The 144179-nt window shown below is 45.5% G+C and overlaps 1 protein-coding gene across 8 annotated transcripts; it reads right to left on the bottom strand.

Moving 5' to 3' along the window:
* Positions 1–43080: 43080 nt before the first annotated feature.
* Positions 43081–96120, bottom strand: JCAD (junctional cadherin 5 associated). Of its 8 annotated transcripts, none has more exons than XM_066233882.1 (5): positions 95997–96120; positions 79554–79892; positions 58724–62192; positions 58459–58549; positions 43081–47200 (listed from the first exon to the last, which is right to left on the bottom strand). In XM_066233882.1, the coding sequence occupies exons 2-5, from the start codon at positions 79832–79834 to the stop codon at positions 47166–47168; spliced, it is 3876 nt and encodes a 1291-aa protein (XP_066089979.1). In that variant the 5' UTR covers positions 79835–79892; positions 95997–96120; the 3' UTR covers positions 43081–47165. The 8 variants fall into 8 exon arrangements, with proteins under 8 accessions (XP_066089979.1, XP_066089980.1, XP_066089978.1 ...); XM_066233883.1 differs by having other exon boundaries at positions 58471–58549; XM_066233881.1 differs by having other exon boundaries at positions 58459–58854; positions 58987–62192.
* Between the last annotated feature and the right edge of the window lie 48059 nt (positions 96121–144179).

Below are 144179 nucleotides of genomic sequence, written 5' to 3'. Positions count from 1 at the left end.
AGCAGGCTGAAGATTGCAGGCTTGGCAACATTCCTCAGAGAGAAAGTGGCACGTTTGGCAGCTTCTGGGAATTTAGAAATGTTCATGACCCACAGAGCTTGAACAAGAAACAAATATAGATATATCCAATCACAGTTATTTTACTTGGGTTTCCAAGAAATCACAACCACCAACACCTGTGGGCAGCGGGAACTGCGAGGGATGAATCCTCAGCTTTACATGATCATAGAGGGGAGTGGAGAGGTCACTTGTCAAGTGCACAGGACTTGAAGTAGATCAGGGGTAGTCAACACTTTTATACTACCGCCCACTTTTCTATCTCTGTTAGTAGTAAAATTTTCTAACTGCCCACCGGTTCCACAATAATGGTGATTTATAAAGTAGGGAAGTAACTTTACTTTATAAAATTTATAAAGCACAGTTACAGCAAGTTAAAGCATATAATAATAATTACTTACCAAGTACTTTATGTCAATTTTTGCTAAGTTTGGCAGAATAAATCTTTATAAAACAACTTACATTAGTTAAATCTATCTTTTTATTTATACTTTGGTTGCTCCGCTACCGCCCACCATGAAAGCTGGAATGCCCACTAGTGGGCGGTAGGGACCAGGATGACTACCACTGGAGTAGATGGATGGGGCTCACCACCCCCGTATGAATTTGGGTCATTATCAAATGTCTCCAAAATCTCAGTGTCTTCATTTGTAAAATGAGAAAAGTAACAACACTAATGTAATGCTGGTGGCTGAGGCCAGGTAGGTTCACATTGGATTCGGGCAGATGGTAGAGAAACTGTGAAGCCAGAAAAGGTTGGGCCATTCCGTTTAATTACGTCTCACAACGATGGACAAGCACACAGGCAGGAAACCACCTCTCAGGCAAACAAACAGCTAAATGGCCCCTCACAGTGGCGGGCAGGCAACCCGTGCATCCACAATCCCCCTAAGCACAAGCGCCCATAGCCTTACATAGGCCACACACACGTGCCTCTGCCAGATGCTTATGCACTAGTCAAGCAAAGTGCTTGAAGCTGGTACAACAGCTGCCCCACAACTAACCTCACAGGGTTTTTCTAAGTAACACATATTGCTTGAGTATCTACCAGGAATTAGGGACTGTCCTCATTTGGAGAATACAGGGTGAATAAGTCAGGTGGTGTCCACTGGCATGGAGCTCACAGACTGAGAGAAGGTGTGAGAACTGTCCAGTGAAGTGCCCCATAAATTAAGCTGGTATGGTCCAAAACACTACCTGTCTCATCAAATCATGACCTTAGACCTTGGTGAGGAACTCAAGGCTTTGGGCTCGTGACCGTCTGGAGGTACACACACTCACAGCCAGACTGAGGCGAGGCACCTGAAGCCCCCGTCTCAGGGGCAACCTTTCAGGGCAGTGCCAAAAAACTCTATGTCACATCTGAAAAATAAAAGTTAGTGCAAAAGACTCCATGGTGAACACAATGTCAAAATTTTAAATATAGGCCAAGTCACCACTGAATTTTTCTTTTGCTCCTCGTCCAAGACCACCTGGAGTGGGTCTGCACACACTCGCATCCACAATCCAAGTCCTCTCGCTCTGTTCCTGGGCACACGTGACACAGCCCAGGGAACAGACACTGTCTTTCATGTCTCTGACGCAGGACTCTTAGAGAAGACTCCAACTGCTAAGCATAAATTCAGAAACTCCCTCTCCCCTCTTCAGATGCCTCAAAAATGTAGTTTCTCTGTGTTCTGTATGCTCTTTTTTTTTTTTTTTTTTTTTTTTTTGACATTTGCCAGAACGCAAACCAGAGAGTTTGAATTATTATTGGCAGGGCCTAAGGTAGTAAAAACACATAAATAATTAAAGTGCACTCCACCCACCTGGACGCAGAGCCTGGGCAGCCTCAGCCCCTGGGCAGGGGGACTTGCTGAGCTGGCCGGCTGCTGGCGTGAGCTGAGAACTCAGACTAATGCAGCAGGCTGTCCTCCGAGCAGACGCCTGGGTAGGGGGACTTGCTGAGCTGGCCGGCTGCTGGCGCGAGCTGAGAACTCAGACTAATGCAGCAGGCCGTCCTCCGAGCAGACGCCTGGGCAGGGGGACTTGCTGAGCTGAGAACTCAGACTAATGCAGCAGGCCGTCCTCCGAGCAGACGCCTGGGCTGCAAAGCTCCCTCCCTCACCTCTAACACACACACAGACACACTCACACACAGCATATTGAGTAATTCACTGTGTTTGCCGCAAAACTGAAATTCACCCTTTTAGGCAGTTCAAACAACAAAAGTCAAAATGATTTGTGCCACATTGAGAATATATTTATTCATGTAGATAGAGGCTTAGGTGTATTTGTGTGTGTGAGCGAGAGTGCACCCTGGCAGGACACTGCTGTCCTGAGGAAGTCATGTGGCCTCTAGGAACACAGTGCAGGCGTGACGGTCCAGGCCAGGCTGCACAGCTTCCCTGGTGCCCTGGGACAGTGCACGGCCTTCATGTTGTCGTTGGCATTGCTAACCGCAGTGGATGCTGGTCGGTTCCATATGTAATTCAGCCTGCAGGTCCAGATCATTAGATGGAAATTTGTGGGCCATACAGCATTTTGCCATGGACTTGGCTTCTGGGGGTGGAGCCTCCCAGCTTGCAGGCATGAGAAAGGGAGGAGATCAAATCGTCAAGTCCAGGCTGAGCCCCATGACCATGAAGAACATCTGAGCAGGCAAGGGTGCACAGGAGTTTGTGGCTCGTCACTTCTCCCAGGGACTGGACGTCCACTTTAGCCATTGATGAAAAGACAGGATGAAATGTAGGTGGAGCGCAGAGCACATTCCTAGCAGCTGTGGCTGATGCAATGCTGTGAGAACACTCCAACACCTGAAACCCTCCTAGGCACACCCAGGAGGGAGCTCGCCCGCTGTAAGGAAGTAACTCAGCACCAACCACGCAGCTCCCTGATCTTTGAAGGACATGCTGTAACACCCTATAGGCTGAATCTGTGTATATAAGCTAGCTTACTTCCTGAATAAAGCAGATCTGCATCACTGAACCTGGTCCCCGGAGTCAGGTCTCTGCGTCTCCATCGTCTTCACCCCCGGTGGGCCTTGTCCACAACTGGCGCCCAAACAGGGACCCAACCAGCATCCAAGGGACGGGTGAGTGACTCTCTGCAATGGGAAACCTTCTCCCTCACTCTCGAGCCCCTTAAGCTTGAGCCCTGCATGACCTATTGCAGAGTAGGAGAGTTAAAGTTAGTGAAAAGGATCTTTGTACTTCCTGGGAGATCCTCTCTGGTTCCAATCCCTGGATTGAGGACACACCTCTCTGGGACCTGGACACTTGGGCCCGAGCTCTCCAATGCGTCCATTCGGCCGAAGTACATGAAAGACAAACCTTCCCTCTTGGCCTCACTCCTGCCTTATTAGCAATACACGCCTGCCTGACCAGTGCTCCTGCTGAGGACCCTCTGCTGGTTCCTAAGGTCCTACAGGCTACTCCTCTTTCAGAGGAGCCCCTACCCCCATGTTTGCCTCCACCTGCAGAGGAGGAAGGTAATTGGGCCTCTGAGTTTGATAAACTTGCGGCCGAGCGCGCAGAAACAAAACCAACTGAATTAATAACTGCGCCATCAGCTCCACCACCTGAAAAAGCGGAAGTTGCCACTTCCGCAGTCCCTGCCAGGGTTCAGTGACCCATCCAAGTTCCTCAGACTTCATTTTCTACCCCAGCTATAAATCCAACCTGGGTCCTCGCTGTAGACCCATGGGCCAGCCTATATGCCCCTTTGTGTCAGCAAAGAGATGTTTCTCGTGCAGTATTGGGATTAGAGCCCCCTCCCCTTTTTCCGGTCAACATTAACCCTACCGCTACGCGGCCACAAGCTTGGTATCCTCATGACCAAAAAACAGTCGTTATTCTCAGAAAAGCCATCCAGGACGATGGCCTTCACTCTCCCTATGTTTAGCAATTACTTGAAAATCTCAGTATTGATTTAAATTGTCCTCATGATTGGAAAATGTTGGCCTGAGCAATCCTCACCATGGGAGACTTAATTCAATGGAAAGCTTTGTACAACGAGCACTGTGAGATAATAGGAGAAAGGAATCAAAGGGCTGGTATTAACCTCCCCCCTGAAGCCCTCAAAGGAGAAGGGCAATGTGCCTCCCCCACCGTACAGGCTACAGGACCCCTCAGTATTTTGATCAAGTACACCTATGTGCTTCTAGAGCATTTACCCAACTAATGCTCATGGAAGGTCCTTGAAGCTTTCCAAATTGCTTCAGGGTCCCAATGAGCCTTTTTCAGACTTCTTAGGAAGGGTCCAAGAAGCCATAAAGCGTAAAGTAATGCACGCCGATGTGGCAGATGCTCTAACTAAAGAGTTAGTGTGGGAAGGCGGCAATGGAGAGTGTAGACAGGCAACAGGACCTATCAGAGCTGCGCCCCTAGGTGACTGGGTCCTTGCCTGCCGAGATGTGGGCAGCAACTCAGCAGCTGCCCTTGCTACCGCTCTTGCAGCTCAGTTACGTGTCTCCTGTCAGGGAAACAAGCAAGCACAAGGAGCCTGCTTTGAATGCAAGGGCACAGGACATTTTGCGTGGCAGTGCCCTAATAGGAAAAGGAAAAATGACTAAAAACCATCTTCTGTGTGCCCCTGTTGCAAAAAAATGTTTCGCTGGAAATGAGATTTTCATTCAACCACCACCGCAGATGGAAAGCCCCTGGAGCCTTTAAACAGGAAATGGGGCAGCTCTCAGCCCCGCCCGTAAGAGAGCAACTCCCCACGGGAGTCTATTGGACCTCACCCTTAACCCAGAATAAGGCCTTTCTGACCCTGCGAGTAGAAGGCCACCCCATTCTTGGGCTCATAGACTCTGGTGCTGATGTTTCTGTAATTAGGGAAGAGGATAAAAAGGAAGGCTGGGCCACGCGGCCCAGACCTCTCGTACAGGGAGTTAGTGGAGTGCAACCAGCCCAACAAGCCGTTCGGCCACTTCATTGGACTGATCCTGATGGGGCGACTGAGTTTTCAGTCCTTAATTTATGACTGAATTACCACATACACTTTGGGGACAAGACGTGCTATCTTTATTCTGTGTCTCTTACTAGCCAGCCCCCCCCATTCTAAAGGCCACTGCTCAACTAAAATCCCCAGAACCCATCAAAATTACATGGGATACCGACCAACCAATCTAGGTCAAGCAGTGGCCATTAACAAAGCTGAAACTAAGAGTTACACAAGCTAGGCCAGCAACAGTTAGAACCAAACATATGGAACCCTCCACCAGTCCTCATAATTCGCCTGTTTTTGTAATACAGAAGAAGGCATCCGGAAAATGGAGATTCCTCCATGATTTAAGCGCAATTAATAAGCATATGGCAAAAATGGGCACTTTATAGCTAGGCTTACCACATCCCTCTGTGGTACTGCGGGTGGCCCATATCAAAATTATAGACATCAAAGACTGTTTTTTCTCAATCCCCCTGCCCCCAGAGGACGAGCCTTATTTTGCTTTTACTGTGCCCTCCACTAATCATACCCTTCCGGCTCAACGGTATCAGTGGACAGTCCTACTGCAAGGCATGAAAAACAGCCCCACCATCTGCCAGCAGTATGTAGGCACCACAACGCAACCTTTGCAGAAGCAATGCCTCATATACCATTATATGGATGACTTATTAATAGCTCATGTTGATCCTACGATCTTGGAAGAATGTTACCAGCAGCTTTTAAGTAATCTGAATGCCATTGGGCTTTCTGTAGCACCAGAGAAAGTACAGACCTTGCCGCCCTTTACTTTCTTAGGGTACCGCATAGGGGAAGAAATTACACCTATTTCCTCTATGCTTGCTATCCCTCAGCAATACTCTTTACATGAATTACAAGAGCTACGCAGCCAAATAAACTGGATACATGGATACCTATCTATTTCTACTGCCAAATTAGACGCCCTATTCTCCCTCCTTGAGGGTGACATAGAGCCTACTAGCATCCACCGTCTAACTACAGCAGCAAAACAGGTTATAGAAAATATCAACACTGCTATTGGCTCTGTGTTGACAGCTATATTAGAACCTGATCGGCCAATCTCAGCTATTGTCCTGGCCACAAAAGGCACTCCTACCAGATTCCTATTTCAGAACAAACCCCTTTATTGGGTACACTTAGCATATAGTCAGCTGTCTAAAATCACCCCCAGCAAGACCACAATATGCATTCTTGGCCGGAAGCTATGGCGAACTTGTGTCACCTTATATGTCCAAGAGCCTGATGTACTTATTCTGCCAATTCCTCTCGACCATATTCAATTTCTCTTAGCCAATGATTTAGAAATACAGATGCTCTTAGCTAACTATTATGGACAAGTAGACAATCACTTCCCCAATAATCGACTTTTACAGACACTACAAAGGGTCCCCCTACAAACCACCCCTCATTCATATCCAGCATCTACCCCTCTTCCTCACAGCATGCTTGCGTTTACAGATGCCAGTCGGTCTTTCTGCGGGATAGTGTTCAAAGCACTAACGGAAGGCACTAAATTCCACAAATATAGCTATGAGGGGTCAGTACAAGTAGGTGAGCTGCTAGCCATCTACTATGCTCTACGCCTTTGGCAACATGGCCCCCTTAACATCTTTTCAGATAGTGCTTATGCAGTACAAATAGTCAAACGTTTAGCCCAGTGGTCCCCAATCTCTGGCCATTTGGTACAAGTCCACAGAGAAAGAATAAATAACTCACATTATTTCCATTTTATTTATATCATATTTAAGTCTGAACAATGTTTTATTTTTAAAAAATGGCCAGATTCCCTCTGTTACATCCGTCCAAGACTCACTCTTGACGCTTGTCTCAGTCACGTGATACATTTATCCGTCCCACCCTAAAGGCCGGTCCGTGAAAATATTTTCTGACATTAAACCAGTCCATGGCCCAAAAAAGGTTGGGGACCACTGGTTTAGCCCATTCCACCTTCCGACCCAAGCAGACATTACTTGATACGGCCCTCAGCCAGCTTAAAGAACTGTTAGAGGAGTGTCAACACCCTTGGTATATTCAGCATCTCCACTCCCACTCTGGCTTACCTGGCCCTATAATGGCAGGCAACACACAAGCTGATTGTCTAGTCTTGACTCTTTCTCCTATTGAGCAAGCCAGACAACTTCACACCTGGTTTCATATGTCTGCCCATTCTCTCAAATCTCTTTTTCCTCATCTCACTCATGCAGCCTGAAAACACCTTGTTTGTACATGTAAACAGTGCAGGCCCTTACTACCATTAGGCCCACTACAGCCACAAGGTGTCAACCCTCGGGGCCTACAGTCTAAAACTGTGTGGCAAATAGATATCACTCATGTCCCCCAATTTGGCAAACGTCGCCACGTGCACGTAGCAGTAGACACCTTCTCTGGAGCCATCTCGGCTATGGCCCTAGCAGGAAAAAAAACTACACATGCAATTCATGCCCTTTGACAAGCCATGCTTTGCCTTGGCATACCTTGGGAAATTAAAACTGACAATGGGCCCCGTTATACCAGCGGCCAATTTAAAGCCTTTTGTTCCCAATGGCAAATCACACACCGCCTTGGCATTTCTTACAACCCCCAAGGACAAGCTGTTGTTGAACAGGGACACAGAGACATAAGCTTCAAATTCAAAAAGAAGGGGGGAATATGCCCTGGGCCTCACCTAGATAAGTGCTCCTCAGTGCTGTATTCACTCTCAATTATTTAACTTTTGATTCTGATAGCGTAACTCCTGCTTACAAGCATTGGGGAGGCCTTCATAGCCAACCGACCCCATTGTCATTGGTACACTGGAAGACCCAGCCACAGCTCAGTGGCGGGGACATACCCTCTTCTAACGCATGGGAGAGGTTTTGCTTGCATCTTCCCAGAAAACAGCCCACAGCCCATTTGGATCCCAGGATGGAATATCCGACCAAGCCCAGTGTCCCAAGATGACCCCTCCAATGAGCCCCCCAACCCAGGAGATGGCGAACCTCACCCTTGATAAACGGCTGCCTGGAGGAGGTCCTCACTGCTCCAGGAGAAGAGCTCGCGGCCAACGTGCACACCCCATCACCTGGGGGGATGTGGAGGCTTTGGCGGGGCAGGCCCAGAGAATGGCCCCTGACGGGCCCCCAGGCCCTGGTACTCTGTTCCTGCTTATGTGTGCTATAGTAACCGCTAACTCCCAGACGCGGGCGGACCGCCATGTCTGGGCTGCTTTTCCCCACCCTGGCATTATCCTGCCCATAGAGACAACAACAGCAAACTATCGTTCATCAAGTCCAACTGGCCCTAATTAAAAGAGAAGGGGGAAATGTAGGTAGAGTGTAGAGCGCATTCCTAGCAGCTGTGGCTGATGCAATGCTGTGAGAATACTCCAGCTCCCAGAACCCTCCTAGGCTGGAGGGAGCTCACCCACTGTAAGGAAGTGACTCGGCACCAACCACGCAGCTCCCTGACCTTTTCAGCCATTGGCTTTGAGGAACATGCTGTAACACCCTATAGGCTGAACCTGTGTATATAAGCTAGCTTACTTCCTGAATAAAATGATCTGTGTCCCTGAACCTGGTCCCCAGAGTCGGGTCTCTGCGTCTCTGTCGTCCTCACCCCCGGTGGGCCTTGTCTACAATGAATGACTCACCTTGGGAAATTATACATTTATTATGAACAAACAGCCGCTGTGGTTTCCTGTGCAAGAAGCTTGAGGGAAAGGGGTGAGCTTTTGCGGGTCCAATGGTTGCCTGACTGTGCAATAGTGACATGGTTGTGAGGAATGGTTTGTGGAACCAGTTCTATGAATTGGTACTACCTCCTCTGCACACACTTGCATCAGTGAGACAGGACTTGGAGTAGAAGGAACACTGGTTTTGGTTCTGCTGCTTAACACCTCTGTGGTCTTCAGCCAATGCCTCTCAAAGTGGGGCCCCTGGCTGGCTGCACAAGCCCCGTTTTCATTTGGGGGCTGGTGAGACATGCCATCCCCAGGCCCCACTGCAGATCCACTGACTCAGGGGCCCTTGGGGTGGAGGGGTGGAGTTGGGCACAATGTTCTCAGCCCAAGGAATCTGACACCTGCTCACACTGGAGAACCATGGCCTTAGGCAAACCTTTACCTCTCTGGTCTTATTTGCCCTCACCTCCCAAAATGGAAATGTCCAAAAAGTGCCTCCCACATGAGACCATATTTTAAAAACCCATGTGGTGATCACTCACTCCTGGTAGGATGGTCTGGGCACCTGGAGTGGAAGGAGCCCACATCTTCCCTGTAGGCCCAGTGGGCATGGGCACCAGGCCAGTGGGCTAGAACCTTCCCCTCAGAGTTCCCAGACACGGAGTGGGAATGAACCCAGGAAAGGAACACTCAGGGGGCTCAGGGAAGTTACTCAATAGCTTTAGAGGCAAATCAAGTAAACAATGGCCAGTAGAAGAGATTTCTTTTTTTTAGGACATTGGGGAATAGATTACATTGGTAGTTCTTAGGAAACCATCCTTACTACTAAAAAACCTACAGTGAGAATCAGAGAAAGGACATTCTCAAACTGATCAAATAAGAAAGTCACTTCATAATATCAATTTCTCTCATGGCAGTATTTTTACTTTTTAATTGTGGCAAAATATACATACCATGATTTGTTCCTGTTTCTGAGTGTACATTGGGTGGCTAAGGACAGTCACAGTGCTGCACAACCATCACCACCATCCATCTCCGGAACTTTTTCATCTTCCCCCAATTAAGATCTGTAGCCTTCAACACCAACACCACATTCACCTCCCCAGCCTCCAGCCACCAACATGCTCCTTTCTGTCTCTATGAATCTGATGACTCTAGGAACCTCATATAAAAGGAATCGTACACCATTTGTCCTTTTGTGCCAGCTTACTTCACTTGACATAGTATCTCCAAGGCACATCTGTGCTGTAGCATGCATCAGAACTCCGCCCTTTCCAGGCTGCATGATACTCTGCTGCATGTATGTACATACCACCTCTTGCTTATCTGCTGACCCATCGACAGCCAGTGCTTCACTTTCAGTTTTTGATCTGCTAACTACCTCAAACGGTGGAGAAAAATGAGGTATCTGTAGAACACTTAGCACAGAGCCCAGTATGTGCTCAGGAAATACGCATTACGTTACTTAGTAACTCTTGAGTGTGACATACATGTCATACATGGGATTGTAGCCCCCTGGCCTAATGCTGAGCTGCTGGCTGGTGAGTCACTACCCCAGGCTGTCCATCAGTAGGCAAGCTCAAGCCCAGCTTGAGAAAGGATGGAAAATGCAATCTAAATGTTTGTCTGTAAAAAAACAACGACTGGGGCAACATGACTGGTGATGTGAACTCCTACAATAAGAAACTCCAGCAAAGCCTTCTGAAATAGCAGAGATTGTGACACCATGGTGCGGACTCATCTGGTAAATGTGTCTGCATGCCTATGCTGAGCCTGCATGCTGAGAGTGTAGCAGGGGTACTTGGTGTGCATGTTGATGACTCCGATCTCAAACCAATGGTCTGTTCATTTAAGCAATGTCTACTGCATACGTAGCGTATGAATGCTTGTGGGATGGAAGTGTTCATTCAGTGTGCCGAACTGGGGAGGGAATAGTGTGCTTTTGCATTCTCCTTTGTTCCAAAGTCTGCCTTATTAGGGCCCTGATAAAGACTTAATTTTTTCTTTGAGCAAAAGGGATATAGCGAGGAAGCAGGAACTGCTAATGGGCTGACCATGGCTGGGCATTAGCAAGAATGTACCAGCCATTCAGGAAACAAGAAGCATCATTATCTACTGAGATTTGACAAGAGTCTGTGTGAACTCCCCCAGTTGCCTCCCCTGATAGAAGAAGAGGAACAGAGGAGCCTCGCCCCCCCAGGGAGTCCCCCCCACCCCGCCCATCCCCTCTGGAAGCCCTGCCTGCTCACTTCCTCACTCTTTGGCTCAGGTTGCAGAGTGAATGAGATGCAGGTGTTGCTGGTCAGGGTCTGCTTACTAAGCAGAATGAAAGGAGAGAAGCAAAGTTCAACTCCACATGTGCGAGGCAAGCAGATGGCTCCCCAGGGCAGTGATGGGGCAGGACTGTGTGCCAGGTGGAAGAGTTCATCAATGGGAGCTAGTGAGGCAGCAAGGGGGTGACTGACATAACACTCACATCTAACTAGTAACCCGTGGGAACAGAGGAAGGGAGAGAGAGAGTTGAACCCCTTTCCATCCTTGAAACAATCCCCAAAAGAACATGTTCTTTTAGTTTCTGTACTTTACTAATAAAAATATAACTGGACCAATGCTGGCCACTCAGTGGTGTCTTGTTAACCACATCTGGGCCATGCAGGTGAAACTATTCAGGGTTATTCCCCATTTGGACAATTTAAAGCACATAGCTCATAAAAGTCTACATTTGTGCATCCCCTGATGAATCCGGTGGGAGGGTGTGCATCATGGAGGTGGGGTTCTCGCCAAAGTGTTTGACCTGGTCTCCCCACTAGGGCTCACCAGACAAATCCAGAATGCAGACATGCCGTGAGACTGCTGGCCTGGGGTCTTCGTAACACTGTCATGTCGTGACATCTAATGGCATGAGAGACCACCACAAAAAAAATGAACCACCACCAAGAAAAGCAACACACAAGGCAAGGGATGGCCCCATAATAAGACTGAAACCTGTTCAGCCTGATACACTGTGGAGGCTCAGATGAAACAGCTCTGAAGGGTGTTACCTGGGCTGTCAGGAAACGTAGAATGTGGAGTCCATTTTAGATCACACTAACATTAATAACAGGAGTGATCTGTTATTCTAATTACATAGAAGAACATTCTCAGTCTTAGGAGATACAGGCTGTAATATTTAGGCGCAATGCGCTGTGGTGTCTCTGATTTTCAAATGAGAGCGAGAAAGAGGGAGAAGAGAGAAAATGATTGCGAGAAAGAGAGGAGAGAGAGAAAGAGAGTGAGGGTGTGTGCAGGATGCCGACATTGCTGGCAATGGTGAAGGAGTACGGGCCCTTGAGTCACAACATAGCTCCACTCCTACAACAGTAATGAACCCCAAAATTTGGTGTAAGTAAAAACACACCCTAGTCTAAATCACTTATCTATCCTAACACAGTTTAGGAGCCATGATAAGGGCCAAAAAGTCACCAAAGCAACACAAACAGAACACCTGCACTTTTAACAGTCCAAACTGACGTAGGTAAGCATGCTAGGGGACTCCAACTCCCTCACTCACACACCACGTTACTGTGTATTCTCCCACTGAGCGCAACCAAACTAGTTCACCCACATAGTCCATAAGGAAAATGCTAATGGTGTAAGACGAAACACTCATGACTCAATTTTTTAAAGTTTTTATGGGAGTGAGCATCGTGAACTCAAAACATCATATGTCGAGACTGTTGTAACCCGAGGACCCCCTGTATATTGGTATTTATGATGCAATTTTTTTCAACTCTTCTTTAAGATTAAAATTTTCCAAATGAAGGTTGGAGAATAGAAACTATACTCTTTTCTAAGATTTTTTTTTTTTTCTAAGAAAGACAAGGCCAGACCTGTGGTGGCACAGTGGATAAAGAATGCTCAGGTCGCTGGTTTGAAACCCTGAGCTTGCCCAGCCAAGACACATACGACTATGAGTAGATGCTTCCTGCTCCTACCTCCTTCTCTCTCCAAAATCAATAAGTAAAATCTTAAAAAAGAAAAGAAAAGAAAAGAAAGGCTTGGTCAGATCAAGCCCAGGCCTGGAGTCCCCCAGGAAACACCGGTTCTACCAACTAAGAAGCACCAGCCAGAGGGAGGGCACCGACCGCACCTGCTGAGGGCCTGCCAGGAAGCCCACGTCCCTGGGCCTGAGTGCCCACCACTGACCGACGCACTGCAGCTGCTGACCACTCTTGACCTGGAGGAAAAAGTAGAAGGGGCCCACATACAGCCACAGCGCTGCACCTTCAGAGCACTTTTGATCCCCCTGGGCCGGAAACTGCTGCTGACAATGCCTCATGTGAGTAGCGGGATCCTTCTCCTGTCTTCTTTCCCCCGCTTTTAATCAGAAATAAAAGAGTATTCAAACTCAGGGGCTTCAAGTACCTCACCTGAAATTAGTCATCACTCTCTCCTAGAGAAGTTTCCTGATTTAATTACTATGAAAGTTAAGAAGTCCTTGAAACTTTTGTCCAACAATGGCTCACCCTCATTCTAATATGTGGGCAGAAATAGCCCTTTTATCAGTTATTAATAATGTTACTTCTTTCTGTTTAGTCCTTAGAAGCAAGAGCTGGAAGAATCCCATTAGATATGCCCATAGGTGGGGAGTGCCCAATGTCCTATCCTGCTTTGGAGAGTTTGAAATTCCCAATCAGCAATGGGTCAAGACACCCCAGGCTCCACGCCGCTGTGTCTGCTGCCCCTGCAGGCTCCACGCCGCTGTGTCTGCTGCCCCTGCCACAGCGTGTTCTTTCCTCACTTCTCCCCTTAGAGGTCATTTGTTCACTGTTCAAAACGGTCTCAAACCCGGGCTCTCCTGTGCTGGTTCCCTGGGCCTTTCTGAGCATCAAGTCATATTGTTTCCGGATTCTGAATCCATTTATTTGCACACACCTCAACTCTGACACTCCAGAACCTTGCTCACTGCACTGAAGCTGTCCCTGTCAGAAGAGAGTGGGTCTCTGGCCTGGGGACCATGGCCATGTGTGTATGGCACATGGTTGGTACTCAGCCAGTTCTTACTGAATGAATGAGAAGCCCTCCAGAAAGACCACGCAAAATTGCAGGACTGGCAGGTTGAAACGGAGAACTTGTTAACCCAACAGCATCTACCACTTGCTCACGAGGATACATGTGACAGGTTAGCTGGCTGCCGCCTGAAACGTTGGGGGGTGAGCAGAAGGGAGGGACTTCAGACCTGGCTCTAGTGTGACTGGCCCAGAAGACATGCCTCAGCAGAAACCTGGGTGGCCAGGGCCCAGAGCTAGCAGAGTGCCGAGCCCCAGACAGTTCCCTGCCTCATCTGCTCAGCTACTTTCCAAATACAGTGTGTCCGTAAAGTCATGGTGCACTTTTGACCGGTCACAGGAAAGCAACAAAAGACGATAGAAATGTGAAATCTGCACCAAATAAAAGGAAAACTCTCCCAGTTTCTGTAGGATGATGTGGCAGCATGTGCGCATGTGCAGATGATGACGTAACACCGTGTATACAGCAGAGCAGCCCACGGCCATGCCAGTCGAGATGTGGATGGTACAGAGGAAAGTTCAGTGTGTTCTGTGGCTCACTAAATTCAAATCCGTGACCAAAGTGCAATGTGAATATCGGCGCATTTATAACAAAGCACCACCACATAGGAATAACATTACTCGGTGGGATAAGCAGTTGAAGGAAACCGGCAGTTTGGGGGAGAAACCCCGTTCTGGTAGGCCATCAGTCAGTGACGAGTCTGTAGAGGCTATACAGGATAGCTACCTAAGGAGCCCTAAAAAATCTGTGTGTGAGCCCACATCGTACTGCACTGAATAGCTATGAAACTGGGAGAGTTTTCCTTTTATTTGGTGCAGATTTCACATTTCTATCATCTTTTGTTGCTTTCCTGTGACCGGTCAAAAGTGCACCAGGACTTTACGGACACACTGTAGAACCTTTTTTTTAGAGCAATGGTGCCCAATAGAAATGCAGACCTCATGTGTGATTTAAATATTCCTAGTATCTGCATTAAAAAGACAAAAAAGAAAAGGCTGAATTTTTCTTAAATATCTATTGGGCTGACACTGGTTCATAACGCTACGTTTCAAGTACACAGTCCTATAATACCTCACTCCTGTATTCCAGGGTGTGCTCACCACCCAACATCTAGTTGTTCCCAAAAGGATTATTTTAACATGTAATTAGTGTAAATATAACTAAAATTTTTACTTTTTTTTTTATACCAAGCCTTCAAAACTCCCACTGTGTCTGTACTGAGAACACATCACAATTCAGACCAACCACAACGCAAGGGCTCAGTAGCCACACGCAGCCCGTGTGGCGGGGGAGCAGAGTCCATAGCAACGCTGAGGAGCCTTCACCTCCCGAAGGAAAGCAAGCCACAGAGCAGGACACGTCACTGGCCTGCAGGCATCAGTGATCAGCCTGGGGAGCTCTGGCTATGATGAGAGGTCCCAGCTCTTCCCTAATGGAATACGACATGTATCCAAAGGAAGAAACACCAGGCATCTCCCAGTCAGTCTGATGGTCATCACACATCTGTACTTAGAGGGTCCTCCCCTGTTTTTATTTTACACATGCTGTGTGTGGTTCCCTGCTGACATAGAAGTCTGAGAAAATGACAGGAACTGAAGTGTGGGACAACTTAATAAGGAATTTAATAATTTAAAACCCCTGGAAATAGTTGTTCCCCTCTCCACCTTTGTTCATGATCTCCAATCATGATGGAAGCAGAGCATTTTACAGTACAGAAAAAAAGGACCAAAGTTCAAATTCAATGGAAAAATTATTTCAATAAAAATACATCAGTATATGAAAATTCTTGCTGTGTTTCTGCTAGCCAACCTTCTTTTCAAGTGAAATAACATAAGACACTGTCTTGTCTTGGCTAATGTGTTCTCATACTTTTTTTTATCTATTTATTTGTTTTGTTTGTTTGTTTGTTTGTTTGTTTTGAGAGAGAGGAAGGGAGAGAAATGAGAAGCATCAACTCATAGTTTCATCGCTTTACTTGTTCTTTGATTGCTTCTCATACATGCCTAGACCGGGGTGGGGGGCTCCAGCCAAGCCAGTGACCCCTTGCTCATGCCAGCGACTTTGGGCTTAAAGCCAGCAAGGTCTGGGCTCAAGCCAGGGACCTCTGGCTCTCGTTAATGATCCCACACTCAAGCTGCCAAGCCTGCACTCAAGCTGATGGCCGCAGGGTTTTGAACTTGGGGTGTCAGCATCTCAGGTGGATGCTCTATCCACTGCTCCATCACCGGACAGGAGGAAATACAATCTTTTCTTGGCCAATGTATTTTCATACTCTCTACAAGACTGTTTATATCTTCTTCAGCCCATTTTTGGGCTGTCTTCGTGTGCCTGGTTTGGTAAGGCTGAATACTTCAGCCACCTATTCCAAAATGTATTTTGCTCTCAGGATTTGTTTGATGAGTTGTCCCTGCCCTCTTAGCACTGACCATTGACCAGGAACAACCAGACTTAAGGCAAGTAGTCACAGTTAGGTCTTGCCCAGCTTTGGGTTCTTTGTGTGAGACCACAGCAGCCTGGAAGAAATTCAAAGTGACTGGAAAGCTTGACACAAGATGTTCAGGTGTCCGAGTAAGTACCCTTCACATGGCCATGTGCTTCAGAAAAAGCACATTCTGTGGACAGAGTCTGTTGTATCGGGCAATAAAATGTTCTCAAACAATCTACCAGAAATAAGACTGTTGGGGTCCAGACACAGAACTGCCCCTAAATGCGAGGGTACTAGCCTTCTTTATACGGCGTGAGGAATGCTCCTCAAATATTTCTCCTATCCACCTGCCTTGACCTCATTTGATTGAACCAAGATGGCTTATTGTTAACATTCAACATGCTAGGCAACAATCCATTGTTCACAACAGCCCAGTTTCCGGAGTCTGTCTGCTAACTTCAGGAGTGGAGAATTGATCAGGGACATAACACGTGCTCATAATGGTCACCTGTGGCCCATGGATTTATTTTATTTTTTTCACAGCTTTACTGAGGTACCATCTGACAAATAAAATTGTGAATATTTGAGGCGTACACAGCAATTTTATATATTATACATATATATTATGGTGTATCGTAATCAAGTGAATTAACACACCCATCACCTCACATTGCTGCTGTCTTTTAAGTGTGTGGAGAGACCCTATAAGAATTACTGTCCTAGCAAACTTCAAGCATACAGTACAGGATTATGAACTATAGTCACCATGCTGTACATTAGATCCTCATAACTTATTCATGTTGTAACTGAAAGTTTGTACCTTTGAACCAACATTTTTCTCATCATCCCCTTTGCCCTCAGCCCCTGGCAATCACCATTCTGGTCTCTAATTCTGTGAGTTTGACATTTTTGGTCAATATATAAGTAAGATCACACAGTATTTCTTTCTCTATCTGACTTACTTCACTTAGTGTAATGCCCTCCAGTTTCATTCATGGTGTCTTAAATCGTGTTCTTTTTTGTGGGTGAATATTTCATTATATATATGAAGATGTATGACATCTATATATATATATCTATATATATCTATATCTATATATCTATATCTATATCTATATATATATATATATACCGTATGATACATATCATACATCTTCATTCATTCACCCATTGATGGACATGTAGGTTGTGAATAATGTTGCAACAAACAGATATCTCTTTGAGATACTGATTTCATATTCTTTGGATAAATACCCAGAGTGGGATTGCTAGATCATTAGTAGCCCCATTTATAATTTTTTGAGGAATCTCCATACTGTTTTCCACAGTGGCTGCACCAATTTTCACTCCCACCAACATGCACAAGGGTTCCTTTTTTCCACATCCTGATCAACACTGTTCTTTCTTTTCTTGATGATAGCCATTCTAAGATATCTCACTATGGTTTTGATTTGCATTTCCCTGATGATTAGTGATGCAGAGCATCTTTTCATGTACTTGTTGGCCATTTGTATGTTTTCTTTGGAGAAATGTATCTTCAGGTCCATTGCCCACTTCTAATTGGATTATTTCTGATGTGTTCAATCATCATACCTGCTTAGCTGGTAACCTTTCAATGAACTAGCACAAATAATTTCACACTGTCACACCACTGATGGATTCTGAAGTAAATTACAGATCGTGCAACACACTCTGCATTAGGAAAGGGGACAAGACACCATGGGGATGCCAAGCAAAGGGGTGGAAATAGTCTGGTGGTCATGGCGTTTCTCTCTGCATGACATATACACTGACACTTAAAGTATGAGCAGGCCTTAGCCTCAGGATAGAGAAGGGCATGTGGGGTGAAGAGGCCTGGGGGTACCCAGAGAGAGGACAAGTGATTAAAAGGCTACCAGGTAGGAGGCAGGTGAAGCCATGGAGGCTTCTGGTGTCAGAGAAAGCAGCCCCCCTCCACGCCCAGGACTCAGGCACAGATGTCCATTTGGAGACAGAGGCTTTCGTTATTTCTGAGGGCCCCACAATCTAGTCTTGGATGAAGAACTTGGACTACAACATACAGGTGAAGGTTTGCCGTTGAAATACATTTGTGTGGACCTACGTGGTGACCCTGTGACCTCTGCTTTGTTTTGTGTCGTGTAAGTGCTGATCCACGTTTGGAACCCTTTCACTCCCCAATAAGCTCCAACTTACAAAACAGTGCCTTTGATTGCTAGAAGAAAACACCTTTTTTTTTTTTTTTGACAGAGATAGAGAGTCAGAGAGAGGGACAGATAGGGACAGACAGACAGGAAGGGAGAGAGATGAGAAGCATCAATTCTTCGTTGCGGCTCCTTAGTTGTTCAGTGATTACTTTCTCATATGTGCCTTAACCGGGGGGCTACAGCAGAGTGAATGACCCCCTTGCTCGAGCCAGTGACCATGGGGTCATGTCTATGATCCCACACTCAAGCTAGTGACCCCACACCCAAGCCAGATGAGCCCGCATTCAAGCTGACACCTCAGTTTAGAACCTCAGTCCTCCGCAACCCCACCCAACATTCTATCCACTGTGCCACCACCTGGTCAGGCGGAAATGCATTTTTAAAACCAGTTCTTTCTTTTGCACATGAGAATTGCTTCTGAATCTGGTATTTCTCTTCTCTAAAAATTTCAGCCTGATGATTATTTTTCTATCCCATGGGGTGAGGGCTCTGTTGGGAGGAAGGTCTGTAATTACCTGGAGGACAGAATTGTCCCCTTGTTTAAGCAGAGAGCTTGGTGCATACACAAAGGTCTGAAATCACTCTTCCACCTCTCAGATAGATGACCAGGTGTCAGAAATGTCCTCTGCGGCATTTCAATAACAAAGAACCAACAGCCTACTTGATATAGATTGATTCACTCATTCAATCATCATTCATCTATCTTTTGTTTAGTTTTCCAAATCAATAGGGACAGATGGGAATCAATATGACAATAGTAACACTCTAAGAGAGACGGTGACTTCCTGCATGCACAATGGCGTGCCTTGCTCAGTGAGAGGCATTACATACAAGGTTTCTCTTGTGTAGGTAGGAAAAGGAGTGCTTGTTGAAACACAGGCTGCTGAGCCCTCCCCAAGAGTTTGATTCAGCAGGTATGGGCGGGGCCTGAGAGTGTGCCTGTCCAACAGGTTCCCAGGTCGTGCAGATGCTGCTAGTCAGGGATCAACTTACAGAAATATTGGAGGAGGAGGAGGAGGAGGAGGAGGAGGAGGAGGAGGAGGAGGAGGAGGAGGAAAAGGAGAAGGAGGAGGAGGAGTAGGAGGGGGAGGAGGAGAAGGAGGAGGAGGAGGAGGAGGGGGAGGAGGGGAGGAGGAGGAGGAGGAGGAGGAGGAGGAGGAGGAGGGAGAGAAATAGGAGAAACAGAATTTAAAGAGCCAAAAGTATCCAACAGCAGGCTTATCCTCTCCTGTGATACTTCTTGGCTCTTCCTTCCCCAGCAGCAAGCTCACCCACTGTGTAAGGCTCCACTGCAGGCTCCAGGAAACACCAATGGTGACAGGGCTGGTGGCCCTCTGCTACTTTACTCACCAGTTTGGACAGACGTAAAGCCCATAGTTGACACTCTCATTCTAAACTTTTTTATTAGGTGCACCTTATTTAAAAAGGCAAGTTTTCCAGATAGAATGTATTACTTTTATCTCTAAAACAGTGTTTTATTTGGTAGATTATTTTAAGTTACATAAATTGTGTCCATCCAAAACACTTTGTGTCAGATATTTTATGGATTTTGACACATGTATAATGACAGGTATTCACCAATACATGATTGTATAGAACAGTTCCCTGCCAGCAAATCCCCTGTGCTCTGTCCCTCCCTCCCTCCCCAATGACCCCTGGCAACTCCTGATCACATTACTGTCTTTTCTTGAACATAATGTCCTTGGGTCATACAGTACATAGCTGTTGTGGACCGTTAATGGCAGGAAGCCATTATAGATTCAAGGCTTAGCAAAAGGCTAAGTTCTCCCCCCTCCATCTCCATATTTGGCTTTGATGCTAAGTGTTTGCACCCACTCCACTTCCTTCCTTGGGTTGCAGGAAGCAATATACATGCCCTTCCTCTGACTCTGTTTGTTTCAGATGTTTGTAAATTTCACTAATGTATCCTGTTTTTGCCTTGGGAGAGTTCCTGTCTTAGCCTTTGATGTGCAACTTTGTATCAGGGTCCTTGATTTGCATAGGTCCATATAATAAAGCGAACTGGGGCTGTGAGGCACTCAGATGCTGCCAGGCAGTTTGAGGAGTCCTCCCGGTCCCATCGGTTTTGTTCTGACAAAGTGTGTTTCCTTAATTCCGCACCGTTATTTGGAAGCTGCGCTGGTCCGCGGCACATAGCCTTCCCAGAATATTTTCTTTCACTTAACAATATGCTCTTAAAGTTCCTTCATGTCTTTTCCTGGCTTGATGGCTCATTTCTTTTTATTGCTGATTAATAATTCCTTGTATGGATGTAGCGCTTTGTTGATACATTAATCTATTGAAGGGTGTCTTAGCTGTTTCCAAGTTTTAGCAATTATGAAATCATTTGCAACTTTTTGTATAGATGTAAGTTTTCAACTCATTTGGGTGAACAACAAATGAGTTGAAAAATGTCAATGAATTAAAATACCAAAGAACCCAATTGCTAGACTGCACAATAAGAGTGACCTTGAACTCGTAAGAAACTGCCCGTCTTCCAAAGTGGCTGCCCTGTTCCGTATCCCGAACAGTAACAACTCAGAATTCCTGTTGCTGGACTTGTATGGTTTAAATGTAACCGTGGCTACTTGCTACTTGGGTATAAAACCTTGGTGCACTGATGGGGGCAGCAAAGGAATAGATCAATCTAAGCACAGTGCCTAGCTCACAATCCCCTCAATGAGTAGATGATTCCCCGGCAGCTAAAATGTAGGAACATAACCCATGGGGAGCAGCATCCCAGAGGCGCCATGCAGTTCCATCTGTCCTCCTAATGCTTAATGGCTTTGTGCTTACCTAATGTCTCCCATCTCTCAAGACAAAGCTAAAGGACCCGTTTTCTCCCAGATGTTCCCTAATCACTCTCTCCTGTCCACGTAGAGCTGCCAACTCCTCCAGCTGTATCTGTAGTGCCTGACTGTGGAAAGTTTTTTTATGGACATCTAGATTGTTAAACTCCTCAACAGCTTTCTCACAAGAGTGCCTCATCCAAGTGCGTTGAATCTCAAGTACATAGATATTCCCACACTACATGCAAAAGATAACCATCTGAGTGAGAACTCTTTAGGTCTCTAATGGGGTGACTTCGATGGTCCTCTTTGAAGAACTCAGTCTCAGTTTGTGCCCCCTGACCCCAAAGATGTCCAGGAAGCCCCAGCATTCTTGGAGTAAGTGCATTTTCCGGACAATCCTTGTTTCATTGAACTAGTTAAAAATTGATCGTTCTATTTTTTAAAATCAGTTTACCTCTCTATGCTGCTTTCTTGCAGTATTCAGTCTGTATTTTTCCTGGTTAGAGGTAGAAAGAAGAAAGACAAAGTAAAAAAATTGTTTGTTCCTCATGAGCAATAAATATTTGATGATTAAATAAGTGTACACAAAAGGGCAGACACTGAAAAAATGTAATACATTGAGATATTTTCTTAAGAAGTTGAAAGTACTTTCCAAGAAATGTCATAAATTTCTGCAATATAGCCATATAAGTAAGAACTATGACCATTCCCATTTTCCAGGGTCTCAAGTTAAAACCACATTTGCAGATATCCCAGAGAGAATCTGGATGGAATCCAGGCCTCACTTCCAGATCCCATGGCTTTGGGGCTCACCACCAGGCCTTTGATACATGGAAATCAAGAGTTGGAGTGGGTTCCAGGCGCAGCAGAAGAAACAGCTCCAGTGACAGACAGAGCAAGAAATTACACCTGGAAGTTAGTTTTTCATCTCTTGTGAGAAAGAGACTCCCACTGAAGCTCTCTGCTGACCCACAAGATCTAACCCTGTTTCCTTTGGGGTATGTGTGTGTGTGTGTGTGTGTGTGTGTGTGTGTAAGTCTTCTCTTTTATTCATGGAGAAAAGTTTGGCCCTGGCCAACTCAGGGGTAGAGTATCGGCCTGGCGTGTGGATGTCCCAGGTTTGAATCCATCAGGGCACACAGGAGAAGTGACCATCTGCTTCTCTTCCCCTCTCTCTCCCCCTTTTCTCCCTCTTCCCCTCCCACAGCCAGTGGCTCAGTTGGTTCCAGCTTCGACTCCAGGCTCTGAGAATATCTCAGTTGGTCAGAGCCTCGGCCCCAGGTGGGGGTTGATCTGGGGCCTGCCAAGTGGATCCCGGTTAGAGCGCATGCACGCATCTATCTCTGCCTCCCCTTCTCTCACTTAAAAAAAAAAAAAAAGAACAAACATGCAATTTCTAAGTCATATAGATTTCATTATGGGTGAGCATATGAGAAACTTCTCTACAGAGGTTTTCTAGAGGAAAAGGAAAGAGAGTCCCTAATGGGGTTGGACAGGGAAAGGACCTCAGGAAGGGGAGGCTGGAAGGGAGGAGGCAAAACTCTGCCTTCATGATTGTGCTGGCCCTTCAATCTGGCCAGAGGACTCTGTGTGGACTGTCCTCTGCTCCTTCCTCTTCAAGAACCCGCTGGGGAGGGGTTGCTGAGGGTGGAGCTGGGGTGAGCTGAAGGGGCTGCGTCTGCAGAAATGGGAAAGAGACCCGAGTTCAGGCAGGCTGTATCCCAAGGCCAGGGCGGCAGCCCCAGGAGCTATGCCCTTACTTTGTAGGGAAGGGAAAGCATTCTTTTATTTATTTACTTATTTATTTTTGTTCATTGATTGCTTTCTCATATGGGCCTTGACCAGGGAGCTACAGGAGACCAAGTGACCCCTTGCTCAGGCCAGTGAGCTTGGGCTCAAACTGGTGAGCTTTTTGCTCAAACCCTATGAGCCCGCGCTCAAGCTGGCGACCTCAAAGTCTCAAACCTGGGTCCTCCGTGTCCCAGTCCAATGCTCTATCCACTGTGCTACCGCCTGGTCAGACAAGGGAAAGCATTCTTTTAAAACACACCATCAAGAAGGTTACATTAGTAATACACACACACACACACACACACACACACACACACACGGTAAAGTATGAGATAGCTCCCTGTTAAATGTATCCACATGTATTTTTAGACACACATTTTCTACAATCCTGATTTTTATAAATTGGATCATTCTGTGTTTATAGTGACAGCTAACAGTTAGGGGATGTTTGTTTGGGACCAGTACTGTTTTAAGTCCTTAACAGGCGATAACTGGTTTGTTTCCCGCAACAACCCTAGCAGGCACTATCTTTACCCCCGTGACACAGAGAGGAAGCTGAGGAACACAGAGGCTGAATGGCTCTTCCAAGGTCCCAGAGCTGGGAGGCAGGAGAGGCAGGTTTGAGCCCCAGCCATCTGACTGGAACTCTTGCCTGCGACCAAGTCAGGTGATCTCTCCCATCGGTTCTATAACTTACTACTTAATTTCTTATTTTTTTAAAAATGTCTTTCATAGATACATTTCCATGTCAGTTCACTTCATCCTTTTTAATGGTTACATAATGCATAAAATTCCATTCAGTGTATTGACTTGGTTTCTAATGACATCTAGAGTGTTGCCATTTTTTCATCTTATACTTTCAATAAAACCTTCGGTTCTTGTAAAGAGATCCTATGTGCCCATATATGGACTCAGAACTATAATTGCTGGATCAAAAAGTATGCATCTTAAAAGTTGTGATCGATAACCACCAAATTGTCCTCCAATTCACACTGTCACCAGCTGTGCATGAGACCATCAGTTTTCCCCAGGAAATAACTCTGGATGTGATCAATTGTAGGATTCTTGGTTAGCAGAGCAATTTAAATCATTACCAGATTTCCCTCCGTCTCCAAGGAGGTAGTAGTAGAGAAGGAGGAGGTTGTGTTGTTGTTAAAAGAAACCAAGAACTTCAACTTCTAGATCCATACTGTCAGCCCCAACTGGGCAGCCCTGCACCCCACATGCCATGTGACAGAGAATAAACAGGTGAAACTTTTTTTTAACCCAATGAACTGACCTAATAGATTAATTCTTTAAATTGGAGAGCTACCTGCGTATAGTTAAGTATGTAAGGGTCCTATGCTTAAGAGCACCGCTCGATGCCTTTACGTACATAATGGTCCTGGAACCACCAGATCCGGACACATGGCCGGCATCCCAGGAGCCTTCCACACTCACTAGCCCTCCCCGCTAGTCACCACCATCTGGACTTCTATCACAATAGATTAACTTGGCTTTCTTGACTTTTGTCAACGTAGATTAATTTGCCAGTTTTTGAACTTTATGCAAATGGATTGCAAAATATGTCCTCTTCATGTCTTGTTCTTATCACATATTGCTGGTATGGTTTACTTATGTTGTCTCAGGACATACATGTTGTTTTGTTTTCATTGCTGTGTACATTTTGTTGCATGTATATACCATAATTTAGTTATTCATTTGTATTTTTCCTAGTTTGGGGCTATTCTTGCATATGTCTTTTGATGAATATGTCAGTTTTCCAAAGTGCTTGCACCAGTTTCCACTACCACAGGCGGTGGGGGCACTCCCAATGCTCCACATTTTATCAATGCTTCTTATGGTTAGTTTTTAAAAAACACGAACCATTCCTGGGTGTGATACATACCTCATTGTGGTCTTAATGTGCGTTTCCTGGATGACCAATGAGATTGAATACCTTTTCATGTTTTGATACTTTACTACATTTCTAAGACTTTCATAAGATTTGTTTTATGTTGCCTGCCTTTTTCTTATTACTTTGGAGGAATTCTTTACATATTTCAGATCTGAGTCTTTCATTGAAATATGTATTGCAAATCTCTTTTCCCTCATGGTGGCTTGCGTTTTCATTTTCTTCATGGTATCTCTTAATCAGCAGGAATTCTTAATTGTAAGGTAGACTAATTTATTAACTTCTAAGTCAGTTTCTTTTTTTATGTGTTCTTAAGAACATTTGGCCAACCAAAGCCATAGATATTCTCCTATGCCTGTAGAACATCATAATTTACCTATCACAATAAAATCTAAAATACAAAGGCAATTGATTTGGTTAATAGTACAAGGGAGGGGTAAGATTCATCTTTCCTTCACATGAATACCCAACATCTCCAGGCACCATTAATTAATTGTAAAGAATATCTTTGTCCACTGCACGTCATAAATCAAGTGACCATTTACCTGGTGATCAGCTTCTGGGCTTCCCATTATTTTCCTCTGATCTATTTTTTCTTCTCAGGCCAATACCACAATTTTTACATCACACAGCATCGTAATAAACTTGGTATTTTGCAGATTGCTTTCCAGTTATGTTCTTTCTCAGGACTGTCTTGGCTACCCTTGGCCTTTGCACTTCCATATGAAGTTTATTTCCATAAAAATGACTGAGGTTTTTAATAAAATTTCATTAAATCTACAGATTCAATTTGGAGAGAATGTGGGAGAAAATTAAAATCTTTATTATATTTCATCTTCCAAAACATGAACGTGAGCTACCCATTTATTTATTCAAGTTTTCTTAAATTTCTCTAAATATTTCATCTTTGTCCATGTAGAATACCAAACATCTTTACTCCTTAGATATTTGACTTTTTAATGCTGTTATAAATACCATTTTAAACCTAATCTTCTAAGGCCCTGGCCGGTTGGCTCAGCGGTAGAGCGTCGGCCTAGCGTGCGGAGGACCCGGGTTCGATTCCCGGCCAGGGCACACAGGAGAAGCGCCCATTTGCTTCTCCACCCCTCTGCCGTGCTTTCCCTCTCTCTCTCTTCCCCTCCCTCAGCCCAGGCTCCATTGGAGCAAAGATGGCCCGGGCGCTGGGGATGGCTCTGTGGCCTCTGCCTCAGGTGCTAGAGTGGCTCTGGTCGCAACATGGCGATGCCCAGGATGGGCAGAGCATTGCCCCTGGTGGGCGTGCCGGGTGGATCCCGGTCGGGTGCATGCGGGAGTCTGTCTGACTGTCTCTCCGTTTCCAGCTTCAGAAAAAAGAAAAGAAAAAAAAAGAAAAACCTAATCTTCTAATTTATTTGTTAGATATTTTTGCTCTAAAAATATTATTTTTAAAAGATTGATCTTGAAACCAGTGGCACTGAGAAATTTTCTAATAGTTTAATCTCTAGGTTCAAAATCATAGCACCTACCTATAATAACAGTATAATTTTTTTATAAACTTTATTATTTACTTACCAATTAATTCTTCTTGCCTTCTGCACTAGCTAGGACCTCTTGCACTGGAATGAATACAAGTTTGTTTTCTTCCTAATCTCAGAGAAAAACTCTTCAGCATTTGATCATTGACTGAGATGTTTCCTGGAGGTTTTTTTTTAGAGGTACGCTTTAACATATTAAGAAGTTCTCTCCATTCTTAATTTTTATCTACCACAGAGAGTGTTGAATTAAAGTACCACATATTTCATTTATTTGGTATTTCTATTTCCTTCACTAGGACACAGCCCCTCTGAGTGCAGGGGCTTTGGTCTGCTATGTTCCCTGGAGTTCCCCCAGTGCCTGGAATAGATACTGGGTCAGGTCCCTGAGGAGTAGGGCTAAATGATATAATGTATGTGGAGCAGCAGGCATGGTGTCTCAAGCACAAGAGAACCTCAGGAGTTGTAGCTTCTTTGTCATCATTATTCTGACATGTGATGGTGTCTCACATTCTGTCCAGGGGCATGCCCAGGACTGCCCACCATTAAGGCACCCACAGAACTGCGTAATGAAGCGCCCACTTGAGCTTTGCAGGCACTCACGCTCTCTGAAGCCTCCCTTCTTGCCTCTACATCAGCCACTGCCCTATTCACCACCAAGAACAAGACCAAGAAGCTACCCCCAGGTCTTTGTTCCCAAGCTGGGACTAGCCCCAGAGGGGTCCGGAGAAGAACGACATCCAAAAGGCCAGTTCCCAGGGAAAGGCTGGAGAGACAAGTATGGACAACAGGAGCTACCTGCCAGGAGAGTGAATATTCAACATGGTTTGGTGGTTCTGGTACAAGACAGCTGTTCCTGTGGCCAAGACATGGCAACAACCAAAGTGCCCTTCGATAGAGAAGCTGTGGTACATATACGCAATGGAATACTCCTCAGCCGTAAGAAATGATGACATAGTTACAACAACATGGATTGACCTTGAGAATATCATACTGCATGAAATAAGTAAATCAGGAAAAGCTAAGAACTATATGATCTCATACAGAGGTGGGACATAAAACTGAGACTTGTGGACATAGATCAAAGTACAGTGGTTACCAAGGAGAGGGGATGGTGGGGGAGGGGTGTAAAGAGGGACAAATATACAGTAACAGAAAATGATTTGACTGTAGGTGATGCGTACACAATATATTCAACAGTTCAAATGCTATAGAAATGTTTACCTGAAACCTGTGTACTCTTATTGATCAATGGTACCCTGTTAAATTTAATTTTCTAAATAAAATTTTTTAAAAAGGCAGCTGTTTGTGAAACAGTCCGGGCTAACACTGAGAGAGCGGCTCTGGGACGGGCTGCTGTGGAGTATCGGTGACCAGGCAGCAGGGCCGCAGGGTGTTCTCAACATTAGAGGAGACGCCTACATCACTTAGAAAATCAAATATTTGACAGGATAAAGTGCTGTTAATTATTCTTGAGGAAACTTTCTGAACCAGCCCAGAATTGACTCAAATAGGACCTCTTTGGTCTCTAGAATGCTGGGAAACCAAGGAATTGCCAAGGGTCCATGATCTTGCCATTTTTATACTGTTCAGCTCCAAGGAGCTACAAGAGCTCCTACAAGAGTATGACACCTACAAGAGACACCTACAAGAGTATGTAGGTGTCTAAAGCTGACATGAAAACAAACACGTGCACTTCAGGGAGAGAGCTGGGCAAGTTCTGGAAGGTGCATCTGCAACACCTGGCCCTGCCCTTCCTCTCAACAAGCCTGTACTTGGGAGCAGGGTTCTGCGACCTCAGAAGTATTCGCATTTGGAGCCTGATAATTCTGTCAAGGAACTGTCCCATGCTTTGGAGGATGTTTAGTGGCTTTTCTGCCTCTACTCACCAGATGCTAGGAGCACCCCTCCCCAATATATATATATATATTTTTTTTCTGAAGTTGGAAACAAGGAGGCAGTCAGACAGACTCCCGCATGCGTCTGACCAGGATCCACCCAGCATGCCCACCAGGGGGCGATGCTCTGCCCCTCTGGGGCATTGCTCTGTTGCAACCAGAGCCATTCTAGCGCCTGAGGCAGAGGCCACAGAGCCATCCCCAGCGCCTGGGCCAACTTTGCTCCAATGGAGCTTCGGCTGCCGGAGGGGAAGAGAGAGACAGAGAGGAAGGAGAGGGGGAGGGGTGGAGAAGCAGATGGGCGCTTCTCCTGTGTGCCCTGGCCAGGAATCGAACCCGGAACTCCTGCACGCCAGGCCAACGCTCTTCCACTGAGACAACCGGCCAGGGCCCCTCCCCAATATTAACCATCACAGAATCCCCAGACATTTCCTATGTCTCCCTGGAGGGGGCACAATCGCTTCGGGTTAAGAACCAGTGCCCTAGAGTGAGCTGGGCACAAGAATGTGCTCGTTGTTCAACTCATCTAAGAACCCAACCCTTCTCGTGTCGGGCACATCTTGCCAACCTAAACACGATTCAAAGGCCCATCTTCTCCTTGGTGGCTTGTGAAGGCCCTTCAAACACTTCCTCTAAACTTCATGGAAAGTTGGTCCCCCCTGGCTGACTGAGAGCTGCTCTGACCACATCAGCTCCTAGAGGACTTTCCATGGATCCATTTGGTTTTCTAGGATCATCACTTTAGACTTTAACTTTAGACCAAAACTGTGACTCCATCATCATAAACCTATGCCACTCCTGGGATGACAAGGAAAGGAAGACAGGTAGAAGCCAAGTTATTTTCAAAACAGAGGCAGGCATGTTGTCTTTCTTGAGAAGAGAGGGGTGAATGGTCACGCAAGGACCGAGACAATGAGGCAGAGGAGAAACGGACGCGGTGCGTGGACACCTGTGGGAGGAGGCTCAGCTGCTGCAGCACAGAACCCAGGGCTGGAGCCTGCAGGAAGGAGCTGGGTCTGTTCCCCGCTTAGGGAACCATCCCCGCCGGGGGCCAGCTCTGCTAAGTCAGTGAAAACTTTGACTTTACTAGCAAGGACCCCGATGTTGGTCTTGTGACCCTGCTATTTCCTAGGGTGTTGCCTTCAGCTGCAAGGCTGCAGTCAGATCAGGAGATGTCACTGAAGGGGTAGAGACAGTGTCCAGGGTAGTGAATTCCTCCCGGAGTATGTGAGGTAGGTAGCAGTGGTGCGTGCCTCACCTGGTCCCTTCCATCAGCCAGAGGGGCCACACCCAACACAGGGCAGGCCTTGATGAGGAGACTTTTAGTCATAACCTGAGGGAGAAGGGGAGAACAGGTGGGGGGGGGAGAGGAACAGCAACCGGCATCTACCAAAACAGGGATTCTGAAGGAGTCCCTGCAGAAAAGGACTCATACGTTTTCTGTTTGTTTGTTTTTGTAATTTCTCATTTGTTCTCCCCAAATTTTCCATGTGTTCCTTGAATTTGGACCAAAAACCATTTAAAGACAGGCATCTACCTCTCCGGAAACATACTCCATGGAGAAGAAATGGTAGGCCATCTGAGGGTCTGAGTTTTTGAGAGGAGATGGGACACCATTTGCCATTGTTGGTAGGCGTAGGGGCCACACTAGAAACATTGAGGATATTGCTGAAGGCGCCATGCAGCCAGGGTGGCAGGGATGCCAACACTAGGCAGACTGACACTTCTACATGAAGAATGTCTGTGCTGAGGGAATGGTCTTCCCAACACCTCCCTCCCCCATCTCTGATAGCCAGAGCTAACTGTGCATCAGCGAAAGGTCCTGGAAGTTAATAATAAAGAACAAAGGACCTCTCTTGCCTGGGGGTTTTGGCATGTGAGCAAAGTCCAGAAAACTGTTCCCGGATTGTCTGGAAAAGGAGACAGAAATGAGCCCTCCCCTTACTCACCTCCTGGGTCACTTCAGGAGGAGTTACCAAAGGAAGGGGACCGTGGGGCAGAAAAGACAGAGGTGAGGCAGAGGGAGGGAGCAGAGCCTCCGAGCCCAGAGTAGTCGGGGCCCTGGTCCTGAAACTTGCATTCCTACAGGAAGAGTTGGTTCCACTGCAACCCACGGCCAAGACTCCCTAACCCAGGATGAAGTCACTCTGTCCATCAGTTTCACAAACAGCCCCTCACCCCATCACCTGTCATTGGAAGTATCCAACAGGACAACAGAACGAGAGAGATGTCCTTCAGGGGATGGACGCAGCGTGGCACAGCCCACGCAGCCCTGGGTCTAGAGCTTCGGGACATTGGCAGTTTCTATTTATGGAGAACCAGGTTTCCACGTGCAAATGACACGCAGAATTTCTCCTGCCTGGAGAGCCTGCTGTGTTTTAGAAGGGGTCACATGTAGCAGCTGTGACCGCAAGCAGAATCACCTGGGAGAGTTTGTAAAAACATAGATGGTCCAGTGGGACACGTGCTCTTCAATCGACTGGGCAGTCAACTACTGCCCTGCACTCTGGAGAGAGATGTGGTGGCTTCTCCCTACGCTTCTCCATCCTTGGAGAGCGGATCCTGAATGAAGTCCAGACACAGTCAGTCAGTCCTCTGTGGGCACCAGGACATAAAGGGAAGGGAAGCTTGGAGAACTTTCCCCCCGCAAAGCATTGTGTGATGTGTAAGTGAAGTCCGTCAAGTGTTCCTGCTTCATCTATTCTGACAACTGTCCTGTGAGGAGAGAGGGGCAAAAACGAGGCTGTCTGGCTGCTTAGGGCCGTGGAGCCTGGGCAGCGAGAGTTAGGGGTTTGTCCAACCTGCCAGCTACTAGGTGGGTGGCTACGCTTAACACTGAGAAATCTAGACTCCAGGCCACTGGGCAAACAATCTCTAATGTCACTCAAGCCTCGTTCATCCCACTGCGATCTACAGCCTGGAGTGGCCAGAAGCACTCAGCAGTCCTGTCTCTGAGAACTTCTAAAGCTCCCACGGCTGAGCACCTCTGCAGACAGGGGGTGTGGCACGTGCAACTGAACAGCTTGTCACGCTGCTGCCAGGGGCTGCTCCAACCTGCTCACTTGGACAGCAGAGAGAGCTGAGGGACACCCAGAGCAGTCAGGCCCCACTAGGGGTGGATACCACGAACTCCTGCACAGGGGACCCTGGAGTTGAGCAAAGGAGCAGTGAGCAGGGCGGCAGGCGCAGGGCTGGGTGGTCAGCCGGCAGCCCTCAGGCAGGACCTGCCTGTTGTTGCTCTGTCCTCCCAGGATCCAGACCTGAGGGGTTCTGTCTGTTCAATAAAGTGACCAGAAGTGTCATGTGGCCTGGGGACTGAGGGCTCTCTTGGTGCCTCAAATGACAGTGAGAGCCTCTTGCCTGGAGGGGCTCTTGCTGTGTCCTTGTGGGGAAGGTGAGTGTGGCAGGAGCCCCAGGCCCCACACTGTCCCCTCAAGAGCCTTAGGCCCAGAGTGGGCCTCTTTTCCAGCCGTGTGACTGGACTGCACTGAGGGCACAGGTGCTCTGCTAAGCTCTTCGCAGGCATTATCTCATTTAACTCTCACAAGAACCCTTTTTATGCTGACATGCTTGTGTTCACAGTGATGAACTTCCTCTAAGGTCCATTTGCATCTGTTAGTTATCCACACATTTTCACAAATAAAATAAGAGTCCAGGAAAAGAACCCCTTAAAAGCCTTTTTTGTGTGTGCCACCTGCCACATCATAGTACCTCAAAGAAGATCTTTGGATAATCTGGTCTGTGTACTCTGTCTGCAGGAAAGACTGCAAGCCACTGATTGTCACAGTCTGGGGACTGTGGCTTATGGGGCTTCTCCTCCTTGGCATGAGCATATGCTGCCCTCTGGTGTTCAAACACCAGCAGAACACTCTGCTCGAGACGACAGCATGATCCCCACCCCCTTGCTCCCCAGAAGGCAGACTAGGGCCCACACTTGAAAGTTAACACTGAAGAATGGTACCTTCCCAGAGGCCTCTTCCAAACGGACTGCAAGGAAAACCCCTGTGTGTGGCTCCCTGCACCTTGCTGAGCCTCCCAGCTCCAGGGGATATTTTCCTTTGGGAGGGATGTTTGTACATCATTAGCTAGCCTCCATCCCTGGAGGCAGATGCCAATGTCAAGTGCTGATATTTGACTGGATTTTTAACTTGGACTCCCCAAACCTCAATGATTGTTCTTATTCTCTCCATATCACCATCCCTCTAGAAATCAAGTCTATTTCCAAAGAAACAAATCTGTTCAGTAAGAAGCAAAACCACATTTCATATCAGGATTTTGGGAAAATGGTCACATGTACAAAAAAGCAGAAAAGCCCTCTAAGGACGTCCAAGTCCTTGAAGAAGACACGTAAGAGGAAAAGTCTGCATTCACCCTGACCCTCAAGTATGCATGGGAGTCGGGGTGAGCAGAGAGACTTCCCAGGGAGGCTGGAAGGGCAGAGACTCTAGAGCACACTCACATCTTCAGGAGACTTGCTCTTCCCGAAGGCGCTGACCCAAGGCACCTGCAAGTCAGCAGTCCACCAAATACCCGGGAGCACGCGTCCTCTACGCCGCAGTCAGCGGGCCCGCCGAGACCCCGCACCCAGTGGAGCTCCCGCCAACACTTCTGGAACAGAGCGCCAAGACCCCGCACCCAGTGGAGCTCCCGCCAACACTTCTGGAACAGAGCGCCGAGACCCCGCACCCAGTGGAGCACCGAGACTCCGCACCCGGTGGAGTTCCCGCCAACACTTCCAGGACAGAACGCGGAGACCCCGCACCCGGTGGAGCACCGAGACTCCGCACCCGGTGGAGCGCCCGCCAACACTTCCGGGACAGAGCGCCGAGACCCCGCACCCGGTGGAGCGCCCGCCAACACTTCCGGGACAGAGCGCCGAGACCCCGCACCCGGTGGAGCGCCCGCCAACACTTCCGGGACAGAGCGCCAGACCCCGCACCCGGTGGACCGCCCGCCAACACTTCCGGGACAGAGCGCGGAGACCCCGCACCCGGTGGAGCTCCCGCCAACACTTCCGGGACAGAACGCGGAGACCCCGCACCTAGTGGAGCACCGAGACCCCGCACCAGGTGGAGCACCCACCAACACTTCCGGGACAGAGCGCCGAGTCCCCGCACCCGGTGGAGCGCCCACCAACGCTTCTGGGACAGAGCGCCGAGACCCCGCACCCAGTGGAGCGCCGGCCAACACTTCTGGAACAGAGCACAGTAGCCTTTGCTTTTTCTTTTTTTTCACTCACTTCTGTGAGTCACCCCAGGTGTCAAGCCACAGGTGTTCAGGCTGACCAGGGTGACACCTCTGTGTATACCCTAGTCTTCCAGAATAATGGGACTGCTTGGGGCACAGCCTTGCGGTGACAGGAAAGAACAAGTAAACTTAGATCACAGCTGCCAGTCCATCATTGGCCAGAGCGAACAGTGTGGCCATGTGGCTGAGCCCCCAGATGGATGGTTGGGGGTGTAGATGCAGCCTTCAGTGCATGCATTGGGGGGCGGGCAGTGGGGGTTCATGAACAAACATTGACTCAAGGGCAGCACACTCCCACACTCATCAGGTCTTATTGTGCCCTTGGCCTCATCCATGGGTGGGCAGATGCTGGGTTCCCAACCTGGCGAGTGACTACTGCTACACCCCATCTTCAAACTGAAGGAGTCATGTGTATGCCTCAGAAAAATGATCCGTTGCTACTTTTCATGAACACCATAAGACATATGTTCTCTGTCATCTGTGAAACCAGGGTCCGTGCAAAGGCCCTGTGATGGAAACTTCTTTGAATAAAAGAAATAAAATAACACTCACAGGCACCACCTGACCTTAATGAGCTACTGTAAAGAAATTACATTTGGCACACTTTAGCTTATTTTTCTTCCTGGTACAATTTCAGGTGTGGGGAATGGAGCTGAACCAGGTATAATGTGGGCACTGTGCTAACGCAGACCCTCTGAGAGGGACAGACCTTTATGATAAAGACAGTGATTTAGCAACAGAAGTAGAAAGTGTGCGGGCCCACAATGGCATGATGCAGACATAGCATTCTGCCCAAGTTCATGTACAAGGGCTTCCCAAGGGCAAAAATAGCTCTCCTGGCAGCTTCTACTTGTTGTTCCAGAGCCGAAGACAAAAAGGGTGGACCTTGCAGCCAAAGACTTAAGCCACCAGAACAGATCCTACCAGGCCCCAGGCTTCTCGTTCTGCCTTTCCCAACAGAAATCACAAGAGTCCCTTTCCCTTCCTTCCTTCCTTCCTTCCTTCCCTTCCTTCCCTTCCTTCCCTTCCTTCCCTTCCTTCCCTTCCTTCCCTTCCTTCCTTCCCTTCCTCCCTCCCTCCTCCAGTTCAAGGTCAGACATCCAACCTCAGTTTGCTATTTCTGCCTAATGGATCCTCTCCAAACACAGCTGTTGAGAAGCACAATGCTCATTTTATCATTCTGCATGCTTTCTGTTGGCTCACAGGAGCGAGAGCAGCTGAACCAGGGCGGAGGGCTCTCTCCTCAGGCCGGTGAGCTGGCGCCGGCTGTGAGCGGGAGACCACCACTCCCCACCACAAGGACCTCTGCAGGGCTGCCTGTGTGTCCTTCTAACATGGCAACTGGCTTCCCTCAAAGCAAGGTGTCTGAGCCAGCAGGTGAAAAGCCAGGCTCTTGATGACCTAGTTTCAGAACTCACAAACTGTTGATTTTTTTAACAGCCCACCTGTTACGAAGCTCAGGCTTATTTAATGTGGGAGAAGACTTCACAAGGAAGTGACTTTCCTGGAGCAAGAGTTCTGGGTTCATTTTGGAGGCTTGCTACCACATCTCTAGCTTGCGGTCAGAAGCCTTATTAAAAGAATCTTCTCACCTGGCTCTGTGCTGTAATGGATAGTGCATTGAACTTCTCTAGACAAAAGAACCTCTCTTCTATCCTACTAAAAAGGAAAATAACCTGGTATCAATAACTGAGTGATTGATATCAGGGTAAATTTCTGTCGAGTCACCTCAAACAACATTAGATTTTATCCTTACTTGTAATAAAAGGCATCATCCCCTATTGAAAGAAGGGTAGGCATGAGCCACTAGGAATGGGGACCTCTGTGGTCACTTCGTGTTCACTTACATGAGGCCCAATTTGAGGGTGTAACTGAACTGGCCCTTATAAGGAGGAAGTGGGTTTGAAGAGGCCGAGTGTGCCTTGCTGACTTTCTCCAGCAGCGGGTCCTTCCTGTGACAAGTGTGCACATCCCACAGGTCAAGCGCATGAGGGCCCAGCTCAGGATGAATGAGGGACAGAGAGTCTGCAGGCTGGAGACCCCAGAGTGCCTCCCACTCTCCACTTGCCACCTGTGCTCGAGCCCTCTGCACGCTGTTCCTGAATGCCAGATGCTGTGCCCTCTGCTCTGCTAGGGCAACCCTGAGCAGAGTCCCAACCTCCCCATCTTAATCCCTGCAGCTCCTCACGGTCCACCTTTCTCACCCCATCCAGCACCTCACAATCCAGTTCAGTTTGCTGGCCATTTCTTATAACATTTTCTTCTTTTTTTCCTCCCTGTAATAGCTGTTTCTTATGGAAAATCCAGATCAAACAATACATATATGCCCATAATCCCAATTCCAGAGATAACAAGTGCTAATAAACATTTTGGTATAAACACTCCCAGACTTGTAAATTTGTGCTGTACTCTGGTGTTCACTTCCTGCTCTACCAAAAGAAAATAGAGGACCGGGTGGCCCCAACTTCCTCCTTTTGTGTAACATCTGAACAGCTGTGCTCTGGTTTAAAAAAAAATGTTGGATAACCTACACTGTAAATGTGTTCCAGACTCTTCATGAGACAGACAAACCCTCAGCATGCTTGTTGTCTAGGAGACAGTGACATTCAACACTTTAAATGCATTCCATTATGATCATCAGAGTACCCTGTGGAGAAGAGCATCTCAGAGCTCCCAGACTGGTTTCTTGTTTGGGCTGTCAGAATAAAACACCACAGACCAGGTGGTGTACGTGTACGAACCACAGAAATAGATTTCTCATGGTCCTGGAGGCTGAAAGTCTGAGAGCAGGGTGCTAGCGCAGTGGGGAGAGGGCTGCAGACTTCTGTTGTATCCTCTCATTGTGGTGGAAGGAGCCAGGGAGCTGGCTGGGGTCTCTTTGAGAAGGGCACCAATCCCATTCATTAGGGCTCCACCCTCCTGACCTGATCACTTCCCAAAGGCCCCACTTCCTAATACTATCACCTTGGGTGCTAGGTTTCAATGTATGAACTTGGGGGAGCTCCCATTAAGATCTTAGCACCAGGCTCTCCTGGTTGGACCAGGGAAGCTGCTGCACAGCCTGAGGCTTGAGAGTGACCTGAAGAATGAAAGGTGGTCAAGAGCAGAAGTCCAAGGCCAGTTGATGAGAGACGGGTACACACAGACACTCTGAGCCAGGAAGAGCCAGAGGCTCTGGTGGCTGGTCTCTCGAACCACTTGTGCAGACTAAAGAGAAACCCCCGAGTGTCTATGGTGATGTCTTAGCTAAAAAAAAGAAATGTCTTAGTTCCTTCTCCAGACACCCTCAACAAGCCTCTTCTTCTCTTTTAACAAGTCCCAGGAATTGGGATACACACCTGAGTTTAAAAGCCACATCCTGGAAGCCCTCGCTGCCTGTGCTACCTGTGGATGGCTAGGAGCTCTTGGACCACAGGTCACTCCAGAACTAGCCCAGCAGAGACCCCACAGGGGAGCACTGACCCTGTGGAACCACAGAGAGTGACAGACACATCTCTTTTACACACTAACATCTCTAAAATTGGAATATGCTCATAATCCAAGGGAAGAAGTAATTCAATCAACAGCATTTTCTTTCTTTTTAGTGATGAAACCAATGACATGCCTTCTCCGTTGGCTGAAATTTGATAGTCATCACGCCCACCTTCCGGGCCTCTGCCCTGCTGAGCTCAGCATGCCCACCCAGAACCAAACTCTTTGCTCCCTCTTGGAGAAAGACCTACCAGAAAGTGCAGTATTTGATGCTGTGCTAATTTATGTTGCATGATCATGCTGTCTGTGACTCCATTTGCCCTCTTGACATCTTTAAATGTTTTCTTGTGGTTTCTGTTTCAATTCTGCCTTTAATCACGAAGCCTGACCAAAAAAAAATTTTTTTTTTTGTTTCTGGGCTGCATCTTCAACAAAGCTGCCTGTCAAAACAAAAATCTCACACCAGGAAAGTTCAGAACTCTTCCACTGCAACTTACAGGAACTGAAATAATTAGAAAGGCAGAATATTTGGTGGTAATACCAAACTGCTCAGTCAGTTCTGATTACCTTGCAGTAAACGGCAGGATTTCCAGGGCTGAGGGGTCCCATCTCTGGAGGAAAGCAGTAGTCACCTTTCTTGGGACTTTCCAGCAAGGACACACGTACTGCTCTGTCTGGTTCCCTGCAGTGAGCCCCACCCCGCCCACACTGAGGGCTTCTCCTGCAGGCTGCTGGGAGCCTTGATGTGGACAGCCCAGAATCCATAGCTTCTCCCTCTGCAAAGGGAGTGATGAGTGTCCACGGGAGAGCAGTCAGGGTGAGCAAAGTCTGTTGTTCCCAAACCCAGAAACCAGGCATCTAGACTCTCATGTTTGCCATTCACCTCACACTTTTCTGTGTACCAAGGGGCACCAACATGGTAAAACCATTTCCTTCCCCTGAAGATACAGCTCCCGGGGAAGCCAGCGCTTGCATTTGATGAACCCTGAGATTGGTCTGCAAAGGTGGCATTTACAGGGCTGGCCTTTTGGCCTCATGGTTGCTCCCTAGTTGGAAGGAAGGCACTATTAAAAATTCCCTGGATGGCACAACATGCTCAGTCTTTGGCAAGATAAAATCTTCAGGGCTGCTTGTGAGGCTCCCATTACAAAGCCTTCCACAGAGACACAGAAGGCACACAAACTCTCTCTAGTGCTAGTTGGTGAGCATCTGTCCACCCTGGGACTGATGCCTTGGGGTAGTATAAGTATGGCAGAGACTTCTGGTTGCCAGTCAATAATCACTCTTTATTAGTCACAGAATTTGATTTTTACTCAGACCCACAATGGTGCCCAGTTTAAAAGACTACATTTGCCAGCCTCCCTTGCAGCTAGTTTGACCATGTGATTAAGTTCTAGCAATGGACTATAAGGGAAAGAGTGTAGGAGTGCCTGGAAGTCCTTTAAAGGAAGCTAACGAGAATTCTTCCTCCTGTCAGCTATCTGAAAAGTGTCTAAGACGGCTGGTGCTCTAGCAGCTATCTTGGACCATGAGGTTACCTTGACAACAGAAGCCACTGTGACAGACTGCTGGAACGGAGAGATACAAGGAGCCTGGCAGCCCAGTTGCCATGCTGGCGATAACATGCTAGACGGCCTGCCCCCGGATGCCTTCGAAGTATGAGGGACATGAGCTTTCACCCTGTTTATATCATGGTTGTTTCCAATTTTCTGACAGAAGTCACTGAGCCTGATCCTAACAAGTGCATTTAGTGTCATAAGCTGTTATCGTTGACTTTCTTGACTATTGGAGAATCATTCCTTTATGCACAGAAAGCTAAGATAACTAGTATGGAGTCTGGGGTCGGGGAAGTAGCTCTGCACCCCTGCTTTGCTGCATGCTGCCTCTATAAGGAATTACTCATCTTCTCAGCACCCACTGTCTTTTGTAAAATAGTGTATATTAAATTAGTCAATGCATGTGACATACCCAACAATGTTAGTGTCCTTGTCTTCCCCTCATCCCCATATTGAGCATTTATTGTAAATACCCCAAACAAACTTTAGATAAAAGCCCTTTGGGGTTCCTTTCTCTGCAAGCTGACCCTGCTATCCTTGTCTTAGAAACATACTGGTGTGGTTAGGCCAGGTGAGAACACCAACTGATGCAGCAGGTGTCATGGCACAGAGAAAAACAGCCTCGGGGGGCAGTGGATAGAGCCCCTGTGTGCTCAAGCACACACTCCTGTTAGCTCAGCCAAGGGCTGGTTCCCAGCTGAATCCCAACAGAGGTCCATGGGGCCTGGGAGGGCTAGTGCTTCCCACGGAGCTGCTATCCCCAAAATTTAAGCCCTGGGGTGACCAACAGTACTTCTAGCCTCTGAAATAAATACAAGCTGACCACCTGAGGGAAGATTTAGTGTGGGGTAGAAAGAAGCTCAGCTGGTGACACCCAAACATCTCTAAACCTAGTTACATTTCAAAGGACCCCAAGCAGACAAATTCTGAGAAAAACCGTCTGTAGACCCCCTGGATGAATGTCGTGGGCTGACTACCAGGCTCATAAACACCCAGTGCTCTGCTCTAACCTAAGAAAAATATATATGTTGGAAGAATTCAAGACTGTCAGCCTCTTGGCTGTCCCGCAGCTATGGCATGGGGTTGAGAAGCCTGATAAATTACTGGCAGGAGGAAATGGACCACCCTGGTGAAAGAAATAATGGCAGGGCACCCACCCTAGCAATGGCCAGGCTGCAGTCATGTATGGCAGAAGCTTTGAAATCACTTTACTCTTGGGCCCTAAGGCAGGGCAAGAGACTCTATGAACTTCCAACGTTGCCCAAAAAAATAGTTACATAATCTTAAAGTTAGAAGAAACTAGTGTAGTTCACTCTCTCTTCTACATTCATGGAGTGTTCCAGAGACAGTATGGAGGCGGCTGGTCACAGCTAGTTACTGAACAGCCAGGCCCAGGACTGGGCCCGCCGGCACGCAGATTGTGGATTTTATTGTAGAGCATTAATCTGGTCAAGGGACTTCTTGTTCAGATATATACAGCTCGCAAAAGTTAGGGGATATTTCAAAATGAATAGGAAGCAATAAAATAAGAAGTATTTGATTTTTTTTAATTAAACAAGAACATCAGAAAAGCAAACAAGTCAAAGAAAGTTGTTTGATTATGCAAATAAAATGCAACACCAACTTTTATTTCATTGGTGAAAATGCACTATACAAAAAGCTGACAGTACTAGAGTATCTGCACATTCTCTGATCCCTAATTTTTGTGAGCAGTGTATCTTAAAAGGTGCATTCATGGCGAACGCACTGGGAACAGCTCTTACTTTAAAAGCCGCATCTCCACACAACCTGAAATTTCAGAGCTTGCGAGAGCCCTAGCACAGTCACGCTGAGACCACACACGTGCGGCCGAGGAAAGGACAATGACAGTGTGGTCTGCAAACGCTAATGGGAGAGAGAAGGCATGTAAAAGCTGGCAAGAAGAACCAAAACTTTTTAAAGCTAAGAGACAATAGCTCCTATGTTTTTGGGGCTGTCAGGAACGAACTTGGAGCATAGGCTCTGCTTCGAGAACCGTATGCTGGACATAAGGGGATGGATCTTTGAACAAAGACCACGACCTGGATTTAAAGCCTACAGGCAGCAGACACTCATGTGTTCTGTTCCCATGAAGTGTGGCTGACACTCTCTCCAAGCACTAAGTACCCACCGTGTGCCGTGGGCTCTTCTGCTCATTGAACTCTTACATTCAGGGAGTGAGAGGCAGATGGGGAAAATGGTGTGAGGCCATACCATGATCGATGGAGTCAAATTCAAACCCGGTCTCCACATGGATGCTCGGCCTCTTTCCACCATGTAGGCGAGCCTTTGCCAGAGATACAAGGAGGCGTCTCAACACCCAGGGAATAGCTGGTGAGACCAAAGGGGCCTCCCACCCCATGTGACTGACACATCCGAGCTGTGCCCTCCAGGGACCAGCCTGTATGGTTCACAGGGAGCCGTGGCACCTGCAGCCAAAGACAACAAATACAGGGGCATCCAGCAGGATCTTTATTTGGAATGTGTGTCACTGAGGTCAGTCACCCTGAAACACAAGAGCTCCTTGAAGATGGTCGCATGGGCTTCGCTGGCGTCACCAGAATTCACCTACCTTCACCTCTGGTCGCCTGGGGTCCCCGAGACTGCCTGCCCTGAGGCAGGACCACAGCGGGCTGCTGGCCACTCCAGGTTGCCTTCTCCTGGGACCTTCCCCGCCTGCCTCTGCGTCAGTGGTACCCAAGGGGACGCTGTGTAATTACAGTTTCTGTGGGGCCACAGGGCCTTATCTTCACTGTATTTTAGAAGTTCTTGTTTTTTTGTTGTGTTTTTTTAATTCTTCTTCTTTGTAAGATGCTACTACTTAGCCTCCCTGCCAGGCCTGCGCATGAGGGGTCAGATTTCAGTGGACTCCGGTAAGAAGCAAGCACCTCCTGCGTGCTATCACCTGTAGGTTACGGCTCCTCCCCCTGGCTCAGACACACGGTTTCCTTTTCATTTCTGCCATGGGCTTCTGAGCCTAGTCTCCCTCTTGTCCCAGGACAGTGAGCAGGGTGAGGGCAGCAGACAGCAGGGCTGCCCCTGGCTCAGCTGCAAGCCCAGGGGCCTGGCTCCATGTGGGAAGGGGCAATGTTGGGGGGGCACTCTTCCTCACCCCCGATCAAGGCACTGGACAAAGAACCAGACTTGCCATTGAGTTCCAGTCAGAGGCCACAGCATGAGGGCGTTCCTGTCCTCTACAGTCAGCAGAACCCAGCCATGACAGGGTCTCTCAGAGTCATGGTCAGAACCTGCAGGCACTCTTCCCGCTGTGCCACACCACAGACAGGCCCGTGGATCGTCTCCATGGGCTGTGTGCGGACCACACCACGCTTCTCAAGAGGCCCAATCTGAATCATAGTCTGAGCCACCCCTTAATGTGCAGATTGGGGACCACTCTTCCTTTAATGTTATGTTATCATCTCCCCTCGGTGGGTCCCCTAGTGCACCAACCCATCATCTAGGAAAAGGACCACCTACCGTGCAGCCTCTAAAGGTCACCTGGAACATGTCTCTTACACCCTGTCTTGAGTATAACTCTTCTCCCACAAGCAGATGCACAGAATCCACAGTGAAAAAACAAAACAGAAAACAGAACTCCCCCACGCCTGCTCTAACAGCGTCAGCTTCAGAAACACTCCCTCCTTCACTCCTCCTCTTAAGCTCCCCGCCTCACAGATGGGGCTGGCAGAACAATGGCCCAAACACTAAAATAACTGCTTACAAGAGAGTCAGGAAATTGAAAGTGTTTCTCTAAACCCAGATACTTAAGAGAGAATTCTGCTGCACAGGTCCATTTCTAAGAGATGCTAACTAACCTGACACTACACTGTGTATTATTTAATCATTTTAAACAAAACACAACAACCAGATAGCCACACACACAAACAGAGTCACTGGGGGTCACCGATGAAATGGTGGGGGAATCTTACCTTCCATCAGTCCCCTTCTGCTTAGAGCTGGGAAGTACCTGTGTCAGCAGGGTGGGCTCACTATTTCCCCTCAGAAGCCCTAAACCACGCTCTTGATCAGCATATGACACTTTGCTGCCAGACACACACAAAAAGGCCAAGGTCTAGTTTGAGCATCACTGAAGTTTAAGCAATGAACGTCCACCAACAGTCAGATGAGTAGGGAAAGTTCTATTTAGAATTGCCACATGAATCAAAACCTCTACCTATGCTTCTAAGTAAGGCGCCAGGCTCTCCGTGAGCACACATGTTTTAAAGGACTTTGAAAAAATAAACCTCAATAATTTATGAACAACATGGAAAAGGATTCTGAAGCTGCAGTCAAGGGCTGTGCTTCCCGTGACTTTTCTATGGTTTGCAGAAAAATGAGGTAGAAAATAATAACAAGGATATTTGGGTTTCAATCATTCAGAAATTTTCTTCTAAGACCGTGATTCTCAAACTCTTTGAAGTCAGGCGCATTTAAAATCCTACAAATAATTGTAGGCGCACTACATACAAATTTCTGAGAAATATGTTATAATAATTAAGTCAAATATTAAAGGAAAAAATATAAAGTCCAAGCGTGCTTTTATGGTAATTAAATGAAATAAATACAACAAAATTAAATTTATTCTGACATTAAAAAATATTTTTATGTTACATTTTTTGAGTCATACTTTTTAGAATTCATAAAAAAGAGGGATTAAAAAATTAAAAAACAACAAAAATATTATCTTTTTATATATATAGATACATTCTTAGTAAGATTTAGTAAATTCGGCAGGTCCTGGCACAAATGTGTTAAGTTTTTTCATTCTTGTGTTTATGAGAAACATGAGCCTAATATATCCTAGCAATTTCTTCAATGTTTGGTCATATATTTGAAAGGCAAACTCTCATTTCCTCATCAATACATTGAAGAATTCTTCTCTTTTCACTCTTAATTGTATTGAGGGTAGAAAATCCTAATACACATAAATAGAATGTTGAAAATTGTAGTAAAATTTTCAAAGCTTTTTTAGATATTACCACATATCCTTTTATAGAAATCCAAAAGGCTTCAAGAGACAATTCCTTATGTTTAATCATCAATCCATGATCAGTGGATATAGCTGCCAGTTCTTCTTCTTCTGTTAATGTTAAACCAAAATCACTTGAAGCTTCCATGAATGGGTTTCTAATCCAATCGTATTATTCAGTTAAGTGGTAAAAAATGCTATAAATTAATCTGCCTGTCAGCCTTAAAGTCCTATTTTATTTACACTTAACTTTTGCTTACTTCCAGAATTGGATTCTTCAACATCACGCTTCTTTTTGAGAAATCTATCCATTTTATTTGGGTGTATTTATCTAAAAATAATATAATAGTGTGTTAATAATAAATATAATAATGATGTGTTAACAAAAAGAGCAGTATTTCCATAATGAAATGATATAATAGAGAAACTATATTTATTTTTATATCTGGGCACAAGCCACAAACCAGCGCAGCTAGTAATTCCAGGTCCCAAGTGGGAACGGTGCGGAATTAAGAAAATATGCAGAATTAAGAAAATACGGGGTCAGGAGGGCCCTATAATTGCTTCTGGCAAGAACAAAGATGTGCCCAAAAACCGCATCTTGCTTTATTTATAGAGCAAAGTGAGGCCATTAGCAAATCTTAACTTTACACCAAACAAAAGATAGAAGAAACTTGCCTCCAGTCTTTCCAGGGAACATGGGGGGTAGTGTAAACAATCCAGCATCACAGCTTAACAGCCTTTTGTAACCTAATCAGGCAAGTGAGATGGGGAGTTGGGCAGACTGTCAGCTTACAGCCAATTCCCCACACCTCTGTCCCCCAAAAATCTAAACTCCAAAAACCCTGTTGGATTTTTGGTCCCCAACAGGCACACATTTCTCTGGAAATCTTCTAGGGAGCACTGGTGCACCCTGGCGCACATTTTGAGAACCACTGTTCTAAGAGATTATTAGAGCTCTGTGACCAACATTTTCCCCTTCTTTTGCAAATTAAGAAAGACAAATACATCCCATATGTATTGCTCATATAATGTCCAACTGGTTAAAATTAGAACTTTTAATTTCATAAGTCCTAAATTATTAAACACCAAAAGTTAGTCATACATATTAGAAAAGCAATGGCAAACACAAAATAAAAAAGCATTTTTTTTTGCCACAAATAATAACAAAGAGGTATGTATGTATGAATGATAGAAATAACAAAAAAGTAATTAGCATTCAGTTCTAAACCTCTGAGGAAGCTATTTCTGATTAGATGGTGTTATTTACCTCAGAATATGCAATTTTCAAAGTTAACTTCCCTCCTCCCCCAAAAGATTTCTATTCAAGTTGGAATCCAGAAATGAATGTTAGTAGTATAAATTTTGATAATTCCAACTAAATTCAGAATGGTTTCAGAAAGCGATAATGCAACAATTATAACAATACAAAAGGACTATATTTTGGTTTGTTTGTGATATACAAAAGGTACACTGATTATTTTGCCTTTAGGATCCTTTCTCTCAAGGAATAAGCTAACATTTAATTATTTAATTCTTTTCATTCAAAGACATCTTTATATGGGATCAACAGCATTCAGAAGGAATGTCAGAACCGAGTTCAGATATATGTATGTGTCTGTATGCATACATACATATAGATCTGCACATGTATATACACACGTATACTTTCTTTAGCTTGCATTTAAAGAAGGAAGCAGGACACACACAAGGCCTCCAGGTAACCACCCTCAGTTTGTTCTACCAGATGACTTAAGTGATTCACCGAGTATGACCGAGTAGTAGGTCTCTTATACCCACTAATTTTTTTTTTTTTCCTGGGAAAAACAAGTTCAGCTCCTCCTAGAAGAGACCTGGCCACTCCTTTGTGTTACAGGAACAAGAGCCTATGATACACACGCGAGTCAAAGGCCGGGAAGAAGTGCCTGTGAGTGATAGGTAAGAACAGGCGCAGATACGTGTACTAGAAAGTGACTTAGATTCTGTCTTATTTATTACAGTCCCAATATATAGTGAAGTTCTTACAAAACAAAATCACGTGGTCATATGGTACAGACAAAGACAGGCCATGAGAGCCCAGTCAGAGTTGTTTCAGGGCCAAACTGCAGACCACCCAATAGTTGACATTTTAGGAATTTGAAGCATCTACAAATAGATAAGGGGGGTCCTCAAAAAAAAAAAAGATAGGAAAGAAGTAAAGAAGGAAGGAAAGGAAAGAAAGGAACAGAAGGAGGGCAGAGATAAGAACCCATACAGGAAATGTTAGATAGCAAGAATACCTTACTTAGAAAGAAGGAACAGATGCATAAAAAATGCATAAGCTTTGTGCAGGTTAATGCAATAGTAAACACAGTAGAATACATAGGCCTCATAATACTCTGGTAATGGCATAGATATGACGTCTCTAACATTATTAAAAATATGCAGAGACGAATTAGAGGTCATTCTAGATAAAAAAAAATACATATATCTTAAAGGGGCAGGGAGTGGAGGAGGAAATTACGGTCTCAGGGGAGACCCTCCCCTCCTCATACATATACAAAGATGAAACTCTGCTTTTTTGGTCATTCTAGTGAATGTCATAAAAAAAAAAGGTCATAAGGACGTTGGCTGTTTTTGAGAGGCTTATTTTCACATATAACTTTATACCTACATTTGTAAAGACATTTCTGTGAGAAGTTTATTTGGTCAACCCTGTAGGATGTCTATACAGACATCTCTAAGATAAAATAGAAACAGCAGAGTTGTGCATGAGTAAGGGATATATGCTTTAAAGCAAACAGGGACCCTTTCTGGGTCCTTTTCACACAAAGGGACACAGTCTTAAATAAAATAATACTTCCTTAAAAATCTGCTGCCTAACAACTGTTTACATCATAGAAAAATAGCATATTTTGGTAAAAAGAAATATAGTTACTTTGTTAAAATGATCTATTTTAAATCAGCAATTATTTTTCATATAAAGAATTTCTCAATGTCCATACAGAAAATAAAAAATAGATAGGTAATATACCGAGTGCAAAGCAGACGATGGCATGTTAGCGAACGATCCACGGGTTTCTTTACCAGATAAATAATACTCTTAGTATGTTACCTCGGGTCTTAATCTTTTAGGAACTTAAAAAAGACGTTGCTTTTAGTCTTTTGTGGTAAGTGACTTATAAGTGAAGTTATTTCCAGCAGCAGAAAGGCCAGACTGATTAGAAATAGATCAGAGAGACTCATTCACATTTCTCCTAAACTCAAGGTGTGGAACCACTAGCCTGTCCTCTGTCCCAAACCCCTTAATGTGAGCATGGACTACGAGTCCTGAAGACGTGCAGGGGGACGTGCAACCCTCACGGTCCTTTCAGGATCATTTACTCTAGCATCCATGTTCAGATTGTCACAGAACCAGATTCACACCAAACTATTTACCAGCTTGGCTAAACCCATCCTTCAGGAGAGTCTTATATGACTCCTTTCTAAATACAGGCATGAACTCTCTGTGTTACACTAGCAGATGGGTTCATCAAACTGCTCCTTTGTTTCCACAGAGCAGTTCTGTTGGCATGATGCGTGCCCTGGGAGCCGTGGGGGCAGATGTCACAGTGCGCTGAGAGCCAGCAGTGCCCGGCCCGTGCCACAGAACACCATGTCAGCACCTACGGTGGACCGGCCCTCCTCTGCTGCGTCTCATCACACCCTCTCCACTCGGCTGGGGTCATACAAGTCTGTAAAAAAAAGATGGAAAAGAAAACTAGTAGGATATTCAGTTGATCTGTTTCCTCTTTAATCCTCAGACCATTTAAATAAGTACGTTTAGGTAGCAAAATTCATTTCAACAACCACCAAGTAAACAACTCTTTGTTAAAAAGCTGTTTTAAAGGGACATGCATGACAATTACCTAATCACAGATGGAAAGCAGTGAGTTGCTTAGTATTTCAAGGGTCCCTTACTGCTGTTCACAGTGCAACAAAATTAATCTTAAATACAATGCTTGTTAACCAGAAGTGGTGTGCCTGGCTGATTCTAAAGACTGTTTATTATTTTTGTAAACTACATCTGATTGAAAGTTTGTTCTGCAATGTGCACCTTCATGATCAAATGCTATCACTGGAAAAGCTCAAGGACCCTCTAATCCTGGCAGCCTGTTCTCCCGTCTCTGAGGGCCAGTAGCCAGCAGGCAGGCCCGGGCTAGACACGGCCCATTAACACAGACCTTCCGGGCCTTCCCACACACAGGTGTGACTGAAGCTGAGCTGCCCACAGATGCATTCTATAGTCCACACTGGAAAATCCCAAACTGGGCCCAGATATCCTGGTTTTCCCAGATGGGACACCATGCAGAAAATAACAGTTCTAAGCTGCCCTTTCTGCTGCAGCCAGTGATGGCCACTTTTAAGTACGTGGGAGTCACAGATCTCTGGGTCCAGGCAAACCTGAAGCTCAACGTTGTACCCTCCTGTGGTCAGAAATTCCTGCCATGTGGCCCTGGCTGCTTGGCTCAGTGGTAGAGCGTCGGCCCGGCATGTGGATGTCTCGGGTTCAATTCCCAGTCAAAGCACACAGGAGAAGCGACCATCTGCTTCTCCACCCCTCCCCCTCTCCTTAATCTCTATTTCTTCCCCTCCTGCAGCCAAGGTTCCATTGGTCAAGCTAAAAATTGAGGGAGTGCTTTATTGAACTAGAAATTTTATGTCATAAAATACTGCCTGAAACAATGTGCCCGTGAACTGAGACATAGAAACCTTACAAACTGGTATTTTATTTTAACGGGATTTGTCTTATTTTAAAGTCCTTATAATTCTCAGTATGAAGTAGGACTGGTAAAATTATCCTGATTTTATAGATAAAGAAACTCACTTTTAAAAAGCTTACAATGTCTTTTTACCTAGCACTTAAACCTAAGTGGGCACCAGGTCATCCTGATAGGCCCAAGTTGTGGGTTTGGTTCCCAGTCAGGGCATATATAACAATCAACCAATGAACGCATAAATAAATGGAACAATAAATTGATGTCTTTCTTTCTCTCTTTCTCTTTTCCTCTTCTCTCTCTCTAAAATCAATAAAAAAAGTTTTACTTTTAAATTAAAAAAGAAGTGAGTGGGCATATTTTGAGGGAGTGGGAGAGGAGGAATCATGCTGATTCCTACTAAATCCCCACGGCTCAAAAAATGGGCCATGTTACACTTTTTCCACTATAATGGCAAAGGTTCCCCATTCTTGGTATTTCTCGTCCTCAGCAGAGACCAGATTTGTAAAACTAGATGGTCCAAGAGAGCCCTGACCTGTCAGTTATCTCAGTAACATGGTGTTCTGCAGAAGGGACAGAGCACCGTGGACTGACATTCCTGAGAATCACACAGCATTTCTGGAAAAATTTAAAAAGTGCCAAGTAGATTTTTTGTTTGTTTGTTTAACAAAGATTTCTGTATTCTTCTTCCTGAAACAATTAACAAAGATTTCTGTATTCTTCTTCCTGAAACAAGTGATATTTTTCCACTTACTTTTAAATTCTTGGATTTCATCCTTGCTTATAGGGTCAATTAATCTATGACAAAGGAGGCAAGGATATACAATGGAGTAATGACTGTCTCTTTAATAAGTGATATTAGAAAAACAGGACAGAGACATGCAAAAATAAAATTGGATCACTTTCTTATACCATATACAAAAAGAAACTCAAAATGAATTAAATGTGAGACTCAAAACCATACAATTCCTATATGAAAATGAGCAGTCAACCCTTTGGCATTTCTCTTAGTAATATTTTTTTTCTGATACATCTCCTCAGGCAAAGGCAACAAAAGAAAAAGTAAGTAAATTAGACTACATCAAACTAAGAAGTTTCTGTACAGCAAAGGAGACCAGCAACAAGAGGAAAAGGCAACCTACTAAATGAGAGAAGAGATTCTCAAATAAGACATTTGATAAGGGGTTAATATCCAAAATATATGAGGAACACCAAAAAAAACCACAATCAAACAGTCTAATTAAATAATGTGCAGAGAACCTGAATAGACACTTCCCCAAAGAGGACATACAGAGGGCAATAGACAGATGGAAAGATGTTCAACTTCAGTAATCCTTACGGGAATGCCCACTAAAACCACAATGAGATATCATCTCACACCTGTTAGACTAGTTGTCATTAAAAAATCGAAAAACTGGGCCCTGACCGGTTGGTTCAGCGGTAGAGCGTCGGCCTAGCGTGCGGAGGACCCGGGTTCAATTCCCGGCCAGGGCACACAAGAGAAGCGCCCATTTGCTTCTCCACCCCTCCGCCGCGCTTTCCTCTCTGTCTCTCTTTTCCCCTCCCACAGCCAAGGCTCCACTGGAGCAAGGATGGCCCGGGCGCAGGGGATGGCTCTGTGGCCTGTGCCTCAGGCGCTAGAGTGGCTCTGGTCGCAACATGGCGACGCCCAGGATGGGCAGATTATCGCCCCCTGGTGGGCAGAGCGTCGCCCCATGGTGGGCGTGCCGGGTGGATCCCGGTCGGGCGCATGCGGGAGTCTGTCTGACTGACTCTCCCCGTTTCCAGCTTCAGAAAAATGAAAAAAAGAAAAAAAATCGAAAAACAACAAATGCTAGTGAGGATATGGAGAAAAGTGAACCCTCATGCACTGTTAGTGGGATTTTAAATTGGTGTAGCCATTGTGGAAAATAGTAGTTTCTTTTAAAAAATTTTTTTTCTTCTTTTCCAAGTGAGAGGAGGGCAGATAGCGAGACCCCAACATGTGCCCTTACTAGGATCCATCTGGCAACCCCCATCTGGGGCCAATGCTCTGCCCATCTGGGGTCATGCTTGCAACTAAGCTATTTTTAGCACCTGAGGTGAAGGCTCCTCAGAACCAACCAACCTCAGCACCCAGGGCTGATGAGTTCGAACCAACTGAACCATGGCTTCAGGAGAGGAAAAGAGAGGGGGGAGGGAAAGAGGGGAGAAGCAGATGGTCACTGCTCCTGTGCACCCTGACAGGGAATCAAACCTGGGACATCCACATGCCAGCCAGCACTCTACCCCTGAGCCAACTGGCCAGGGTCTAAAAAAATTAAAATTAGAGCTGCCATACAACCCAGCAATTCCACTTCTGAGAATTTGTAACAAAAACACTGATTCAAAAAGATACATGCAACCCTATCTTCACTGCAGCACTACTTACAACAGCCAAAATATGGAAGCAACTCATCAATAGATGAATGGATTTGAAAAAACTGTGGTACATATATACAATGGAATATTACTCAACCATGAAAAAGAATGAACCATTGCCACTGTGACAGCATGGGTGGTCCTAGAGGACATTCTGCTAAGTGAAATAAGTCAGACAGAGAAAGACAAATAGCATATGGATGTCACTTATATGTAGAATCTAAAAAAAACAAAACAAAACCACAAATGAATAAAGGAAACAAAATAGAAACAGTCCAACAGATAGAGAAAACAAGCTGAGGATGGGCAGAGGGGCTAGGAGGTAAGAGAAATGGGTAAAATAAATAACAGTCACCATGGAATTCAAACCTACTTCAAAGTAAGTTAAAAGGAAACTGAAAGAAATACTGACATTCTGAACTCTGAAAATGGGAAGATGTTTAGATGACTCTGTCCTCATGGAAAAGTAAATGAACAAATAAACTCATCCTTGGATTCTGAAATAGAAAACAGAGAAGCAGGGCATGATGTGGGGGTGGGGGCAGCACAGAAGATGGGAGGGCCTGGCTCAGGAGGCCACTCTCACCTCATGGGAGCATGTGTTTTCCCACACGGTGAAAAGGTCTGACTTAACCACTTAAGATCCCTTCCAATCTGTGATGCAGACCTTACGATAATGACCTTGATTCTTCTTCCCACATTTTTGGATCTATAACCGATAATCTCCAGCCCCGAAAAAAAGCATCTGGAACAGAGATGCTGAGAGTTCTCCTCGCCTATGTGTGTCATAGCAGAGATAATGAAATTGTGTTTGAGCAAAAACCACAGTTACTGTCATCGGTCACCTGTCTCATGGCTGACACAGAGGAGGCTCAGAAGATAGAGAGGCCCAAAGGCCAGCAGGACGCTGTGGCCAAAAGCATCTCTCCTGGGATTTCAGAATCAGAACATAGAGATCTCTATACAACAGTTAGTGAGTGAACTTTTTAGGGGTGGGATGTTGACAGAGCGAAAGCTGTTCATTTCTAAAGTTTCATAGATAGTGCAAGGGAAGCCAAAGGAATTTAGAAGGTGAAATGTGAGACGCAGCCTTGTGGAGCAGTTAGTTTATTTAATCAACCTGTATGTCTTTTCTTATTAGGTTAATAAAGAGCAATGAGGGTTTATTTGGGTAAATGCCTATTATTTTAGAAGAGAGTATGGAGCACAAATGCTGTGGGTCTTCTACAAGATTTATCAAGATGCCTGCCTGGCCAGGTGGTGGCACAGTGGATAGAGTGTTGACCTGGGATGCTGAGGACCCAGGGTTCAAAATCCCGAGATCATGGGCTTGAGCGCAGGCTCATGGGCATGACCCCATGGCTGCTGGCAAAAGCCCAAAGGTTGCTGGCTTGAAGTCCAAGGTAATGTTGGCTTGAGCAAGGGGTCACTGGCTCGGCTGGAGAGCCCCCTTCCCCAGGTCAAGGCACATATGAGAAGCAATCAATGAACAACTAAGGTACCACAACTACAAGTTGATGCTTCTCATCTCTCTCCCTTCCTGTCTCTCTTGCTTGAAAAAAAAAAAGATATATCAAAGTGCCTGCATCAAAGTTAGAATATTTTATTGGCTCACCTTATCACAAGGGGCCCCAAAAGTTGTTCATATGGATAATTTCTATAAAGACATAATCACTTAAAATATACTACAAGATCTTGATTTGTAAAGAAAGCATCTAGAGGGGTACTGGAAGATGGCAGCGGAGTAGGCGGATGCACAGACACCCAGCTCTCAACACCAAACTGGAATACAAATCAATTTAGAAAAAATCAGCATGAAAAACCAACACTGAACTGCAAGAACAGCTCTCAAAAACCAAGAAGCAAAGAGGAAGCCACAATAATCCTGGTAAGGAGTGCCTGAATTTCCTCTGCTTACAGGAACGGAAGGAGGGGGGTGAGGCTGAGAGCCCAGAGAGGATTTCACAGAGGAAAAAGAGCAGAAACTACTGCTCACAGCCACTTACCTGGCGACCAGGGAGCAAGGTGGGTTGAAAAGACCAGCTTATCTCCCAAGTGGAAAAGACAGGGAGAGGGACAGACTGTGAGGGGCTAAGGTATGCAAGAAACAAAATAAAAAAGCTGACTCATTCGTGCTGGAGGCGGCCATAGCTGGGGGAGGGACTGAACCTTTCACAAAACAGAGCTGAAGTGCTTCCGGATCAGAGATCTCTGGACATCTATCCAGCTCCAATCAGCACAACAAGACACAGCTGAAACCAAGAAGTGGGGAGGAGGGGCAGTAACTCAGGTCTCCATGGAGATCTGAGATACACCTCCCCCTACTGAAGCTGAGAGAAAAAACCCTGCCCCCAGTGAGATTAGTTGGAGGAAGAGACCTTCAGCGTCTCAGGTTACACCCACAGCATTCCTGGATACAGTTTCAAGGAAGCCCCCTGCTGAGATCAGTTAACAAGACTATCACCTATTAAGAAAACAAACAAATCAAGACTTCAAAGCTGCCCAAATCCGAAAGTGGATTACAAATAATAGCTGATACCAACCCACGAAGACCTAAAAATAACACAACTGAAAACTGGAGGCAGACAACACCAAGCCTAGACTCAATCAACTCTACAAATAAAAAAAAAAAAGAAGAAGAAGATGAGAAAACAAAGGAGTGCAATCCAAATGAAACCACAAGAGACACTTTCGAGAGATGAACTGAGTGATATGGAAATAATCAAACTTCCAGATGCGGAGTTCAAAATAATGATTGTAAGGATGCTTAGGGATCTTAGAACAACAATGGAGGGGGAGTTTGAAAACCTAAATAAAGAAATAGCAAGTATAAAAAAGAATCAGTTGGAGACGACAAATACAATATCAGAAATAAAGACCACAATGGAAGGAATTAAAAACAGGATAGATAGAGCAGAGGATCGAATCAGCGAGTTAGAAGACAACTGGAATGAAGGCATGAAAGCAGAGAAGAAAAGAGAAAAAAGACTCAAAAAGTCAGAGGAAACTCTTAGAGAGCTCTGTGACAACATGAAGAGAAATAACATCCGCATCATAGGGGTTCCTGAAGAAGAAGAAAAAGAACAAGGGATAGAGACTTTGTTCAATCATATCATAGCTGAAAACTTCCCTAAATTAATGCAAGAGAAACTCTCACAAATCCAAGAAGCACAGAGGACTCCATTAAAGAGAAACCCAAAGAAACCTACACCAAGACACATCATAATTAAAATACCAAAGCTAAGCGATAAAGAGAAAATATTAAAAGCTGCAAGAGAAAAAAAAGTTATCACCTACAAAGGAGCCCCCATAAGGATGACATCTGACTTCTCAACAGAAACACTTGAGGCCAGAAGGGAATGGCAAGAAATATTCAAAGTAATGCAGAACAAGAACCTACAACCAAGACTACTTTATCCAGCAAGGCTATCATTTAAAATTGAAGGAGAAATAAAAAGCTTCCCAGACAAAAAACAACTCAAGGAATTCATTACAACCAAACCAATGCTGCAGGAAATATTAAGGGGCCTGGTGTAAACAGATAAAGTGGGAAAAGAATACAGAAAAAAAAAAAGAAAAAGAAAAAGGAATACACCTTTAAAGAAGAAAATGGCAATAAACAACTACATATCAATAATAACCTTAAATGTAAATGGATTAAATGATCCAATCAAAAGACATAGGGTAGCTGCGTGGATAAGAAAACAGGACCCATACATATGTTGTCTACAAGAGACACACCTTAGAACAAAAGACACACACAGATTGAAGGTAAAAGGATGGAAAAAAACGTTTCATGCAAATGGAAATGAAAAAAAAGCTGGGGTAGCAATACTTATATCAGACAAATTGGACTTTAAAACAAAGGATATAGTAAGAGATAAAGAAGGCCACTACATAATGATAAAGGGAGTAATCCAACAGGAAGATATAACTATTATAAATATCTATGCACCTAATATAGGAGCACCCAAATATATAAAACAGACTTTGATGGATTTAAAGGGCGAGATCAACAGCAATACTATAATAGTAGGGGATTTCAATACCCCACTAACATCACTAGATAGATCCTCAAGAAAGAAAATTAACAAAGAAACAGCAGACTTATGGGAAACACTAGATCAACTCGATTTAATAGATATCTTCAGAACCTTTCACCCTAAAGCAGCAGAATATACATTCTTTTCAAGTGCTCATGGTACATTCTCTAGGATAGACCACATGTTAGGGCACAAAAGTGCTCTCAACAAATTTAAGAAGACTGAAATCATATCAAGCACTTTCCCCGATCACAACGGCATGAAACTAGAAATGAATCACAGCAGAAAAGCTCAAAAATTCTCAAACACATGGAAACTAAATAGCAGGGTGTTAAATAATGAATGGATTAAGAATGAGATCAAAGAAGAAATAAAGAAATTCCTAGAAACGAATGACAATGAGCATACAACAACTCAAAATTTATGGGACACAGCGAAAGCAGTGCTGAGAGGGAAGTTCATAGCACTACAGGCACACTTTCAGAAGCTAGAAAAAGCTCAAATAAACAACTTAACCCTGCATCTAAAAGAATTAGAAAAAGAACAGCAAGTAAAGCCCAAATGTAGTAGAAGGAAGGAAATAATAAAGATCAGAGCAGAAATAAATGACATAGAGGCTAAAGAAACAATACAGAGGATCAATGAAACTAGGAGCTGGTTCTTTGAAAAGGTAAACAAGATTGATGCACCTTTAAGTAGACTCACCAAGAAAAAGAGAGAGAGGACTCAAATAAATAAAATTAGAAAAGAGAGAGGAGAAATAACAACTGACACAACAGAAATACAAAATATTGTAAGAAAATACTATGAAGAACTGTATGCCAAAAAACTAGACAACCTAGATGAAATGGACAAATTCCTTGAAACGTACAATCTTCCAAAAATCAATCTGGAAGAATCAGAAAACTTAAACAGACCAATTACACCAAAGGAGATCGAAACAGTTATCAAAAAACTCCCAACAAAGAAAAGTCCGGGGCCCGATGGCTTCACAACGGAATTCTACCAAATATTCAAAGAAGAACTAACTCCTATCCTTCTCAAACTATTTCAAAAAATTCAAGAGGAAGGAAGACTTCCAAACTCCTTTTATGAGGCGAGCATAATTCTGATTCCAAAACCAGGCAAAGACCACACAAAGAAAGAAAATTATAGGCCAATATCTCTGATGAATATAGATGCTAAAATCCTCAACAAAATATTAGCAAACCAGATCCAACAATATATGGAAAAAATCATACACCATGATCAAGTGGGATTTATTCTGGGGAGGCAAGGCTGGTACAATATTCGTAAATCAATTAATGTGATTCATCACATAAACAAAAAGAAGGAGAAAAAACATATGATAATTTCAATAGATGCAGAAAAAGCATTTGATAAAATCCAGCACCCATTCATGATCAAAACTCTCAGCAAAGTGGGAATACAGGGAACATACTTCAACATGATAAAAGCCATCTATGACAAACCCACAGCCAACATCATACTCAATGGGCAAAAATTAAAAGCAATACCCTTAAGATCAGGAACAAGGCAGGGGTGCCCCCTTTCACCACTCTTATTTAACATAGTCCTGGAAGTCCTAGCCACAGCAATCAGACAAGAAGAAGAAATAAAAGGCATTCAAATTGGAAAAGAAGAAGTAAAACTATCATTATTTGCAGATGATATGATATTGTATATAGAAAACCCTAAAGTCTCAGTCAAAAAACTACTGGACCTGATAAATAAATTCAGCAAAGTGGCAGGATATAAAATCAATACTCAGAAATCAGAAGCATTTTTATACACCAACAATGAACAGTCAGAAAGAGAAATTAAGGAAACAATCCCCTTCACAATTACAACCAAAAAAATAAAGTACCTAGGAGTAAACTTAACCAAGGAGACTAAAGACTTGTACTCGGAAAATTACAAAACATTGATAAAAGAAATCAAGGAAGATACTAACAAGTGGAAGCATATACCGTGCTCATGGTTAGGAAGAATAAACATCATTAAAATGTCTATATTACCCAAAGCAATTTATAAATTCAATGCAATACCAATTAAAATACCAATGACATACTTCAAAGATATAGAACACATATTCCAAAAATTTATATGGAACCAAAAAAGGACACGAATAGCCTCAGCAATCTTAAAAAAGAAGAATAAAGTGGGAGGTATCACACTTCCTGATATCAAGTTATACTACAAGGCCATTGTACTCAAAACAGCCTGGTACTGGCATAAGAACAGGCATATAGATCAATGGAATAGAACAGAGAACCCAGAAATAAACCCACAGTTCTATGGACAACTGATATTTGACAAAGGAGGTAAGGAAATACAATGAAGTAAAGACAGCCTCTTTAACAAATGGTGTTGGGAAAATTGGACAGCTACCTGCAAAAAAATGAAACTAGATCACCAGCTTACACCACTCACAAAAATAAACTCAAAATGGATAAAAGACTTGAATGTAGGCCGAGAAACCATAAGCATCTTAGAAGAAAACATAGGCAGTAAGCTCTCCGACATCTCTCGGAGCAATATATTTGCTGATTTATCTCCACGGGGAAGTGAAATAAAAGACAGGATAAACAAATGGGACTATATCAAACTAAAAAGCTTTTGCACAGCTAAAGACAACAAGAACAGAATAAAAAGACAAACTACACAATGGGAGAACATATTTGACAATACGTCTGATAAGGGGTTAATAACCAAAATTTATAAAGAACTTGTAAAACTCAACACCAGGAAGACAAACAACCCAATCCAAAAATGGGCAAAAGAGATGAATAGACACTTCTCCAAAGAGGACATACAGATGGCCAATAGGCATATGAAAAAATGCTCAACATCACTAATCATTAGAGAAATGCAAATTAAAACCACAATGAGATATCACCTTACACCAGTCAGAATGGCGCTTATCAACAAAACAACACAGAATAAGTGCTGGCGAGGATGTGGAGAAAAGGGGACCCTCCTGCACTGCTGGTGGGAATGCAGACTGGTGCAGCCACTGTGGAAAACAGTATGGAGATTCCTCAAAAAACTGAAAATCGAACCGCCTTTTGACCCAGCTATCCCACTTTTAGGAATATACCCCAAGGACACCATAGAACGGCTCGAAAAGGAGAAATGCACCCGCATGTTTGTGGCAGCATTGTTCACAATAGCGAAGATCTGGAAACAGCCCAAGTGTCCGTCAGAGGACGAGTGGATTAAAAAGCTTTGGTACATATATACTATGGAATACTACTCAGCCATAAGAAATGATGACATCAGATCATTTACAATAGCATGGATGGACCTTGATAACATTATACGGAGTGAAATAAGTAAATCAGAAAAAAAAACTGAGATGAATCCATACATAGAAGGGACATAAAAATGAGACTCAGAGACATGAACAAGAATGTGATGGCAACAGGGGCGGGGGGTTGGGGGAGGTGGGAGGGGGTGAAGAAGGAGAGAGGGGTTAGGGGAGGGGAGGGGCACAAAGAAAACCAGATAGAAGGTGACAGAAGACAATTTAACTTTGCGGGAGGGGTATACAGCACAATCAAATGTCAAAATAATCTAGAGATATTTTCTCTCAACATATGTACCCTGATTTATCAATGTCACTGCATTAAATTTAATAAAAAATATTAATATTAAAATAAAAATAAAAAAAAAAAAGAAAGCATCTAGATTATTCTTTGTAAAATGAAGAATGCATATTTTCACTATTCATCAGCCTGGTATATTTTATGCTCCAGAACACTAAATTAACACCAAACACCTGCCACTTGCCTGACTCCTCACCTGGGCCGAAGTCCTGATCCATGCTGTTCTTCTCCCTTCCTGCTGCCAGATGCCCATTTTCTCCCAGTGAGAGGGCGCCCTTGGAGACAGAGAGTGCATTTCCTACCTTCCAGGCCGGGTCCCCCATGGTCAGAGACTCCAGGCCTCCTGGATGCAAGGTTGGGCCCCTCTCAACCCTCAGCTCCTCCTCAGCGCCCTCAGCGGAGTCGGCACTCCGGGAGCTCAGGAGCCGCATCCGAGACACGGACCTCACCTCCTTCATCCTCCTCAAGCGGTCAGGAGTGGCTCGCATCGTCTGGGACACCAGCTTCTCCTGCAAACTCTCTATCACTCTGGAAGTACTTCTGAGCCTCTTTTCTGAGCCTGCCGTACTTGGAGTCCTTTCTATAAAATGGAACAAAGTGGACCTGTAGGGTGGTTTTGTCCCCATGTCCTTGTGATTGAAGGGCTTGCACTCTGGGGCACTGGGCTGAGACCTGAGGTCAGGGGCCGTGCTGGGGATGACCCTGTCCACACCTGAGTGCTCAGAAGTCTCGGGAGTCCGCCGAGCGCTGTCCCTTTCCCCTACAAATAGAGGACTTTCGGTCCAGCCACACTTTCTCCTGCTGGAAAAGGCATCCGGGCACACCGTGGAGTCATCCGGCTGGGCTGGACTGGACACTAGGTCCTCCCTCAGGGACACCGAACTCTGGGCACTGCCATCAGGCTCAGGATGCTGGTTCTGTCCCATTCTCCTGGCGCCCAGCATCAGGGACTCCACAGCCACCTCAATGCCCAGGATCCTTGCAGCCCTCTCTTGAAGGGACTCATTTGGGGGGATCTCTATTGCACCCGCTTCAGCTGAGGACCGGTCTAATTTCAGGGCACTCCATTCTGGTGCCACGGTCAGCCCCACAGACCTCAAGTCTGGTGCCGAGAGTCCGCGAGGTTTGCTGGCAAGAGAGAGCGGGACCACCATGTCCACCTCCTCCCCACCACCAGGTTTTGGAGGGATTGCTTTGTTCAGCGCAACAGACCTGACAACACTGGGCAGTTCTTGCCTTTCCCGGGGCTCCCTCAGCTCCACTGGCTCAGGTGAGGACACTTGGCCACCTGACTTACAAGACGTCATTCTTTTCACAGGCCCTGGACTGACTGCTAGCTCCTTCATTCTCTTCCCGACCAGCTGGTTTCTCTTCTCTGTCATCAAGCTTCCCTGCGCAAACAGCACCGCCTGGCCTCGGTGGTCCTCCACCTGCGAGGGGCCCGGGCACTGAGGACGAGCACCAAGGTGGAAGGGGGCAGGCTTCTGCTCCTCACTCCATTTCTCAGACTTACACCTCGCTCCTCCCAACCCAAACGCAGGCTCCTCCGGCACCAGCCTCCCTGGTGGTTCCTCCACTCTCCCCGCCCAGCTGTGGTCGCTGAGGCCCAAATCAGTGCAGTTTTCTGGCTGCCCTTCTGTCTCGCTGTCCTCACTGTGACTGCTCTCTTCCTCTTCCTGAAGCTCCTTATTAAAACTTTCCAACTGACTTATCAGGTCCCAGGGACGACGGCTAACTGGCTTTAAAAGAAACTGACCAAACAGCTGCTGACTATTACACGGACCGGTGGTTGCCCCCTTCACCACCTCGCCTCTGGACTCAGGGCTAGCGCCACGGCCACGGGAGTCCACGCAGGGCTGGCTGCAGCCTGCTTCTCGCTCAGGGGTCTGGCTTGTGACTACGGAGGTCCTTGTAAAAGCACTGCAGCTAGAAGGGTGGAGGGACGGCTGAACTGGGAGGTGATGGACACTTGGCCTCTGGTGTTGATCACCGGAAGCGACAGCCGTGGGTGCCAGAGCTTCAGAAGCAGCGGGGCTGAGAAACTTTGAAGGCCACACAGCACTAGGTGACCCTCCCAACTTCTCAGCAGGGAGAAGCCGCGGGCTTTTGGATTCTTCTGTGAAAGTGGTTTGTGTCTGCTGATCTTTGTACTGGTGTGCTGGCCACAGGCCAGAACACTGGAGTTCTCTGTGCATCACAGGGCAAGCGAAGTGTAGGACATCTGCTGGCCGGTCATCCGGGTCCCCCAGATCTTGCTCGTGGCACTCGGCCGCGCCAGCCATGTGCCCAGTGAGCGCCTGCAGCTCCAGGTCAGTGGAGGACGCGCTCAGCAGACGCTGTTCTTGCAGAGCTGCGCTCCCACAGTTGGGCCCGCGGGGCTCCTCGGCACCAGGCTTCACGTCGTTGTTGTTCGTGTCTGTGGCTGGCAGGTGGGACTCGGATTTCACTGGGACGGAAACCAAACAAAAGATCGTCTCGTTAATTTTTTTCTTTGAACTTTTCTTGGTCTGAATCCCGGTTTCAAACTTTCTGAGCTTGGTTTGGGTTTCGCAGGCACTCTCTTCTAGAGGGTTCAGGGAGATGTGGCTTCCTGCTTGTCCTTGCTGGCTGCCTCTCCCGTCACACCACTGTCCTCTCATCATGTTGTGGTCACTTTGGTCAGGAGAGCCATCATTTTCTCCATCCCTGGGGAGTTGGCCCCACAGCCACCGGCGGCTAGGGTCAGCAAGGGCAGGGCCTCCCTTAGTCCTGGACGGGAGCACGATGTTCTGTGGGCTCAGAATGGCACCACTGTGGTGCGTGTCTTGCGGCTCTGATGTGGAGACCAGACCCAAGCTGTACAAATTCTCATTCACCTTTGCTTCTTCACAGAAACTGTGGGGTGGGGCCAGTTTAATGTGTCGTACCCGTGGGTCATCAAAGGAAATGTACAGGACAGAGCCATCACACCCAGTGGTGGAAGGGGGCCGAGGAGAGGGCGGGCTCTCCCCAGTCTCACCCCCCGGCCCCAGGGGACTGGCAGGGAGCCGAAGGCTGGCTAGGGACTCCTCAGCCGGCTGATGGCAGCTGCCCCACACCTGCGTGGGTGCCACGTCCTCCGAGTAGGGGTCTGTGACGTGCTGGGCCGGAGACCTGTACGATGGTGGAGGCACATACACGGGGGGCTCCAGACCTGCGTCGGGCAGGCCGAGCTCCTGCCTGGAGTCGTTCGGTCTGGTCCTGTGGGAAACACTGGCGTCCACCTGCTGGCTGTCCAGGGAGTCACTGTGCTCCCCACCTCCCCTGAAGTGTGGGTGGGAGTCATAGGATGGAGGCTTGAGGGGTCGGCCAAACTTGGGCCAGGGCACAGGGACTGAGGAGCCACCCTTCTCGGAGTTCCTTTCAGACTCCAAGTCTGGTGCCCAATTTGGAGGGTAAAATGGCATTTTAGGGATATCTGGTAAGTGCCCATCACTCAGTGGAATCTCCACATACGCCAGACTCTTGGGGGAGAGAACTCTAGGCAGCGAACGGGATTTTCCTTTGCTTTGGGAAGTCAGCACGTGTTCTCCTTGCACAAACGGATACAGATCTTGAAACAGCTTCTCCTCAGCACCCTCAGACGTCTGCCTCTCTAATTTCCTTGACTGGTTCCAGCTTCCCCGGCTCACATCCTGCCACTTGGCAGGACTGGCCCGTCTCAGATCTTCTTCCCAAACCACCTCCTTCATCACATTCTCTGTCCTTCCTCCAACTTCCCATGGCCCCAGCCTTGTATGGACAGGCAGGCTGTGGGCTCGGGCCATTTCTCGGACCTCTGGATCTTCACGGGCTCCTGGACCCCTCAAGCCACTGACCTCCTGTTCTCTTGTCCAGTAGGCGTGGTTGTGACCACTCTGGGGCTGAGAGGACCATGCTTCCACGGGCTGGTGATCAAACCTGCAAAACAGAGAAGCAGGACCGTCACACTGTGGGAGGAAGCACACAGAAGAAATACCAGTTCTCTGCTCTGTGGCTAGTGTTCCAAGTCAAAAATGGGTCAACACTTCTGATATATAGCTGCTCAACCATAGGACTTGTCCCACTAAAATTATGGCTGGAAGGCAGCCCTGTATTTTGCCATCCAAAGGTCTAGGAGTGGCAGCAACAGGCTGCCCACAAGACATCAGGACACTGGTCACACTTGAAAGATGTCAAGGTCCTTATAACTTTAGTTGCCAAGGGAGCCAGTAAGCCCAGGAACAGTGGTTCTCAGGTGTGGGCATGGGCCCCTGGGAGTCCTCTCCTAGCTCAGTCCAGCCCACTGAGTTCGCGGGAAGCACATCTGGGAACCTGCTCTTCACAAACCCTGCCCTATTGCAGTGGTTCTTAAACTTCAACGTGTGCTGGAACCACAAGAAGGTTTCTAAGGCACAGGCTTCTGGGTCCCATCCCGTTTCTGATTCAGCAGAGCTTGTGGGCTCCACAAGGTACATTCTTAATTATTATTTAAGTGTCAGGTGTATAACATTATGATTCCACATCTGTATTCACTACAAAGTGATCATCCCCAAAAGTCTAATTACTATCTATCCATCAACACACAACTGATCCCCTTCCTCCCTCTGGCACACCCTCAAACCTCTTCCCTTCTGCTGACCACAGATCTGCTCTCTGTATCTGAGTTTGTGTTTGTTTTCTTTAGTTTGTATATAGAAGCAATGGAATACTACTCAGCCATAAAGGAATAATAAAATCTTGCCATTTGCGACAACATGGATGGACTTTGAGGGCATAATGCTAAGTGAGATTAGAGAAAGACAGATGCTGCGCAATCTCTCTCATATATGGAACATAGTGAGCATTTCTAACAGGTCCCCCGGTGATGCTGGATCTGCTGGCCTCGGCACCCCACTTTGAGAACCATCACTGCCCATGGTTGCCAAGCAGGACTGCACCTTAGAATCCAAAGGGACTTTCTAACTCCCGGTGCTCAGGCAGTGTCCTGGCTCCATCACGCTGGCATCTTGGGCAGGGGCAGGACCAGGCATTGGGGTCTTCCAGGCTCGCCAGGAACACCTAGAGTGTGACTAACACAGAACCGTAGCTCTCGCAGGGCTGCCAACACTTCCCTCATGGTAGGAATCATTAGCACATTAAAGACACAATTCTCTGCCCCCAGAAGTCAGTTTCAGGTATGGGGTAGGATCCAGGTGGCAGTATTGTTAACAAGGACTCCAAAGGAGTCTTCTGTTCAGGCAAAGTGGGGAACACTTCCAGGGATGGCTGAGATTGACCAGAGGATCAATCTGTTGATTGGTGCTGTTCCTAGGCAGAACTCACTGCCAGGCAGGAAATGGCAGCACAGTACAGCATAAATGCCAGGCTGGTTCCAGGCTGCTGTTCACCACCTGGCTGCACATTAGAATTTCCTGGGAACCTCTGAAAAATATCAATACTCAAGGCCACCCCTTTATATCTGGATCTAATCAGTCAAGGCAAGGAGCCCAACGGCAGTATATTTGAGTATTTCCTCAAAGGAGTCTAGCATAAATCCAAAGTTCCAAATCATTGTTCAACTGCAGCTGGAGGAAAAAGAAACCTGAACAACAGTGCTATACTGGACAGAAATATTAAGGATTGCCTACAAATCACCAAAGATTAGGGCTTTAACAAAGAAACACTATTAACAGAAGGAAGCTTATGGCACTCAATTATTTTCATTAACCATGGGCCAAGCAGAGCAAGTTTTAACTGTTGTTCGCTTCTTAAATTATAAAAGTAATATGCATTCATTGTTCATCATTTGGAAAAATATAGGAAAGCAAAAAAAAAATAAAAACAAAAATGCAAATATCACTTATAATCTTTCCACCCAGATACAGTTATTTTGTTATCTTCTAGTCTGTGTGCAAGGGTGTGGGCTTGCCAGCAACCTTAGTATTCATTTTACCAGGGATCTGTTTTATGTGAACATTTCCTAACACTTGTCCACACAGCTGACACGCAGCTGCTAACCAAGTGCATTCTGAGTGGAAGTGCACGTGAGCTCCCCGGCACGCCTCTGAGGGAGGACCCTCGCATTTCTATTTGAGCAAGGAGGAATTTGTGACATACACGTTTACTTGGTAACACTCAACATTTACTGGGCACTTACGTTGTGTCACACGCCATGCATACCATGCCAAATGAATTCTCTCATTGATGTGACAACCACCATGACTTCTTTCTCCCTTCAATGGAGAAGAAAGCTGTGAGGTTCAACAATTCTCCCAAGTCACAGTTTGTGGGTAGTGGTGGGAAAAGAATTCAGACCCGAGAAGGGCAACTGTCAATTCCCTTCAGTCAGCCACTCTGCTCTACACCTCCCAGTGAAATGCAAAGTTCCTCACGTGCATATTTTCATGGATCAGTGTTCTATCACATGGACATGATTTGCTTAAGCACCGCTAGACATCCATGTAGATCACTTTCTAAACCACTAGGAGAAGCACTGTTGTTCACAAACACCAAGCATGTCTCAGATCATTATTCAGAATAAATCCTTAGAAAAGGAATTAGTGGATCAGGGGTATTATGTTATTCACATTGTCAAATCTGACCTTCGATCAGCTGTTCCCATTTAAACTCCCCGGGGTTGTGGGGGGAGAGCTGGTCTTGCCGAACCTTAACCGTCTCTGGTTATCATAATCATTTTCTTTTTAACTAGATAAGTGAAAATAACTTCTCGATCCTTTTAATTTGCATTTCTCTGATTACTAGCCAGGTTGATTTTTTTCATGTGTCTACATGTCATTTGTGGTTTCAGGGGATTTCTATAACACAGTCCACTTTTCAGCTGACAGCACGGTATGGTCAAGAAGACAGAGAGCAGGGAGCGTCTCCTGGGCACTTGCTCTGTGCAGTCAGGGTATAAAGGTCCAGGGACTGAGCGCCCCAGAGAACCAGGCTGGGGAAGGACCATGCCCGACACAGGGCAGGAGGCAGCTGCAGGAGCCCAGGTGGTAAATGAATAGGAAAAAACCTATGATTATTATTATTATTTTGGAATTACTTCTTTGCCTTAAACAATAAGGATAATTCATCAAATCCTGCCTCCACCTCCCGCCCCTAATGACTTGTTAAGCAGCCACTTAAAGCAATGCTGAGTTATAGGTTGAAAAAGTAGAAAATATTTAAAAATAAATTTGAGGTTAAAGCCTGTACCACTGAGTAACCTAAACGCTTTTGCATTTACTACTCATACATGGTGGAAGCTGCCTGAACACTGGATCTGTTGGAAAGTCAGTTTCTTTGTCACTTTTCTTGTCATCAAAATCAGGTTTTGAACATTTGGGCTTTGAATGCTTAGTAGACACTTCGTGGGTCAAGTTCTATAAGGATCAGTCACTGTATCACAGCAGGGGGTGGGATTTACACCTCTCCCTCCACCCCTTCCCACTCAGGTGAGCCTGCAAGTCACAGTCCAGAGCCACAGCCTCTTTCCTTAGGAAGCCCTCTGTGACTCCCATCTACAGCCTGGGAACCTGTCAAAGATGAACCATTTCAAGTCCTCAGCACCCACTGGCTAAAGGGTCTGAGACTCTATGAAAAGTCCAAGGGCAAGACAAAAATTAGAACATAACAAGAAGTTTCCGTTGTCACAGACCCAATTAAGAGAGAGTAAAATAAACCATTAGGAAGTATGTGGTCAGCGCTCCGCATCAGAGTAACTTCCTGTCCCTGTTCTTTCTTTTGCTCACGGTGAGTGGGCTTTGTACTCACCTAGCTTTAATAGGCACCACGCACTCCTTCGAGTCTTACAGACATTTTCCTGAGGTGTACCACTTCATGGAATAAGCCACAGGGTGGCTTCTACTCCTTTTCTCAATGGATAATGTGGTTTCTTGGTAAACATGTGGTGTACCTAAATGCCGAGAGGGGGCTGAAAGCCCAAGGTGTCTGTCTATATGCCATGAGCATAATCAGAAGACAGGGACATAAACAGGACAGGGATGTAAAAAGACTACAGCCACCCACACAAGTCATGTGGTCAGTTTTCTTCCCCTCCCCAAATGTGCATCATCACCTTAACTTTATCAAAACTGCCTCATATGACCAATCAAAATAGCTAAGCATTCTGGGTTAAACTTTTTCTATTTGCACAAGGTGCCTAAATCCCATTTAAGGAAAGCACAGGTCACCTAGGAAATTTTTAATGATCTATTTTTAAAAACAGTCCACATGGCACAGAAAACTATAAAGCATTATTTAATAAACATCTATTTTGTACCGAGTATGAGACTGGCTTTGAAAGGCACTAGTGCAGGCGTGGCCAACAGTTTTTGCCTCCGGGCCAGATTAGAAAGAAAACTTTTTTCACGGGTTGGAAGAAATATTAAAATTAAAAAAATGTTAAATACAAAAATGATTTGTTTAAGTAAACAAAATTTTATTATATAATTTATGAATAAATGTGAGTGAAAAAAATTTTAATATACAATATTATTTTAATAAAAATATTTTTAATAAAAATATAATTACATACTGTATAAATATCCAAACTGTATCACAATCAATAGAAATATTTAATTAACAGAATGAGCTTGAAAGGGTTATACCACAAATAAAACAATTATTTCGTTTTACAAACAGCCTGGACACGTTTTCAGTTATCAACTGCAGGCAGCTATTGTCTATGTTACAATGTCACTTGATTCAGCACACTTGACCACAAAAATAACGAATTGTTTGACCTTGGGAGCGCACTGGCAAACTCCGCCTAAGGTTTCACATCGCCGCTAAACGTCAAACAGTTCACATTGAGTACAGACGAGTACAAAAGTTGTAAATCTTTATAATGGAATTTTTTTAAAAAATAAAGAAGTATCAAGAATCCACTCGACCAATTATTGGAAGTTAACCCTAGATTAGTCACACGCGGAATTCTTTTCCACGTATCACTATCTTCTTAAATATCCCAATTTCCAATAATCAAAGACGCTTCCACTTCTGAGTAGCTGAGATTTTAAAGTAGTGGAGAATATTAAAAATTTAATCACGGGCCGCATAAACTCATGCGGGCCATATTCGGCCCGCGGGCCATATGTGGGCCATGCCTGCACTAGTGGTCCCCACATGGTGATTGTTCTGGTAAATTTCTCTTTCAAACAAGTTATTAAGAGAGATATTTACTGGCTTTGATAGATATTGTCAATGACTAGCTACAAAGTATGCTGCCTCAGATGGCTTCAAAGCCAAGAATCTATTTTCTAATACCTTTGAGGAAATAAGATATCAAATTTTTCTTTTTTAAAAACGAGGCTAATAACATACATTTTAGAAATATTAACAATGGCATATTTTTACAAAAACATGCTGAACACCTTAATACAGGGTGGGAAAAGGATAAGGTAAGCCAAGTGGAATGTGATAGCCCAAATAAATTGTTGACAAGTTCAATGAGACAAGCAGGGTCTTGATCCAGAATTCCTGGGAGAATGGGGCAGAAACAAGACAAAAGTCACACTTGCTAACAGCTCCATGCTTTATCCCAGAAAAGAGACAGGATGCCAACAAAACAACTGATAAAAACTGTTTGGAAAATGTTGGAAATACAAACCTGTGAAAAACAACATGTCTAAAGAAAAACAAATAAACCTAGTCACTGAATATATAAAAGCTAATGAAAAAAAAACATGAAACATTTCCATTAGTTCCCATAACTCACTTTCAACCACAATACTGCCTTTCTTTTAAAAGTAAAATCCTACTTAGAATAGCACTTATCTGAATGACGTGAACTGCAGTCCCACCCGCTCCAGGATTACCTTCCCAGTGGACTCCGAGATCCTCAGCTGTCACGCCCACGTGCTATCATCTAGTTCTGTGCCTGATAGCCAGCGGGCATGGGGGTGGTGCTCTCTCTCCTCTAAATGCTGAATCTGGTTCTGTGGGCAGCCCCCTAGTCTAGTCAGTTGTGCTTCTCTGTGAGGTGGAAGTGGAGGGTGGGAGGCCCCACGGAAGTGGTCCCAAACCCAAGGACTCCTTCCACTGTCCAGCCCTGGGGGCACATTCTGGACCAGGGTGGCTGTAGTACTTTACAGCAGTTGCTCCCTCCTACGTGGGTCCATCGGGCTCAGCCAGAGGCACAGTCTGAGCACAAAGGCAGCATGTGGGAGGACCTTCCCTTCTCAGAGAAGCTCTCCCCTCCAGATGGGCAGAGGTACTCAGCATCTCTGTAAGAGTGACTCATGTTCACCAGCCCCAATGTGAGATGTTTCACATGTTTTTGTGATGTGGTCAGCTATCTGTTGCTACAGAACTTGCTCTTAACATTCATTGGGCCCAGAAGCCTGGGATATGATTTTTTAGCATGCCTTGGTATTTCCAATATACTGCACTGTGTAAATAACTCTCTATAAAATAGTATTTGTGTCCCATTAGGATATAGGGGCCTTCTCAAGCCCATGGAGATGCTGGCCTTCAGGGAGGGTCATGTCGGCCTGAGGGCAGGGAGCAGTGGTGACTAGTGGACTGGCAGTTTCCTGCAGGTAAGACCCAGGTAAAGGTCAGGGCAAACACCTTTCCTCCTTCCTTTAAGAGGCTGCCCTCCCCCTCCGAGTGCAGAATGGCTGCACCTGTTTTTACCATAAGTTACTAACGGTCCAGGCTCGTGGCACTCATGCAGGGCTCCGTGACTGTGGGTGGCTCCAGCCTTCCCACTGCACCATCAAGGAGCAGTGTAGCAATGTTGCCAGGAGAGAGTGGGCATCTGCCCTGGGCACTGGCCTGGCCAGACCAGACAGCATGGGTTCAGATGCCAACAGCCTGCCTTTGGCAACATGCTTCAACTCTCTCCGCCCCCGAGTCTCCATTTCTACTAAGGGATGGCACTGATTCCTTTCTTCTGAAGTGTGTTGAGAGGACTAATGAGATAATACATTTAAACCATTTAGCAAAAGTTCTAACATCAGAAACTCCTGTTTTTAGTTATGATGAGTATGGTTGACCCAATTAAACAATTCAGAGGACATCATTCTGAAGTGTGTCCTCATGTGATCCGCGGAGGAGGGGGAGGGTCATGGAGGGAAGACAGGAGAAGGACTGTTTGTCTCAATGCAGCGATTATTTTAGGCCCATGCTGTCTTCCTCTATGTGGTCATCTATAGGCCCTCACAATCGCAGGAAGCAATGATATAGCTGACTGTCATAACAACGCTCTGCCCTCCAGGGCAGACCGGTCTCTGAGGAAGAAGCTACGCCCATTTCCATCATGATGATGTAGAACAAACCAATGTTTAGTTTATGAAAACAAAGCAGAAAGAGCCAGCAGCAATCCGATTTCTCTCACATAAATCCAATAGGTAGGGCAGATTATTTTAGGTATATCCCCATTTTCTCTCTAATAAGGATACATTATATTTTTATCAAGATAAAATACCTTCACTAGCATCATCCATCCATTGCCACGACCCTTCATTTTTATACAGTCATTCATTTATTCAATGAACAGATAGCGAGTATTCTCTGTGCCTCCGCCCCTCTGCTCATCGGAAGGTAAGCTTAGAGCAGCCACCAGGGACAAGCAAACCAGAGAGCAGGAGGGGCTATAAGAACCAGTCCACTGTGAGGCCATGGCACCTGCAGGGAGCTGACTAAAGCCCTAAGCTCCCATAGCTGACACATGTCAGCATGTGAGCTAGACTCTAGTCTTGGCTCTTTGGACTTCATCAAGAACTCAAAAGGATACAGTTGACCCTTGAACAGCACAGGGTTTCGGGAGCTGACCCCCATGCTGTCAAGAATATGAATGTAACATGGACTCCCCAGCCATTCCTTGGCATCTGCTGGGGGACTGTTTCCAGGACCCTTGTGGATTCCCAAACCCACAGACTGTCAAATTCTTTGCACACGACGGAGTAGAACAAGGCATACACTTGACCCCCTCTACCCACAGATCCCCAACTGTCAGTCCAAAATACTGTTTTCACCCACAGCTTCTTGAACCCGCGATTCAAACCCACGTTGCTCAACAGTCAACTGGAGTCATCTCTAAAACAAAGTGCCAGGCACTGAAGACCACCCAGCTCCTTTTTGGGCCCATGTCTCTCAGTCTTATGATTCAGTGTCTCTCACATGGTTACTCCCCAGCTGGCTAACTCATCCAGTTCTCCGGTTAAAGGAGCAACCCAACACTAACAGTCCTCCTCCTGGCGATGGCACAGCTACCACCAGACATGAAGTTCTGAGCTGGGCTGCTCACGCCTTCTCATTTCAGAAGTCTTCCTTGTCACTGTTCTTCCGGAAGACTCATGTGCAAAGGTCCAACCTGCTTCTGACTGGGAAAAACTGGTGGCAGTAAAGGAACAATCCAAGAGTGTGTGCAGGAAAGAGACCTGGGGTCCAGGCACTTCTAGAAGGTCACACTGCTCATGAACAGGAACAGAGCCCCTCAGAAGGGTTCACAGAAAGACAATGGGAAAAGTAGGTGGGCTGAGTCTGCCTGTGTGCTCATGAGCTCAAGCGCTAATAATTCAGATTTCTCTCTGAAGAGATCAAAATTACAAGAGCAACACTTAGACTACAAAGCATGGAGCTAGGAGACAAGTACTGTTTGTGGAAGTCTGGTTTTGTAAAGAGAAAGAGCTGCACAGAAACAGATGTTCAACTTGAAGCTTCCTTTTTTGGAAAACCATTATAAGCAGGATATGATTTGAGAGAAGCTTAAAAAGCCTCTGAAAATGAACTGTTTACCATATCCAGTAGCACTATTTAGGATGGATGTTTACTGTTCAAACAGAAACCTCCCAAGATGAGGCCCAGATCACTGCCACATCAGAGCCTCTTCTCTATTGCTAACTCTCTAATTAGTCACAACAGCCGCTGATGACAAGAGATAATTATAAGTCATTCTCATGGTTAACTAACAGAATATTTTACCAAAATTCCTGGGGTCAAGCAGAGAAAAACCTAGTATGGTGTGACTGTTAAGAGTCAAACCTTTGCCATGTGACTTTATTTTACAGTTTCCTCTGATTATAATATTTCAAAGGAAACACACAAAGGAAACCCTGGATGCCTGATAACAGTTGTTTACATAGTTTAATGGTAGCTAAGTATTATTCAGGCACAGCTACTTGCATTTTAAGTAACAGCTTCCTCCAGGTATAGATAACAGCTAGCTTTTCTCCTTTCCCTCCACTTCCCCTCTTAGTGTGTGTGTGTGTGTGTGTGTGTGTGTGTGTGTGTGTGTGTGTGTGTGTTGGCAAACAAGGCTTGGAACAAGATACTCTGTGCATAAATAGTTCAACTCAGTGCAAACTGATGAACTAAAAGAATACTTCTCATTGTAATCTTTGAACACAGATGTAAATACAAGCTTTCAGGAGCAGAGACAGGACAGAGATACCACTCATACAATGCACTCAATAAGTGTCCATTGTTGATTGTATGGCAAGAATTAGGACATAATAAAAGCCTAGCATTAAATGATCTGATCTACAGAATGCTGACTGTGTGCTGTTTCAGACATTACTGGGTTTCGAGCTATGTACCTATGGTTACCATCATCACATGGGACATGGATGTGAGACTTTTTCTGTACAAGGTGAAGGATTTCCATGCAAAGCCTTCAGCCAGTTTCCATCACAACCTGTTCGCTGAGACCACCTAGGTGCATCTAGATAAGCTCTGTGGAGTCGATGACTCAAAGGGGAAATGCCAAGTCTTCAGAGTCACTGAGTGAATAGCCCCTGAAGAGAACAGGTTGGAGATACATGATCGGCACCCCCGCCCAGCCTGGAAACCCCTCATCCACAGCCCCTTTACCCACAGTGTTGATCAAGTTCAGACACCGACCTGAAGTCCTTCCCTCCTCAGCCCTTCCTCCATGCCCCCACCCCAGTCCTTCCTCCTGCCGCATCCTGACAGTCACAGCATCCACTGGCTCACCAACACTATCAATTCTTTCTCTCAAAAATCAAACTAAAAGAAATGCCAGTGGTCATCAGGGGGCTCGGAAGTTAAACCATGATGGAGGGGCAAGAGAATAATAAAAGTCACCAATGGGAGCCCAGGTTCCTGGGGAAGTGCCTGGTTAGCAGAGGAGGGAGATAAAGAAGTAGCTGCAAAGGGGGCAGAGACTGAGAGTCCTCTGAGCAGAGGGGACAACCTCAAACTCAGGAAGCCGTCACCATAGATAGTCCGGTCTTGGCTCTCAGCTACCTCACTGTGAGCGCACATTTTCTCTCTGTGGATGGTCCAGGAGCCTCCCCATCACCTTCTCACAACAGCCGCCCCTGCTCACGCGGGCGGGCTCAGCTGCCTGCACCCATGACTGCACAGAGGAGCACAGCCTGACCACCAGGACCGGCAGCCTGCTGGGAATCTCTGGTATTTGCTCGTCCCTACTTCCCTGCTCATTCCTCAGGAGCTAATGTGTCCGAATGAAGCTATCAGCACTGCCGCCTCCAAATGTCCAGAACAGAGACTGGCACGGCTCCTGTCACGATGGAACAGCCCCAAACTTGCATCACACAGTCCTCTCACTGGCAAAACCTCCTCCTCCTCCTCCTCCTCTTCCTCCTCCTCTTCCTCCTCCTTCTCCACCTCCACCTCCACCTCACTTAGCAGTGATCTGAAACACTCCACCTTGCCATAAAAGGACTAGGTTTGAGCCCACGGATTTATTTCCGAAAGACATTGAGTGCTTCATAAATGCAGCATGCTTTCAAAGGAAGCAGCAAATCAGACATGAATGAGAAATAGTGTCAGCCTTCAGGAAGCTGCCCAACCTGGGGACTAGGAGAAAGTGCTGGAAGAAGGCACGGGAGAAAGCAACTTCAGCTGCAGAAAGCTGCAGAAGTCAAACTGGGAAGGTGGGTTCTCCGGCAAGGTAGGGAGGAGAGGGCTCTGGGTGCTTCTGGGCAGGATGTAGGCGGTGGGGAGCACATGGTGTCCTGTGTGGCGGACACCCTGGACATGGGAGAGGGCACAGGAGAGCAGGTGTGCCTCAGAGGAGGAGGTCAGCAGGGCCCAGGACAGAGCCGGGGGGTGACAAGGCAGACAACGGTGCCTGGGAAGGCCCCTGAGCACGGTGTCGCACAATCGGGGTCGAGCCCATTATTTGTGCCAGACATGCCTATAAAATTACCAGTCCCGAGATGGCCAGTGCAGCACACAGAATGCAGCTGTGTAGAACCACTGCTCTGGGGTCATCAGTCCGGGTAAACAGCTGTGTGAAGTGAGAACAGACTCCTGGTCCTGGAGCCACTGCGTGGGCACAAAACTTCTGAGCAAGCCCAGTGGACCCCTGCCTCTCCGCACATCAGAGCAGCTCTCCTCCTCCCATCTGGGGTGCTCAGTGCTGCCTAATCCCATGAGTGGAAGCTCCTCAGCCAGTTAGGAAACAGATCCTGAACCGTTAGGAATCTGGTCAGTGCTCCCTATTCCCTATCTTAAGTGAGGAAGGGCTAGAAGGGCTGAGTTCGTTTAAAAAGTAACAAAACACAGCTGTGTAGTACCTTTATCAGCTCCCTGAACTAACTTGCAAACACAAACAAGAAAAATGGAATATGTGAATACTGCAGGACAAATGGCCAGAACCTCCTCTCATACCCCCTCCACTCCCGGAGACACGAAAGTCACGTAGGTCTGCAGACAAAGAAGTCAAAGAAATCAGGCATATTTCATGTGAAAGCTAAAGCTGTGAAGGTGTATAAGACTCAGAAAAGCTCACTTGCGGAAGCTCATGTTGTGATGCCTAGAAGGTCATGCTGCTCCGCCAGCTAGTAAGTCCTCTTCCTCCAGAACACTGTCTGAGCACTTTTGTTCCTGCTACAATCTGGGTTTTTTTCTTAAGTTTTACTTGATAGAACCAGCCCCTACATAAACTCTGTACTAAACTGATGTTAATTATAAGAGGAAAAGGAAGAAATCCAGAGCACCCTTGCAGCAACCGCAGATGATGGACAATGCACCTGCATTTATGGAGCCCTGAGCGGGATACACAGAGGAGCAGGCTACAGGGGGGGGGGCATGGAGGAGCGGGGCCCCGGAGAAGCAGCGTCGCCGAGGAGCAGCCCACGCGGAGGGTCGGCCCGCACAGAGGAACTGGCTGGCATAGGAGCAGCGTGATCCATGGAGGAGCAGCGTGATGTGCACGTATCTACTGCAGGTACCACAGGATGCATTCCTTATGGAGCTCCCAGACAGGAAAGGAGGCAGCTGGGTGCTGAGAACTGTCATGATCCACGTGAGCCGCTGGGAGGGCAGAGGACCAGAATGTGTGAAAGGACAGTCTAGCACTGAGAACTGTGAAAGGCGTTGGGAGAACCGAGTGTCCCTTCCCAGTGGGCCAGGCCTCACAAGGGAGAGTGTGGCGGGACCCAAAGCGGCCGCAGAGTGGCAGCCACCAGCTGGCCTGGCAGCCCCAGGTCTGTACCTGAGCGAGGCTCACCTCACTGCTCTGGGGTCCCCGCCATGAGCACAGTCCCCAGGCTCACCTCGCTGCTCTGGGCCCCCGCCATGAGTACAGTCCCCAGGCTCACCTCGCTGCTCTGGGCCCCCGCCATGAGTACAGTCCCCAGGCTCACCCCACTGCTCTGGGCCCCCGCCATGAGCACAGTCTCCAGGCTCACCTCGCTGCTCTGGGCCCCCGCCATGAGTACAGTCCCCAGGCTCACCTCACTGCTCTGGGCCCCCGCCATGAGCACAGTCCCCAGGCTCACTTCACTGCTCTGGGCCCCCGCCATGAGCACAGTCCCCAGGCTCACCTCAGTGCTCTGGGGCCTCGCCATGAGCACAGTCCCCAGGCTCACCTCACTGCCCTGGGCCCCCGCCATGAGCACAGTCCTCAGGCTTACCCCACTGCTCTGGGCCCCCGCCATGAGTACAGTCCCCAGGCTCACCTCACTGCTCTGGGGTCTCGCCATGAGTACAGTCCCCAGGCTCACCTCACTGCTCTGGGGTCTCGCCATGAGTACAGTCCCCAGGCTCACCTCGCTGCTCTGGGGTCTCGCCATGAGTACAGTCCCCAGGCTCACCTCGCTGCTCTGGGGCCTCGCCATGAGTACAGTCCCCAGGCTCACCTCACTGCTCTGGGCCCCCGCCATGAGTACAGTCCCCAGGCTCACCTCACTGCTCTGGGGCCTCGCCATGAGTACAGTCCCCAGGCTCACCTCAGTGCTCTGGGCCCCCGCCATGAGTACAGTCCCCAGGCTCACCTCACTGCTCTGGGCCCCCGCCATGAGTACAGTCCCCAGGCTCACCTCGCTGCTCTGGGGTCTCGCCATGAGTACAGTCCCCAGGCTCACCTCACTGCTCTGGGCCCCCGCCATGAGTACAGTCCCCAGGCTCACCTCACTGCTCTGGGGCCTCGCCATGAGTACAGTCCCCAGGCTCACCTCAGTGCTCTGGGCCCCCGCCATGAGTACAGTCCCCAGGCTCACCTCACTGCTCTGGGGCCTCGCCATGAGTACAGTCCCCAGGCTCACCTCAGTGCTCTGGGCCCCCGCCATGAGTACAGTCCCCAGGCTCACCTCAGTGCTCTGGGCCCCCGCCATGAGTACAGTCCCCAGGCTCACCTCAGTGCTCTGGGCCCCCGCCACACCACTGACACTCGCTAGGCTTCACGCTCTTTGGCTGTAAAATAACAGCCCTGCCAGCGTGCCTCCACCTCCCCTATCCTGACAGAACACAGCAACTGACTCTGCTTAGCCCCTGTGGCCTTCCAAGTGACTGTGACAGACATCTTCCTCCGGAAGTCAGTGGAGTGCCGAAGACTGCCCTGTGGCGTGGGGACACTCTCTAGGGTAGACCTCAGCCCCCCAGAGAAACTGCTGGTGATGCTTCCCAGTCACCCTGATGGCCTGGAGTTGCATAGGGCTGTCCTGGGCCTCACCTCCCGCCCAGACCCAGAGGCCAGCGCGCAGGGTCACTATGGGACAGGCCAGGCTGCAGGACTGTCACTGCCCTCGTCCAGTGACAGAGGCTGGGGTCGGGCACAATGCATTTATTTATCCAGATTTACAGTTTATAGAAGCCAAAGTAGTGTTGTATTAATTTACTTTATCTTGCTTTTAATTTTTAAGCTGCTAACAACTAGCACCTACTTATTTTCTCCCAAAGCACTTTTTTTGTCTGATGAGAAAAAAATAATTCTGCTCCTGCCCACCTTTCTGTTTACCTTTGATAGGCCACTAAAAATAGAAAAAGAAAAAAAAAATACATCATTACATTATAACCCAACCAGGCTGGTCTCTGAGGCTTTGAGCACTGGCATGAAATTCTGCAAGCATGTATTACTCATTTCCTCTTCCAACCCTCCCAATCCAAAAGCTAGTATACACCTCCCAAGTGAAATCAGCCAAGTGCAGAAACAGGGGAAGAGGCCAGGCCTGGCCAGGTTGTCATCTGTATGAAGACATCCCCGAGCAACCCAAAGCCACTTATCCTGGGGACTTTACTGGTGACAGAAGGAAAGACTTCTGGTGGACCTGATGATGCCCACCCACCAGAGGCCAGCTGGTTGGTTCTGTGGTCTTCAAGAACCTGTCCTTACAAAGGGGCTAGAAAGTTCTGAGCAAACGACAGATGAGGTTGGAAGCCACACTGCCCATGCAGATTTCTAAAGGGGATTTTACCACCTCTCACTCAGGGACCTCTCCTCTCTGACCCAGACTTTCAAGACCTTAAGAGACCCCGCACAGCCAAATGGCACATGTGCATGGGTTCCACAGCCCCTGTCAGTGCTCGTTACAATGCTACAAAGAATGACTTAAGCCCATGTGTGCTCCATACATGCCTGGCACACCCAGCACTGGCAGGAGCTCTCAGGACCCTGCCATCCAGTGTTGGAAGCATAGATAACACTGGGCACAAAATGAGAAGCAATGGGACCGGTGATGGTACAGTGGATAGAGCACTGACCTGGAACACTGGGTCCCAGTTTCGAAACCCTGAGGTCGCTGGCTTGAGTGCAGGCTCACCAACTTGAGCACAGCATCATCAACATGATACCATGGTTGTTGGCTTGAAGGCTAAGGTCACTGGCATGAGCAAGGGGTCACTGGCTTCGCTGGAGGCCTGTCAAGTCATGTATGAGAAGCAATCAATGAACAACTGAAAGTGCCACAAGTACCAATTGACACTTCTCATCTCTTCCTTCCTGTCTCTGTCTCTCTGTCTCTCTGTCTCTCTGTCTCTTTCTCTTTCTCTTTCAATCTCGCAAATGCATGCAAAAAAAAAAAAAATCCAGAAGCAACGGAAGTCAGAATAAAGTCAAGTACAAGTCTGTGTCATTATAACCAAACTGTCCCAATTCCCAGTCAGCTCCCCATGAGCTCCCTCTTCCAAAGTCCATAGTCAGTGTGTTTTCTCTGGAAACATGGCTCCAAAGAGACTTAAGCTCAAGACAGCAGCGGACGCAAGTGTGACTTGTGAAGGGCAAGGTCACACAAAAGCAGGTTAAAATTTCTGGGTCCCTTCCAGAACCTGGCTCTGTCAGTGATAATCCCCCCCAACACTCCCAGCAGAGAAATGATCTAACATCCACACAAACGTACTTTCACTACACTGGGCGTAGGGAGGGGGACCACCTTCATTTTTACCCAAAAGCCAACGTGTTAGACACTCTGAACCAGTGGTAGTCAACCTTGTCCCTACCGCCCACTAGTGGGCGTTCTAGCTTTCATGGTGGGCAGTAGCAGAGCAACCAAAGTATAAATAAAAAGATAGATTTAACTATAGTAAGTTGTTTTATAGAGATTTATTCTGCCAAACTTAGCGAAAATCTGACATAAAGTACTTGGTAAGTAATTATTATTATATGCTTTAACTTGCTGTAACTCTGCTTTATAAATTTTATAAAGTAAAGTTACTTCCCTACTTTATAAATCACCATGACTGTGGAACCTGTGGGGGGTTAGAAAATTTTACTACTAACAGAGATACAAAAGTGGGCAGTAGGTATAAAAAGGCTGACTACCCCTGCTCTGAACTATAAGTACACACTCCCTCCCACTTTTTGCCTGCAAGCTGTCAATGAGCAAAAGAGTTCCTTCCTGTAAAAAGGTGACTTCTCACCCCTAAAGACTAGTGTAGCCCCTTAGACTTAATTCACTCCTGTCTTCCTGGGCTTGCATGTTTCCCTGTAAAGGTCTGTTTCTGGTTGGTTACATGGAGTTTCATGAAGTGCTCAATCCAGGCAGAGCCCCCACCAAGCCTGAGGCTCCCCACCCCTCTCCCCATCCCCGGCCCTGTCCTGAACCCAGTTCCAACACGGTATTAAAGACAAACAGTTTTATGAAGCGATGACAAAGGGTTCCTTGCGGTCACAGCTCCTCTCCCATGCTAGCTCTGTGGCAGATTGCAGATTGCCACAGAGCTAGAATCTTTCTTTCTTAAACCCTTCTGCACCCCCAGCCGAACCAAGCTAGCCTCTTCTGTTGTTATAAACAAATGCCCACAGATGCTGCTGTCCTCAGAGGAGTACCCACACGGGGGCCAGTGTGTGCGCAAGGTGAACACACATTGAGAGCCAGCAGAATGATATGAACACAAGAGGAAAGGTGTCCTGCACAGACAGAAGGGGGTGCAAACCTCTTTCATCTTTGCAACATACCAAGTATTGAAACACATTAATAAGAAAGCTTAATGCACCAGGAATGTGTGCCTGACATAAACTAGCCTTTTTTTTTTCTTTTTTTCTTTTTTTTATAGAAACAGAGAGAGAGAGTCAAAGAGAGGGATAGACAGGGACAGACAGACAGGAACAGAGAGAGATGAGAAGCATCAATCATCAGTTTTTCATTGTGACACCTTAGTTGTTCATTGATTGCTTTCCCTTATGTGCCTTAACCGCGGGCCTTCAGCAGACCGAGTAACCCCTTGCTCGAGCCAGCGACCTTGGGTCCAAGCTGGTGAGCTTTTGCTCAAACCAGTTGAGCCCGCACTCAAGCTGGTAACCTTGGGGTCTTGAACCTGGGTCCTTCCGCATCCCAGTCTGATGCTCTATCCACTGCACCACCTCCTGGTCAGGCATAAACTAGCTTTTACAGTCTCAAAACGACTCCTAGTGAGGCCATACAACGAGACTACAAGGGAACAAAGAAGCCAAGTCCTGACTTGCCATGTTGAGCAGGACGGAATTCATTTCCTCACAGGATTATTGAAGGCCTACTATGGCCTGGCCCCTGCTCCATGCTGCTGAGACATCCAATACCTCCATGGACAGCACCACTCTTGTCCCACACACCTACCCCATTACCCCAGCCAACCATGAGGAGTTCATACCTGCTGGCACACCTGCGAGCCAGAAGAAGTTGGTAGGTGAGCACTTACCCATCCTCAGACATCCAGGCAGCAGAGGCGCCCCAGGGCTCTCCGTGGGCTCTCAGCACATGGTGCTGCTTCTCAGCATCAGTCGCACGTGCAGTCCCCAGCGATGCCTTACTGTGTGGGAAGGCGGCAGGGCCATCCTCACAGCCATTCCGCAGGCCATGGCCCCCTCTCGCTCTTGTCCTCACAGGCTGGTAGCCCTCACGGTGACCCTCAGCTGGTGCTGGGAACTCTCTGGACAGCTTGTACCCATGGGAAATCAGGAGGTCTTCTACACTGTACATGCTGCACTGGCCTCGTCCACACTCGGTGGCTGGCACGGGCGTCGTGGCAGGACCCGCGCTGAGGGGACAACAGAGAACGTTGGTGAGGTCTCCCAATGTCTCCCTGCAGCTGTGTCTGATACCATCTCCTCCCTCCCCCTGACCCAACCGGACTCAGGTCATGAACACGGCACGGGGCCTGCACAGGATGTGGAGCGAGGGGCCCGCTGTCTGCAGCCACCCTCTATCCCATCCAAGTGCAGAGTTTGGAGGCACAGGGGCACTGCAGGGTGTGGTGGCTTACAGGGACCCCTCCTTGAAGGGCTGCCTCCTGATGAAGAGTCTGGAGTGGGGTTTATGCAATGACAGGACTCATGGCGTTCACCATCCCTTGCCCTCGTCCTCTGAAAATGACAGGCAAAGGACAGAAGACAAACTAAATACAGCCTCAGGAGCTGCAATTACTACGTGGTATTTCTGAAAAGAGAAACTGGCAGCATCTTTATCTAATTATACTCCTCTGCCTTCATCTCGTAGATATACCTTTTACTCTAAGAGGGCAGAATGAGACTTCTCATCAACCCAGAGCTGTGACACACATCAGCAGGATACACCGAGCAAGGGCAGTCAGACCAGGCCAAACAGCCCGCGGCTGGAGCCAGTCTTCAGTCTCAGGCACAACCACAGAAACACGACACGACAGGCACACACGCAGCCCACCGCACAGCCTGAGCTTCCCTTTCCAAGTGAAACCTTTTTTTTTTTTTTTTTTTTTGTATTTTTCTGAAGCTGGAAACGGGGAGAAACAGTCAGACAGACTCCCATATGCGCCCGACTGGGATCCACCCAGCACGCCCACCAGGGGCGACGCTCTGCCCACCAGGGGGCGATGCTCTGCCCCTCCGGGGTGTCGCTCTGCCGCGACCAGAGCCACTCTAGCGCCTGGGGCAGAGGCCAAGAAGCCATCCCCAGCGGCCGGGCCATCTTTGCTCCAATGGAGCCTTGGCTGCGGGAGGGGAAGAGAGAGACAGAGAGGAAGGGGGGGTGGAGAAGCAAATGGGCGCTTCTCCTATGTACCCTGGCTGGGAATCGAACCCGGGTCCCCCGCACGCCAGGCCCACGCTCTACCGCTGAGCCAACCGGCCAGGGCCGTGAAACCTTTTGGAATCAAATTTCTCCCCAATAACTCTGCATCTCTGGGCCAAGGGTGTCCACAGCCAAGCCCTGCCATGGTCCATGATTTCACTAGCAGCTACTTACTTCTCCAAGTAAGTTGTCCTCAGACCACAGAACCAAAAAAAATTTAAAGAGATGAATAGGAAACTTTTGAAAGTCTGTGTGTGAAAGCAGGGTGGGGGTGGGGTTGCCACGTTTATTTTCACAGGAGAGACTGTTCTTCCCCGTGTCCCCTCACTATCAGTAGGGTGGAAGGCAGCTGGTCAGAGGCCCCGGCTCCCCGGGGGGTGTGATGCTGGTCTGGACAAGAGGCGCCCCAACACCAGGCCTGCAGGAGCTGGCCAACTCCAACCTGCCTCACTGGCGGACGGAAACAGCGCTGAGGCAGCCCCGCGAACAATGGCCAGGAAATGCCTGCTGCCCTGTGCAGGTGAAGGGAGCTGCGCGTGCTTCCTGTCTGTGGGGACTCTTGCTGGGGCCCGATTCTTCTGACTGCGCACGGCCTCCCTCCTGGCACACTAGGCTGCACAGCTCACCGGCACACCCCGGCTCAGCTCCTGTAGGGTTCTGGACGGCTACAGAGTTCCCTTAGGTTCTGGCATGGTTATGTGAGGTCGACAAACCCTAGTAGTTGCTGCACTAGTAGAAAAACCTCCTTAGCAATTCTTCCATCCCTGACATTCCTGCTGTGTGTCTTTTAGGGAGTTGTACAGCTTGGGTCATTCACTTAGAAATGGGAGGACCAGAGAGTCAAACATTTGCTCTTTGATTCAATTGAGCAAGTCACTGGACTATATATAGTCTTTGAGGAAGGAGATTCCTTTACAGACACGGGGATATGGGGACACACAGGAATGGCCGGGAAGGCAGGGTCTTTGTTTTGTTTGATGCTAGACACCCAGAATTTAGCACATATATCCTTGCAATATGTAACTATGGGGTGAATTTATAAATGAGACAAAGGGGCCTTTGAGCTAGGTTTTGAAGAATGATTAGGAGTTTGCTAGATAAACGGCATGTGTATGAGAGGGGGAATTCACATTTAAACTAGATTTGGGGTACAACTATTCTGACAGTGAAGAAATAATGTAACAGAATCCTGGTAACCTAGACCAGGGTCCTTAGACCCACTGGTTCAGTGTCACACATCTAGCCAGCACCAGAGTTCAAGTCAGAGTTTACATCCTATGACACTCAGTTTCTCTCTCTTGCTATGTCAGGTTCTTCAAAAGCAAAGTGCACAGCACTCCAACTAGCTATCTCACAATCTGAGAGCAGGCCAATGTCCACCATGGAGCTGGCTGTGCCGCACACAGTCCCTGTTAGAGTAGTAAGAAATGACCCTCACAAGATACGGATGTGGCTTATTTTCCTTTTGGGGTTAGGGAAGCTGGGCCATTATGGCTATGTCTGCCTGGTAATTATATTTAGCAAACCTTTAAATGCCCAACAACCCAGGCCAAGCCATAAACATCTTTCAAAAGAGATTCAAACCCCTCAGAGCCATAACTTGAGCTCTATAGGTCTGAGGTCAAAATCATACTGACTACTAGAAAGTCCTAACTTTTTCATATCACAGAGGCTAGAGCTTGTGGGGGTCAGGCGTACAAAGTATGCCAGCGTCAGGTCCCACAGCCCAAACAAATGTCCCCTGACACCATGCAGTCCTTTGCTGCACACTCTTCACCTTCTCAACCCCAGCTCAGAGCCTGGGCCTGCCCTCTTCTCCACACCTGTGCTCAATACTGCCTCCCCCAGCACAAACGGCTGAGCAATCAGTCACCTCGTCACTCTAACCCCGTCCTAGTGAGCTTACTGTCTTCGGTGCCCTCATCCACGTAAGAGGGAATGGGCTGCCTCACTAACATGTCAATCACAGTGGCCACCAGGAGGGGACGTGGAGGGGTTGAGGAGGGGCAAAGCATCCAGGGAGCTGCTGGACTAAAAGCTTGTCCAGGTACTGGACTCGATGACCTCTGAAATGCCAGCAAGTTCAAATACACTGTCGATCTCTGAGAAATTCTTTTATCTGATAAGTTCATTGCTCTGTTCTTGACAGCAAATACAGCTGTCTGTCCTAACAGAAATGTTCTTTCCAAGAAGCAGCACAGCTACCAAGTGAAGCCATGTTCCTATTCCTAAGAGCAGAAAATGAAAAAGAAATGAATGTCCTTAAGGGAAAGTACTGTCTTCTGCTTCCTTCCAGCTCTACCCATGACCTACAGGGGCTTGCCACCAGAGGCCTGGGACATGGCGTCACTGGTTCACAGAGAGGCCAGCGCCACGGGAGCAAGGGCCACGTAGGTCCCTGGAAGCCAGCCAGTGTGCAGTGCTGCCACCTCTACACTCCCCTCTTTGGTTTGAGAAAGCCAAGACACAGCTCTTTGTTTCTTTTGATTTAGCTTTTGTTCTTTTCATATTTTCCTGCTGCTCTCCGGGTCCCTAGATTCCTAAAGTACTGATAGGTCCATCGTTTCAATGGCACCACTGACAAAGCAGTCGAAAAGCTCTAGTGTCAGAAGAAAAATGGTGCAATGGGTCTTGCTCTCTGGGTGGCACGCACTCAACTGTTTCAGCTCGTCCCCGTGTAACGATGACCGCACACTTCTCCCACAACAGCGACGTTCAACCTGTGTCATCTCCTGGCACACACACACTATTACTGAAAGGCTGACCGCACACTTCTCCCACAACAGCGATGTTAAACCCGTGTCATCTCCTGGCACACACACACACTATTACTGAAAGGCTGCACCACACCAAAAAATGTATTCTATTTTTTGCTGATCTGACAAAAAAAATAGGTATAATGTTGATTCATTCACACAGGACAGGTGTTGTTCTGTTGGCTGTTGTCAGTTTTTTATTTGAGGAAAGATCAGTGTCCCTGACTAAAGAGTCAGGTACTGCATGTCTGAAAAATCCTGCAGCGCACAGGTTGGAAATCGCTGTCCCTCTCAAGCACAGAGAAGGTGGCAGAGCACAGCAAGAGCAGACACGTGCTTTGATGTCAGATGACCTAGGTTTGCATCCTCACTCTCACTTCATGGGGAGGCCTCTATCAAGTGACGTGCTTCCAAGCCTTTAGTTTTCTCCTATGTACTGGCTGGACAACTTGGGTTGAGCAAAAGGGGTGCATTGATTCAAATAAACTCTGTAGGACCATATGGTTGACCCCTGAAGAACACAGGTTTGAACTGTGCAGGTCCACTTATACGTGAGGTGTTTTTTTCAATAAATACCGTAAATGTATTTTTTCTATGACTTTCTTAATAATATTTTCCATTCTCTAGATTACTTTATTGTAAGAATACAGTATATAATACATATAACATTTCAACTATGACTTAGTAGGCTATCAGTAAAGTCTTTGGGAAATCAAAAGTTATACCTGGATTTTTAACTTCTTGAGGGGTAAGCACCCCTCATCCCCCTCTGGTTTGAAGGGCCAACTATATATAGAAAGAAAAAAACTGGACTTATAAAAATTCTTTTTATGGAAAGATTTTGTGCTGAGTGTACAAGAGGATAAGCGAAATATATATTTTGTTTTCCTATCTCTGTTATTAAAATGCTACTTACAATCTTCTCCAGGCAGAGGAGAACAGAAGCTCCATATCCACGCATGCTGCAAATGGCTTTTTCCAGTCTGCCTGAATCATTACCAGCTAGAAGCAGCGGTCATTGGGACTTGGACATGAGCTGCAAAGCATAGAATGGTGACAACAAATCCAGTGCCATGCGGACTTTTCCTGTGGGGAACTTTCCTGGACTCCTGCTCCCTGTGACGGCTCCTAACAGACTGAACTGTGGTTGGGTTGCATTTTTCAGGGATTTGGCATGGTGATGGGGCCAACTTGGACTTGGGGAACATGTTAAGGACACTACTCATTCATGGATTCTTGCTGTATTGGCCAAGAGTTTGCTTAAAGGCTGTTAATCACTGTAAAAAAAAATAGAGGACTGGATGAAGAAGATGGGGCACATATACACCATGGTATATTATTCAGCTAGGAGAAAGGGTGACATCGGATCACTTATAGCGGAAGGGTGGAGTCTTGGTAGCATTGTGCGGGGTGAAATAAGCGAATCAGAAAAAAACAGGAACTGCAGGATTCCATACATTGGTGGGACATAAAAGCGAGACTAAGAGGCATGAACAGGAGTGTGGTGGCTATGGGGGGGTGGGGGAAGGGAAGGAGGGAGAGGGGGAGGGGGAGGGGTACAGACAGAACTGGATGGAGGGTGGCAGAGGACGATCTCTCTTTGGGTGATGGGTATGCAACAGAACTAAATGACAAGATTACCTGGAAATGTTTTCTTTGAATGTATGTACCCTGATTTATTGATGTCACCCCATTAAAATAAAAATTTATTTATAAAAAATAAAAAATAAAAAAAATAAAAAAATGCTACTAACAATCTTGGAAACTTATAATTGAAGAAACAGTGAAATAAACAAGCAAACAAAAAAGCAAGTAACACTGAGCCAGGTGGGAAGACAGGGCTCAATCCACAACTCTCAATCACAATCCCCTCTATGAGACTGGTTTAAATGAAGTTAAATTCATGAGATGACACCCAGAAAGAACTGCTTACTTAGCTCATGCAGTCTCTAATTTAGGTGGTTTGAAGGGGACGAAGTGGAGGAATAACAGTGCTGAACAGGCAAGTTTGCCCACAGCAGATTTTTCTGATTGATTCATGACATCCATAGGTTTATATTCCAGGACTTTGCCCCTCTGAGGATGCTTGTGATAGGTGGTAAAATGCTCAAAATATTCTCCAGTAGGTGCATAACAAAGTCATCAAGAATATCTTCTAGTGCATGGCTAATTTATTCTCTCCTGCCCCAATAAACTCTCTACATACAAAGCAGAAGGAAGAGACTGCTCTGTAAGCTCAACCTAGCAGCACACATGAAAGATAATAACATCAACCATCCACTGAGCCTGGGCAATGTGCCAAACACTGTGCTAACTGCTTGGCACACTTGACTTCCTTTTATACTCCAGCACACTTCCTGATAGACATATGAATCTCTCCATTACACAGACAAGAGAACTGAGGTTGACTGAGTCCCAGCTTACACAACTTATGATTGCAGACACAAGGTCAAACCAAGGTCAGCTAGCTTCAAAACCCATGCTATTTATAGGATCACTCGTCTAGATAACAACAAAAGTTTCACAATTTACCAAATAATGCATAAACAAGAAAAGATAAGAGACATGATGACATTAAAATGAAAAATTGTATATCTAAAAACAAAAAAATAGGCTCTGGACAGTTAGCTCAGTGGATAGAGCATCAGCCTGGCAAATGGATGTTTCAGGTTCGACTCCTGATCAGGGCACACAAGAAAAGCACCCATCTTCTCTTTCCCTCCCTCTCCCTCTTCTCTCTCTCTTTCCTACTCCTAGGCAGTGGCTAAACTGAATCAAGTGTCAGTCCCAGACACTAAGGATAGTTCAGTTTCTTTGAGACTCAGCCCCAGACAGGAGTTGCTGGGTAGAACCTGGTCAGGACACATGAGGATGTCTATCTCTCCTCCTCTCAAATAAATAATAAAAAAAAAGAAAAAGTAAATTTTCCTTTATTCGGTGGGATTAGGAGGGCTCTTCTAGATGTTTCTTTCCTTATACACACCAGACACACACATGAACACAAGTACACATGCACAGGGTTGATACCTCGCTTGACTGTAATGTCTTGATGACAATGCTAATATTAATTTCTGAACACATAGTAGTATGATTCACTCATAAGTATGCTATGCAATTCCTGCGGGACATTCAGCTGACCTCTTCCATCATATGAGGTTTCAGGGTCCTTGTCAGTAACATGGAGCCATCATAAAACCCATTGTGTAAAACCAAAGAGCAGATAAACTACATCTATACTAAATGAAAGAGGAGTAACTTTCAGGGGGAAAAAATTATATGAAAATAGCCACTCTTATCTGCATCATTAATAGAATTTGGACTTTATTTTAGCAGACAATGGAAAACCATAAAGGGTTTGGACAAGCAAGGGTGAGGCCGCTCCGTAAACAGCCTCGCAGGAAAGTGGGCTAAAGTAGCCAGGCCAAGCACAGACGTGCGGACAAGGAGTTATCAGTCCCTTCTATGTAACATGCAGGGGAAGTAGTGGAAAGGATAAGAAAAAAAAAATAAAGAAATAAGAAGAGTAATTTTCAAGGGAAGAAGTACACTGAATTTGACTAAAATAATGGTGATTAAGATAATGTTTTTTTTCATTAACAGAAATACATAGTCAGAAATAATTATTGGTTGGAGAAGATGGCAAGTATACGTGACTTTGATTTAACCAACCAATTCCCATAAAATTTTCTTTTCCCAAAATCATTTTCAAGTGGATTTTCCTCACATTATCTGTCCCTTTCAAAGACCTAAATGAGGCCACTTCAAGTAATCTTACTGCACCAGATTTCTAAGTTCTTAAACTATTAGCCATATCATTTATAGTCACATGGAAAGGATGATAAACTTAGGAAGGCGCTGTTAATAATTCATCAGCTTTAAGCAGGGAGTCCAGCTGTCTACCCCCTCGTGGTAGGGACATATTTCTGTCTCTCCATGTTGCTCAGACACGTCTGTCGTACTGAACTGACCCTGAGACACTGCACAGAGAAAAGGGAGAGCTCATTTGTGCTTCAGTCTCCCTTGAAGAAGTAAATAAAAAGACTAGACTAGAGGTTCTTTGGGGACCCCTCTTGCTCTAGGAGTCTGCCCCCTCTAGCCTGTTCCCCTCTTGTGCCGAGCAGCATGCATTTCTGCCAGCTGCCTGCGGTGAAAATACACTGCTCATGGCCATGACACAGAACAAAGCTAACTAGGCCACATGAGATAGAACCTCTGACCTTGGCCTCATTAGTGGCCAACCGAGAGAGCAGAGCTAAGTGGTCACACACTGAGAAGAGGAGGAGATGGATACTGGGGGACAGGGGAGGGGCAAGGAGTACTCCATCTAGTTGTTCTCCTCTCCAGAAGTTCCAGAACGCAGGCGCGGCACACTTCATTCCAACGTAAACTGGTCAAGACGCCTGTTCCGTCCGCACCTGGCGTACCAGGCCCTGGGCTCTGTGCTGGGGAACACAAAGACACTGTGACTCACCAACACCTCCCTTGTGGAAGCCATAGCCTAGTTGGGATGTGACTTCAATTCTGGGCTTTCTTATCATTAGAGGTAGAAGCTCACAAATGAAATCATTTCCTAATCTCTTTCTATTTATAAAAATTAAAATATTTTTATTCTCATATCTATAGTTATAAGACTCACCAAGATTCTGAAATAAAACAAAATACAAATAAGCTGGATTAATTCAACCAGAATTTGTCTTATTTTTAGAAATTTGCCTATATCCTAAACTGAAAATTAATAAAGAGATAAATATCCTACTAAAAATACAAAACAAATATTCATCCTCACAATCAAATATATACAAATCTAACCAAAATACCATTTATTCACTTATCAAACTATTATCGTCTAAAAAGCACTATTTGTTATTGCTGAAGGCACAGTAAACCTATTCAGGTTCTCCTATCTGCAGGTGTATGAATGTATATGTCTGTGTGTAAATGAAAATTTCCTTTTTTAAAAATGATTAATATGTTATAAAATCTTTAAAAATCTTAAACCCGATGGACAAATCCCACTACTTTCCATCCTAATGAAATAATCAGAGCTATACACAAAGCTTTATAAGGATATTTAGCCAAGGGTTAATTATGATAATAAAAAATTAGAATGCCTGACCAGGCAGTGGCCCAGTGAACAGAGCATCGAACTGGGACACAGAGGACCCAGGTTCAAGACCCCGAGGTCACCAGCTTGAACGCAGGCTCCTTTGGTTTGAGCAAAGCTCACCAGCTTGGCCCCAAGGTCGCTGGCTTCAGCAAGGGATTACTCGGTCTGCTGAAGGCCCACGGTCAAGGCACATATGAGAAAGCAATCAATGAACAACTAAGGTGCCACAATGAAAAACTAATGATTGATGCTTCTCATCTCTCTTCATTCCTGTCTGTCTGTCCCTATCTGTCCCTCTCTCTGACTCTGTCACTATAAAAAAAAATTAGACTAAATGTCTATTTTTAGTTGGGATGGTTAAAAATTCTGGTGCATCCACATGATAGACTATAATATGTATATACGCCCTGGTCAGTTGGCTCAGTGGTAGAGCATCAGCCAGGTATGTGGAAGTCCCGGTTCAATTCCTGGCCAGGGCACACAGGAGAAGTGCTCATCTGCTTCTCCACCCCTCCCCTCTCACTTCTCTCTCTCTCTCTCTCTCTTTCTCTCTTTCTCTCTTCCCATCCTGTTGCCACAGCTCAATTGGAGCAAGTTGGCCCTGAGTGCTGAGGATGTCTCCATGGCCTCTGCCTCAAGCAATAAGAAGAACTTGGTTGCTGAACAACAGAGCAATGCCCCAGATGGGCAGAGTATCACCCCCTAGTGGGCTTGCTGGGTGGAACCCGGTCAGTGCGCATGCGGAGTCTGTCTCTGCCTCCCTGACTCTCACTGAATTAAAAAAAAAAAAAAGAAATATAAACACACATATAAAATTATATTTTCAGATATATAATGGCACGGGAAAAAGCTCATGGTACCAAGTTAAATAATAAGAGCAGGATACAAAACCTGATTCGGTGTAATACATATTTCATTCACATACATATGCACGAGGAGAGAAAACACTGAAAGGGAAAATGCCTACAGTACTGAATCCTGAATTTCTTCTTAATGTCCTTATCTATATTTTACTGTATTTTATGAGACTCTGTCATGAAATATATTTTATAAGGTTCTGTCATAAAATGAACCTTACAAAGCACCATTTTGCAGGTAAAAAAATGGTCATATGTTGGCACTTTCATATATACTGCTCAAAAAAAACTGGGGGATATTTTATCGCTTCATATTAATTTTGAAATAGCCCTGAATTTTTGTGAACAGTATACTTTAACTTATTATTTCATCAAAGCAGGAAAAAAATTTTAAAACAAGGACTTGCTTAGGTAGGATCAGGAAAATGTAGCTTTGAAAACAGATTATCTACTTGGAAGACTCCAACAAGAATAAAATGAGAAATTCACATAAGGTTCTAAGAATCTAGTACAGTGGTCTCCAACCTTTTTTGGGCCACAGACAGGTTTAATGTCAGAAAATATTTTCACAGACCGGCCTTTAGGGTGGGACGGATAAATGTATCATGTGACCGAGACAAGCGTCAAGAGTGAGTCTTAGAAGGATGTAACAGAGGGAATCTGGTCATTTTTTAAAAATAAAACATCGTTCAGACTTAAATATAAATAAAACGGAAATAATGTAAGTTATTTATTCTTTCTCTGAGGACCGGTACCAAATGGCCCACAAACCAGTACTGGTCCGCAGCCCGGGGGTTGGGGACCACTGATCTAGTACATATATGCTGCATGTGTCCTTATCTGCCTACAGATTCATTTTTTTTGTTTTGTTATTTATTTATAAAGTTAACTTTAAGGGTGACATTGATCAACAAGTGTACATAGATTTCAGGCAAACATCATTCCATCATTTGATTAGTCAATTATGTTGTATATGCATCACACAATGCCAAATAATTTACCATCACCTTATATATGTCCCTTCGTATACCCTTCCCCTAATCTGCCTACAGATTCTTAACCTGTTTCCAGTAAGCCTAAAATTATGTTTTGCTGATAAAATCTAATACAAGATTACAAATAGCACTCTAAGGATTCTGATTAGACATTGTTATTACTCCAGAGAACCTAAAAGGTTAGCTGGATTCACTGACATTCCGTACTTAAGATGTAACTAGTCCCTCAAATTATTGGCAGTTCACTGTAAATATTTCTTCAACTGACAACTTTTTGGTCTAATGTTATGATTACTACATAACAAAGTACTTTCTTTAAAGAAGAGGTAAATAGTCAAGACATAAAATAAACCAGAATGGAGCATGTTGCTTAACTAATACATAGATTTTTAACACTTTCTATAAGCTTTTTTTTTTAATGATAGAATGACATATTTTACTATGAGCAATAGGATGGTCATTTCCTTTTTCAGCCTTAATAAATAAAGAACTAACAGTTCCAGTTTAAGTTCTGGGACAGCAAGTTCTCACACAGTGTCGTTACCAAACCACACCGTGCAATGGCCCGCTCTGCCACAACCCTCAAGTTGTTAAAAATCTCCTAAAACACAAAAAGTATATTTAATCTGTGAAATAATAATTTTAGTAAGACAACCATCACTGAGTTGTTTCTGTAAAGTGGAAAAAAAGGAAAAAAAAAAACTTTAAAAACTTGGGTCAAAGATCAAAAAGGATCCTGGAACCCAATCTTTCTGGGTTGGGTCAGTGTTAAGGCTCTGATCCAAAAAGAGACAGAACAAAAAGAAAATATTATTCACTTCACTTTTTTCCACAAATATTATCTCTAACTTTTTTTTTGTCTTTTCCCCAACTTGTGTAAACACACACACACTCCCGTCTTCTCTTTCCTCTTTGGATTCTATCACACAATGATGCTTTGGGAATCCTCACCATAATCTCTTGAGACCCTGAGTACCGCACTACTAAGGGAGAGAGAGAGAGAGAAGAGAAACTTCAATTTGTTGTTCCACTTATTTATGCATTCATTGGTTGATTTCTGTATGCACCCTGACTAGGGATCTAACCTGCAACTTCAGCATGTCAGATGATACTCTAACCAACTGAGCTACCCAGCCAGGCCCTAAATATGACTTTTTTAAATCTTCTAAAATTTTTGGCTACTTAGAAGAATAACTGTGAAATTTATAATAGGTTAGATTTAATTTTATTATCATCAAACATGTCAAAATCCACATATAAAGATTCCTAAAACAGTCTATTAAATTTACAATACACTAGTTTTGTTTTCAAATACTTTTAGGATAAAAGAGCCAAGGTTTTATAAAAATATTGAATTTTTTTGTGTATTTTTCTGAAGTGAGAAGCGGAGGCAGAGAGACAGACTCCCACATGTGTCCAACCAGTATCTGCCCAGCATGCCCACTAGGGGGCAATGCTCTGCCCACCTGGGGCATTGCCCCAATGCAACTGGAGCCATTCTAGCACCTGAGGCAAAAGCCATGGAGCCATCCTCAGCGCCCGGGCCAATTTTGCTCCAGTGACGCCTTGGCTGCTGGAAGGGAAAAGAGAGACAGAGAGGAAGGAGAAGGGGAGGGGTGGAGAAGCAGATGAGCACTTCTCCTGTGTGTCCTGACCAGGAATCGAACCCGGAATATCCACACAATGGGTCAATGCTCTACCACTGAGCCAACTGGTCAGGGCCAAAAACATTGAATTTTAAATGACTACATATAACTCTTACATTTTTGTTTATCTTCTAATTACAAAGTAATATAAAGTTATTCCAGAAGTAAACACTACACAATTTAGTATTTAAACAAAAGTAAAAGTTCCCAACAACCCAATAACCCCAGCCAAGAGCTCACTCACCAGCAGTAACTGGTTTCTCCTACTCCAACTGCTCTTCCTATACATACAGTTGTTCCCTCTCTCTTTTTCTTCCCCTCTTTGAAATATATCTTGCTGTCTCTTCATAATGATATCTAAATTCTTTCCTTTACATAGAGAATAAACAAGCTTAATAGGGTGAGCTATCAAGAGAGACTCAACAAGCCACAAACTACAAAGATATTTAGCGGCCTGAGCTTCTTGGCCACAGTAGCCAGGCTGTTCACAACTATATTGTCTTTTGAAAATATATTTAAAGGAATTAAAGGTAATAATCCAAATCCTATATATGAAACCACAAATTAAAAACTAAGATAATTCAGGTTTTAATATCAGGCAGCACCTGTATTTTTTAAATGACATTTGTTGTTTAAAGCATTGGAGATTGATCTAGCTTTCCCTGGGCTGCCGGCCTGCCTGGCAAGTGAATGTCCCTCAGCATTCCTTTTGTTAGCTGGCCCTTGTGAAGCACAATAGCAAGGCTTTAATGATATAACCCTTCCCATTCAAAAGGTAAAAAGCAACATTTGTTGGAAGAAAAAAAAAAGCAAACCTCAGGAATGGGTTCAGCAATAGGCCTAGAGCAGCGGTTCTCAACCTGTATTTTCCGATGGCTTTAGGCGACCCCTGTGTTTTTGTCGTTTGACCCCCGCCAGGGTCGCGACCCACAGGTTGAGAACCGCTGGCCTAGAGGATCTCAGAGAGACAAGCCCTTGCTTATCAAAATAAAAACCACAACGGAACAATTGTTTCAATCCTATGCTCTTTGTTCTAAACTCTCTCCAGATTAAGAGGCATGGAGTCCCACCAAACTCATTAAGAAAGAAACGTCTGGACTCCTGCAACACTCTGGGTATTGCTGTCCTCCCAAACTGAAGGGCCCTCCCAGCAAGGACAAGAACTTGGCAAAACTACAGACTCCTGGGCTTTCTTTACTGAATGTATTTCTCGGATTTATTTTTAAATTGCATTTTAAAAACCAGACTCCAGGCCCTGGCCAGGTGGCTCAGTGAACAGAGTCGCGGGTACAGGCACAGCGAGGAGGTCGCGGGTTCCATCCCTGCACAGGGTACGCACCAGAAGCAACCAATGAGTGCACAACTAAAATGAAACCAACAAGTGTGAGGAGTTGGTGCTTTCTTTCTCTCTCTCTCTTTCTCCCTTCCCGTTTTCCGTCTCCTTTCCTCTCTCTCTCAAAATCAATGAAAATTAAAAAAAAAAAATCTGACTCCAAGGATCTTTCCATATTTGCTTTCTTTTTTTAACTGAAAAAAACAAATTGGTCCTTTCTGATTCTCCTCGTGGTACCACCCCTGTCCAGTTAGTACATAGCTACTGAACAATACACCAACTGCCCCAGGAATCTGTGACCACTCAGATGGGTTATTAGGTAACTCTGATTAGCTTGTCAAGCTAATCATACGGACACTTAAGCCTTTTTAAGTTATGTTCCAGGGAGGCAGAAGGACAAAATTCCTTTTGTTTTTTCTGGCGCAGACATCCTCCACCCACCCAACTCCCGCTAAATCTCTTGGGTCTGCCAAGGTCCTGTCCTTTCCAGTCTCTGCAGCAGTGGGTGAAGTTTGATGGGAGAACCACCCAGCAAATTAAGTCTGTTCAACAGACACTTGCTCACCCACTACACCAGGAGTAAAACAGTTTGCTACATGCTGCCTGACCTGAGGAACATTTAGGGACTTCAGGAAGCTTGTTCAGCGTATCAAGGTAAACAGAAAATCCAAACCCACAGAACATTACGGAAAACTGAATGAATTCACTAAACTCCTGGTTTTACATGAAAACCAACACACCCCAATTTTTACATGAAAACCAGCACAAATTCCATGAAATAGAATCTGAGTGTGATTTGCAAAAGGAAAAAACAATTTTTTTAAACTTTACACACACTTATGTTGTTGGATGGTCTGAATCTGGTCATCTTAAATTCAAAAACCACCTGACATAAGGCCCCGCTTCCTGAAGTTTTATTTGCACCGCCTGTGACCACTGAGTTGAGACTATTGAGTCTGCCATTTCTGTCAAGAAAATTTCTGGCTACCCAAATACTATTTCTCCCTTTCCTCCCCTCCCCTAGCAAGCATGCCCTCCCACCCTCCAACCCTCACTTCAAATCACTTGGATATCTGCAAACTGAGAAGACAAAAAAAAACCAGAGAAGCAGGTATGAAAAGGCTAAGATATGTGGTCCACACTACTTCACCCTCCTCCCGAGAAGGGGAGGGAAATGTGGCCTGGGGGGTAAGGGAGGGGATGCAGGGACTGGGAGAGTAGGCAGCAAGGGGTGTGTGGTGGGGAAGCGGGCTGGTGATCTGTCTAATCTAATTCCCTCAAATCCTCTGCTTCTACAGAGCTTGAATGACCAGGACTGGTGCATGTTCAGGTTGTGCTGGCAAAAAGTTCCCGTTTTTATTCTTTTTCTTCAATAGTGAAATCACAGCTTCTCTCTCAAAACCCCAGAAGCATCAGAGGCGTCCGGCTGCTATGGCCAGCGACAAGGAGCACGAGCGGCGCTTTGTGCTGTGGGTGCCCAGCCCAGCCCCGCCGCAGCCCGGGCACCTGGGAAGCCCCGGCACATGGGTTGGCCTGACAGCGATCGGGCTGGGGAGCAGAGAGTGCCATTGGGCCCCGCCGCGCGACTCCGCGGGTGGGCAGGCGGCCCGGTGGCCCGGGTCCCATAAACCGGCGGACTGACGAGGTCTATAGCACTTTCAGGCGGCGCTCTTTCTTTTCTCTCACTCCTCCTTCTTTTTTTCTTTTCTTTTTTGCTTGACCACCACCAGTGGAGCCAGGCCACCCGGACACTCGCTGGGAGCAGCGGCGATTAGCACCCTAATCCCCGGTCCTGACTGAGCAGGGGGTCACCAGGCCGGAAGGGGACCCGAGCAGGGAGCGGGGCCGCGGCGGCTGGCTCCCAACGTCCCGCGGGCAGGTCCCGCAGGTCCGGCGGTAGCAGGCACGGTGGGAACGTGGGACCTCGGGGCTCCGAGCAGCGCTGTCAGCTCTCGGGTGGAGGCGTCCGCCAAGGCGGCGCGCGGGAGCAAAAGGCGAGCTGGACTCGGCTGGAGCGGGGGCGCCGCGCGAGGGGAACGGCAGTCCTCGTCCTCCCAGCCCCCAACCCGCGCCGAGGGGCGACGCGCACCCGAACGCCAGCGGCGGCCCACGGCGCCCCCGGAGCCCACGACCCGCGCCGGGGCTGGGCAGCTGAGGGCGGGGGCTCGCCTGCCGGCGCAGCGGCGGCCCCCCCACCCCGAGGCTGCGAGGCTGAGCGCCGCCCGGGGGCTCGAGGCGGGGTGCTCACGTCCCCCGAGGCCGGCTGCCGCTCGGACCCGAGCAACGGCCGGCAGGAGAAGTTGAGGGCGAGAGCGGGAGGTGGGGGCGAGGTCGGCGGAGAGCCACGGGAGCCGGTCACATGCACGGCAGGAGGCCGGAGTGGGAAGAGTCGCCGGGGCTTACCGACTGGCTTCCGCATGCTGCCCCGCGCCGCCGCCGCCGCCGCTCCGGCCGGCCGGGACCCGCGCGGCCAGCCCTCCCGCAGCTGCCGCGGCCGAGCGTGCCCGGAGCCGCCCCGCCCGTCGTCCCCGCCCCGCCCCGCCCGCCTCCAGGCTCCAGCCTCCTCGGTGGGAGGGCTGCACCCAGGCGCAGAACTGAGCCAGGGCCTAGAGTCCCTGCCTGGGTGGGTCGTGCTGAAGGCACAGGTGGGCTGGCCGCGCTTTCCTGTCTTTTCCTGCCAAACTTAGGTTTGGCAGTTTTGACCCTGTTGGAATGTACACATGCACACTCTCATAGACACAAAACCTCGAAACCCTCCTGTCCAGTTACATGCAAACTCTCACACGTATACACACTGACTCACACAGACACATATGAACACAGCTGTATACAGGACACACACGCATTGAAGGCATGAGGTGACAACAGCTTAGTGCTTAGGATTTCCTCCTTAAAAAAAAAAAAAGACATCTAAGAGTCTTCTTAGTAGTAGGCTGGAAGAGACCTCAGAGGAAGCCAGCAGTAGGATTTTCCTAAAGCCAAGACTAAGAGGAGAGCAGTGGGGAGCTCAGACCAGAAGGAGCATTGCCAGTCTCCCAACCACTCCAAGTTTCTCTGGCAGCAGAGACTAGACTGCTGCCAGGTCTGTTCAGGGGCAAGTCCTTGTAAATTGGAGGTCAGAAAAAAGACATGAAATGTGCAACTTTGCTGATGAGTCGGGGGGAGAGGGAGAGACTGTTGGCTAAGTTAAGTCCATGGAGGCAAAATAAATGGCAAAGCAGAGTCGAGTCCCTACAGAATGGACTTTTAGAAGAACATTTAACCACACCATGGATCAGGGCTGTGCTTACTTCTGTAACCCCAGTAACACCAATAAAATCTAAAGTTGTTTTCACTGTCATCCAGTCTGAGCCCTTCATGTGTGTTATTTCCTTTTCCTCTTTACCACAGTCCTTTAAGGTGGGTGTCATAGAATCTGGGGCTCAGGGAGACACATAGTTAGCATGTTGCAGAATCTGGCCTAAGACGCTTGTTCTGAACCCTAACCACGAAGAGTGTGCAGTCATTTTAGAAGAGCAAAAAAGCCAAACAGACTGGGCTGGGAGGTGATGAGGGAACGGAGGGAAGAAGATCTATTATCAGGTGCCATGCTGTAAATTATCTATAGTTCATTTGAGGACTCGAGCCAAGAAGACAGAAGTGAACAGAATGGTCAGGTGCTCAAAAGATGGGCGCCTTGGGTCTCAATCTTGTGGCTGCTGTCACTTTCTCAGTGTGTTGCTTCAGTTTTGTTAGCCTCGATGTCCTCTCGAATAAAATGGGGATAATAACAATGTTAACCTTGTAGGAAATCCATGAGAATTAAATGAGACAGTGCCTTCCAAGTACTCAGCACAGTACTGGCACATGAGAATGAGGAAATGTTAACTGCAACCACTAATACTTGTGTTGATAGTGTACCATGGGCTGGAGCGCAGGAATCATCTTAAAGGTTGTGGCTAGGCAAAGACAAAGGGTATCATCTCTAGGCTGGGAGATAAGATGCAAAAAAAGAAGAAAAAAATTGGTGCAGCTTTTCTGGAACTTTGCAGTTATTAACAGTGGTGACATTACTTCTTTTCATAAAAGCATCTTTTGGGAATAGATGGTTTCAATGACATACAATTTCCGTTTGTCCTCAATTTGTTAGCTCCGTGAAATAACCTTTTGTTGTTGTGGGGCACCTATATGTGCCCAGCGCTATACAGACACATATGGAGCCAAATGTTTCCACAAGATCATTAGTCAGCTAGCAAATTGAGATTAGGAAATGTTTTCCTCATAGAACAATGTTATATTGTTGGCTTTCTGGGTCACCCTCACAGAAGTTTTATAATGTAATTGAAATGCTGTATAGTTGCAGTAGAAAACAACATTGAAGTCATGTTAGGAAAGAAGCTAAAGCAACCCAAATAAAGCATAATAAGACATTGTGTTTTAGCCCAATGGCTGTTAAGGAAAGTAACGAGATTGAAATTCAGATCCTGGAAAGGACAACTTCATAACGTTAAAGATGCATTTGGTTTCTTGACACTGACTCTTCATCATGACAACCTCATTTCAAAATGTTTGGCTTCTCTCTTTCTTCAGGACAGGTGTACCATCAGCACTGCTGTAACACTTTCCAGCCATGACGAAGACCATTTCAAATGAATGAGCAGAACAACAACAAAAATGTGGCTAGAAGGAGGTGGTGGTGCTGGGGGGGGGGGGCAAGGAGAAAAGTCGAAGGTTTTCTGAAGATGTGGGAGTGGACTATGAGGAGGAAGGGGGCAGGGTTGGAAAGATACATGACTAAGGGTGGCTGATTGTCTGAATTATTACTGTATAACGTATGCAGACAGAGGAAGGGGAGTGTGGTACTTCCCCAAATGAAGATAAAAGGTGGTGAGGAAATCCAGGGGGCCATTTTCCCACACAAACAGACCTGGGATGGTGGACATGAGATGTGAGAAACCAGCCATATATATTATAATATATGTATATGAGATCTTATGTATTTTTATGTATACACAAATATACATGCATATATTCTTATTGTTTTCAGGTAAAAGGACATTTCTTCCTAAGTCAGATCTCTGTAACTCAGAAAGCACATGTGGAAGTTTTATCTTGACCACTAGAAGAATCACATTCCTTTTCCTAATCACTACCTACTCCCACTTTTAGGCAACCTCAGTCCCTTCCTTCCACCTACTTGATTTTGGGAGATTTTAAACACAGGAAAATGTATCTACTGCCTATGTGACATAAAATATAGACTATGATTTAAACCAACTTTTTGCATGATGCTGTCAGAATCCAGTGCTACCAGGGGTACTGGTATCCAGCCCAATGCCCAAATGTCTCCACCTTCCTCTGAGTCCTGGAGAAGGGATTTCACAGGCTCAGAAAGGAACTTGGACTATTGAGTCATCAGGGCAGATGTGAAATGACCAGAAAAAGAATGCTTAACAGCCTTCTTAAAAAAAAAAAAAGACAAAACTCTTATTTCTTTTACTTGCTGTCTTTTCAAGGGCCTTCAAATGTTCCCTGCCATCCTGCTATAGGCCCTTCTATGATGACCTACTAGAAGGTTTCCTTCAGTTGACTGGGATGGCCTTTGATGTTTTCCTTAGTCTGAAAAGCACTCTCAGTTCTCTTTTTTTTTTTTTAAAGATTAATGTTCTTGGTAAAACCTTGAAGTCCCTCTTATTGGTTTGTTCTAGAAAGTCAGACAATAAGTATTACACAAAAACCAGGGAGTTTTATCTTAATGGTCGCTAATAAAACTTGTTTTTAGATATCAACATGCAGTATATTAATTCAGAAGTGAGACCACGTAACTATTTGTAACCATGACCTCCGTTTCTCAAAGTGTGCTCCATGGACCACCTGCTTCAGGACCAACAGGGTCGGGCTCAGGGGACAGTTCCTGGGCCTCATCAACAGTGGACACAATCAGAATTTAATTTCTACTTCCCACAGTTGAAGCTGTGAACTCTGGACTTGAAGTGCATGCCCAGATGAGAAGCAGGGATACAGCTCAAGAAATAGAAATATTGTGTCAAGAGCCTAACAAAATAATTGGTACATAATAAACATTAAAAAAGACAAAAGCAAGAACAAGAAAACAGTAGCCTGGGAATCACTGTGTGATCAAGAACAGCACAACAATGTCCCTTGGGAATAAAGTATACAAGATGTTTGTTAACTGTAACTCAGAATATCTGACAGTTCCCAAACAGAAAACTTTACACCCTTGGGGGTTAACAAAATAACAAACATTTTCAATCCTGTACCTTCAGTCTAAGGAGAAAGGAGACTGAAATGTGTAATTGTTTGCTATCTCTCTGTCAGCTTTTTCCTCCACGAGGCCACACATTAATGGAAACCAGTCTCTCTGCCTCTCTCCTGGGTCCTGTCACCACTCACTGAGCAAAGGGTTACTGTTTACTAGTGGTTGACAGAACGTTCCCAACATCCCCCTGCCTGCAATCTACAATTCTTTGCCAAATTCATAAGGAAAATCCTGTTTTCCTGTCCTCTAGGGAATGACAGTTTCTGGCTGGCATCCCACTGGTACAAAGGTGATACAAATGTGGCTTCAAGAAGACCGTGATGTAGCCAAATATGGGCACCTGGGACAGCTCTCCATCATCACTCACCAGTTAATTAAGAATCAACCAAAATCAACTTGAGTATTTTCTTTATCCCTGTGTGACTTTTTATTTGAAAAATGAGAAATATATGGCTCTGGCTGGTTGGCTCCATGGTAGAGCATCAGCCCTGCATGTGAAAGTTCCATGTTGATCCCCATCAGGGCAAACAGAAGAAGCTAGCATCTGCTTCTCCACCCCTCCTTCTCCCCTTCTCTATCTCTCTCATCTCTCTCTCTTCTCCTCCCACAGCCAGGACTCGATTTGCTGGAGTGAGTTGGCCAGGGAGCTGAAGATGGCTCCGTGGAGCATCCACTTCAGGTGCTAAAAAGAGCTCGGCAGCGAGCATGGCCGCAGATGGGCAGAGCATCTCCCTGTAGGGGCTGCCAGGTAGACCCTGGTCAGGGCGCACGTGAGAGTCTATCTCTCTGTCTCCCTCTTCTCACTTAAAAAAAAATGGGAAATATGTGAACAGCTATGAAACAAGTTAGTTACTAATATTAATTCCAAAAATAAATAAATAAATAAAAAGAGCTTTCATTTCTGAAGTGAATGGCATACCAGAGTTTTTATTATGTCCGTGATAACACAAAACATAGCAACACACCAAAGAGACACCAAGTTGGGAGGAAGAGGCAAGAACTACTACTGTATGTTTAACATTCCTCGTATATCAGGCACATGGCTAGGCCTTGACTTATGTTCTTCCATGTGTACAAGTGCAGCATTTACTACCAGGGTCATATGATTTTGAAGCCGTGATTCTAGTTGAGCATTGAAGAGAATGTAAATCTTCTGTATGAGAAACTCGCTTTCCGTGTCTTTGCTTGTTTTCCTCTGTAAAAACTCCAGAGCACTTGGTTTAAGCAGCCAGCACAGCATTGACCATGGTATACCTTGGATGTGCTTTATTGGCATACATAGTTTAGTTTACATAACAGATTCTAAGTTCCTGCTGGAATGGGGCTGTTCATCCCTGCTCTAACTGTGGGGTTGTTTTTTGTTAATATTTTATTTATTGATTTTAGAAAGAGAAGAGATGAAAGGGAAAGGAGAAGCAGGAAGCCTCAACTCCTAGTAGATGCTTCTTGTATGTGCCTTGACCAGGCAAGCCTAGGGCTTCACACTGGCGACCTCAGCATTCCAGGTCGACTCTTTATCCAGTGTGCCACCACAGGCCTGGCTCTAACTGTTTTGTCAGGTTCTGTATTTGTCTGCTTGGTATCCATTAATTGCCGAGCCAAGCTGAAGGCCACAGTAGTTTATACCTCCCCTGCAATCTGGAGCCACAGTCTGAACCACCTCCTTATCTAAGTCTCGTACACTAAGCCAATATTTTCCCTGCCCTAAATAGGGACAGCTAGGGATAGCCCCTCTGCCCCAAGGCCCACCAGAGCTGTTCAAACCCACCAATCTTTAGCTGCTTTTCCAGCCCTGCTTGCCTTTCCCACAGAGAGCCCAGTCAAGGCTGGGGTTCGTGCTTCCCTCCTGTTCCTGTCTGCCTTCTAACCCCGCTGCTTTCCCTTGGCCCTGCATGGCATTCCATGCCTCTTGTTTCTGGGGGGCTGTGAGTTTAAACTTTTCTTTTGGTGACGTTGACCCCTCTATGTTGTCATGTAGTCATCTTTATAAACTAGAACCCAGGGACAGATCAAGCCTTCTGTTTTCCACAACCTGTGCCATACTGTGGTCAGGTAGATAAAACAACTGTTTGTTGAATTGCATTGCTGGCTGTCTCCAAAGTAAAAAATATGGTGATCTAAACTCATTTTGTGCAAATCCTGAGTTATAAATTCTCACCAGATGAGCAGGGTCAGAATGTTAGCTGAAGGCTGAGGGCTACCAAAGGATGAAATGGTTAGCACTCTTAGAAAATGTTTAGGTTTTCTTGAATTTTTGGTCTATTTCTTTTAAAATTGCTTTGAGTTTTAGTTTTGCTTTTTCTTTTTCCAAGTTGAGAGGAGGGGAGATAGACTCCCACATGCACCCCAACTAGGATCCACTAGGCAACCTCCATCTGGGGCTATGCTCGCAACTGAGTTGTTTTTAGCACCTGAGGTGGAGGCTCCACAGAGCCATCCTCAGTGCCTGGGCTGATATACTTGAACCAACCGAGCCATAGTTACAGAAGATGAAAAGAGAGAGACAGGGAGAGAGGGAGAGAGAGAATGGAGACGTGTAGACAAGCAGATTGTTGCTTCTTCTGTGTGCCTTGACCTGGAATTGAACCTGGGACATCCACATGCTGAGCAATGCTCTACCACTGAGCCAACCAGCCAGGGCCTACCTTTGCTTCTTTCATGTCTGTCTTAAATTCAGATTACTGTCCTCAAACCATGTTTATGAGCCTCTTAAGTAGCTGGGTAATATATAACCAATTGGGTGCTATCTGTTTGATTTTACCCAACAAAACTTACATTTTCTAAAAGCAAATAAAATTTTAAAAATTCATATAAGAGGGAGGGGGGAATGGGAGAGGGATAGGGGGTGGGGAGGGGCACAAAGAAAACAAGAGAGAAGGTGACAGAGGACAATCTGACTTTGGGTGGTGGGTATGCAACATAATTGAACGACAAGATAACCTGGACTTGTTATCTTTGAATATATGTATCCTGATTTATTGATGTCACCCCATTAAAAAAATAAAATTATTTAAAAAAAAATCCATATAAGAGAGGCCAAAGAGAATTATTAGTGGTTTATAGTAAGGCCATTAATAAGCATGAAACATAAGTCTGAGAAAAGAAAATAGATTATTTGTACAAGTCAGCTTCTCATCAGCAGTAGTTAAAAAAATAATAAAAATCTAAACCGGGTGTCATTTGGCTGGAACAACTGGTTAGTAAGCTGCTGGATAACTGTTACAATGTTTCTTTTGTCACCCACCTTTCCTGATCACTTAGTGCATTTTTCTCAGTCATCACTGCTAAGACCCAGCAGGACTCCCGTGTGCTGCCACTACAACTTCTGTCCATGTGTGAGAACCCGTCATACACTTCTGTCCTGCAGTAGTGAATCAAGGGCAGTTTTCAAGCCAGCGGGAAACTGCATGTACCTTCTAAGGTTCTCAAACCAGTGAGTGCATTCATTTTTCTGTCTAAATATTTGTACAGTCTTCTCTATGGTTCTTGATGTCTGGAATATGTATTAGAACTTTTGCTGAAACCACTAAATACCTGAAAGTTACCATGCCTAACTAGTCACAGCTGTAGTATTAAGCCCACCCCAATTTGTCCCCTCTCCCCTATATAGCTATCATTGGGGCCATAATATTAGACATTCTTGGAACAGATGCTGTTCATAAACAGAATGAATATCTTTTCCAGAGAGCCCTGCCTTATTTGTGGTCAAGGGCCACTGGTTTATTTTATCGGGGGGACATCTGTTTGTTGGGGAGGTGAATCTATGTATGAGATTATGATGATTTTGTCTGTTGAAGGATTAATATAAAATGTAGGAGGACATTTCATAGTTCCTGATTCTTTGCTACTTCTCACAATAACTGCTCCAGTATCATTGTTGTTGTTTGTAACTGTCCCTGATTGTCTGTGAACAGGGCACTGGCACGGGTAGAATGGAGGTGGTTACAAACCGAGGAACGTGAGCAACTGCAGGGCCGCAAGTCTGGGTTTTGAATGTTAGCTGTAAAATGTTAAGGTCTTAATGACTATGTTGAAGGGAATATATGTAAAAGTTAAAAGACAGGTAGATTATATTAAATGTAGATTTGAAACCCTAATATAAAGACAATAAGAAGGGATCTTGGCCCTCCAACTCAGTGGATAGAGGATCAGCCCCATGTGTGGACGTCCTGGGTTCCATCCCTGGACAGGACACACAGTAGAAGCAGCCACCTGCTTCTCTCCCCTTCTCTCTCCCCATTCGCTACCTCTTCCCCTTCCTCAGCAAGTAACTCAATTGGTTAGGCCCTGGGTGCTAAGGATAGCTTGGTTGATTTGAGCATTGGCCCCAGAAGGGGGTTGCCAGGTGAATCCTGGTTGGGGTGCTATATCTCTATCTTCCTTCCTCTCACTTAAAAAAAAAAGAAAAGAGAGAGAAAGAGGAAGAAGAAGAAGAAGGAATCTAACACCAAGACATCAGCTTCTGGAAAATCAAGACTGTCCTCTTCCTCCTAAAGATGGTCAGTATCATAAAAACTTACCTGGCATTTAAATGAAGCATCTTTAATTCAGTTAACAAGCACTGCTGCTCAGTGAAGAAAAAAAATTAGGGTTTAGCTATTATTGGCTAGGAACCTAGAGGTAGGGCTCAGAAATCTCCATTTTAAGCAACTTCCCTGATTCTCATGAGCACCAAAGTTTGAGAGCCACAACTTGGGACCGATCCTAATATTAACTTACTACAAACAGGCTTTCTTAGAAAGACCTCCTTTCTGGCTTCATAGGTCTCAAAACTGCAAAGCAATTAGCTGGCCGCCTTTGGGAAGCTAAATGCCTTCTCAGTAAACACTTCCCAATTCCCCTGCTTGTCAGAGGTAACATAATCTGAAGGAAGAAACAGTTGGGTTCTAAAGGCAAGCAGATCTGGGTTGGGACTCCACACTGCCATTGATTAATTATGTGTCTTCAGGCAAATCTTTTCCACTCCCTGAGCCTCAGTTTCCTTGTGGGATAACAACCCTCAGTCTGGTCATGAGGATTATACAACTATTTCATGCAAGCATTTAGCACAGAGTCAACATTCCATAGAGGTTCGTTCGCTGGGCTCTTGCTGCACCCTCCATGGAGCTCAGGACTCGTGTGAGAATGCATGAAAGAAATGCAAAGTACTTGGCACATTGCTTCGTAGCTTCGCGTCACTCTGCAAACCACAGCCATTAGTGTCTTCAGTTTCAGAGGACTAAATATAGCCTCTGAGCACAGTTCCCTCATTTGTTCTGAACTGAGAGAAGAAACTATTTCTATATTCATTTGCTTTTCATAGGAAAAAAATGTTACAGAGACTCTAGATGACTACCAAATTTTAAGAAAGACTGTTCCACTTAGTTTTTTAATCAGAAAAAAAGATTGTGGTTTCCTCCCTCCCTTCCTCTTTTCTTCCCTTCCTCTCTTCCTCCCTTTCTTCCTTTTTCCTTTCCAGACAAGAGAATGGTATTACAAAGAGCTGTGCATTTTCAGTTAAGAGAAACTGCTAGAGCTCCTTAAAGCTATGGAAATATCATGAAGAGTGTAGTTAAGATACTGTTTAAGACAGCTTATTTAAAGATACCTTCATTTTTTCCAGGGAGCCCAAATATCACAAGATTCCAAGAGAACACTTTAATGACAGGACTCAAATTTATCTAATGTGAGTTGTGTAGTCTCAGAGCTTTGTGTGAGCATATGACTCTGTGTGTGTGTGTGAGAGAGAGAGAGAGAGATTGAAGAGAGAGAGAGAGGGAGAGAGACAAAGAAGAGAGCAGTAAAAGAACTAGCTTTCAGGATCTGGAAAAGTAGTTTTGGTCCAGCAACAAGAGGATGAACAGGTGTGTTAGAAATCTTGACAAAAATACTATGGACAAAATAGCCATCTGATACTAAATCAAGGCTATTCTTTGAGTTATACATGAGCAGATGAATTTGCAGGACTCTTCCTTTGGATATTAACATGTCTTCTCCCACTGGCTATATCCACTTCCCTCCCAATGTTAATGGGAGATTGCAAAGCTAGGCAACTGGACAAGGTAACGGTAGTGTGGCCATATTATAAACTCACTGAAAGTTTCAGTGATTTCACATTTCAATGCTCTTTGATTGTCCTGAGCCAGAGTCCGGCCTGAAGGGCCAGCCTGGCCATCGCGGCCTGCTTCCATGAGTTCCCAGGCAGATACTGTCCCCTCCCGTGCTTCAGGGGGTCAGAGCAGGGCCGTGCTGGTGCACACAGCTCCACCCGCTCACGGCTCTGCATGCGTACAGTGATGTCCGGGGAAGGACAGCAGGCTCTGCACCTGCGTTCACCTCCAGGTGTCAGTGGTTCCCACACACAAAAGGACTCTAGAAGGGTGAAGAAGTCATGACCACAACCCTCTGAGCTGGGCACTGCGGGATGGAGGTCAGCCAGCAGTGCCACCTGTGATACTGTGCCCATTGTATCCCGCACAAGGTCCTTTCTCATGGAAGAAGCAATACCTACTTAGCCTTAGACAGCATTCCCCCAGCTTCCCATTTCCCGTGCAACACTCATTTTTAAAGGCCTTGATTATTTTATTTAAATTCTGATTCCATAAACAGTATAGACATGTAGGAACCATTTTATTCTTCCATGGGGTAAAGGCCTTGGGAGCCAAGTGCCATGGGCCAGGGTTGTCCTAATCTCCAAAGGGAATACCCTGCTTTGGTGACAGAGGAACCCGTGCATTTATAGCTCCTCCCTGACACCAGGGAAACGCTCACGTAACATGCTCCATTACCCACTGCTTACAATATGTTTCTGATAGGATTTCTCAGGAGCAACATGCTCTTCTCATTAAACCTGTTAATCTGGTGACATTTCACATAGCTTTAACCCAATTCTATGGAATGGTCTAATTGACGTAACATCCTGTCACCCTGTTGGCACTGGGTAATTGTTACATAAGTGAGCTGATAGCTGGCGGAGGACATGGAATGCCCAGTGTTCACTCCAACCTTGCTGCATTTTGAAGGGAAGAGTTATTCTCCACCCACTCAAGGAAGTTATGCTCATTCTGATTAAGCATTCTTGCAGAAAATGAAGCTGATGTCACATTAGAAATGCCAAACACTGGCAGATGCCATCCAGTCAGAACCATGCCATCAGATTGCGGAGCAGCACCGTGGAAAAATCTTAAGTGCGTAGTAATTACGGCAGCTTGTTTTTGTTTTATGAATGTATCTGCTAGAGCAGTGGTAGTCAACCTGGTCCCTACCGCCCACTAGTGGGCGTTGCAGCTTTCATGGTGGGCGGTAGCGGAGCAACCAAAGTATAAATAAAAAGATAGGTTTAACTATAGTAAAAGGGGGAGGGGGAGGGGCACAAAGAAAACTAGATAGAAGGTGACAGAGGACAATCTGACTTTGGGTGATGGGTATGCAACATAACTGAACGACAAGATAACCTGGACTTGTTATCTTTGAATATATGTATCCTGATTTATTGATGTTGCCCCATTAAAAAAATAAAATTATTTTTTAAAAAAACTATAGTAAGCTGTTTTATAAAGATTTATTCTGCCAAACTTAGTGAAAATCTGACATAAAGTACTTGGTCAGTAATTATTATTATATGCTTTAACTTGCTGTAACTCTGCTTTATCAATTTTATAAGGTAAAGTTTCTTCCCTGCTTTATAAATCACCATTACTGTGGAACTGGTGGGCGGTTAGAAAATTTTACTACTAATAGAGATGCAAAAGTGGGTGGTAGGTATAAAAAGATTGACTACTTCTGTGCTAAAGGGAGAAGAAGTCCCTCAAAAGAATCAGGGCAAAAAGCAAAGGAGCTGTCTTGCTCTGCGTTGGCACTGTTTCCTCGTTACACAATGACATTTATGTCCAAGCACTGCCGTTTGTTCTGCGTCTTCACCACCGAGATGACAAGTGGAGTCAGCCTAGAGCTTCCTGGGGCTTCTTACTTCTAATTTATAAATATGCTTTGAGCAGGAACATTTTAAGTCTGACAGTTACTCCTTTCTAGAGTGAGACCACCAATGTTTTTATTTTATCAAAATAGTGATGCTGCGCAGGTATTTGTTGATTGCAGAAACCATGGCTGGAGCTGAGCTTTAAAGTCCTAGTCCTCCAACATGGTGAATGTCACTCAGCTAGAATTAGAAACAGGACTGCTTTTTTCAGCAAAAGACAGCACCCTCTCCCCCCCCCCCCACACACACACATGATGCTGTCATCTCTTGTAATTTTTGTGGTGATATTGTGAAGGTCCATTCATGTGGAGTTCAGACAACCTAAGAGCACACGTACAGTCTCAGGTAGCATGGCACAGCTAATCATTAGAGTCTAAATTAAATTCTGGTGCGATAGCACCGACAGACAGCCTATTATCCTCAACTTCCCAGAAATAAAAGTCAGCATGTGAGCAAAGCCAGCTCATGGTTTGTCAATGGTAGAAGGAAACAAAAGACACATCATAAGCAGGTGAGAATCCCCTGTGAAGGCTGAATTGCTCAAGTCCATGTTTTATTCATGTTAAAGGTTTCTCAGGGTAAAGCAGAACTTGCTTGCCCAGAATGTCAGGTGGAAAAATGTACATATGTTTAAATGAACTTGGAAAAATATAAAAAGACTGTGGGGCAATTGTTTTAGGCTTGCTCACGGGGTTACCAGCTGAAAGCACTTTGCTTGATTAGTGCATGAGGACATGGCAGAGGCAGGTGTGCATAGCCTGTATAAGGCTATGGGTGCTTGCACTTTAGAGAGATGAGAGATTGGGGTTTGTGGATGTACGGATTGCCTGCCTGCCACTGTGAAGGGCCATTTTGTTTGCCTGAGAGATGGTTTCCCCTGCCTGTGTGTTTGTTCACCATTGTGAGATTTTATTAAATGAAATGGCCAAACCCTTTCTGGCTTGCAGTTTTTCTACCATCTGCCCGAATCCAATGTAGAGATGCCTGGCCTCCCCCACCAGCATTATATCTGGAGTAGTTGGCAGGATTAGGAGCAGATTGGTATGGAGCCACCCACACTCTTGAGGGGTAGAATAGAGAAGTGGCTGTTCCAGGTGGCCCTCCTGGTGAGGACCATGGGCTGGGTGTTTTTTACAATCCTGTGAGAAGAAACCAAGAGCTCTGTGCGAGAAGCAAAGTGAGGTCGAAAGCTCCAGGATGAGCTACATACTGAGCACCAAAGACAGTGTGAACTGGAGTGAGCACTGGAGAAGGAGCCAACCAGGCCTGAGAGTTGCAGTGTGAGGTGCAGGCTGAGCGCCAACAGTGTCTGAGACTAGAGCAGTCTCTGGACAAAGAGTTATGGGTCTGAGAGTTGCAGTTTTCCCTGGAAGCTGAATATTGGCAGCAACAGCTGTTGGAGAAACAACTGTGGGTTTAAGAGCTCAAGAGTCAGATTCAGGCTGAGAGCCGGCAGCACAGGAGCCAAAGCGGGTGCAGGAAATGGAGCTGCATTCCTGCTGGCGGAGTGGCTCTGAGTCAGCGGGAACAGGCGTTTCCAACTCTTCCTCTTCTGGCGGGGAGGTTCAGGCTGCAACTGCCATCCATAAACTTGGAGCCTGGCCAGTGGTCACCAAGAAAGTAAAGACCCAGGAGCCAAGAATCTCTCAGGGGCAGCCACAGTCTCCTCTCAGGTAGTGGAGCACTCTGTGGTCTGGCCGTATACCCAAGCAGAGCTGATGGAGTTGGGGTTGAAATTCAGGCAGACACCCATTGAGCCTCTGGCAGCCTGCTTGGTGCAGCTGCAGGACATAAGGGTAGCACAGGCAGCAGCCTTCACAGACTTACAGTTCATCTCTGTTCTGGAGAGTGTGATGCCATCCACTCCCTATGTCCCACAGCCACACCAAGCAGGCTACCAGGGGCTCAGTGGGTTTCTGCCTAAATTTTACCCCCAACTCCATCAGCTCTGTCTGGCTGTAGGGCTAGACCACAGAGTGCTCCACTACCTGGGGAGGAGGCTGTGGCTGCCCTTGAGGGACTCTTGGCTCCTGGGTCTCTACCTTCTTGGTGACCACCAGCCAGGCTCCAAGTCTGTGGATGGCAGTTGCAGCCTGAGCCTTTCCCTCAGAAGAGTCAGAAACACCTTCTCCTGCTGACTCAGAGCCACTCCGCCGGCAGGAATGCAGCTCCGTCTTTAGTGCCTGTTTTGGCTTCTGCAGCTGCCGGCTCTCAGCCTTAAGTTGAGACTCAAGCTCCTGAGCCCACAGTTGTTTCTCCAACAGCTGTCACTGCCAACATTCAGCTTCCAGGGAAAACTGCAACTCGCAGACCCATAACTCTTTGTCCAGAGACTGCTCTAGTTTGAAACACTGTTGGCTCTCAGCCTGCACCTCACACTGCAACTCTCAGACCTGGTTGGCTCCTTCTCCAGTGCTCACTCCAGTTCACACTGTCTTTGGTGCTCAGTATGCAGCTCACCCTGGAGCTTTCGACCTCACTTTGCTTCTCGCACAGAGCTCTTGGTTTCTTCTCACAAAATTGTAAAAAACACTCAGCTGGCCCTGGCCGGTTGGCTCAGCGGTAGAGCGTTAGCCTGGCATGCGGGGGACCCAGGTTCGATTCCCGGCCAGGGCACATAGGAGAAGCGCAAATTTGCTTCTCCACCCCCACCCCCTCCTTCCTCTCTGTCTCTCTCTTCCCCTCCCGCAGCCAAGGCTCCATTGGAGCAAAGATGGCCCGGGTGCTGGGGATGGCTCCTTGACCTCTGCCCCAGGTGCTAGAGTGGCTCTGGCCACGGCAGAACGATGCCCCGGAGGGGCACAGCATCGCCCCCTGGTGGGCAGAGCGTCACCCCTGGTGGGCGTGCAGGGTGGATCCTGGTCGGGCTCATGCGGGACTCTGTCTGACTGTCTCTCTCCGTTTCCAGCTTCAGAAAAAGAAAAAAAACAAAAAACAAAACAAAACAAAAAACACTCAGCCTACAGTCTCCACCAGGAACAGTCACTCCTCTATGCCACCCCTCAGTGGTGTCAGCGGCTCCATACAAATCTGCTCCGAACCCTGCTTGCTGCACTAGATGTAATGCTGGTGGCCAAGGCCAGGCAGATTCACACTGCATTCGGCCAGACAGTAGAGAAATTGTGGAGCCGGAAAGCATTGGGCCATGCTGTTTAATAAAGTCTCACAATGGTGGACAAGCACACAGGCTGGGGAAACTTTCTCTCAGGTACACGAACAGAAAAATGGCCCCTCACAGTGGCAGGCAGGCAATCCACCCATCCACAATGCCCCTGAGCACAAGCACCCATAGCCTTATATAGGCCATACACACATGGTGCTGCCATGTGCTCATGCACTAATCAGACAAAGGATTTGTAGCCAGTAAACCAGCGAGCAAGCCTAACACCACTGCCCCACACCTAATGTCTTCAAGGTTCATCCATGTTCCAGTAGGTATCAGAATGTTTTTTGTTTTTTGTTTTTTTGTTTTGTTTTGTTTTGTTTTTGTGACAGAGACAGAGAAAAAGAGAGGGACAGATAGGGACAGACCTGAAGGAGAGAAATGAGAGGCATCAACTCTTCACTGGGACTCCTTAGTCTCCTTAGTTGTTCATTGATTGCTTTCTCACATGTGCCTTGATCAGGGGGCTGCAGCAGAGTGAGTGACCCCTTGCTTAAGCCAGTGACCTTGGGCTTCAAGTCAGCAACCTTTGGGCTCAAGCCAGCGACCATGGGGTCATGTCTATGATCCCACGCTCAAGCCAGTGACTCTGCGCTCAAGCTGGTAAGCCTGCGCTTAAGCCGGATGAGCCCATGCTCAAGCCAATGACCTCAGGGTTTAGAACCTGGGTCCTCAGCATCCCTGTCCAATGCTCTATCCACTGCACCACCACCTAATCAAGCAGAATGTCTTTCTCTTTAAGGTAGAATAATATTTTGTTATATGTATAGACCACATCTTGTTTATCTGTTTGTCTATCGATGAACATTTGGGTTGTTTTTACCTTTTGGCATTTATGAATAATGCAGCTATGAACATTGACTCAGAAATACCTGTTTGAGTTCTTGCTTTCCAGTCTTTGGAGTATATACCTACAAGTGAAATTACAGATCACGTGGTTACTGTTTGACTTTTTGAGGAACTGCCAAAACATCTTCCATGTGACTATACCCCATTCCTTTCCCACCAGCAATAAAGGAGGTTCTCATTTCTCCACATCATTGCCAATACTTGTTATTTTCCATCTGCTCTTTCAAAACAGCTCTCCTAAAATGTGTGTAGTGGTATCTCATTGTGATTTTTTATTTACACTACATACTTTTAATAATTGTCACTAAAAACAAATAAGCCTTTTCCTTTGAGATTCTAGCAGGTCTGCCTGGTCAACCAAACAGTGTGTGTGAGTATGAAGCCTGTTCTCCCAACAAATCTCAGAGCTATTCTACAAGGATCCACCTGTAAATGGATAGCCACAGCACAGAGACTGATAGGTAGTGTAGAAAGGCAAACATCTGAATCAAGGAAGTACTTTGCACTCCCAGCAGGCTAGATAAAGGGTTTCTTTTTCTTTATTTTAATATTGCAGCATCAGAGAGCTTTCACTTAGTGCAAAATGAGCACTTCACCCACCAAGCCTGTGACAGTGGCTGAAAGAGATGCTCTCATGGCTGAAGGCCGAACAAAGGTGACTGCTGCCCGGCTTACGGCTTTTAATGGAAAAGCCAGTTGCTCTGACCCAACGGCCAGAACAGTAAGTTAGACATGCAATAATTGGGGAGAGCCAGATCAGGAGTGATCCATCAAAGAAGCCTCTTCTCCAGTGACTGGCCTGTGGTTACAGGCTCTCCGTGCTACTACACAGAAAGGCCACAGGACAACAGTGCATCCCCCTTTAGAACTAGATATAGCAGACCTGCCACAGGCATTTCTTTTTGATGACAGTTAAGAGGAAGGTGCCCTCGATGTAGGGACTGATGCTGGCAATATTCACAACAGAAGGGGTGTCACAAGAGGTCTTAAATACATCTTGGTAATAGGTGGTCAGATGTCATTGTCACCTGCTTCCCTGTGCCCTTGAAATGGGGAACTATTGGATGTTGCAGAGATAGAGGTCAGGGCCCTGTCAGTCTGGGTGTGAACAGGTTTTAGGTGTCGGACCCTGGTTCAGCTCCTCAGCCAACACTGGTGGAGTTCGCCTCTCTGCTGGTGATGCTGGTCTAAGGTCTGCCTTACTTTGTTAGTGGGTAAGGAAGAATAGTAATTATAGACATTTCTGGCTAATTTGTATAGGGTACAGAAAGGTACAACTGAACTTCAAAGTGACAGAGAAATTGTTTTATTTTAATTTATTTTTCTTTTCGCAGTTTCCAGTGGATTTTCCGTATGAATGCCCTGTCTTGGCTCATTCTTCATATTTTCCTAAAACCTCTCAACAGGCAGGCATCTGGCCTCAGAGTGCTTGCACCTCTTGCTAAGTGGTCCCAAGCCTGACACCAGCAGCAGCTGGCCTTGGTTTGCAGCTTGGCCTCACCTGGGTACCTCCAAGCCCAGCACAAGTGGCATCTAACTGAGATCATTGTGTAGCTCATATTGAGTGGCCCTGGAAAAAACACAGGCAGCAGCTGACCTTGACCTGTTCCTCTTGGGAAGTCCCTAAGTCGACGCACCCAGGGGACAGCTTCAGACCATATCAAAGCATCACCACCCAATCACCTCCACTGCGACACACTCAAGGGGCAGACTCAGTGAGAACCAGAGCCCCACTAAATCCAGTCCCGCTCTGTGGGGTGTACACCCACGCAGCTGATCATCCATGGGGGTCGAAGGTCAGTGGTCAGTGATTGCAGCCAATTCTTGCAATTGATCAGCCTTGGGTAGTTCCCTCCCACTTCTGTGCCAACAGCAATCAAGACTCAACTACAAGTAGTAGACTGCAAACGGCCCACACAGAGGGGCACACCTCAAGTGGCCAGCTTGGGTGATCCGGGAGGCTGTACCTCTGGACCCTACAGAGCCGCTACTACGTTAGGCCACTGTACCAAGCCTGAGAGACATAGCAGCTCTATCTTATACATAGAAACAAACACAGAAAGGCTGCCAAAAAGAGGAGATTTTAAAAATGTCCCAAATGAAAGAAGAGGACAAAACTCCAGACACAGAACTAAACAAAATGGAGACAAGCAGGAGTTGACCCTGCGGAGCGGGGCTTGTTTCAGTGGAGCTTTGGTTCGCACCAAGTCTCTCCTTTGAGTGTGTCACTCGTGGAGGTGGCAGGGTGGTAATCCAGTGTGGTGTGAAGCCGTCTACTGGGTGTACTGGCTCTGGGGCCTCCCGGGAGGTGCATGGTCAGCCACTGCCTGAGGCCACCCAGCATGAGCTACAAAGTGATGTGCAGATAGCTGCTACTTGTGCTGCACGTGGAAGTGTCCAGGAGAGGCCAAGCTGTGAACCAAGGCCAGCTACCACTAGTGTCAGACCAGTGTCCACTTAGCAAGAGGTATCGGGCGTGCAGAGGCCAGATGCTCCTTGTTTGAGACGTTTTAGGAAAGCCTGAGCCAGGACTGGCTGTGTGTATGGAAAAGCCACTGAAAACAGCTGGAATGGGCCAGCAAGTTGGGTGGGGCGAGGTCTTGGGAATCATCTTGGAGGAGCAAACAAAGTGAGTCAGGTTGATGGAGACTCAGATATGGCACCCTCCTGCCAGCTCCTAGTGTGTGTGTGGGAGGGGAGGTGTCTCAGGAAAGAAACAGTAGTCTCTGCCAGCACTTTTGTCTGGCAGAAAGCTTCCCCAACCTCAGCTCTTGCCCTGGTACCCAACAATCCAGTTCCTACATAGCACCTTTCAAGCTACTGCCCCAGTGCTGGAGCTCAGAGGGAGTGAGTTCAAGTAAGTCTCTGTGTGGGTCCTTTAAGAACTGCCTGGGACTCCAGCAACCCTCCAGCTCCCTCAGCCACTATCCCTGGAGATTTTATAGCCAGAAGTTATGGGGACTTCTCTTCTTGGCACTGGAACCCTGGGCTGGGAGGCCTGAAGTGGGGCTGGGACCCCTTGCTTCTAAAGGGAAACCAAGATAACCCTCTTGATATTTATCTTCCTCACATGGATGTGGGGCCAGCCCATTCAGTGTCTCTGCCCCTCCTGCCAGTCTCAGTGTGGCTTCCTCTTAATTCCCTAGTTGTAGGACTTCCATTCAGTGCAACTTCAGGTGGTTCTGAATGATGGTGGTTCTGTAGTTTAATTGTAATTTCTATGTGGTTGTAGGAGGAGGCAAGTACCACATTTTACCTACAACACCATCTTGATCAGAAGTCTTCCAGGGAAGCTCTTTTGCCAAACTTCCTGCTGGATTTTTGGCCATAGATTGGCTACCCTTGTGTCAGGCTGTTAACCAAGAGCCAATCAGCTATGACTGGAGGGCTGGGTCACATGCTGCTCCTATTCCAAAAGCAGAGAGCAAAAGACTTTCTGGAGTCAGAGACCATGAATCACAACTGTGGTTGATGGGTCTCTACCTTCATTTTATGGATCTGTGCATTCACAAAAAACAGGCTTCATGTTTACCTTCCCTGCTTAACTCTTAGAACAGTCCCTGCAGATTGTGAGAATAAGTTATAAAAGAATTTAGCTCTGACCTTAGTTGCACAGTTATTTCTAATCATTATTCATCATTGATCTTAATTTTTAAAACAACCCCTCCCTTTCAAAGAAAAAAAAACAAAAATAAAAGGAATACCCATATAAATCTCTTGGCAGAAAAAAAAAATCTATAAGAAGGTTTCTTTATTTAGTTACCTGAATTGAGTCATTTAGATGTTTCCCAGCATAAATACAGACAAAATTAATTATCTAACTGTCTAGTGGGTTGATCTACAGTAATAGTCATTGACTGAAAAAAATTTTATTTTTCCTCTTTTTGAAATTCTCATCTTAGAAGAACTCTAGGTTTCAAAGCAGCACTTGTGTCTTTTTTCCTAAAGATTCAGTGTTGTTTTCTTTCTCTCCACCTTCCCTTCTTCTACCTTTAAAGAGCTGCGTCAGTGGCACTCTCCTCTTAGCTCATGGAGTCTCACAACTTTGAGTCAATTTATGTCCCTCCTTCCTGTTCTTTCATCCCCCCACAGTAAGTCATCACTGAGTCCCATCTTTGTGTTCTTTCAACACACCCCTTCTAATACATTCCTGCTGTTTTGGCAACAGTCTCCCACTGGGGCTCTGCCACCGACCTTCCTTTCACCACCCCCCCTCTGTTCCCTGCACAGAGCCTGGAGACAATCGGACACAGATCTCATTTGGATCCCCTCTCCTCTTCTTGAAAAACTATAATAAAGCTCCTGTCAAATTCAAATTCTACATCACACACTTCCTACCTTACAGTTCCTATCCAGAAGCTTCACAAATTATCAACTCCTCCTGCCTCACACCACTCTTCTTACCCAAGCCTGTTAACAGCCCAGTTGTCTCCCTCAACTCCTCTCACTTGTGAGACCAGGAGTCCAGATCTGTTTATTGAAGAGGAAAGAGAAGCTTCTTTTCCCCAGGGCAGCCCTATTTTGGAATTGTAACAGATATTGTTTGTATTCTAAATTCACTGAAGAACAATGGTACAGACCCTCACCCTGGGTAAAATCTCCTGCTGCTCACCACCAATGGCTCCCCAGGCGAAGCCTGATGTTGAATGCAAGAGGTAGCTATGTTTCCTGGGAGTGATAAGGAATTCTTGGCCCCTGGGGAGCTCATACCATGGACCAGTTTACCTGCTTGACTATAAGAAATAAAGGGCTAGAAAAAATGGCCACTGTATATTAATATTTTATATATCAGTCAAGAACTTTTTTGGTTAAAATGACAAGTGCCCAGTTTGAACTAGCTTGGTCATACAGAAGAAATTTGATTGGATTTCAAAATTAAAGAGTTGAACACGTAAATTGGGTATGTCAAGGTATGGCATTTAATCAGAACCTGGATTTCAAATGCCAGCAGGTACCACAGAGGTACCAGGATGCTCCTGACCAGAATAGAACCAATGTCCCTGAGACACAACCCCAAGGAGGACACACCTGCCTGACGCACAGCAGCTCCCAGAAGCAGTAGACACTTGTTGGGAAGCTGTGTGTGGCCCTGTCACCTTCAGCATTACCTAAAATCCTGTTCCTTCAGTTTTAGAGATATCAAATGTGTCTATAACGAGAGGGTCAGCAAGTACAGTATACCAAATTTATTTTCTGCAATTTAAACTTAGCTGCATTTGTTTAGATATTATATCTTTGAAGTCTACGTGTAATTGCTTTTACCTTTTTCTTAGACATGAATAATTATAAATATATATTTATACATCTCACATATTAATTGGAATGATAGAAACCTTTAAAAGTACCTAAAACAGTTGGTGGTTTTAGAACAAAACAGACCCATTAGCTGTCAAAACCCAGCTTTCCACAGGATAAAAATTAGTCATTCCCAGGTAGTGCTAAGAAAAGCTCTCACTTGTTCTAACACTTCAGGATATGAATTCTTTTGAAAAAAGTTTTTCCATGGGAACACTGTAACAACTCACTATTAATGATTGTCAGTGCAAAAATAAATGGCTTCTCTAATCAAATAATATGAAACCTAACTCAAAATGTATTTTGAAAGACAGTGCATGTGGGGCAGCTGTATTAGGCTTGCTCACTGGTTTACCAGCTGCAAGTCCTTTGCCTAATGGTGTGTGAGCACATGGCAGTACCACGTGTGTGGCCTGTGTAAGGCTCTGGTGCTTGTGCTCAGGGGGATTGCAGATGGCGGATTGCCTGCCCTCCCTGTGAGGGGCCAGTCTTACTGTTTGTTTGCCTGGAAAGTGGTTTCCCCTGCCTGTGTGCTTGTCTGCTGTTGTGAGACTATTAAACAGAATGGCCCAATGCTTTCTGGCTTCGCAGTTTTTCTACCGTCTGCCCATAATCAGTGTGGACCTGCCTGGCCTCAGCCACCAGCATTACAGTGCGAATTTCCAGGATTTTCCTGATATGCATAGTTTTCCTGCCCCCATTTGTAGAAACATTTTATCTCTTCTACAAACCATAAGAAGTAGGAGGAAAAATAATACCCTATTTTATACAAAGTAGAGTTTTCTAGAACTGGAGAACCTCTGAGAAGTTATTACCGATGAAGCAAATGACTCCTCCAAGGTCTGACGTCTGTTGAGAGCCAGAGCAGACTCCGAAGGTCACATCTCCTGGGTGCCCTTCCCACCACCTCCGCCCCGGGCAGAGCAGTCGCCTTCCAAAAGACTGTTTCTGTAAATAGCCACTCTTACTGGTTTTTCTATGTTTGCACATTCAAGTGAATCTAAGTGATTGGATTAAAAAATCAAGTGCTTTATTTGACCAGTTTTCAAGATAATGTACTTCTGGGTGTCTCACCCTCAACGGAAACGGCAGAGTTCCTTGTACTTCCCAGAATGCAGAGTCTATAGACATCTGGGAGAACTTTTGTTGTCAAAGCATAAATGCCTACTTACTAAGCCATCTAATCTGTGTTTAAATCACTCAATCTATAATTTTACATGGGAATAAAAATGAAACTTCTGCTATCAGTCCAAACACAGTCAGCCATAAGTCAGAACTAAAATATAGGCATTTAAGCCATAAGAAAGAAAACATGCAAATGGACAAAACCATTTTAAAGAACCTGAAAATGTCTATGATTGGTGAGGTGAAAGAGTAAATTAAATGAATATAAAATATAGCAGTTATTTACAGCCTGGAAATTGTCACAATCACCCAATCCAGGGTCATTCAATTTTTTATTTTCCTATAGTTGTCAAATTGGTTTGCCTTTATATCCTCTGTAATGCCGGCGGCCAAGGCCAAGCAGGTCCACATTGGATTCGGGCAGACAGTAGAGAAACTGCAGAGCCAGAAAGCGTTAGGGCCATTCTGTTTAATAAAGTCTCACTATGGTGGACAAGCATAGAGGCAGGGGAAACCGCCCCCTCACAGTGGCGGACAGACAATCCACCACCCGCAATCCCCTAGCCCTCTTGAGCACAAGCACCTATAGCCTTATATAGGCCATAGGCACAGCCATGCACTCATGCACCAATTCAGGCAAAGTGCTTGCAGCTGGTAACCCTGTGAGCAAGCCTAACACAGCTGCCCCACATCCTTCCCCAACAAAAATAAAGTAACCACCCTGATATTAGACCTACCTGTGTATTAGAATCTTGATTCTAGAATATGAGTAGATATTCCACTATTCACGGGTATCTTTTTTTCCAGTTATATAACATTATTATTAATATTATTATTATTATTATTATTATTTACATCTTTTGGTTTCCATGAACTCAAGTTCAGTTTTTATATTTTCACTATTTCAGAAGAGTAATTGAAAAGTATCTTTTTTTAATTTAACCTATTGTAATGCTGGTGGTCGAGGCCAGGCAGGTTCACATTGGATTTGGGCAGACAGTAGAGGAACTGCAGAGCCAGAAAGCATCAGGCCATACCCATTTATGCTTGCAAGGACATGTGAGCAAGTAAACAACAAAAGGGAAAGAGCTAATAAACAAAGGAAAATCTGCTATTCGCAGTGAGGGCAAGGGAGCAAGAAAAACCACACCTCATGGTGGCAGGAGAGCGATCTGGGAGAAGCGCCGCCCAGGAGAAGCACCCGTAGCCGTATATAAACTATGCACACCTGCCTCTGTCACATGCTCACGCACTAATCAAGCAGAGTGCTTGCAGCTGGTAAGCCCGTAAGCAAGCCTAACACAGCTGCCCCACACCTATATAGTTATTGTTAAAGAATCCGTCCCTCAAACTGTGAAATCACTTTAAAAAAAGGTTTAAAGAAAGTAATCTGCTATAAAATGAGCACATTCTGAGACCTTACTTTGTATGAACCATCTGCTCTATTTGCCACTATTTTTATGTGACTAGACATTTCAGTAGTATTTCCACATTTGTCTCTGGATCTTTACTATAAGGTTCCTTCTAACTCAAAGATTCTGCAATGACTAAAAGTCATGGTTTTTGCTTTCAATCCATTTACTATCAAGCTAGAGAGAAGACCAGCTTGCTGGGCTGTCATACAGGACACAGGTTTTGAAAAAGTAAGAAGCTGGAACTCTGGCCAGTTGGCTCAGTGGTAGAGTGTCGGCCTGGCGTGCAGAAGTCCCGGGTTCGATTCCCGGCCAGGGCACACAGGAGAAGCGCCCATCTGCTTCTCCACCCTTCCCGCTCTCCTTCCTCTCTGTCTCTCTCTTCCCCTCCCGCAGCCGAGGCTCCATTGGAGCAAAGATGGCCCGGGCGCTGGGGATGGCTCCTTGGCCTCTGCCCCAGGCGCTAGAGTGGCTCTGGTCGCAACAGAGCAACACCCCGGAGGGGCAGAGCATCGCCCCCTGGTGGGCAGTCGCCCCCTGGTGGGCGTGCCGGGTGGATCCCGGTCGGGCGCATGCGGGAGTCTGTCTGACTGTCTCTCCCCGTTTCCAGCTTCAGGAAAATTAAAAAAAAAAAAAAAAGAAGCTGGAACCCAGGGAGAGCCATGCCATCCCACAAGGCTTGTTGAAGGGGATGAAATGCCCGTGCAAGACGAGGAAGAGCAAGGGCTTCCAAGTGAGTGACAACATGAGTTACGAGACAGAAGTGAGATCTAGTTTTAGGAACCCAGCATCTCTGTTGGGAATTGTGTGTGTGAATGGGGAGTGATGGGTTACCCTTGAAGATGCCCTCTTGTCGCTTGGCAACTGGAACAAGAGTTCTAAACTCCAGCATCACCAATGACTCGGGTACTTGTTCTATGAAAGAGCACCCACAGATTTAGGATGCTGCCCAATCTATGGGATCTGAGATGCCTATCCTGCTCATCTGCACAGCAGGGGTCTATGGCATCAGAGAGGATTCTCGTTAGCCAAATTCTAACACAAACATAATCCTCTCTCTAAAAAGTCTATGTGTTGAAATGAACTCTTCTGAAATCTTAAAATGCAAAATTAAACGGCAAATTGGATGAGATTTTATAGACAAAAATGTAAAAACTCTGTATCCCTGCTGACTCTTAAGCAGAATGAGAAATTTGGAATTTTTTTAACATTAAACTGTCACCAAAAAACCAAAACAGTACATTGAGTTGTTTTCAAAAAAGAACTTTCCTCAAGGAAAAATGAACATGTACCAAGTACACTGAAGACTAACTGCCTAGGAAAACAATTAGAAACAGTATACCTCTTGTTTGCCTCTTTTTGGACATTGAACCCTCTCCCAAAGGACGGCTTTGACCTTTGGCAGACAAATTGGTGTTAACTCTGTTCTGTGTCGGTGGTGCAGGGCATTAACCCAAATGTTGCATTTTCCTGATAGGGCAGAAAATAGAGTACTGCTGAGTTCAAAAGGAGCAGCACCTGACAGTTCAGTGCAGAGCTCACTCCCTTTCACTTGCCTGCAGGGTGATGTGAGGGGCTGAAGGTGGGAAGCTCTGTGCGTGTTTGGACCTCACCAGTTACCTTAGCTTTGGACTGAGAGCCATCTTAACAATCCAAATCATTAATTACTACCTAGCCTGGGTGGAGCTCCAACCCCACTGTTGAAAAGATTTGCTGAATGCTTTGCTCCCACTGATGAAAGGCACCTTCCTTTTTTCAGCCCTTGTATTTTGCCTGTAGCTCCTGCACTGGATGAAGAGACAGAGGGAGGTTCACCTTGTTTTATCCAACCATAAGACCTGAACTCTTTCTAATCAGAAGCATAGAAATTGAAAATGTTTGTGTACTTCTTTTCTTTTTCCGTGTACTTCTTATAACCAAAGAGATGAGGCCAACCCAAGAAATTAGAAATACTTTTTAAAAGTTATACTGATATGTCTCTCTCTCTCTCTCTCTCTCTCTCTCTCTCTTGCTCTCTTTTTAATAACATAGAGCAAATTTCTTAGTTTTAGGAGATTTTTATTTCTTGCTAAAGAATTCCTACTTTTCCCTGTAAGAGGAACAGATAGGTATAGTGGAACGAACACCAGATTGGGGCAGAGACGTGGGTAGGAATCCTGGCTCTTCTGCATTAGGAACACCTGTGTGACAGTGGGTGAGGAAAATGGCTGTGTTAGGCTTGCTCACGAGTTTATCATGTGCAAGCTCTTTTCCTGATTGGTGTGTGGGCGCGTGGCAGCACTGTGTGTGTGGTCTGTGTAAGGCTGCGGGTGCTCTCCCTGGGGGGCCATTCTCCCAGATCCCTCTCCCACCACCGTGAAGTGTGGTTTTCCCTGCTCCCTTGCCCTTACTGCTAATAGCAGATTTTCCTTCATTTATTTGCTCACCTACCTTTGTGAGCCTCTAATTAACAGGTATGGCCTGATGCTTTTCGGCTCTGCAGTTCCTCTACCATCTGCCCGAATTCAGTGAGAACTGGCCTGGCTTCAACCACCAGCATTACATGAAGGGGTACTATCCCCACTAGTGATGCAGAGGCATGCCCCAGGTTCTCACTCCTTCACACCCTCCACCCAGGGCAGGAGGCAGAGTGGAGCCTCATTGTCAAGTCGGGAAGGAACTGACACACTCAGATCAGCGCCTTCCTCCACCCTCCCTCTGAGTCTACAACTCAGCACACACTTAGTTCACAGGGTGGGGTGCGGGGACTATATTTGCTCGGCAGTGACACTGTCCGTGGCTGGGAAGATATAGCTAATTCAGAGGCCCACTAAATTATGCTCAATGGTATTAAGCCCATTTGGTATTTTAATCTCAATAGACTGAAACCACATTCTCCAAATTCATTTTAACTGTAATACAATTACTTTACTTGACTGGTTCTGAATGTGAAAAGAGAAAAGGTTGTGTGTGTTATTTATTCATTCCTATGCAAAAAGACCTGGTATGGCACCTAGAATCTCATTGGCCTTTAGTAAATTTTGCCTAAAATTAATGAAAGTGGAGAAAGTGAATCTCATGGCAAAAAGCAAAGTAGGTTGAGTGTGAAAATTATAAAGAAAAGACAGTTTGAAGCAGTCAATCCAGCTTCAAAATCCCAAAGAAGTATTGTTAGCATTAGAATAGAAAGCACCATTATTACTCCCATGGGAAGTTCAGGATCAGACAGTCTCCCTCTAGAGTCTCAGAACACACCACTGTTCTGAGCGCCCTCTGCCACTGTGTGCTCACAGCGGCAGAGGGCCTGCCAGCTCAGCGCCCAGATTTTAAATCGAGTGGTTTGGGAGACTACGTGATAAAGACCCTGATTCAGGTTTAGTTTCTTTCTCTTTTAAAAATAATAAGGTTCAGAAACATAATAACCCCCAAGCAGGAACTGGATGAAGTCCATTTGGTTTCCATGTGTAATGCTGGTGGCCAAGGCGAGGAAAGTTCGCATTGGATTCGGGCAGACGGTAAAGAGAGAGCCGGAAAGTGTCAGGCCATACCAGTTTATTGGAGGCTCCCAAGGACTGGTGACCAAATAAACAACAAAAGTGAAAGAGCTAAAACACAAAGGAAAAGCTACAATTCTCAGTAAGGGCAAGGGAGCAAGGAAAACCACACCTCAGGTTGGCGGGAGAGCGATCTGGGAGAATCTCCTCCCAGGGGAAGCACCCACAGCCTTACATAGGCTCTGCACACCTGCCTCTGCCACGTGCTCACACACTGATCAGGCAAAGGGCTTGCAGCTGGCAACCCCATGAGCAAGCCTAACACCTCTGCCCCACATTCCACCCCCTTAGGGCTGCTCATCTCATAATCTATGTGACAGGTCTCTTCTGTGATGGTCCCTGTGTGAGGAGTGAGGTACATTACAGAAACAACAGTACAGACTACAGCAACAGAATTACTAACACAGCTGTGGGTGAAATGATAGAGTGTCAGCGGCACCAAGAAGAGAGGCAAATCTTTCCCTTCTGCCAGAATACAGGCCCAAGTTCTGTCTGCAGACAGCAGAGCAGCAGGTACCAGAGGCCGCCCCGGGCGGGCATAGCAAACCTTACTGGCCTGCACACCAGAGTCTGCTGGTTCAATGTGCAGCAAGATGGGAGAAGTCATTATGGGCTATAGAGAAGTTACAAAGGTGCTCTTCATAACGCTGCTCCCTGAGCATCAAAGGATAATACACTTCTACCTTAGGCGGCCAGGAGCTGGTCATCCAGGGAGTTAACTGGAGGTCCACCTCTAGCCCCCTACCCCAAGGTGCCAACAAGGCCACCCATCATAGGTGGGGGCCTGTACAGTCCAGGGCTGTGTCCATTGAAGCCGTTGGCCTTTAAAGAGGGCTGTTGAGGCAGGCAAAGGCACTTGCCCTGCCGTTCAAAGCCCAGCTTGAGCAAAGCGCCCTTGGTGTGTATCTGCAACTGGATGGGAGCAGCTGCCCAGTGCAAGAGGGCCTCCACTAGAGCTGCTCCTATCCTCCCCCTGGTCAAGGTTTCTCATTCAAAATCTGGAGTACTGTTTACAAGCAGCATGTCCACCCAGTAAGGGAGCCAGTGCCCCCCTCCTGTTGCAGTCCCTGCTGTAAGAGTCCATTATACCACTCAGTGATATCAGTAGCCTGTGGGTGGTAGGGGATACCCCTATGTCTTGAGCCCATTGCCTCACCATAGAACCTGTGAAATGTCACTTTCAAGGACCCATTGTCACTTTCAAGAACGAGTGGCAGCCCATAAATAGTACTCAGGTGGTCCAGAGAATGCATGACTGCCCTTTGGTCTGGGTTACAGGCAGGGTAAGCAGCAAGCAGACTGGTGGCAGTATCCACACATGTGACTACATACTGGTACCCGTTCAACTTTGGTAAGGATCCGATGATGTCTATTTACCACCATGTCAGAGAAACATGACCCCTCTGGATCTGTCCAGGCGATGCCAGTTGTCTCTGTGGGTGCTCCTTGGAGCACAGGGCACATTGCTCACAGGCTGCAAGTACATCTGCTTAGGACACAGGCAAGTCCCATGCCTTAACCACAGCCCACATAGTTTTTTGTTCCACATGGAGCAGACGCTGGTGGAGCCACTGTGCCATGTCACCTGCAGGTACAGTCTCCAACCATTGCACCCTCACCAAAGTGTCTGCCTCATCATTTTCAGGATGGGTAGAGGGGCATGCCCTGTGACATGGTATATTATCACCTATTTCTGGTGCCCCATATCCCATAAGTCCTGCCACATGGCCTGACCCCATAGTGGACGGTGCATTACCATCCACTGGTTAATGGGCCAAGTAGAAATCCAAAGGGTCAGTCCACAATAGACAACCCAGCTGTCAGTACAGATCACCAGAGGTGGAGGTTCATTATGGGCAACTAGCCATAAAGCTCTTAATTCTGCCCATTGGCTGCTCTGGCCTGTACCTGTGTCCATCCAAATAGTCTCAGTGGCCAGATGGAAGGCTATGACCATCCACTTGGCTGGTTGGCCTCTGCTGGAACCATCAGTATACCAGGCATCCTCAGGGATGGGCATTCACCCCTCCTGGTTGAGACTGACCTCAGGTTCTGCCTCCTGAGCCCTAGCTGCACCTGACTTTAAGGTCACATAGGTGACTAGATCCAAGACTTCCTGCAGTTCTGCTCTCAATGGGCTGGTGCTAAGAGCACAGTGTTGTTGCAAGTGTGCATCTCACTTGCCCAGGGTGGAGGTTTGGGCTATACCACTATGAGGTTTGGTTGCCCAATCTCTCACCCATCCTGCAATACGATATGTGGTCTTGACCATAACTGGAGTTGTGGTCACAAAACTCTCAGTGGCCAGGAGGGCAGTATACACGCTGCCAACTGTTTCTCCACTAATGAGTAGCATACTTCAGCACCTTTCCACAATTGGGACCAAACCCCAGTAGGTTGCCGTAGGCACTCTGTCCGTTGCCACAAGTCCCATCCAAACCCCTCAGGGGTTACATGGACATCAAACTCACAGGGCCTGGCAGGATCAAACACAGTCAAGGCCTGTGCCACCTTGACAGCTCTCTTAGCTGCTGCACATGCACCTTGTGCCTGCTCAGTCCAATCCCAGCAAACCCCCTTCTGAATAAGGTAATATAAGGGGCATAGTAACTGAGCTACATGGGGTATGGATGCTCGCCAACACCCTAACAGACCTAGGAATTCCTGTAACTGCTTTACTGTAGTGGGCACAGGGTATGCTTGGATCTTATCTATAATTGCATCAGGGATAACCTTTGTCTTACCTGACTAGACAACTCCCAAGAACTCAACAGATAACCCAGGTGCTTGTAATTTGCCCTGTTAACCACTCAGCCACACACTTTTATGTGGGATAGCAGGGTAGGGACTGCTTGCTCCAAGAGTCACTGGTTAGCATAATGTTATCAATATAATGATACATATGAACCACCTCTGGCTTTTTCCATTTATCCAGGTCAGCAGCCGCCAGCCCATGGCACAAGGTGGGGCTATGCAGATAGCCCTGGGGTAACACTGTAAAGGTCCATTGCCGCCCTTCCCAAGTGAAGGCAAATTGATCTTGACTCTATGTAGCTATATCAATAGAGGAAAAGGTGTTAGCCAAATCTGCCACAAAGTGGTAAGTCCCCAACTCATGGCTTAACCAATCCATCATGTTAGCTATAGAGGGAACAGCAGCGTGCAAAGAGGGAACAACTTTATTCAGTTCCCTGTAATCCACTGTCATTCGCCAAGTTCCGTCTGGTTTGCCCACAGGCCACACTGGGGTATTGTAAGGGCTGTGTGCTGGCCGGATGATCCCCATCTTTTCTAGTTCAAGGATTGTCCCAGTGATTTCTTCATAGCCACCTGGCAGGTGGTACTGCTTAGTGCTAGTTAACATGCTGGGGAATGGGTAATTGCAAGGGGGAATGTGATGCATGTCCCCACAACACTGCCTTCACGACCCGGACTTGCAGGCAGAACTCCCAGACTGTAGTTTCCAACCACGGTCCTTGTAAGATATCTACCCCTATAATATATTCAGGAATAGGAAATACATACACCTTATATGGCTTAGAAGGCAGTCTTCCTATCCCCAATGGGATAGTTATTGGCTTCACTTGAACAGTTTGGGCTCCATACCCATCAATGGCCACTGGGGTCCTAGCAAACCATTCTGGGTTCCCATAGAGGAGGAAACATTCTGCACCTGTATCCACCAAGGCCAATACCTGTTGTACATTAGAAGGGGACCAGTGGATAGCCAGTTCCACATGTGGCCTCTGGTCCCTGCCCATCCCTGTTAGACGGGTCCCTTGGCCTTCCCCCTATTCAAACTGGAACAGCGGGTCTTGGGGGTCCTCCTCTCCCTCAGCAGTCTCTATCATATAATCTTGTAACCGTGCTGTCCGCGCACCAACCGTTTTATTGGTAGCTGCTGGGCCATTCATCTCAGTGGCTGGAATCTCTGTCCTGGTTTTAGCTGCTGCCAAAGTTCCAAAGGAACCTTATTAGGCTTGCCATCCAATTTCTCCCTATCTGCCCTGGTGGCAATGAAGTCTACCCACATCTGTGTCGGGTAACTTCACAGGCCCGTTCCTCTTGCTAGTCAGAGGGGCAGCACGGGCAGCAGCCCTCACAGCTTTGTGATTCCGTGCTGCCTCCAGCTCCCCCAAATCTGCTACCATCTGTGTAACCATGTTGATGGGCTGTTCCACATAAGGGCCAAGGATAGCCACTAGTGACCCAAAAAGGGCTGATAGGGTGCTGCAGAGGACAAGATTCCACATCCCAGCTGTAAACACTTCCTCTTCTGGTCCATGGGACCCTGGGTGGAAAGTAGCATTCTTCATACCTAGTTCCCAAAGACTTTTACTGACTCACTAAAGCACTGCCACCGACTCACTGCCCCCAGTAAGTCCCCAGCATTCTGCCAGACCATACGAATGACAGCCATCACCCACTCTAATAGGGTATGGTTTCCTGGGTTGTCATGGCCATTCTGAAGACGCTGCCTCAAGGAGGAGTGTGTGGTAATGGCGGCCAATTTTTCCATCTCTCTTCTGCAGAGCACGATGCCATCCACCCCTATATCCCACAACCTCGGTAATCAGGCTGTGTGGATTGTGCCCCCAACAACATTAGCTCCGCCTGGGTGTAGGGTGGGACCACAGAGTGCTCCATTACCTGGAGAGGAGGCTGTGGTTGCCCCTGAGGGACCCTTTGCTGCTTGGATTTTACCTTCTTGGCAACCACTGGCCAAGCTCTGAGTCTACAGATGGCAGTTGCAGCCCGAGCCTCCCCCTCAGAAGAGGAGGAGTCAGAAATGCCTGCTCCTTCTGATTCAGAGCCACCTCACAGGCAGGAATGCAGCTCTGTCTTCCACTCTCTTTGTCTCCTGTGGCTGCCACCTCTTGGCCTGAAGCTGACTCTCGAGCTCCTGAACCCGCCATTGTTTCTCCAACAGCAGTCGCTGCCAACATTCTGCTTCCAGGGCAAACTGCAACTTGCGAATCTGCAATTCCTTCTCCTGAGACCACTCCAGTTCCAGGTGCCATTGGTGTTCAGCCTGCACCTCACAATACAACTCTTGAACTCAGTCGACTTCCCTACAGTGCTGGCTCCAGTTCATGCTGTCACTGGTTCTCGGCCTGCAGTCCGACTTGCAATTCTTGAATCTACAGCTCTTTCTCCAGTGACTGTTCCAGCTCATGCCATTGTTGCTTCTCGTTCCACAGCTCACCCTGGAGCTTTCAACCTTATGTTGCTTCTTGCACAGAGCTCTTCATTTTTTTCTGGTAGGGATATAAAAAACACCCAGCCACAGGGAACCATACACTGGAGAACAGTGACCACTCCTCTACCCCACTGTTCAAGGGTGTCAGCGGTTCCATAGCCATCTGCTCTGAGCCCTGCCCACTACACCAGATGTAATGTCAGTGACCGAGGCCAGGCAGGTCCATATTGGATTTGGGCAGACGGTACAGAAAGTGTGGAGCCAGAAAGTGTTGGGCCATACCCGTTTATTGGAGACTCGCAAAGACAGGCGAGCAAATAAACAACAAAAAGGAAAGAGCTAATAAACAAAGGAAAATCTGCTATTTGCAGTAAGGGCAAGGGAGCAAGGAAAACCACACCTCACGGTGGCAGTGGCAGGAGAGTGATCTGGGAGAATCGCACCCTGGGGGAAGCACCCTTAGCCTTATATAGTAAGGTGACCAATCGTCCTCCTTTAGGGAGGACAGTCCTTCTTTTGTAAGTTCTGCTCTCCCTCAATAAGTGTCCTCCTTTTTGATATTGGAAGACTAATCTGTAAATGTCTGTATTCAATCGATGCAGAGTCGATCCATTGCATGTGATGTGATGTATTTATATTTGACATGACGATTCATCAAGGATCATCAGTACAGTGCAGTGAGATGAGATTATGAGATGCATGCACTCTGCACGGGAGACCTTGTGAGAGCATGCGATATACCGAGCGCACAAATGGCTTTGTGTACTTCTTACTGAAACACAACATGGCACATACGACATTGTAGACTCACGATTATTTCTTTCTCAGTGAATATTCAATCATAGACAGGTAAGCACAATTCACATTTCATTAATTCATTATCTATTTAATAATTTCCAAATACATATAACTTTATTTACAAGTATTCAATATTTTCCCAAAATTTGAGTTTTAAAGTGGATATATAACCTCAAACCATATTTATTAATAATGCATTTTGATTAAATAGTTGCATAAAACAGACATTTTTTTTTTTTTGTATTTTTCTGAAGCTAGAAATGGGGAGAGACAGTCAGACAGACTCCCGCACGTGCCCGACCGGGATCCACCCGGCACGCCCACCAGGGGCGTCGCTCCGCCCCTCCGGGGCATCGCCCCGCCGCAACCAGAGCCACTCCAGCACCCGGGGCAGAGGCCAAGGAGCCATCCCCAGCGCCCGGGCCATCCCCGCTCCAATGGAGCCTCGGCTGCGGGAGGGGAAGAGAGAGACAGAGAGGAAGGAGGGGGGGTTGGAGAAGCAAATGGGCGCCTCCCCCATGTGCCCTGGCCGGGAATCGAACCCGGGTCCCCCGCATGCCAGGCCGACGCTCCACCGCTGAGCCAACCGGCCAGGGCCAAAACAGACATTTTTAAATTAGAAAGTGATAAATACACGCGAATATCACTCCAAAGTAGTGGTTTTGTTTGATGTTTGGTTTTGTTAATTTAGCTTCCAGAAAATTTGCCTACCATGATGTAACACACATAGTTCCTAATATGCTTGCGTCGTTTGTGTAGCTCTATATTTTATTTTTAATTTTAAGTTTCACTTAAGGAATGGAAAAATAAAAAAAAAAGAAAATGCCATTTCAATGATAAATTGAAAAATGATTTTCATTTCTCATATCAAAGAGAGATACCATTGTTTTCTGCAGTATTTGCAGCAGAGAATTTTGCATTGCAGTTGGGGGCAGAGCAGTGATAAGAAACACTTTACCACCAACAAACATAAGCAGTCATTAGATTCATCAGCTTCCAGTTGTAAAGTAACAAGTTTTTTTAAAACTTCAAATTATTCTGAAGATGAAAAACAGTTGGCTGCAATGGAGAGAACATTTGCATTTCATACCATAATTCACAAAGTTTTCGTAGTATGGATTGTACAACTAAATTATTGAAAAAGTTTCACAATGCAAAACTTTCATGTGCCAGGACAAAATGTGAGGCTATTTTGAAATAAGTATTTAAAAATTACTGTGACAAAATACTTACAGAGGACTTGAAAAGTGCAGCATCTATAATGATTTTATCTGATGCATCAAATCATAATGAAATTAAATTGCATCCAATAGTAGTAAGATATTTTAATGTTAGGAAAGGCATTCAAGTAAAAATTTTAAATTTAGAATCCATTGAGGGCAAAACTTCTGAAATTTTGTCAAACCATCTAACAGAGTAATAAATGAAAACAATTTGAAATCCAAAGCTGTTGCACTAATGGCTGATAATACAAATACAAATTTTGGTGGGCAAAGACGCAAAGGGGTGCATAATGTGTATGTAAAATTACAAGAGTTACTCATAAAGAAAATACTAGGAATAAGCTGCAATGCACATATTTTGTCAAATGCAATCAACACAACATCTTGTGCCATGCCAATTGATGTAGAAGTAATAATAACTACAATTTATTTGCAGTTTAGTCGTTTTACCGTTCGTGTTGCTATTTTAAAACAATTTTGTGAAGAAGCAAATGTTGAATACAAAATACTTTCAGCACATTCAAAAGTTAGATGGCTTGCTCTAACACCTGCTATACAGTGTGTTCTACAATTATTTGAGCATCTTCATTCATATTTTTTAAGTTTAGACAAATGTCCTAAAATCCTGGAATTATTGTTTTTCAATAATAAAATACCTGAGATATTAATGTATTTTGTATATAATCAGCATTTATTTTTCACAAAATGATTCAAAAGATTGAAGGTAAACACATTTCAGCTACGGAAGTTAGTCTTATCTTGCATGACTTTATCCTTTAATATAAATCTCATTTTGAAGAAAATTTTTTTTCTTTAACTATAAAAAGAAATTGTCAGACTTAGAGAAATCAAATCCAGGCATAACAGAAAAGTTTATCAAAGAAGTGCAGAATTTTTACCAGACATGTTTTCAATATATCGAAGAATGTTCTGAAACAAACATCATGGGAAATAACAGTTTTCAATGGTTTTTTCTTACCTCATCACAAGTATATTGGACAGATATTGAATCTTGTCTTGAGTTTTTATCTAAAGAAATGCCAGACATCAAAATAGATGACAATTGTCTCTGAAGAAATTAGAAAACTGAATGTATATTTAAATTCTGAAAAATTAATACAATGGAAAAATGAACATGTCAAAATTGATAAAAGATGGGTGGAAATATTCAGCCATTTCAAAAATGAACATATTCCATGTGAAAATATATTTATTCTTGTTCAATTTACATTGTGCTGCCCTGGAACTAATGCAGCAGTTGAAAGAGTTTTTTCAATTGCTAATGATTTTTGGACAAGTGAGAAATCGAGATTGAATGTTGATTCTCTAGCTGCAGCACTTGCACTAAAATTCAATATGAAAATATATCTTGTTCAGATATTTCCAATATATTGTTAAAAGATGATACATTGACAAAAAATATTCAGTTAATGAAAAAGTACTCAATTAGATCATTTAGATCAGCCGTTCTCAACCTGTGGGTCACGACCCCAGCAGAGGTTGAATGACCAAAACACAGGGGTCACCTAAAGCCATCGGAAATACATATTTTATTGCGACCCCTGTGTTTTGGTTGTTCGACCCCCGCTGGGGTCACGACCCACAGGTTGAGAACCGCTGATTTAGAGAATATTATCTAAATGAGTACTTTTTATTACAATTATTATTAAAAATTAATAGGCATGTAAGCATAATTACAATATAAAAATATTACAAATGTTTTTATTATGCTTTATTATATTACAGTGCAGAGGTCAGGAACCTATGGCTCACGAGCCAGATGTGGCTCTTTTGATAGCTGCATCTGGCTCGCACACAAATCTTTAATAAAAAAATAATAACGTTAAAAATATAACACATTCTCATGTATTACAATCCATTGATTTCCTACCACTCATATTCATGGTTGCAGTTGGCTGGAGCCAATCACAGTTGTCCCCTGGGACAACACCAAATTTTTATTGGATAATGTGTAACATACACGGGTTGTTGTATGGCTCTCATGGAATTACATTTTAAAATATGTGGCATTCATGGCTCTCTCAGCCAAAAAGGTTCCCGACCCCTGTTATAGTGTATTATTGTTGCAATGAATAAAATGTTTCTTTTATTTATGATATTGTTTTCTTCAATTTATTTTTGTCCTCCTTTTCATTGTAAAAAAGTTGGTCACTTTATATATAGGCTATGCACACCTGCCTCTGCCACGTGTTCACGCACTAATCAAGCAAATTGCTTGCAGCTGGTAAACTTGTGAGCAAGCCTAACACAGCTGCCCCACACTGGGCCTTGACATGGGAAAGAAAAGAAGACACAGCACAGATCACTGAACTTTAACCCCAGGATGGGGATGATGAGAAAAAAGTAATGCTCATTAGCCACAAGGGTGAATGCTTGGTTTCTTTTTCCCTCTTCAGGAGAAGTTTTAGAAGTCATTGGGGACAGAAGGGCTGATAGCCCCTGAACCCCACTGAAACTGCCCACTGGGCTAGGATTCAAGAGACTACATTCCATGTCATTGCTAAGTCACTTTCCCTCTCTGCATCAAGGTTTTCCCACTTGTGAAATGAAAGGCTGGGTGCTCTCTCCACAGTGGTGAAGGTGGGCCTCTGGCTCCCACTGCCTTCGTCATCTGGCCGGAGGAGCCGTGCGATGGTGCCCCTGCGAAGACACAGGGCTCCCAGGGGCAGTCTCTCCTCTCCCTAATTGCCTGGCTGCCCTATTTGGCACCACTTACAGATCCACTTCTGCGCTTTTGTTTGTCAAACCTCTGGGGACCATCAGGGATGAGAGTGTGAAATGTGGATGCTGCTTCCTGATGTTTTTAGTTGCTGCTAATGGCTGTCAAGGGACAGAAATGTTGGAAGCCCTTTTCAGAAGTGTTGTCTGAAATATTAAAAATATCTAGAATTCACTGGAGAATTGTTTCCTAGGATTTAGGGTGGCTCTCCCCTCCCCCCCCTCCCCTCCCCGTTCTCATGGTCAATCACTTGGGGCCAGTTGTCTAGCAAGCAGCAAGACCTTTCTGTGTTCTGATGCTTTTCAAGTACACATGCACACACACACACACACACACACACACACACACAACCCTGCTGTATAAAAGTCGTTCATGACACATGAAAGCAGGATTGTTTTCAAATTAAATTCAAAATGACTGGTTTGTTTTGTTACCAATTACGTCAAAAGAATGTGTGTGTCCCAGGAGTCAGCATCGATGTTCTCGAACAGCTAGAGACTGTGTTGACATTGCCATTCTCCATCCAAAGGGTGCTCATTTAACTAGGTGTTATCATCTTTGAGTTGAGGTGTTATCACCAAAAAAGCTGCTGAGCCCTGCAGTGTGACACACAATGTTCCACATATTTCTTTGTCTCCAAAGATAATGACACTAAAAATATCTGAAGAGTACATGAACGTTCAACACCCACTCACCAGGGGCAGTATCTGCATACTTATTGATGGCTTGAGGGACTCTATAGGGGAAATATTTGCACAAGTGATAGGCAGCCAAAGAAGAAAAATGTGACTATTCCGAATCTTACCCCTGTTTATTACTAAGGCCCTTTTCATATCCAGGCATAGGTCCTATCAGATCATGAGAAGCAGGACCCAAGAAAGTGATAATCAGGTCACCGTGGGAACGGTGGTGCCTCCGGGCTTCTGGGACACTGCTGTGCTCACCAGGCAGCAGGATGGCCCACAGTCAGCTCCTTGTCTGTCTGTTACAGGCTTTTGCGTTTATGGGCCTGCCAAGTAAGCCCAGGGGTGGAAGGGGGATTGACGCCAATGCCCCTGTTGGGATTAGAAATGGCAGCCTGTTGCAAACACAGCCTTAGAAAATGCAAAGAGCCTGCAGGGGCCATGCTTGTTAATCTACTTTAAGGCCACAGACCTACTCGGGCCATGGGTGCACAGGCCTGTCTCCATCTTCATGGCTCCGTAAGACCGTGAGAACTCCAGAGGGAAAACCGTATGGTGACTTAGCAGCGACTGATGGGACATCTGAGAGATGCTCTACAATGTGATTTCTGACAGTTGCTTGGCATCATTCAAAGATCACTAATCCAAGATTAAAAAAAGAAAAGAACTTTCCAGAAATAGCCATGATTCTGGACGAGATTCTAATAGCATCATGGGATTTCTCTTTAAATTTCTCTGTAAAGGAAGTTCCTGTCAAAAGCAAGGCTGACACAGTTGAGCATCGGTGTAACATGGGGTCTGGCATCAGATTTTCTCGAAGGGCTGCAGGAACCAGGAAGGTAAGAAGATGCGCAAAGATGACTTTATCTAGTGTGTGATTTCCTCCTGATGCCAATAGCCATGTTATAAACTCTAGTTACTTTTTCTAACATCAATCTCCTTTAGGTCTAAATCAGAAAGCACCTGTTCTGTGACACCCGGGGATCCTTTGAAGAGAGAAGCAGAGTAGGGAACAGAAACGAGGCCTTTGGGGAGATTGTTAGGGGGACCCAAGTAGGGCTGGGGCAGCAGGAGAGCCAGCGACTGTGTCTGCATGCCAGGCCCGGCACAGCTCCTGGCATGTGGTGGCTGGCAAAGCCGAGCCACTGGGAGAGCCGCGGTTGTCGGAACCATCACCACCTGCCTCCCTCCCTCCACTCCCAGGCCCAACAAGCAGGAACTAGCCAGCTCTCCCACATTCTTAGTTTCCCAGGCCTGAGTAGGAAGCCCTCAGGGCTCTCCTCAGAGACACCTGCACTGGCGGACAACATGCTGGGCAAGGTGTCACCTCTCCAAGCACAAAGCTCAGTGCTGTGTGTCATGCTACCCCATGGTGAGGACTCCACGGCTCTGAGAAAGAAGTCTCCTTTTCTCCTCACCGAGGACAGGATTAGTAGCAGCACTCAAGCCAGCCTGTTGGACGCTGGCATTTGCAGCTTGAATGTTCCTGGTTTTGATTGTGAATGAGCCCCACAGCCCATGGTGGGTGATAGATTGTTCTCCCACTGAGGCAAAGATGAGACTGGCGGGAGCGATGTTGGGAGTGACAGTGTGCTGTCTTGCTGGTGAGTGAGCTTGGCTCACGACTCAGACACTGCATTTCAACTTGGGTTTTGCCATTGTTTGCTCAGCATCTCTTGTGAGGTGCTAGTGAAAAATAAAGTGTTTTGTTGCAGGGGAAAAAAATGTCCATAAAGAAAGCCAAGACAAATAATAGCTGATACCAACCCACGAAGACCTAAAAATAACACAACTGAAAACTGGAGGCAGACAACACCAAGCCTAGACTCAATCAACTCTACAAATAAAAAAAAAAAAAGAAGAAGAAGATGAGAAAACAAAGGAGTGCAATCCAAATGAAACCACAAGAGACACTTTCGAGAGATGAACTGAGTGATATGGAAATAATCAAACTTCCAGATGCGGAGTTCAAAATAATGATTGTAAGGATGCTTAGGAATCTTAGAACAACAATGGAGGGGGAGTTTGAAAACCTAAATAAAGAAATAGCAAGTATAAAAAAGAATCAGTTGGAGACGACAAATACAATATCAGAAATAAAGACCACAATGGAAGGAATTAAAAACAGGATAGATAGAGCAGAGGATCGAATCAGCGAGTTAGAAGACAACTGGAATGAAGGCATGAAAGCAGAGAAGAAAAGAGAAAAAAGACTCAAAAAGTCAGAGGAAACTCTTAGAGAGCTCTGTGACAACATGAAGAGAAATAACATCCGCATCATAGGGGTTCCTGAAGAAGAAGAAAAAGAACAAGGGATAGAGACTTTGTTCAATCATATCATAGCTGAAAACTTCCCTAAATTAATGCAAGAGAAACTCTCACAAATCCAAGAAGCACAGAGGACTCCATTAAAGAGAAACCCAAAGAAACCTACACCAAGACACATCATAATTAAAATACCAAAGCTAAGCGATAAAGAGAAAATATTAAAAGCTGCAAGAGAAAAAAAAGTTATCACCTACAAAGGAGCCCCCATAAGGATGACATCTGACTTCTCAACAGAAACACTTGAGGCCAGAAGGGAATGGCAAGAAATATTCAAAGTAATGCAGAACAAGAACCTACAACCAAGACTACTTTATCCAGCAAGGCTATCATTTAAAATTGAAGGAGAAATAAAAAGCTTCCCAGACAAAAAACAACTCAAGGAATTCATTACAACCAAACCAATGCTGCAGGAAATATTAAGGGGCCTGGTGTAAACAGATAAAGTGGGAAAAGAATACAGAAAAAAAAAAAAAAAAAGAAAAAGGAATACACCTTTAAAGAAGAAAATGGCAATAAACAACTACATATCAATAATAACCTTAAATGTAAATGGATTAAATGATCCAATCAAAAGACATAGGGTAGCTGCGTGGATAAGAAAACAGGACCCATACATATGTTGTCTACAAGAGACACACCTTAGAACAAAAGACACACACAGATTGAAGGTAAAAGGATGGAAAAAAACGTTTCATGCAAATGGAAATGAAAAAAAAGCTGGGGTAGCAATACTTATATCAGACAAATTGGACTTTAAAACAAAGGATATAGTAAGAGATAAAGAAGGCCACTACATAATGATAAAGGGAGTAATCCAACAGGAAGATATAACTATTATAAATATCTATGCACCTAATATAGGAGCACCCAAATATATAAAACAGACTTTGATGGATTTAAAGGGCGAGATCAACAGCAATACTATAATAGTAGGGGATTTCAATACCCCACTAACATCACTAGATAGATCCTCAAGAAAGAAAATTAACAAAGAAACAGCAGACTTAAAGGACACATTCGATCAACTTGATTTAATAGATATCTACAGAACCTTTCACCCTAAAGCAGCAGAATATACATTCTTTTCAAGTGCTCATGGTACATTCTCTAGGATAGACCACATGTTAGGGCACAAAAGTGCTCTCAACAAATTTAAGAAGACTGAAATCATATCAAGCACTTTCCCCGATCACAACGGCATGAAACTAGAAATGAATCACAGCAGAAAAGCTCAAAAATTCTCAAACACATGGAAACTAAATAGCAGGGTGTTAAATAATGAATGGATTAAGAATGAGATCAAAGAAGAAATAAAGAAATTCCTAGAAACGAATGACAATGAGCATACAACAACTCAAAATTTATGGGACACAGCGAAAGCAGTGCTGAGAGGGAAGTTCATAGCACTACAGGCACACTTTCAGAAGCTAGAAAAAGCTCAAATAAACAACTTAACCCTGCATCTAAAAGAATTAGAAAAAGAACAGCAAGTAAAGCCCAAATGTAGTAGAAGGAAGGAAATAATAAAGATCAGAGCAGAAATAAATGACATAGAGGCTAAAGAAACAATACAGAGGATCAATGAAACTAGGAGCTGGTTCTTTGAAAAGGTAAACAAGATTGATGCACCTTTAAGTAGACTCACCAAGAAAAAGAGAGAGAGGACTCAAATAAATAAAATTAGAAATGAGAGAGGAGAAATAACAACTGACACAACAGAAATACAAAATATTGTAAGAAAATACTATGAAGAACTGTATGCCAAAAAACTAGACAACCTAGATGAAATGAACAAATTCCTTGAAACGTACAATCTTCCAAAAATCAATCTGGAAGAATCAGAAAATTTAAACAGACCAATTACACCAAAGGAGATCGAAACAGTTATCAAAAAACTCCCAACAAAGAAAAGTCCGGGGCCCAATGGCTTCACAACGGAATTCTACCAAATATTCAAAGAAGAACTAACTCCTATCCTTCTCAAACTATTTCAAAAAATTCAAGAGGAAGGAAGACTTCCAAACTTCTTTTATGAGGCGAGCATAATTCTGATTCCAAAACCAGGCAAAGACCACACAAAGAAAGAAAATTATAGGCCAATATCTCTGATGAATATAGATGCTAAAATCCTCAACAAAATATTAGCAAACCGGATCCAACAATATATGGAAAAAATCATACACCATGATCAAGTGGGATTTATTCTGGGGAGGCAAGGCTGGTACAATATTTGTAAATCAATCAATGTGATTCATCACATAAACAAAAAGAAGGAGAAAAACCATATGATAATTTCAATAGATGCAGAAAAAGCATTTGATAAAATCCAGCACCCATTCATGATCAAAACTCTCAGCAAAGTGGGAATACAGGGAACATACCTCAACATGATAAAAGCCATCTATGACAAACCCACAGCCAACATCATACTCAATGGGCAAAAATTAAAAGCAATCCCCTTAAGATCAGGTACAAGGCAGGGGTGCCCCCTTTCACCACTCTTATTTAACATAGTCCTGGAAGTCCTAGCCACAGCAATCAGACAAGAAAAAGAAATAAAAGGCATTCAAGTTGGAAAAGAAGAAGTAAAACTATCATTATTTGCAGATGATATGATATTGTATATAGAAAACCCTAAAGTCTCAGTCAAAAAACTACTGGACCTGATAAATAAATTCAGCAAAGTGGCAGGATATAAAATCAATACTCAGAAATCAGAAGCATTTTTATACACCAACAATGAACAGTCAGAAAGAGAAATTAAGGAAACAATCCCCTTCACAATTACAACCAAAAAAATAAAGTACCTAGGAGTAAACTTAACCAAGGAGACTAAAGACTTGTACTCGGAAAATTACAAAACATTGATAAAAGAAATCAAGGAAGATACTAACAAGTGGAAGCATATACCGTGCTCATGGTTAGGAAGAATAAACATCATTAAAATGTCTATATTACCCAAAGCAATTTATAAATTCAATGCAATACCAATTAAAATACCAATGACATACTTCAAAGATATAGAACACATATTCCAAAAATTTATATGGAACCAAAAAAGGACACGAATAGCCTCAGCAATCTTAAAAAAGAAGAATAAAGTGGGAGGTATCACACTTCCTGATATCAAGTTATACTACAAGGCCATTGTACTCAAAACAGCCTGGTACTGGCATAAGAACAGGCATATAGATCAATGGAATAGAACAGAGAACCCAGAAATAAACCCACAGTTCTATGGACAACTGATATTTGACAAAGGAGGTAAGGAAATACAATGGAGTAAAGACAGCCTCTTTAACAAATGGTGTTGGGAAAATTGGACAGCTACCTGCAAAAAAATGAAACTAGATCACCAGCTTACACCACTCACAAAAATAAACTCAAAATGGATAAAAGACTTGAATGTAGGCCGAGAAACCATAAGCATCTTAGAAGAAAACATAGGCAGTAAGCTCTCCGACATCTCTCGGAGCAATATATTTGCTGATTTATCTCCACGGGGAAGTGAAATAAAAGACAGGATAAACAAATGGGACTATATCAAACTAAAAAGCTTTTGCACAGCTAAAGACAACAAGAACAGAATAAAAAGACAAACTACACAATGGGAGAACATATTTGACAATACGTCTGATAAGGGGTTAATAACCAAAATTTATAAAGAACCTGTAAAACTCAACACCAGGAAGACAAACAACCCAATCCAAAAATGGGCAAAAGAGATGAATAGACACTTCTCCAAAGAGGACATACAGATGGCCAATAGGCATATGAAAAAATGCTCAACATCACTAATCATTAGAGAAATGCAAATTAAAACCACAATGAGATATCACCTTACACCAGTCAGAATGGCGCTTATCAACAAAACAACACAGAATAAGTGCTGGCAAGGATGTGGAGAAAAGGGGACCCTCCTGCACTGCTGGTGGGAATGCAGACTGGTGCAGCCACTGTGGAAAACAGTATGGAGATTCCTCAAAAAACTGAAAATCGAACCGCCTTTTGACCCAGCTATCCCACTTTTAGGAATATACCCCAAGGACACCATAGAACGGCTCGAAAAGGAGAAATGCACCCGCATGTTTGTGGCAGCATTGTTCACAATAGCGAAGATCTGGAAACAGCCCAAGTGTCCATCAGAGGACGAGTGGATTAAAAAACTTTGGTACATATATACTATGGAATACTACTCAGCCATAAGAAATGATGACATCGGATCATTTACAATAGCATGGATGGACCTTGATAACATTATACGGAGTGAAATAAGTAAATCAGAAAAAAAACTGAGATGAATCCATACATAGAAGGGACATAAAAATGAGACTCAGAGACATGAACAAGAATGTGATGGCAACAGGGGCGGGGGGGTTGGGGGAGGGGGGAGGGGGTGAAGAAGGAGAGAGGGGTTAGGGGAGGGGAGAGACACAAAGAAAACCAGATAGAAGGTGACAGAAGACAATTTAACTTTGCGGGAGGGGTATACAGCACAAAAAAAAAAAAAAAAAAAAAGGAAAGCCAACCATGCCTACTGATCTTGGAAGTCAAAAAGAATGCAAAATGCTCTGAATAAACAATGAGTTTTAGCCAGAAAATAGAAATTTTTGAAAAATTAAGTAATAATGCTCTGTATGGCATCAAGGGGTACTAGATTTATAAGGGGGACCATTTCGTAAGTTATATGCATGTCTACCCACTATGCTGTACACCTGAAACTAATATAATATTGAATCTCAACTGTAATTGGAAAACAAATAAAAGTAAAGATAATAAAAATGATAAGGGAAAGGATGTACTATGTATAGCAGGATCAAATTTGCAAACAACCGAAGTATCCTTCAATAAAGGATTGGATAAAAAAGCTTTGGTTCATATATACAATGGAATACTACTCAGCCATAAGAAATGATGACATCGGATCATTTACAACATGGGTGGACCTTGATAACATTATACGGAGTGAAATAAGCAAATCAGAAAAAGTCAAGAACTGTATGATTTCACACATTGGTGGGATATAAAACTGAGACTCATGAACATAGATAAAAGTGATGTGGTTACCAGGGGGAGGGGAGAAGGCGGGAGGGAGTAGGGGAAGTGTGTAAAGAGGGACAAATATATGGTGACAGAAAATGATTTGACTTTGGGTGAACTGATGACATAATCAACAGTTCAAATGCTATAGAAATGTTTACCTGAATTCTACATACTCTTATTGATCAATGTCTCCCTGTTATATTTAACTTTCTAAATAAATTTTTTTTTTAAATCTGCAGGTATGCCAAGATCCTGCATGTTGAGTCTACCATATCTTCCAATTTGAGATTTGAGAGAACTGCTCTCAGTGCAAACACTGGACTAGGAAATACAATGGCTCCACCTTCAGCCAAAACCAAGGTATCACTCACATGGGGCATGGTTTTCAGGTTGATAAAGCCTGCAGAGAGTCTTCTAGTTTTTCCACGTAGATCCCAATGTCTTACCCATTCTGTGCAACATTTTTGGTGTCCATGCCTTAGCATGGCTTACAGGCCATTGCTTCTCACATTTGGCCTCCCATGCCAGCTGGATCATTTGGACTTGACATCTCAGTGAAATCACTGGTGCATTCAAGCTGCCTGCGGAGAAGTGTGAGACAGACATAAGCCTGCAATGGGCCCACTCAGGACTGCGAAACAGAGAATGAGGCCAGGAGGGATTGCTCTGTGCCTGGAATTCCCGCAAAGACCTCCTGAACACTGGCCCTGGGTGGGTAACCCTCTTGTGGTTTCAGAGCCACACTGTTTTTCAGCCTTAACTCCACTGGGTAACACCAACACCAAAGAAACCCCAGGGATAGAGTATAGGTTAGAAATTCAGCAAATATTGCAAAGTCAATGTTCTTTCATAAGCATCTCCAAAGTAAACTGTAAACCTTGCTTGGGTAGAATGTTGGTTTCTTCAGTACTGCTTGCAATAAGTTGGCCCCACCTGAGATTGGGCATCATGCTGTAGTGACAGGCATGTCCTTTCTTGTATAGCACTCTGCCAGGCCCACAAGGACCTCCTGAGCGTGAGATGGTCACTCACTGCCACATGAAAGAAAGGAAAACATAGTTTCTTTGGGGGTGTTGCTGTAGGGGTCCTGCTTTGTCATTGTTTGCGTGGAAGCTAAGATGGAAAATGTGTGACCTGTGCACTGAAGGGCCACCACACAGTATGGGAAACACAATGGAACAAGCAAGATCCCAGTGCCATGTGGTCACTTTCACTGCCTGAGGGACTGTGCAGAATAGTCACCTTCTTGTGGAAGGTGGGGGAGCTTCACCACTACCTGTGGCTTCATGGCACAGTTCTGGGAGCAGAGGATGGGGTCTTATGGAAGGAAGTCAGTCCTCTTACTGCTCAGACTGAAGCACCATGCTTGCCTGTGGGGAGCCCAGCCACCCAGTCCTACTTGCTTCTCTCCTTGCCCACACATCTCCCAGATTTAGCTTACTGTCGTTCTTATTCCCTGGTCCCTGCCTGCATTTCCCTCTCCCTGGTCTCACAGATCTGTGGGGTATTTTCCAGTATTTCCGTCCTCCCACACCCTCTCCTAACCACGCATACAAAGTGCTCCGTTCTGGAGTGAAAAGGAGAACACCAAGTTCTCACTAGAGGCTAGCTCCATTCAAATCAGCTGAGTGGGGTGTTGGACTCAGTGACTCAGGGCTCAGCCCAGGGTGGGTTAGGGCTGTGGTGTGGATCTGAGCCCCCTTTATCCTATTTTCCTCGTAATCCCCGTGTCCCTGGGACAAGCTTCAAGTCCGTTCTCTGTGCCCTGGAACTCTGCTTCTCCTGTGATCCATGGCCCCCATTTTTCTCTCCTGCCTTGAACTTGACTATCTCGATTTATTCCCAAAGAATAGTCTGTGTCTCTCATGTCTTGAATTTATTTTCTGATCCCCGACCCATATCTTCATGTCAGGTTTGGTGTTCTTGATTCACTATTGACTAGTCAGCTATTAAAGCTAATGCTATATCCCTGGGTGAATCATGGCTTTTCAAACTGTTGTTCTAAATTAAGTCTTGGGCCAGCCCTGCCAGTAGTCCTGTGGCCTTGGTGGTGGGTACCAGTGCCTCGGGTTCCTCGTCTGTATTGTCTCCGTGCTAAGCAGAACCGCAGCCAGCTCCCCATCTCATCCCCTTGCAAGCTCGCATGCCCTCCCAACATGCCCCACTTGGAATTTGGGGCTGGAAGTGTGCAGTTAGTTCACTACTTATTTGCACTTCATACGTCCTGGTATCACAGCATTTACACAGCTGTGTTTTAATTATTTGCTTACCTGTTGGTCTCCCGGGATAGACTACAGACTACTACTCTTTAGCAAAGACTGCATCTCACTCATCTTTGGGTCGCAAGTGCTTGACCCACAGCAGGATTTCGGAAAACATTCACAAGACACTCAGGTTAACAGGGAGGTGCTGTAGGGGAGAGACCTGACAACGTCCTAAATCCCCGGCCTGGCCACGCATAGTCCTCTATCCCAGAAGTAGGAGTAGTAACAAGTGACAAAGTTAGCAAGAAATAGGATGTTCCTATTCTATTATTGATTTTTTTTGTAGTTTTGTTTTGTTTGTTTCTATTTGCTTATTTGTTCATTTTTAACTGAAGTAAAATTTCTCTCTGAAATTCATGTCATGTAGAATCAGCTAACCACAACAGTCAGGGGGAAAAATGGTGTCTTCCATTTTTTTTACTTTTTCATTGTCAGTAATAGCCAAGGTTTGCTGCACACAAACTACAGCATCACCAGTGGAGCTGCATTCAGGGGAGCTTCCAGAAAGATGCTATCAGCTGGACATAAAGGCTTCCTGTCTGTCACTTTGCCTTATGTCTTCCTAACCCACCTCCCTGGTCTTTCTAGCACCAGAGGCACCAGGAGCCATAGGAACATGCATCTGAAAGCAGGGTGGTGAGGGGTAGACCCTGAGGACACACAATATCACGTCAGCCTAGAGCTGGACTCCTGCTCTGCTGCTGAGTCCATCCT

This window comes from Saccopteryx bilineata, chromosome 5, assembly GCF_036850765.1.
Source record: "Saccopteryx bilineata isolate mSacBil1 chromosome 5, mSacBil1_pri_phased_curated, whole genome shotgun sequence".
In the NCBI taxonomy this organism is placed as follows: domain Eukaryota; kingdom Metazoa; phylum Chordata; class Mammalia; order Chiroptera; family Emballonuridae; genus Saccopteryx; species Saccopteryx bilineata.
This window is presented reverse-complemented; position numbering and strand designations above follow the sequence as displayed.

Coding starts and splice junctions, on each gene's coding strand:
- JCAD (XM_066233878.1), bottom strand. CDS start 79,834: ATGTACAGTGTAGAAGACCTCCTGATTTCCCATGGGTACAAGCTGTCC. Junction 62,193..79,553: donor GCCTGGATGTCTGAGGATGG/GTAAGTGCTCAC, acceptor TCTGTTTTGCAG/GTTTGATCACCAGCCCGTGG. Junction 47,201..58,458: donor CGGCCCAGGTGAGGAGTCAG/GCAAGTGGCAGG, acceptor TTTTTTTTACAG/ACTTGTATGACCCCAGCCGA.